This window comes from Candoia aspera, chromosome 17 (assembly GCF_035149785.1).
Source record: "Candoia aspera isolate rCanAsp1 chromosome 17, rCanAsp1.hap2, whole genome shotgun sequence".
Taxonomy (NCBI): domain Eukaryota; kingdom Metazoa; phylum Chordata; class Lepidosauria; order Squamata; family Boidae; genus Candoia; species Candoia aspera.
In genome coordinates, this window is record NC_086169.1 from 6,873,937 (window position 1) to 7,014,686 (window position 140,750).

At 46.8% G+C, this 140,750-nt stretch overlaps 6 protein-coding genes and 1 non-coding gene across 9 annotated transcripts; 3 read left to right on the plus strand and 4 right to left on the minus strand.

Moving 5' to 3' along the window:
* Positions 1-2,411: 2,411 nt before the first annotated feature.
* On the minus strand, positions 2,412-19,829 carry TSGA10IP (testis specific 10 interacting protein). Its single transcript, XM_063317102.1, has 8 exons — positions 19,654-19,829; positions 18,070-18,231; positions 16,255-16,942; positions 14,139-14,355; positions 13,153-13,320; positions 10,110-10,209; positions 8,469-8,593; positions 2,412-2,557 (listed from the first exon to the last, which is right to left on the minus strand). Exons 1-8 carry the CDS (start codon positions 19,801-19,803, stop codon positions 2,512-2,514), a joined length of 1,656 nt encoding a protein of 551 aa, XP_063173172.1. The 5' UTR covers positions 19,804-19,829; the 3' UTR covers positions 2,412-2,511.
* A 2,437-nt stretch (positions 19,830-22,266) lies between these two features.
* On the minus strand, positions 22,267-28,250 carry ZDHHC24 (zinc finger DHHC-type containing 24). Its single transcript, XM_063316891.1, has 4 exons — positions 27,974-28,250; positions 26,664-26,941; positions 24,464-24,776; positions 22,267-23,113 (listed from the first exon to the last, which is right to left on the minus strand). Exons 1-3 carry the CDS (start codon positions 28,219-28,221, stop codon positions 24,466-24,468), a joined length of 837 nt encoding a protein of 278 aa, XP_063172961.1. The 5' UTR covers positions 28,222-28,250; the 3' UTR covers positions 22,267-23,113; positions 24,464-24,465.
* Positions 28,251-31,212: 2,962 nt separating this feature from the next.
* Positions 31,213-31,403, plus strand: LOC134506911 (U2 spliceosomal RNA). Its single transcript, XR_010068843.1, has one exon. It is a non-coding gene; the product is annotated as a U2 spliceosomal RNA (small nuclear RNA).
* Positions 31,404-35,646: 4,243 nt separating this feature from the next.
* On the plus strand, positions 35,647-70,694 carry ACTN3 (actinin alpha 3). The gene is made up of 21 exons (XM_063316669.1): positions 35,647-35,966; positions 53,345-53,459; positions 54,212-54,331; positions 55,552-55,638; positions 56,323-56,410; positions 58,340-58,418; positions 58,674-58,755; positions 59,007-59,092; positions 59,526-59,618; positions 60,351-60,581; positions 62,273-62,420; positions 62,516-62,666; positions 65,621-65,729; positions 65,858-65,998; positions 66,085-66,267; positions 66,876-67,010; positions 67,397-67,576; positions 67,883-68,029; positions 68,590-68,655; positions 69,566-69,724; positions 70,520-70,694. Exons 1-21 carry the CDS (start codon positions 35,835-35,837, stop codon positions 70,676-70,678), a joined length of 2,691 nt encoding a protein of 896 aa, XP_063172739.1. The 5' UTR covers positions 35,647-35,834; the 3' UTR covers positions 70,679-70,694.
* Positions 70,695-71,706: 1,012 nt separating this feature from the next.
* On the minus strand, positions 71,707-78,908 carry RCE1 (Ras converting CAAX endopeptidase 1). Of its 3 annotated transcripts, none has more exons than XM_063316878.1 (8): positions 78,614-78,905; positions 77,921-78,023; positions 76,164-76,243; positions 75,364-75,442; positions 74,369-74,536; positions 73,439-73,510; positions 72,753-72,815; positions 71,707-72,286 (listed from the first exon to the last, which is right to left on the minus strand). In XM_063316878.1, the coding sequence occupies exons 3-8, from the start codon at positions 76,221-76,223 to the stop codon at positions 72,039-72,041; spliced, it is 690 nt and encodes a 229-aa protein (XP_063172948.1). In that variant the 5' UTR covers positions 76,224-76,243; positions 77,921-78,023; positions 78,614-78,905; the 3' UTR covers positions 71,707-72,038. The 3 variants fall into 3 exon arrangements, with proteins under 3 accessions (XP_063172948.1, XP_063172946.1, XP_063172947.1); XM_063316876.1 differs by having other exon boundaries at positions 76,164-76,247; positions 78,614-78,901; XM_063316877.1 differs by lacking the exon at positions 73,439-73,510 and having other exon boundaries at positions 76,164-76,247; positions 78,614-78,908.
* Positions 78,909-82,611: 3,703 nt separating this feature from the next.
* On the minus strand, positions 82,612-104,222 carry TOP6BL (TOP6B like initiator of meiotic double strand breaks). Its single transcript, XM_063316703.1, has 13 exons — positions 104,190-104,222; positions 100,549-100,711; positions 99,783-99,836; positions 98,738-98,838; positions 96,805-96,888; positions 95,650-95,705; positions 93,133-93,204; positions 90,545-90,737; positions 89,130-89,289; positions 84,586-84,759; positions 83,807-83,928; positions 83,465-83,575; positions 82,612-82,843 (listed from the first exon to the last, which is right to left on the minus strand). Exons 1-13 carry the CDS (start codon positions 104,220-104,222, stop codon positions 82,652-82,654), a joined length of 1,515 nt encoding a protein of 504 aa, XP_063172773.1. The 3' UTR covers positions 82,612-82,651.
* A 135-nt stretch (positions 104,223-104,357) lies between these two features.
* On the plus strand, positions 104,358-115,554 carry LOC134506477 (acylphosphatase-2-like). The gene is made up of 4 exons (XM_063316693.1): positions 104,358-104,413; positions 108,741-108,963; positions 111,621-111,727; positions 114,950-115,554. Exons 2-4 carry the CDS (start codon positions 108,889-108,891, stop codon positions 115,062-115,064), a joined length of 297 nt encoding a protein of 98 aa, XP_063172763.1. The 5' UTR covers positions 104,358-104,413; positions 108,741-108,888; the 3' UTR covers positions 115,065-115,554.
* The last annotated feature ends 25,196 nt before the right edge of the window (positions 115,555-140,750 follow it).

Here is a 140,750-nt window from a genome sequence, read left to right on the forward strand (position 1 = left end):
CTGCAACGGGAAGAAGAACCATTGCCGCTATTGGAAAGGTGGTCGCCCAGCCTCTTCTGAAAAGCCTTCAGGGCTGGAGAGCCCACGACTTTTGCAGGCAGACGCCTCCACCGTCATACGGACCGTACTGTCAGGAAGACCTCATCTGCCAGCATCTCCCCGTGGGCAGGATTGTACCCTGTTGCTCCCCCACCCCCCAACGCCCCATCCGTCTCTTTCTCCCATCTACTTCCAAGGCCCACTCACATTTGGTATGTGTAGTCTTGCTCCCTGCCTGGATTTTGGAGACTTTGCTAAATTTATGGAGGTTTTTATTCCCAGTTGGTGTAATCCTGGAAGTTCCTGCCATGTTGGAGGGCTCTGGCTTGGCACCAGCTGAGATGCCAGAGACTTGATTAGCTGCGGGTCCCGGAGTCCCAGAACCGATGGCCATGACTTGGTCCTCTTTCTCCATCGGAGTCGTGGAAGCCATTGGTGGGACCGTGAGATAATCCATGGCGCTGATTGCCAGTTCCGCCCCTCAGACATCCAGCTGCTTTAGCAAATTCCTTTTGCTCTGTTGCCAACGGGGGACTCTCACGGAACAGAAGAGATGCCCTTGTTCCATCCAGGAGACCAGGAATTCTTTTGCGATGTCATAATTGGCCCAAGAAGCCATCGCAGCCATCAACGCTCTGCAGCTAAGGAGTCCCCAAGTTTCGGAGCTGGTGAACATGTTTGGGTGCTTGGAAAGAGATATGAGTCACTGTGCAAAACTGCGGCCAGGCAAGGTGGGGATGTTCAAGAGCACCCACTGACCAGGATGCAAGATGAATTTTCCCACTGCCACCAATGTTAGCCCTCAAGGATGTCCTCCCCATCTCAGATTCTGACATTTTTGTCTGGGCAGGGAAGCCCACCCCCAGCAAAGCTTGTGCTGAAGCCAACCCACCCCCACACCCCTTTTTTATTTTCTATGAATGCCAACAACAGACAGGTCAGCTTTCCATTTGACGTGGTGGTAACGAAAAGAATCTCAACAAAACTAAGATAAAATCTGATGGGCAGGGTCCAGGAAGAGGAGAGGTTGCAGGCCCCTTGGCAATCCTCATCTTTGTAGAAGTCCTTCCTGGCCAGAGCAAAGGACCACAGCTAGAGCTGTCAGGGATTCTGGGCGTTGATGTCCAAGACAGCTGGAAGAAGTCGGTTTAACCCAGGTTGAGGATGTTGGAATTATCAGAGGTCAACTCAGCGTTGTCTCATAAGCATAAGGGGGACTCTCTAGTAAAAACATCTCTATTGTGCTTGTGGGGGACGTGGTGGTGCTGTGGGTTAAACCACTGAGCTGCCGATCGGAAGGTCGGCGGTTCGAAACTGCGTGGCGGGGTGAGCTCCCGTCGCTCGTCCCAGCTCCTGCTCACCTAGCAGTTCGAAAACATGCAAATGTGAGTAGATCAATAGGTACCGCTTCGGCGGGAAGGTAACGGCGTTCCGTGTCGTCATGCTGGCCACATGACCCGGAAAAATGTCTACGGACAACGCCGGCTCCAAGGCTTAGAAACGGAGATGAGCACCGCCCCCTAGAGTCGGACACGACTGGACTTTACGTCAAGGGAAACCTTTACCTTTACTATTGTGCTTGTGGGATGTCACATGGGTCACCTGATTTCCACTTCCTCCTCCTTCTTGGTTTTGGGGATTAACAATCTCCATTTTTTGACCTCTTGGGCACACCTGCAAGCAGGAGGTGCTGCAGAGTGCAGCTCTTGTCCTCTCATCTCGCTTGCAGGCAGACTTTCTATTTCCATAGAAAGCGTCTACAAAGAACCAGTGATGAGCAAGTGCTTTCTACTGTGAAGCTGCTTGTATCCAGATCTACTGAATAAATGTAAGCTGCTTTTTTTCTCTCTTCATCTAACTACTGTGTGAAGGCTGAATTATTTTCTGAATGTAATTAAGCTTAACGTGCAAGCTTTGGTTCGTGCTTCTACTTTGCAAGATTGTTGTTAGCTGCTTGGAGTTCTTTTATTAACCTTTAAAAACTCCAGCAGAGGATGCCTAAGCCAATATACAGGTGCTGGTCTTCTCTTATGGGGGAATGAGAATTCCCCATGGTTTTGTTTTCCATGCAGGAGTTCCTGCTTGCTTGCAAAAATCTACAGCACGTGCAAAACCCCAACTTGGATCTGATGCTCAAACAAGGCAGTCCCTGGCATTAGGGGAATGAAGCTGCTGTTTTGGGCAGCTGAATGGGAAGGCTGCCAAACGGCATTAAATCCCTGCTAGCCAGGCAGAGAAGGCTGCAGGGAGCTGGCCCATGCATGAGAGACGGCTTGCGCAGGACAGACAGGGTGGCTGCAGGTTGGCAATGCTGCTACCCGTCAGGCTGCAAGGATTCGCAAGAGGAAACAAAGGCAAGCCGGGCTCCTATACTTCTCAAAGTTAGTTTTATTTTCAGATGGCCCAGGAGTACATGTCCAGAAGGCAGGGGTAGCTGGTGGCCCAGATGCGGTTTGGCTTCCTATTTTCCGCTTAGGTTGATTTTCGGAGATCCTCTAAGGACTCTGTCCTCCGATGCCTGAAACACAAAAATGTCAGAGGTTGGATATTAGAGACTCCCAAATATTAGGGAGCAGCTGGTTCACCTGTACGGCCTGCAGAAGGTTCCCTCTTCAGTTATTGGTACCTCTGGGTAGTGCTAAGGCAGACCCCTTCCTCAAATTCTGGAGGGCCATTGCCAATCGGTGCAGAGAATATTGGGCTAGACAGGTAGATTTCTATTGGAAGCTAAAACCTGAGGGCTGGAATCTTTTTTTCAGAATCATGAGGACTGGGAACTTATTTTATTTTTCAAACAACGCTGGTAAGCTTGGTAGCAGAGAATATGCTTTGCCTGCAAAACATTCCCAGTTCAGTCTCTGACTAGGATGATGATGATTAGATTGTTAACTCACCTTTTAAAATAAATTTTGGGCAACTCAAGGTGGCAAATATACCTGATACTCCTGCCTCTTATTTTCCACACAACAACCCTGTGAGGTGGATTGGGCTGAGAGAGGACTGGCCCAAGGTCACCCAGCCGGCCTCTATGGCTAAGGCAGGCCTAGAACTCACTGTCTCCTGGTTTCCAGGCCCGGATCTTTAACCACTGCACCAAACTATCTTTCAGTTTGAGAGAGGAACCCAATTTTATAAGGAATCTCTCTTCTTTGTTCAAACATAACTGCTTTAAAAACTGAAATAATATAATGATAAAATGCTCTCTCATGGGTCAACAGCAAACAAGGGCTGTTTGTGCCACCTGCTAATCCATGGTCAACTGAGCCAAGATTGACCGAGCTAACCCAAATGCCTGGCTTCACACAAAACACCAAACCACTAAACTATTCATATAAACACCAATCTAGAAATTAGCCTACCGCAAAGGCTGGATTTATTCATTGTGCCGGGCAATGGTTTGCGTAAAGACGGTTGACTGAATAAACCACAGTTGGCTGGGTTTATACAGCCAAAACAAGACAAATCACATTCTAGCTTTGTATGGCATGCAAATGTGGCCAAACGTGAAAATTATATTCTTATTATATTCCTATAATATAGGATCTTCAGCAAAGGATCGTTACCTTGTCGTGGTGCTGGAGCTTGAGCACCTCAATGATGCCGTGAGCTAAACCGTGAAGGGCCACCCAAGACGGGAAGGTCCTGACAGAGAGGTCAGACTAAATGCGATCCCCGGCGAAGGGAATGGCAACCCACCCCAGTATTCTTGCCGTGAAAACTCAATGGATCAGTACAACCAGAGATATGTCGGTATACCATCGGAAGATGAGAGAGACCCCCAGGTCGGAAGATGGTCAAAATGCTACTGGGGAGGAACCGAGGATGAGCTCAACTAGCCCCAGACGTGATGACGCAGCTAGCTCAAAGCCGAAAGGACGGCTAGCGGCCAACGGTGCTGGTGGTGGACGGCGAATCCCACGTTCTAAGGATCAACACACCATTGGAACCTGGAATGTAAGATCTATGAGCCAGGGCAAATTGGATGTGGTTATTGGTGAGATGTCAAGATTAAAGATCGACATTCTGGGCGTCAGTGAACTGAAGTGGACTGGAATGGGCCACTTCACATCAAATGACCACCAGATCTACTACTGTGGACAAGAGGACCACAGAAGAAATGGAGTAGCCTTCATAATTAATCGTAAAGTGGCTAAAGCAGTGCTTGGATACAACCCCAAAAACGACAGAATGATCTCAATTTGAATTCAGGGCAAGCCATCTAACATCACAGTGATCCAAATATACGCCCCAACCACAAATGCTGAAGAAGCTGAAGTAGAGCAGTTCTATGAGGATCTGCAGCACCTACTGGACAACACGCCTAAAAGAGATGTTATTTTCATCACGGGAGACTGGAATGCTAAGGTGGGCAGTCAAATGACACCTGGAATTACAGGTAAGCCTGGCCTGGGAGAACAAAACGAAGCAGGACATAGGCCGATAGAATTTTGCCAAGACAACTCACTCTGCATCACAAACACTCCCTTCCAACAACCTAAGAGACGGCTTTATACATGGACTTCACCAGATGGACAACGCCAAAATCAGATTGATTACATCCTTTGCAGCCAAAGGTGGCGGACATCTGTACAGTCGGTAAAAACAAGACCTGGAGCTGACCGTAGTTCCGATCACGAACTTCTTATTGCACAATTTAGGATCAGACTAAAGAGATTAGGGAAGACCCACAGATCAGCTAGATATGAGCTCACTAATATTCCTAAGGAATATGCAGTGGAGGTGAAGGATAGATTTAAGGGACTGGACTTAGTAGATAGGGTCCCGGAAGAACTCTGGACAGAAGTTGGCAGGATTGTTCAGGAGGCGGCAACAAAATACATCCCAAAGAAAGAGAAAACCAAGAAGGCAAAATGGCTGTCTGATGAGACACTAGAAGTAGCCCAAGAAAGAAGAAAAGCAAAAGGCAACAGTGATAGGGGGAGATATGCCCAATTAAGTGCAAAATTCCAGAGGTTAGCCAGAAGAGATAAGGAATTATTTTTAAACAAGCAACGCGCGGAAGTGGAAGAAGACAATAGAATAGGAAGGACAAGAGACCTCTTCCAGAAAATTAGAAACATTGGAGGTAAATTCCAGGCAAAAATGGGTATGATCAAAAACAAAGATGGCAAGGACCTAACAGAAGAAGAAGAGATCAAGAAAAGGTGGTAAGAATATACAGAAGACCTGTATAGGAAGGATAACAATATCGGGGATAGCTTTGACGGTGTGGTCAGTGAGCTAGAGCCAGACATCCTGAAGAGTGAGGTTGAGTGGGCCTTAAGAAGCATTGCTAATAACAAGGCAGCAGGAGACGACGGCATCCCAGCTGAACTGTTCAAAATCTTGCAAGATGATGCTGTCGAGGTAATGCATGCTATATGCCAGCAAATTTGGAAAACACAACAATGGCCATCAGACTGGAAAAAATCAACTTATATCCCCATACCAAAAAAGGGAAACACTAAAGAATGTTCAAACTATCAAACAGTGGCACTCATTTCACATGCCAGTAAGGTAATGCTCAAGATCCTGCAAGGTAGACTTCAGCAGTTCATGGAGCGAGAATTGCCAGACGTACAAGCTGGGTTTAGAAAAGGCAGAGGAACTAGAGACCAAATTGCCAATATCCGCTGGATAATGGAAAAAGCCAGGGAGTTTCAGAAAAACATCTATTTCTGTTTTATTGACTATTCTAAAGCCTTTGACTGTGTGGACCAGAACAAATTGTGGCAAGTTCTTAGCGGTATGGGGATACCAAGTCATCTTGTCTGCCTCCTGAAGAATCTGTATAACGACCAAGTAGCAACAGTAAGAACAGACCACGGAACAACGGACGGGTTTCCGATTGGGAAAGGAGTACGGCAGGGCTGTCTACTCTCACCCTACCTATTCAACTTGTACGCAGAACACATCATGCGACATGCTGGGCTTGAGGAATCCAAGGCTGGAGTTAAAATCTTTGGAAGAAACATTAACAATCTCAGATATGCAGATGATACCACTTTGATGGCTGAAAGTGAAGAGGAACTGAGGAGCCTTATGATGAAGGTGAAAGAAGAAAGTGCAAAAGCTGGTTTGCAGCTAAACCTCAAAAAAACCAAGATTATGGCAACCAGCTTGATTGATAACTGGCAAATAGAGGGAGAAAATGAAGAAGTAGTGAAAGACTTTGTATTTCTGGGTGCGAAGATTACTACGGATGCTGACTGCAGTCAGGAAATCAGAAGGCGTTTAATCCTTGGGAGAAGAGCAATGACCAATCTCGATAAAATAGTTAAGAGCAGAGACATCACACTGACAACAAAGGTCCGCATAGTTAAAGCAATGGTGTTCCCCGTAGTAACATATGGCTGCGAGAGCTGGACCATAAGGAAGGCTGAGCGAAGGAAGATGGATGCTTTTGAACTGTGGTGTTGGAGGACAATTCTGAGGGTGCCTTGGACTGCAAGAAGATCAAACCAGTCCATCCTCCAGGAAATAAAGCCAGACTGCTCACTTGAGGGAATGATATTAAAGGCCAAACTGAAATACTTTGGCCACATAATGAGAAGACAGGACAGCCTGGAGAAGGTGCTGATGCTGTGGAGAGTGGAGGGCAAAAGGAAGAGGGGCCGACCAAGGGCAAGATGGATGGATGACATTCCGGAGGTGACGGACTCGTCCCTGGGGGAGCTGGGGGTGTTGACGACCGACAGGAAGCTCTGGCGTGGGCTGGTCCGTGAAGTCACGAAGAGTCGGAAGCGACTAAACGAATAAACAACAACAATAATATAGGATACAATAGAATGTTATATTCCTGTTATGCTCTGTGGTAATTAGTTGGGCCAACACAGATGAAGCCTAGCTAGGTGGCAGCAGCACCTTGGTTCATCTCCAAAACCTAAGCAGGACCAGCTAAGCACATGGATGGAAGACCACTAGGAAATCCCAATATTTGACTGAAATGACCAGTACTAAACGGGATGGATGCAGAGTGCTCTGCTTCATGGAAGAGGCAGGCTTCCAGTCCCGTACATCCAAAAGAGTGCAAGGAAAAGATCCTGGCAATCATCTAATCTTGCTGACTGTCTTTATAGATGCAGAGGCTGTGACTGCAGAACAATGAAAACGATGGCGCAGAATCTGCATGGCCAGCAAGTTTCTGTCACCTTCTGGACCCATTTAAAAAGGGCATCAGGATTTTCTATGCCACCAGGGCCAGATTAAGGCCAACTGATGCCCTAAGCACAGCCGAACAATGGTGCCCCTTGGCCCTTCTATCGCTTAACTGACCAGACATTAAGACTCAAATAAGGGTTGAAAACTAAAGTCAAGGGTGGCAGTGAAAGAGTTAAGGGCACACTTGCTAGGGGGAAATATTCTGTGGGGCCCCACTTTCCTTGATGCTCTGAGCATGGGCTTAGTTTGATTACTGGTACATGGGAATGACCTTGGGAGACAGGAGGGAGAGCCACAGACGTCTATCTTGCTGGCTGGGGAATTCTGGGAGTTGAAGTCCACACCTCTTTGAGTTGCCAAGGTTGAGAAACACTGATTTATTGGATTCGTATGAATACAACAAAACGACAATTTAAAAGTATCTCAGCCTACAGAAGGAGCGAGGGCGTGGGAAAAGCTTCAGGGGGGACCCTCCCTAGTTTTCCGGAGAGTAAAAGGAAAGGAGGGGAGAAATATTTTCAGTCTTGCAAGGTTCTGTTAATGGAACCTTACAATAAAGATAGAGCTAGTACTCCTGGGTGTGCCTCTTGTCTGGACTACCTTGCAGGGCATGATTACTGCAGCGAGATTAGATTACTATATGTGCAGAGATGGAAAGATTCAACACTACCCACGACAGAGGGATGGTTGGTGAAGTTGGCAGATTTTGCTGAAATTGATAAATTGACTTCGATTAGAGAAAAGACACTATCTACCTTTACTGGTGACTGGAAGCCTCTTATAAATGAAAGAAGTCAACTTGTGATTTACGGTGTTGATGATTAGACAGGACAGATTACAGAAAGAAGAGTGATATGATGTATTGTTAGAGAGCGCGGTTAAAATACATTCTATTTATAACTGCTGTGAAGAATATTGGAAGCCATTTCTTTATATATTCCCTTTCTTTCTTTTCTATTTTTCTTCAACTTTTGTTCTTTTCTTGCGCTTTCTGCTTTTTCTTTGATTTCCTTCTTTTCCCCTTTTCTTGCTTTATATTAGTTTGGGTTAGTTTTGTCTTCTTGCTTAAAAGCTTTAATGAAGAATACTTTTTAAAAACGAACTATTGCGCAGGGCTAACAGGCCGCACCCCACCCCACCCCACCCCACCGCATCCCACCCCACCCCACCCCACCCCACCCCACCGCATCCCACCCCACCCCACCCCACCCCACCCCACCCCACCCCACCCCACCCCACCCCACCCCACCGCATCCCAGCAGCCTTACATGACTTTGACTCCATATTTGCCCGAAGACTGACGAGCAGCATGCTTCCACAGCATGTCTTCGTCGATGCCCAGGGCAGACAAGACTTGGGAGAAGCGGCGCTCCACTGCCTGGCGGGCATTTGCCTGCAGAAGAAAGAGGCTCGCGTCAATGTTTGTACCGAAGGCAGCCGTGCTACCAAAACCAAGCAAACAAGCAAAGCTCAGCTAGACGATCTTTTAGGAGCCACTTTTGCAAGCTTGAGAGAGCTCTCTTGCAAAAAGGCTGAATGCCTTAAAAAAGAAGATGATTCTTAAAAATCACGTTTTGGCTGGGTCCCAAATGCTCTGCTTAAAATTATTTGACTTATTATAGCTTATTAAATGGCCAGGCTCATGCAGCAGCTGAAGCCATCGCTTATAAACCACAGCAGATGAGTTCAGACAACACCTTAAGCTCAAACCTGGTGATGTTAATCATGGTTCCATTGCTTATTTTTTTTTACCTTGCTGCTGGTTATGTATTTTAGTTTCCCTGTTGTCAATTTCACATTATTTGAATAAAATTAAAAAAAAAAAACTTTGAATAAAACAAAGAAATACACAGTGAACAAAACAAAGAAATGAAATGAAATGAAATGAAATGAAATGAAGAAATCCCCTGTTATTTAGAATATGTGATCTGGGTGCACAGAACAGCTGGCTGGGGAATTCTGGGAGCTGAAGTCCACACCTCTTCAAGTTGCTAAGACTGAGAAGCACTGATTTATTGGATTCGTATGAATATCATCAGAAACAGCACTGCCTGTGTGGGGGTTGGGGGGCAAAGGGAAGCCAGACTTTGTGACACCACAAGGAAGCTCTGCCCCTTCTACATCGGTCGCCATCTCGTCCACCTGCCCCAAAGGGGAGGAGCTTGCAGCGGAACCCTGCAACACTGTGGTGGGTGCCAAAGGTAAGCTGGCTTGTTGAGAACTGAGCAGGTTGTGTGAACCCAGCTAGGGATTCTCCCTTGGCTGCAACCCTGGCAGGATCTGACCCAGAGAAGCCGGGCGGGAGTTGGGTGCTCCATTGCTGGAGGTTTTTGTAACGATCCACACACTCAAGCATTCACTCAAAGACCGTTCTGAGACTTGGGTTCTAGTAACTGTTTAATGAAGCGAAGCGTCTGGTACAAAGCAAAGTTGCGAATGGCTTCTTTCCCGCGCGTTCTACAATTTAAAATTCACATTCTCTACTTTTCCCCCTTCTACCCATCAAAGCATGTATTCCCCCCTTTGCCACCAGATGGCCCGGATGGTACTTGGCCGGATGGCCTTGGGCAATAAATGCCTAGTCTAAACAAACAAATTCACACTCCAGGTTAACACCCCCTCCCTTCTGGTGCTTCTCTGTCTGTTGACACGGGTTCAATGAAGATGGATGCGAGTCCGATTAGGATGTTCTGAGGACATTGTGATCAGGGAGTATGACAGTTTTCATGAAAAGATTGAACAACCGTTTGTCCGAGATGGTATGAGGACTCCTGCTGTGGGCAGGGGGGTTGGACTAGAGGACCTCCAAGGTCCCTCCCAACCCTAGGATTCTATGGTTCTATGGTAACTCCACGGCTGGCTTTGAACCCAGGTCGCCCCAGCCACGAGGTCTGTTCCTGCCCACACACCTGCATGACCCTCTCAAAGAGGTACGGGCGGCTCTCGACACGGTCTTGCATCTCCTGCAGCTGGATCATGTATTCTTCCACGCGCTGTTTCTCTTGCCTCCTGCGCAGGACACGGAAAGAAGGTGGTGTTGGGCCAAGCGGGCATTCCTCTCCATTTTGAAAAGAAATCTGGACCCAGTTACTCATGATTCAACAACCAAGGGCAATTTTTAAAATATTTTTTTAATTGCTTTTAAATGAATAACAAAACAAGAAAAACAAAACAAAACACAAGGATGATAATACAGATGGAGATTCATACATCATCATAGAGAGGAAAAAAACATAAAAAGTGTTTTACAAAAAAGTGAAAAAAGTGCAACAACAATAAAAAAGAAAAAAACATTGTATAATCTGACATTATAGCAGTAACCAGTTACAATTCTATACAGGTAGTCCTCACTTAACGACCACAATTGGGATTGGCATTTCGGTTGAAAAGTGAAGTGGTCATTAAGTGAATCAGACCAGATTTTACTACCTGTTTGTGGCAGTCGTTAAGTGAATCACTGCATTTGTTAAATGAACCATGTTGTCGTTAAGTGAATCATGCAGTTCCCCATTGATTTTGCATGCCGGAAGCTAGCTGGGAAGCTTGAAAATGGTGATCACATGACCGTGGGATGCTGTGATGGTAGTAAATGTGAACCAGTTGCCAAGTGCCTGAATTGCAATTGTGTGACAGTGGGGACACTATGACGGCCATAAGTGTGAGGACCAATCGTAAGTCGGTTTTTCCAGCACGTTCTAAGTCCGAACCATTACTAAATGAATGGTCGTGAAGCAAGGACTACCTGTATATACTGTCTAACAGAAATGTTATTCAAGAACATATATAAATGTATTAGAAATATATATCTTCTAATCATATCTAAGGGGATGCGGTGGCGCTGCAGGTTAAACCGCTGAGCTGCTGAGCTTGCCGATCAGAAGGTCGGCGGTTCGAATCCGTGTGATGGGGCGAGCTCCCGTTGCTAGTCCCAGCTCCTGCCAACCTAGCAGTTCGAAAACATGCCAATGTGAGTCGATTAATAGGTACCGCTTCGGCGGGCAGGTGACGGCGTTCCGTTTAGTCATGCCGGCCACATGACCACGGAGGAAGTGTCTACGGACAAACGCCGGCTCTTCGGCTTTGAGACGGAGATGAGCACCGCCCCCTAGAGTCGGACACGCCTGGACTTAATGTCAAGGGAAACCTTTACCTTTACCTTTAATCATATCTAATCACTATCATTTTTTTTAACTTACTGTAATTTGTATAAACGAGTCCCGTATTTCATCATATTTATCCACACAAAGTCTACGGCTATCGGCAGTCCGCTCATAAGTGGCAAGCGCAATCAGATAAACATCCGGGGGCAACTTAATCAATTAACTGGGGTTTGAATGCTTTAACAGGGGGCACTTAATAAGGATGTGAGGTCACAAAGTGCCACTAAGCCATGGCTTATTGAACAAACCTTAGAAATTTTACTTACAAATTTCATCGTAAGCCGCCCAGAATCATGTATGTGAGGTGGGCGGCTATATAAACCAAATAAATAAATAAATAAAAAAATATTAAAAAAATAAAATGCATTATTTTATTTTTAAAAAAAATAAATAAAATTCAAACCTTTTTTTAAAAAATTGGTAGGATTTGGAAGGGGAAGAACATCAACACCCTCATCACAACATCTCCCAAACGACACAAGCTGTGACTTTGTTGCAACATCATGCAAACAGCACAAATCACATCATATCATGCAAACAACACGAATTATATACTGTATGCCAATTGGATCTGGATCTAGCTGCTCAGAATGACAAAGCAAATGTCATTTGTACAAAGACATAATGGTGTGTAAGATACCATTACAGGTAGTCCTTGCTTAACAACCATTCATTTAGTGACAGTTTGGACTTACAACGGTGCTGGGAAAAATGACTTATGACCGGTCCTCACACTTACGGCTGTCCTAGTGTCCCCCCCCAGTCACATGATCGTGATTTGGGCACTTGGCAACTGGTTTGTATTTTTGATCATCACAGCATGCTATGGTCACATGATCAATGTTTTCAACCTTCCCGGCCAGCTTCTGGCAAGCAAAATCAACGGGGAACCGCGTGATTCGCTAAACGACCACGTTCGCTTAATGCCTGCAGTGATTCGCTTAATGATCACTGCAAAAAAGGTCGTAAAATCGGGTTGGATCTGCTTAATGACCGCTTTGCTTAGCAACCAAAATTCCAGTCCCCATTGTGGTCTTTAAGTGAGGACTACCTGTATGGCTTCTGCTGGATGCCTAATATACTAATACACTCTGGCATAAGTCATGGTTAAAACCTCATCAGCTGCATTTTGCACACCGCATGAAACCAGAAGCCAAACACAAAATAGAGCAACAGCCACAAGGACTGTGCAAATTCACTGTGCAAATTCAGGCACTATTTTTCCTAGCATCCAACTTGACTTGGCAAAGACATTTTCCTGGCACCCAAAAGTTTGAAAGATTCGCTTCAGCTCATGCCTTGAATCAAGGTCGCTTCTTGAAATGGGTTCCTCACAGATCTGTTTTCTCTTGTGTTTTGGGGGTTGGTGCCACAAGTGTCAGCTAGAGCTGAGACCCTGGATGCCACTGCTTTCATCCAGAACCCACGTTCCAAATCTCTGGGGGCTGCATCAGGCACCCCATGACACATGAGCTTCATAATACCACTATTACCTTTTTCAGGGTGCCTTATGAGCCCCACCATCCCGCTCATGAGCATAGAATAATATCTCTGCCGAATCGAGTTCAGCTTGCTTGTTTGTTTACCTTCATGGACATACTCATGCAGGTTTTTGGAAACAGTCTGCCCTTGCCTCCTTCTGGGACTTGAGCTAATTTTTCAACTTCCCACCCTAGCCTCCACCCCTGGGATTTCCTAGTGGTCTCCCATCCAAGTACCAAAATAAGCGTCTTCATCCAGTGGGTGGTTAAACTCAGAAAGACATTCTGGAGAGGGGGTCAAGCTACCTCACCTGAGCTCTTCCCGCCTTCTCTGGACGGACCCAGCAGAGCGTCCTGGGGTCTGGTAAGTAGCCAGGCACTTGGCCACCTCCTTCTGCATGTGCTGCGCCCTCAATCTGCGCAGCTCCGCCCGCCGTTTCTCCTGCTGTTCTCGCCGTTCCCATTCCAGCAAAAGCATCCTAGCCAGAGAGACTGGAGTCATGGGGGAAATGCTCCAAGAACGGAGCTAAGAGAGGAGAGGCCGATATTGGAGGGGGCTGGCCAGACATCTGCTGGCAAAGCCACTTAGGAGGAAGCGTGGGGTCTTCCAAGCCAAGTCTGAGCGATGGCTAAGCTCTAGGGCCTCTCTCAACGGATAAGAGGCAGAAATGTGAGAAATTGCAGACTAACTGAAGAGAGGCCATCGCCCACCTCCACTTTAGGGCAAAGGAGTCCCAAGCTGCTTTGCACTCAACCAGAGAGCCATTTGAAGGACAAGGGAAAACGAAACAGGGGATGGATGACAACAGCAGGCCTTCCCCAAGATCGCTCTTCTCCGATTTTAATTTCAGTATACAGCATATTCCGGAGGTTTTACACACAAGCACCAGGAAGGAGCACGCAACAGGTTTCAACCTTACTGGGACTCATCTGGGACGTGCAGCCATTACACTGATGGCTATAATGGCTCACTATAACCCAGAGAGTATCTGAGTTTGCCAAACAGGCTAACCATCATGAGTTAGCCTGCTTGGCAAACTCGGATACTGTCTGGGTTATAGTTAATCACAACTAAAGTAGAGTTTATTAGTAACTTGAACTACAAAGGAAACATCTTTATTTTAGTTATCAGCTCAACGTAGAGATGATTTCTATCCAACTTCTCCAGCTGACAAGTTGGCGAGTTTGTAGTTTCCTCCTTATGTCACTACTATTTTTATTCGTCTGGTACCCAGGGCATACCTGGGTGATCTTTGTTTTGATTTTTTGGGGTGAGGAGAGCAGCCCACAAGCATACCTGTTGGCTTCCTGTCTTTTATCAGAAGCCTTGGTGGTCATCACTTGAGGGACCATAGATGGTTCAAAATCTGGGCAAGACTGGGCCCTCCAGTCTATGCCCCAGCGCTGCCGGAGGTCCTGAAACAAATCTTCTTGGTCTTTCTTTTCCTCATCTTCCGAAAGAGGCTGAGAGCTGCTGGAATGAAGGTGGAAGGGCTTGCAGACGGTCAGTTTTCCTGGAAGAGGCAGAGAAAATGGACGTTATGGAACGTCTCCCTGAGGAGGGAGGTGGTGTGACGGAGCTCAGAGCGGGGGGGAAAGAGAACGCGTTCCAGACTGATACAGGAAGTCTCAGCCTGCTTAGCGTGGGAAGTGCGGGAGGGCCTGAGAAGAAGGTCAGGCTGGCACCGCCTTAGTTTCCCAGGGGTATTTTTCCCTGTGGCTCAGAGAAGGAAACCTTAGTCTGGCAAGATTCTGTGTACGGCAGAAGCAATAGAGAACTAGAGTTAGAACTTCAACTCAGCGTTGTTTCTTTGCCGATTGCCCTGACAACGGAAGTATTCATCTGGCAAGCAAAGAGGGCATTTAAAGAATGGGAGTTGCTTAAACAGAATCTTTATTTTATTTATTTATTTATCAAATTTGTCACCGCCCATCTCCTCCAACCGGAGGGACTCTGGGCGGTTTACAACAACCTTCCTGTTTGGAAGGGAATGCTAGGGGCCCACTTGCTTAAAGAAGGCAGAGGGAACGGGAGCCCACAGACCAGCATTCGTCCCCGAGATCTGGGCATCCCTGAATCTGGACATCCTCAATGTTCAGCCAAGCTGCAAAGGCCTGGCTTTTTCAACAAGCATTTGGCGGTTGAGCAACACCAGGCATGGGATCAGTTCTTTTAACTTGCTCTGCTTAAATATGATGCTTTAATTACCCTACCTTATTATTGCATAAGGTGTTTATGTACGCAAGCTGCTTCTGAGTTGTTCAAATGGGTTGGGATATACAGGTAGTCCTTGCTTAATGACCACAGATGGGACCAGAATTTTGGTTGCTAAGCAAAGTGGTCATTAAGCAAATTTGACACGATTTTACGACCTTTCCTGCAGCAGTCGTTAAACAAATCACTGTGGTCTTTAAGTGAACCATGAGGTCATTAAGTGAATCATGCATTTCCCCATTGACGTTGCTTGCCAGAAGCCAGCCAGGAAGGTCAAAAATTGTGATCACGTGGACCACGGGATGCTGCAATGGTCGTAAATGCAAACTGGTTGCCAAGCGCCCAAATCGTGATCATGTGACCGCAGGAATGCTGCAACGGTCGTTAAGTCAGTTTTTTCAGCACCGTCGTTAAGTCCAAGCCCTCACTAAACTAAGCAAGGACTACCTGTAAACATAAAGAAACAAATAAAATGTATGGTTTGCTCTCTGTCCCCACTCCCTAGCTTATCCCTACGAAAGAGAGAATATTATGTTTGCAGGAAAGGGAGAGTCCTCAAGTGTCAGCCTTACCAGGTAGACCAGACAGGAAACATGACCAGGTAAGTTAATTCTACCTTATTGTAAAGCTACATTGACAGAATCTTGCAAGTCTGAAAGTACAATTCTCCCACCACCCCTGGTCTCCTTCACAGCCCGAGAAACGAGGGAGGGTCCCTTCTGAGCCTCTTTCTCCTCCCATTATGCAGCCGAGGGCTAAGCCGCCTCTTATCTGACCGTTCCCTTTGCTGCGTCTCTTTGCCCCGTCTCCCAAGGCCTTTCCCACACACCATTACATCATCCTCTCATCCTGGCAAATGAATGAGATAAGGGGGCTTTCAAGTTCCGATATTCACACCATATCAGCCTGGAGGAAGTCAGAGGAAGAAGAAAACAGCTGCGCTGCAGATTCAAACACTGCTTTTGCATTGTGGGGTTCAACTGCGGCTCATGCTGGCTGGGGAATTCTGGGAGTTGAAGTCCACCCCTCTTAAAGCATGCTGGCCGGGGAATTCTGGGAGTCGAAGTCCACACCTCTTAAAATTGCCACGGTTGAGAAACGCTGCTTTCTATCCTTCACCTGGCTGCTTGCCCCCCTTCCCCACCCCATGTGTGGCCCTCATAAGCCCCTGCTATCCATGGGGGTCTCCTGCACCCACCTTGCTCTTTCCTCTGCTCCAGCTGCTCTTGGAAGTGCCTCTGCAGATGCTTGAAGTTGGGCACCCGCCGATTAATGATGGGCTTGAACGTCGGCTCCTCCTTGGGAGTTGGGGGCCGAGCCTTGGGCTTCCTTTTCTCCTTCTGCGGGCCAGGTTCTTCGGGCTCCGTGGCCAAGCAGAGAAGCTCTGCTTGGAGCTTCTCTTCCAGCAACCTGAGGGAGGGGCGTTTTCCTTGCTGGAGTCCCTGCCCTTCAAGGGCCAGGAGCTGCTGGGTGAGGTGGAGCCAACGCCAACGTTCCTGGCGCAACTGATGCTTCCGGGCTTCTGACCGGGCTTCCATCTTCCAGAAGAGTGGCAAGAGAGAGCCTCTGGGAAGCAGGCCCGAGTGAGGATGGTGCTTCTGGGGGGTTCCAGAAGCCTTGAAGACTTCCAAGCAGTGGCTGTCTTTGGGAGCTGGGGAGCCCAAGGACAAGGGGGGGTTGCCAGGGGGCTCCCGGTGGCTGTCGGTAGAAGCCCGCGGCAAGGTCAACTTCTTGGCCTTATCCAAAACACGGTCTTGGTAGACAGCCTGGCCTTTGATGGAAAAGCTCTCCCACATCCAGTGGAAAGGGAAGGACCCTGGGCGAGGTGGCTTGGCGCTTTCGGGCTGCGGGGATGCATTGCTCTGGTCCTGAGGGACAGGTTCCAGCTGCCTAGGGGGAAGCAGTGCTAAGATCAGACACAGGGGGTCAACCAGACCAGAATCCCAACCAGATGAGCTGATTCTACTTTACTGTAAGGCTACGTTGACAGAATCTGGCAAGTCTGAAAGTACAATTCTCCCGTTGTCTCCTTTACAGCCCAAGAAACCAGGGAGGGTCCCTTCTGAGCTTTCTCTGCTCATTATGCAGCTGAAGGCTAAGCCCTCTCTTATCTGACTGCTCCCTTGGCAGTATCTCTTAGCCCCATCTCCCAAGGTCTTTCCCACATACCACCACACCTGCCTCCACATATCTGAGCTCTTTCCATAGATCTACACAAGTCCCTGGCAATTGGCCTTAAGTTCCTGGAGGATCCCCAATCCACAGTCATGGCCTGCCACTGAATTTCAAAAAGGGGCCTTGCCCAGGATTAACTGGAGATGTCAGGAGATGAACAGCAGGGACTACAGCATTACAGTATAGCTCTTTTCCATATTGGGCTAGTGTCAGGGTCAGGAAGAGATTGTGGGAAAGCTAGAAAAGAGAAGCAAGCAAGGAATAGGTGAGCCTGTTGGTAGCTTCTCTGATAAACAGCAGTTCAGCCCAGGTGGCCAGAAAGCTAGGAAGAAGCGTTTCAAATTGATTTGGCACTTTCAAGAGACCTTGCCTGAAATCTGTCTATTTCTAGCTTCCTTGATCTTTCCCAGCTGAGCAGGTTTGACATATCAAAGTTATTTGGCTTTCAACCAGCTCAGCTAACTTGTTCGTTTGCCCTGTTACATGCTCTTTTTCTGGCAGCACCTCTCAGGCTGCTAATCATTTCCCATCACCTGCTAACCTCTGTTCGAACTGAGGATGTTGAACTCAGGACCTGACTTCCCCAAGGAATCATAAATCCTCGTTTTGCTGTCCATGAGCAGCTAGATACTTCCGAAACAAGCTGGGCCAAGAGACTGATATGAGCATTGATTGCACTGGAGTTGGGCGGCCAATACATTTAAATAATAATAATAATTTTATTTATCAAATTTGTCCCTGCCCATCTCCTCCCACTAGAGGGACTCTGGGCGGTTGGTTAATAATTATAATAATAAATATTATTTCCGATCTTGCCCAATTTCGTGATCCACAAAACTTGCCTGTTTAAGTCTTGATCAGGCTCGACATCTGAGGCTTCACTGACATTTGGGCCAGCTTGTTCAGGCTCCCAGCAACTTTTCTGGACAGGGCGAAGGGTTCTCTTTTTGTTCCGTTTCATACAGATAAGCATTCCATCCCCAGCATCCAGGTAGTCCTCCTGAGTCAATGACAGAGAAAGATGCCATTCCTAGCACTCTTGGGAAATTTTACCTTTATTCAATTTTAAAGGAGACAGTGCCAGCTCCCGGCCGTATATCATCAAGGTGTGCGACGCTTTCATTCGGGGGAGAAAACAATCTCACAAGAGAAAAACAACATCAAACTTTATTTAAAAACCAATCAAAAGATAGGATACATGAAGCATGATTTTACAAAAATACACACAAGGCCATCAGCAGGCCACAAGATGATGCTGGCCTGCTATAATTAGTGCTCTCAGGAGAAATTACTGTCAACTATGTAACAGCAAGAACTCAGCAAGAATTCTTGAATACCGTCTGCAATGTGACAAAATGCCCAACAAGCACAAAATAATAATAATAGAAGCTTCTAACACAGAGACACATAGTGCATATAAATCCAAGGATGCAAATTCCTGGCTAAAAGCCCTCACCTATTTCTAGACCCTGTCTGTCTTCCTGGGAATGAGAGCTAGCTGGGGGGCTACATCCCAACACATTGGTTAAAACAATTCTGGCTTGTAATACAATGTGTGAATCCAGGCATGATGCAACGTTTTATTTCAGGTCAGGTCATTTTGCAAATCCGCCCATTATAAATTGCAGTGCCCAGCTTAGTGCAAAGGTGGACCACCTTTGTGGGGAGAAGCAAATTTGGAATTTTGAGAGCGCGTGGTGGGTGCCCTCACAAAATGGCTGCCACGGGAGAGTTGCCTATTCATGAAAGAACTACCACAGCAGACACAGTTACTGACAACACATTCAGTGGCTAGGTTTACACACCAAGCTTCATTTGGTGATAGAGTTAGAGGATAGAGTCCATTTTCTGAATTTACACAATACAATGAAAGGTAAAACTTACCAAAAAGATTTTCACATTACAGGTTAAGTCAGAAAAAAAAACCCTAACTCAGGTTAAAACTATCCCATCTTAACATGTGGTGCAAATGCAACTGGCCGAGATAAAGGTGTTGTGTGACTGATTCATGGGGTTGATACATAGGGATAAAATTAAGGGAGGTTCCCGTGTAAACCACCTTGAGCAGTTAGGATAGAAATCGAATGAATGAACGAACGCAGACATTGACCAGATAAATTAGCTAGGGGTACCTTTATAATTTGCCTACAAATCAGTATAACTCTGGAGATCAGTGTTTCCCTTGAGAGACTCCTGTATTTTAATGAAAAGCTTCTGTAAAAAGCATTAAAGGAACAGGGAACTTGGTGGGCACCAACGAGATGTCCAGGAAGATGTGGGTGCTCTGGCTACTCCTTGGCCCACCCCTAGCTTAATGTACTGGGTAGACCCAGCCATTGCTGGTTAGTTAAGACAAATGAGAGCTTTCTGCAAGGGATAAACCCATACCCCATGACAGTAGAGCCAGGCCAATCCAAGCTACCTGCTGTGATGGGGAATTTTCTGAAAGAAGACCCAAAAGTCGGACCTGGCCCTTTGGTTCATAGATGGTGCCGGCGGTCCGGGTGATGGGATCCACGGAGGGCTTGATACAGGCATTGGTCAGCACAGACTGGCGATGAGGGTTCAACATGGTGCCCACGACAACATGGAAGAGTCCTGGTCACTCTCTGGTTACCAAAGCAACTGGCTTTCTTCCAGAACAAGTCCAGCCAAAGCAGAGGGTTCTGGAATAAAGGTAGGGCATCTGCCAGGCTGGCAGTTGGCATGGCAACTCCACCGGCAGGATTTGAGTGTCAGCTGGGCCTTGGACCCCGAGCCTGTACCGCAGGGTTGAGCTCAGCCCCTGAACAAGCAGCAGTGTGAGAAAGTCCTTTTACATTTCGCTCTGAAGGAAGCTGCATCAGCTATTATTTCTACGACATGTTTCAACAGTTGCTGAAGCCAAAGGAGAATCCAACAGATGCTTTAGCTGAGCAGGAAATTTAGTGTGATCCGAGCGCTAAGCCTCAGGGCAAACTTTTTCTCTAATCAGTAAACAGCCTTTTCAAAAGCTCCACGCAGCCTATTGCACAGGGACGTTTAAAATGTGCAATGGGTGTCGTGTTCAGTTTCAGAAGATGGCTCCCTCAGGAAGACCTGCCTAGTCTCCAAGTGGCCCACACGGTGGGCACGAATGAAGTGCTCACTGACCAGCAGTTTGACTGCCAAGGCTATTAACATACCCCTCGTTTTTGTCTTATTCTATTTTCTGGGCTGATGGGTTTGCTTACAAATAGCGTACTTGGCTGCAGCCTTCCAGTCACCCGCTAAAGGAAAATGCAAAGTGGTTTTATCAGCACAGAAAATGGGGATGGTGAAACTGACCAGAAGGATGGATGGAACTGACCGCTTTGCCTTCCCTAATAAGATTGGGCTGCAAAACTGACTTGAAAAGCAGTAATCGGGCAGGGAGGAGGCAGAAGGAAGAGACAAGGGGATGTCTTCTCTGCCTGTTTCAAGGGGATGAGAGTCTCCCCAAAATTGGTTGGTTTTTCTTTTTCTTTAAAAATTCTGCGTCAGATGCAAAGGAGCGGAGGCACGACGGGTTGAAATTGTGCATATTCACAGACTGAAAATATAACCCGAGATACACTTTATGCGCCATCAAGTTGGTGTCAACTCTAAGCAACCACATAGATCAGTATTTCTCAACTGTATGGATGGACTTCAATCCACACATCTTAAAGTTGCCACAGTCGAGAAACACTGAGAAAACATGCAGGTTTTCTCCATGACAATCTGCCCCCAACCTGGTTCTTCAGGTCTTCCACTGGTTCACCTTGTAACTGAGTCCATCCATCTTAAACCACATACTGGAAGAGAGTTGGGTGTATTTCATCACAGTGCAATTCCATACTACTTGAATCTTCACAGACAGCGCACAGTAATGCAAAGTGCATCAAAGCACTATTTTCAAGCTTCCAGATGTGTCTGACTTCTTAATCAGATCTAAACAAAGTGGTCTTGTTCACACCTAACCCAGGCCTACTATATGTGAGTGGCGAAAATCCAAACCATCTCTAGAAGGTAGCAAAGATACAGGTAGTCCTCACTTAACAACCATTCATTTAGTGATGGTACAACAGTGCCAAAAAAACCATCTTATGACCAAACTGTTGCAGCATTCCTGCGGTCAGGTGATCACAATTCGGGTGCTTCGGAACTGGTTCGCATTTATGACCGCCACAGCATCCCATAATCACATGATCACCATTTTTGACCTTCGTGGCCGGCTTCTGGCAAGCAAAGTCGATGGGGAACCACGTGATTCGCTTAACAACCACTTGGTTCACTTAATGCCTGCCGCAGAAAAGGTCATAAAATCAGGGCAGATTCACTCAACGACCACTTCACTTAGCAACTGAAATGCTGGTGGCCATTGTGGTCATTAAGTGAGTACTACCTATACAGAAAATTCTTCCTTGCCCTCTAATGGTCTTGATTTCTACAGCCCATAATGTCATCATTATGAAAGTTGGATATTGAGAGAGATGCTTTAGAGCTTGGCCAGTTAGCTGGCAGCATTTTCAATGAACCAGAACACCAATATCTGGTTTCAGTTCTGGGTTGGTAGGTAATTTATTTTCAAGATCAGCATTGGCAAAGCATGGTTGTAAGTTGCGGAAAATGACTCAGAAAGCCAGTGTGGCTCACAGGCTGCAAATCTGAGGCCCCTAAACAACCTACAATGCCACTTATTTAAAACAACAACGAAGAGATCACGAAAGGATGGCACTATCACTTTAAATGATTTTTTCCCCCATTTATTTCTCAAGACGTCAGATGTGAAGTTTAAACAGAAGAAAGCTGTTTGCCCCAAACTCCTCTGTGGAGTTCACGAACAATATAATTTTAATAATTTATCCATAATTCAGTTACTAAGAAAGGCAGACATCTGGAAAGCACAGTGCTGCTTTTGAGCTTCTTGGGCTACCAGAGTCTGTTCACATCAACCAAGGGGCTCAGCATTACCTTGAAATATAAACCAACCATGTGAATTTGATAACAGTCTCTACACCTGTCTTGAAGAGATGGGAAGAGATTTTATTTTTGGGGGGTTGAAAAGTTTACAATGCAGTGCAACCAGTGCTCAGTTAAATGTAAAAGGCAGCTGTATAAATGCTAAATAGCCAAAAGAACGAAGAAGGTAGCACGTTTTTGGTTTTCCCACCCGCACCCACTTTGTGGGTTTCTCACAGTGCAAACTCGAGATTTTGGATGGGAGAGGAGGAGGAAGAGAAGCCGTGGAGACCATGATTGGGAGGCTCCCAAGTATGGTGAGGGACTAGGCAGGATGCTAAGGGGCCAAAAGGGTCACCGCCCCCCTAGCATCGCACAACTTAAGCTCTGTTGACTTCTGCATGATCTCGGGGCTCAGGAAAAACCAGTCTCACAAATGCTGCAGAGGGGAAAGGGAACTGACAGGCAAACCACTACAAACTTGGATTTTGGTCCCTGAATCCATTTCTAGACAGTGTCGTTGTTGCTTTTTAGTTCCTTCACATTTTTTCCAGTCTGAGAAAGAAGGGGTATGCAACATTTCAGAGCAGTGGAGATAAGGTGGAGGAATGAATGAATGAATGAATGAATGAATGAATGAATGAATAAAAATAAAAATGTACTTTGGACCAGGAGAAAGATGGTCCTGTATCAACCGTCACATTTAGACAAGTTCAGCCGAGCAGAAGCATCCACCTCTCTTGCCCCGCGATAGCCATTTCCTTCTTTGCAGATCCCTGAAACAAAAGCATTACAAGCATCTTCCCCAGGGGAAGCGACCTATCACTTGGAAGGGCAAAGCCTTCAGAGTTTTCGCCCACACCGTCTACTTTGGAAGGAAGGGGGCCGTCGGTCTCCTTGACAGAGACCCAACTTTCCTCAAAAAGGGCAGATGGGGAAACCTGGAAGGAGAGAGAGAATCTGTCCTTAGGATGAACGGTCGAAAGTCGAGGACTACCTGTAAACCCAAACAGTTCAAATCATCCAAATAAGACATTTTAACTTTTCAAGGTTACAATTCTTGATACGAATGGCATTGGTTTACAATGATCTGACTAGGCCATTGGTGATTTTATTGGGCTAGAACTTGATTAGGTTGCTTTGACGACCTTTCGTTCATTTCTGCCTTTCCTTGCCATCAGCCAGAAGTTACTCTTGACCGATTACTTCTGAACTTACCTTGTTCCTTATTTTGTTGACTGCCCAGACTGCATAATTTACTAGAGGGGGAAAATTATTAGTGGGGGAAAAACGGAGAGTAGAATATTGTTGGAAAGTTTAAAAGTGCTTTTTCTAAACTCTTCGCTCAATAGAAGAAGATGCCAATCTTTGGGAAGATGGTTGTTCTTAGCCACAAAGTTCAGAATAAGGGCAGCAGTGGGTAAATGATGGCGCCAGAGCCTCGACGTGTTTTCATAGCTGGACTGAGATTTGAAAAGAGTTTCTTCATTCATATATGTACAACTATGCTGCACCATTATGGGAAGTGAACAATACAGGTAGTTCTCAACTTACAACTACAATTGGGACCAGAATTTCCATCATAGTTCGTTGCGGTCGTAAGTTGAGTCACCGCATGACCGGACTTGATTTTATGACCATTTTCACGGTGGTCGTTAAGTGAATCCAGCTCCCCCAGTGGGCATTTTTTGTTGGAAACCAGCAAAAGAGTCGCAAGATGCGACCGCGGGATGCTGCGACTGGTTCCCAAGCTCCCAAAATGCGATCAGGTGACCGCAGGGGGTGGGGCGACATTTTGCGACGTTCGGAAATGCTTTGCGGGCCGTAAAGCGCCCATTCCGGGGCTGTTGTAACTTCAGAACGTTGTGAAATGAATCGTTGTAAGTTGAGGACTACCTGTAATTCCTAAATGAAAAAGAACTAGAGTTAATAAACTATGAAACACTTAAGCATGGAAAGATAAAATGAACGTAGCCCTAGCTTATTCAAAATGTAGTCTGCCTTTTTACGATTATACCTATGGGGATTCATCCAACTATTTCTGGATTTTAGACGAGCTTTTTCCCCCGAGTCTCAGTTCGCTTATTTGTGTTACAGGGGGATAACAACACTAACTTCCTTACCAGGGCTATTTAAGGAGGACAACTACATACAGTAACGTGAAGCCATTTAATATTTCAAAATGTCCTGCGAAGTTAATTGTTGTTCCTGTTGTGATCGCTTTAAGACATCGGCTCGCCATACTTCCTGATCCCCTGCACAACCTCGCTGTTTAGAACCCCAGAACCCACCTTTACAAGCTGTGTGGTCTGGAGAGCAGCTCCATTTTGGGAGACCTGGTTTGAAAAGTGATTTCGCCTCCTGGCAAAGGGGAAGCAGTGAAAGGTGTGAGGAAGGCCAGGAGCCACCGATCTCCCATTACTTGTCGAAGATTGTTTCGCCAACCCAAGTCGTACTGGCGATTCCCCTCGAACCATTCTTTGGTGGTCTGCCCACGCAGGGCCAGCAAGCTGTGGAACACTAGAAAACTGGCGCAGAACAGGAAGCCCACGACGCAGACGTCGGTTACAAAGGCGTAGACAAAGGCCGCAACGTCAACTTGCCCTGCAAGAGATGGAAGGTGAGGCGTAACTTTAGGTGCTTCATCTAGAACAGTGTTTCTCAACCTCAGCAACTTTAAGATGCGTGTCAGGCTCCCCAATTAAATGTTCACAGAACACCTTATCGGACTCGCATCCATCTTCCAGCAACCCGTGTCAACTTGCGAGTTGACCAGCAGGGAGGGGGAGCATGGTTGGAGTGGGAATCGTCTGCTTTGGGCTAGCTGCTCCTTGCATCAAGGTCATCGAGCAAGAATCGTTACAGCCAGATGCTGGCACGAGAAGGAGGGGCACATACCTAAGAGGGCAGTGGGGGGGGAATTTGAAGTTACTGTGATTTTAAAATGTAGAAACGCACGGGAAATCCCACTCGCAACTTTTTCTCTGTACTGAACGCTTCGCTTCATTAAATAGATTTATAAGCAAAAGCTTATGAGTCGTAATTGAGTGAATGCTCGAGTGTTCCAGTCATCACATGTGTAGACTTCAATTCCCAGAATTCCCCAGCCAGCCATGCTGGCTGGGGAATTCTGGGAGTTGAAGTCCACACATCTTAAAGTTGCTAAGGTTGAGAAACAATGATTCTAGAACTTAGAACATAAATGCACATGGAAGAACTTGGACAACTATGAGTAGCAGAAGTTGAGTGACCCACAGAAGCAGACAAAGTAGCCGCTTTTCCCAGCCTAGTGCCTTCTGCATCTGTTGGATGTCAACTTTAATAACCTCTTTGGCATCGCCACATCTGGGGAGCACCAGACTGGGGAAGGCCATATTATAGCATATTTGCACTAAGTGGTTTCTCCCAGGCTGACCTTTATTAAGATCTGGTCTTAGAAACCCTCCCTTGATACCAACAGTTAAGATTGGAGTGTACAGGAAACAGGGCCTTCTTGGTGGTGACTTCAAAGGTGCCACTCCCTTTTCTTGCCTAATGCATAGGCAGTAGATAAACAGGCTGTCTACAAACACATCGACCAATTTTAAAGACGTTTCCGTGCTGTCTTTTAACTCTAGCAGGAAGTACTGCAGACCTTTTAGAACAACTTCCCAAAGTACTGCTTACGCTTGCCAATTATTCAGCAAGTGGGAGGACTTAACCCACCTTGGCTGATCTCAGCAGCTCAAGAAAGCAACCCGGGGCTAGTATTTGGATGGGAGGCCACTTGGGAATTTCAGGGCTAATTCATTAGATTAAGGAGTTGAAAAAGCTTCCTGAAAGCAATGATCTGCTTTCTGCTCTGTTGCCCAAAAACCTGCATGGATGCAATCACTAGGAGGCAAACCCAGCTTCAGGTTGTCTTCAGCTTTTATGCTTGCCAGTATTTTTTTTTTGTAATCTGTTCAATTCTGTCTGATTCTCTGCGACTGCATGGACAAGTCCCTGCAGTTTTTTTGGCAAGGTTTTTCGGAAGGGGTTTGCCATTGCCTCCTTCCTGGGGCTGAGAGAGAGTGGCTGGCCCAAGGTCCCCCAGCTGGCTTTGTGCCTAAGGCGGGACTAGAACTCACGGTCTCCCGGTGATGCCTTCACCACGACACCAAACTGGCTCTCTTGCCAGTATTTATTATTTATTTATTACGCTGACATCGCACCCTTCCTTCAGGAGTTCAAGGCATCGTATAAAGAACTTCCTATTTTTCTGCACAACAATGAAATGTCGAGGTAGGATGAGCTGAGAGTGACACCAGCCCAAAGTCCTCCAGGGAGCTTCCACGGCTGAGGAGGGATTAGGGGCACGTAGGAAGAGGGATGCTTATCAGCACAGTGGACACTATCCATTCCCCGAATAATAGAAAATAAATTAATAGAAAATAAATTAAAATGCGAAATTCGTGGCCCGCTACACTGATGTGCCTTTCACAGAACGGAGCATCTCTCACGCATTCTTACCCATCAGGAGCATCAGCCAAGGCAGGAGGAGGAGGAGGATTGTGTGGGCCAGGCCGCCTTCCTCGAGCAGTGTCAAAACCATGCTGGCGTTGAGCAAGCTACCATACAGCAGGGCGACAGACCCGTAGAACAGCAGGCAAATGAAATAGCGGTAGTTTCGATAGCCCAAGCACTGGCCGAGCAGCGTGCAATGGTGGTCTCGTCGCAGGACACAAACGTTACAGGTAAAACAGTGGCTACAGCGGGGAGGCACGTGAGACTGGCAGGAATAGCAGTAACTGGAAGAGAGGAGGAAGAATGAGTGATGGGAGTGGGTGGATGGCTTTATGGCGGGTCACTGCATCCGCTGCTAAATGGGGTCCTATCAAATTCAGGACTGACTTACTTGTGTTCTTATGTATCAAACACACTTCCTTTCTCAGCTTCAGCTTCGTTCTTCCACAAAGGGGATGCTGGTTTATGAAAACCTGCCCCACAAGCCAATAGGAAACAGGCTGATTTCATACAAATTCCCTAATCCCAGTCTAACCTTTTTTTACCGGAATTTCAAGTAAAGATCTTTCTGAGCTCCGGTACTCAAGACCCTGTGGACGTAGCATAGCAGTATAGATCTGGCAAGAAAAAGCCTATCAGAGAAACGGTCCTGGAAGAAATGCAACCTCAGCACGGAGGGAGGGGCAGGGAGCCATGGATTGCTGAGGCATAAGCCCACAAAGCCTTCTCGACGCAGCCCAGGGAGGACATCTGTCTTTGTGATTCCAAATCCCTCTTCAAACAAATATATACAAGGCAGCCACTAGATGGCAGCAGAGGAGCAGCCCAAAGCTTCTGGCTGCCCTCTAGGGGTCTGTCTGAAATTTGCAATCCACAAATATTATGCCTGATGGTTCCCCCGGCCATTTACACTTTCAGTCAGTCCCCAGCTGGCTGCCTCCTTGAGATACGGACTGCATAAACCTGGGAACGGTCAGGCCTTAGGTTCAACAAGCCTAAACGCTGGAACATTTAAAGCACCCCCTCTTCCATGCTGGGAAAGGCGGGCCTTCTCCCAGGATCATTTTTCCCTTACAAAAAAAGTTTTGAAAAAGAAATCCGATGTAGAAACGGCGTGTTCCTGCCCATGTGCAGACATCCTTCCCCAAGAAAGAAGCTGCTTCTTTCCCGCCTTCCCCCCGGCAATCTACTTCCGTCCTCAGGGAAGTCCCACCCCCCGCGCGACCCTTTTTCCCGCCACTTCTATAAGCCCCTCCCCGCACACGCGGCCCTCCTCCCATTGGTCCCCGCCGCGGCCGTAGCCCCGCCCCACTCACTCCCATCCTTGCCCCGCCCCCGCCAGCATGACGCCGCGCGTGCTGGGCGAGGCCGTGATGAAGCGGCGGGCGCTCTCCAGCGCGCTCCCCAGCAAGAGAAGCAGCACGGCCAAGGGCCAGCCCGGGAACTGCTCTCCGCGCGGCCGCAATCGCAGCAGCACCACCAGCACCTCCGCGACGATCGCGGCCGCCAACGCCGCCCCGGCGCACACGGGCAGCACCCGCCGGTCCCAACCGCGGCCCGCCATGGTGGCGCATGCGCGGCATGCGCTCCTCGCTTCCGGCTTCGCTTCAGCCGCCCCTTCCCGCTCAAACCGTTGAACGAACTCCCGCCGCCAATCAGCGGCGGCGGCGAGTTTTGCTAGGCCCGCCTCTCGGATTGATCGGCGAGTCTCCTGTCCAATCGCGGGAGGCGGGCCCGCTCGACTGTTGAGACTTCCCTGTTTACCTCAGGAGTGTGTCGCTGTGTGGAAGTTTATTTTTATTTATTTTCTATCCCGCCGTTATTATTTCGATAAATAACTCAAGGCGGTGAACATCCGTAATGCTCCTTCGTCCTCTTTTCCCCACAACAGCAACAAAAGTTGTGTCGGAGATGCAGTTATATCCAAGCCTTTGCTTACAGGTGGGCATGACGCCCGCTGTATGGACGAATGCCCTCCACCTCGACCTGTCTTTAGTCCCGGGATCTCCTTGATCCCACCCGCGCACCTTCCCCATTGTCTTCGGGCCGACTTCCATCATCCTCCCCACCCGCGGTCGTTTTTTCCTACTCCATCCTCATCCATTCACACCCCAAGCCCAAACCACGGGAGTTTCGGCTTGTTGATCTGCTCCCTCGGCCTTTGTGTGGCCTGGGGCTAACGAGCAGTTCCTGCAATCTTGGCAGCCACCTCCAGATCCATAATGCAAAAACACTGATCTGCTTTTGCCCTTCCTCAATGTCCAGCGGGGGGGGGGTTGTCCACAGAGGACGGTCAAAAAAGTCAAGATGGCGGCCAGGGCAGTGCGATCAAAGCTCTGCCTGTTTTTAACGTGCAGTGCCGATATGAATACAAACTGGGATGGCATTCTTACACTCTAACCCAGCCTTTCTCAACCTTTTGGCCCTGGAGGAACCCTGGAAATATTTTCCAGGCCTCGGGGAACCCCTGCCTGTTCAGGCTCCAACGGAGGCCAGAAGTTGCAAAATTATTATATTGGATTCATGGGTAGGCCTGCATCGATGCCTGAACAGTGTTCTTAAACTAAAAGTAAAGAATGAAGCCCAACTCTTTAATGTGAAGATGCCCAAATGTGGAATAATTTTTTAAATAAACCATGATCTCCCAGGGAACCCCCGCGGAACCTGAGGGTGCCACGCAACCCTGGCTAGAGCACGGTCTGTTTTCAGAGAAGAGAAGGGGCTTGCTGCTGTGAGTGGGGGGGGGGGGGCAAGGTAAAGAAAAACCCTTGTACGTGCCTCAAACTCATGAGAGAAGAAAAAGGGAGTTAGCCACAGGTGGGTGACCGGACCCTGAACCCGTGGGGCTGAGGATATGCGTGTTAGATAGAGCCGCTTAGGTTAGGAATTTATAGCTGATTGTGTAGAGTAGCTGGCGTCTACAAAGAGGTGTTTGAGTGGGATTAGCCTTTGAAAGGAGGAAGAGATAAGGATGGCAGAATCATCCCGGACACATAAACACATAAACCTAGTAACTAACTCAAGAATGCTTGGGAAACAGGAAGATTGTGAGCTGAGCCCTCGAAGGAGGGGGAGGACAGTTAGGGTATAAAGGCTTTGAGCTAGCTTTGTTCTTGGTTCCTTCTTGCACGGAGGGACCCGCCTTTGCAAACGCGCAAATAAAGCCTTTTCTCTGAATCATCGAACCTTGTGGATTGGAATTCTTTTGGGAGGTTTTTCCCGCTGACACTGCTTTGCACGGTTTTTATTTTAAAATAATGACTCTCAGTGGCACCTGCAGCAAACCTCAATAAAGCCAAAGTGGCAACCCATGAAAAAGTGCCTCAAACATCAGACAAATGCTGCGATTTGGAGACCTGATGTCATTTCTTGATTTGATTTCATGAAGTTTGCCGATGTATTTGTGTCCTGAGACCTGATGCAAGTCCTGCAGGCAAACTGTGACGTTTGAATGATTAAATCATTAGGGATGCACACCTACTGTCCTTTGCTCCCCTTATTCCACCCCCCCCCCCCCGCGTGGAAGCCCATGCTCTCTCAGCTTTTCATCTCCTATTGTTATTTATGATTGTGTTTTTCCTACTCACTTGAGTGGGCTTTTAATCTGAGTATTAGATTAGATTAGATTGTGCTAAAAACGAAATATTAATCTGGTACATAAATAGTCCTTTTGACATAAATACAGATGTTAATGTACGATAGGCTTATCGAGAAACAATTGATCCATAAAATGTCATACCAAATTTAATTGGCTAAGTCTTTAAAAACTGCCACAAACTGCTGCTGCTGCTACATTTCCATTGCAAGAGATTAATGCATCTTTTATTTATTACTGAATTTGGTATTCCGCTTCTCCATCCCTATGGCACTCAAGGCTACTCTTCCCAGTGATTGCTGCTGGTTCCTTTTGATACGCATGAAGCATAGCAAGTAAATCTGTACCAGGATTGCATTTGTTTAAGGAATGGAGCAACTGGTGCAATTTTCAGAATAAGTTGCATATTCCATGCTCAAATCAAAGCTTGAAGGAAACAGCAAGCAAAGCTTCTGAAACATTTGTCTTTGTTACTAAGTTGTTTTGGGAGAAATGTGAAATCCAGGAAGTTTCGTGCAAGAAATGTCTTTATGCCATTATCTTTGATTTATAGTATTTTTCTGCTTTTTTTTCTTTCTTTTCTCAGCATGGTCATCAAACAAACTTTCAGAGTAAAACAGAGACCTCTACTGGTAAGTCCCGAATTAACAGACACAGGAGCATCATGGGGGAAATGGGATGGCTTATGTAGATATCGCACCAGTAGCCGTCAGAAGAAGCAGGCAGGCAATCAGGAAATCAGTGTCGCCAAAATAATTCATAATTTTTATAATAAAATTTCACAACAGAAGGCTGTTAACTTGGACAGTGGAAATAGGAACGTTATCAGAATGTACTTGATGAGATTGCAAGCCGTGCTAATTCTGATGTGATTGGGAATACTTTCCACAAGGGATTTACTCACAGTTATCTAAAGTTTCCTTGGAAAGAATGTCTTGGGAGGCTGCTGAAAAGGGAGGTATCGCTTCTCGGCCTTTTGGCTAAGATCAAGTGTAGTATCTGTTCTTATCAGTTTAATATCTGATATGTTCTCTATTTGAGAACTATATATTAAATGGATTTTTGGAACTGGGAGTTGGAGTAGGGGCTTGCTCCCTCCACTCCAAGCATCAGCCTGGTATTGCAGTTCTTCCAGGAATGGTGCACCTCCCTTTGGGAGGAATTTGACTGGTTAAAAAATAGATGAATAGAAAGCTGCTGTGGTATAGTATCTCAGATGTCCAGATACGAGCCACAGGTGACAGTGAATAGGCACAAAGCCAGGGGGGCGAGCTTGGGCCAATTACAAAGTTTGTGAAGGCAATCATAAGGGAATGGATTAAAAAAAAACCAAGGAAGTGGGAAAATGGTGACTGTGAGATTCTTATATACCACCCCCCTCTGCAGGGAGGCAGGACGTATTTGATCAGTCCAGAGGGAGCTGGGTGTTGTACCTGAGGACCTGCTGCACTGTCAGGTGGAGTCCCTGGTTGCAGCTTGGAATAGGGAGGCAGCTGGGGCCCTGGATAGGATCGTGCCTGTGCGGCCTCTCTTGCCTCATTCAACCAACGCTCCCCTTGGTTTACGGAGGAGTTGATGGTTTTGAAGAGGCATAAGAGATGTCTAGAGCGCCGCCGGAGGAAGACAAAGACTGAACCTGACCGAACACAAGCTAGAGCTGCAATTAAGGCCTACCTTGTGGCGGTAAGAGCGGCGAAACGTCAGTATTTCTCCACACTTATTGCATCCGCAGAATGCCACCCAGCAGCCCTGTTTAGGATCACCCGATCCCTGTTAGGGAAAGGGGTCCTGGAAAATCATCTACAGAGCCATGCTGAGGAGTTTTCGGAGCATCTGCAGGATAAAATCGCTCGGATTCGCTCTCAGTTGGACTCCAAGCGTGGGACGGAGTCTGGGGAGATGCCTGGGGAGCATACTTACCCAGTTATCTGGGAACAGTTTGATCCTGTTGGACCTGAGGAAGTGGACAGGATCCTCCGGACTGTAAATGCCACCACCTGTCAATTAGTTCCATGCCCCTCCTGGCTGGTGAATGCAGCTCGGGAGGTGACGTGTGGTTGGGCCCAGTCAATGGTAAATACATCCTTGCGGGAGGGGGTGTTTCCGGCGGCCTTTAAGGAGGCGCTGGTGCGCCCCCTCCTCAAGAAACCATTGCTGGACCCTACCGTGCTAGATAACTTTAGTCCAGTCTCCCATCTCCCCTTTATGGGGAAGGTGGTTGAGAAGGTGGTGGCACTGCAGTTCCAGAGGGTCCTGGAGGAAGCAGATTATCTGGACCCCTTTCATGGGACAGAAACTGCATTGGTAGATATGGGACAGAAACTGCATTGGTCGCACTTATGGACGACCTCTGGCGGGAGCGGGATGGAGGGAGCGCATCCATCCTTGCTCTCCTTGACCTCTCAGCGGCATTCGATACCATCGACCATGGTATCCTTTTGGGGCGGCTCAGGGGGTTGGGGGTGGGCGGCGTAGTGTTGCGCTGGTCCACCTCCTTCCTCCAGGGCCAGTCCCAGTCGGTGTTGATAGGGGAGGAGAGGTCAGGCCTACAGCCCCTCCTTTGTGGGGTGCCGCAGGGGTCGGTACTCTCCCCTCTCCGTTTTAACATCTACGTGAAACCGCTGGGTGAGATCATCCGTCTCCACGGGGTGAGGTACCATCAATATGCTGATGATACCCAGTTATACATCTCCATCCCAGGTGAGGTGATGCCGTGACCGTCCTCTCTCGGTGCCTGGGGGCTGTGGGGGCCTGGGTGGGGAGCAACAGGCTTCAGCTGAACCCTGCTAAGATGGAGTGGCTGTGGGTTAACGGCCCCTCTGCTCCTAGGAATTTGCCATCTTTTCTTCTGGATGGGGTGGCACTTGGGGGTCCTCGTGGACTCTGACTCCTGCTCGAAGAGCAGGTGGCAGTTGTGGCCAGAAGGGCCTTTGTGCAACTTCATGTTGTGCACCAGTTACGCCCCGTCCTGGAGCGAGAGGCCCTTCGAATGGTCACTCATGCCCTGGTCATCTCCCATATAGACTACTGTAATGCGCTGTACATGGGGCTACCCTTGCAGAGTATCTGGAAGCTACAGCTGGTCCAAAATGCAGCCGCATGGACAGTTTTTGGTGCCTCAAGATCAGCACACATTACTCCCTTGCTCCACGAGCTGCATTGGGTGCCAGTTTGCTTCCGGGTCCAATCCAAGGTGTTGGTTATCACCTTTAAAGCCCTACCTGAGGGACCGTCTCACCCCCGTTACATCAACCCGTCCCACCTGATTATGCAGAGCGGGCATGTTGCGGGCCCCGTCTGCACGAGAACTCCATCTGGCGGGGTCCAGGAGGCAGGCCTTCCTGCCTCGCCCTTTGGAACATCCTTCCCCGGGAGGTGAGGCTGGCCTCCCTTCTGGACTTCAGGAAACGGCTGAAGACCTGGTTTTGTCACCATGCCTGGAGTGGGGAGAGGAAGAGCCACTCTTGGGGCTGGTTGGTTCCCTAGTCCTGCCAGGACCGATTCCGGTCCCCTTTGCGGGGAATTAGATCTGCCGTCACTTGGATTTTATTATATTTTATATGTATATTTATTGATATTATTCTGATTTTACTGTATTTTATACTGTTTTATTGTGAACCACCCAGGGTCCCCCAAGTGGGGGAGATGGGCGGTAATAAAAATATGATAGATAGATAGATGATAGATGATAGATAGATAGATAGATAGAGAGTTCTAGTCTCATTTTAAGCAAAAAGGCACAAAGCCAGGCGGGTGGCCAGTTACTTACTTTCAGCCCTGGGAAGAGAATAGTGGTAAACCACTTACAAAACCTTGCCAAGAGAGGGACTTGTCCTGGAAGTTGCCAAGAATCAACACTGACTCTTTAAAAAGAAGAAAAGAAAAGATTTGGGTCATAACTTCTGCTTCTTCCACAAGTGTACAGTAGTAAAGTTACTGGAGTGACTTTGGCTTAACTGCTTTCAGCTCTGGGAAGAAGGCAAAAGAACATTTAGGAAAACATTGCCAAGATTGAGCCAAAGGGGCCAAAACGAAGCCAGAGAGAATAGAGTCCTGCTTATCTGTTTGTAGCACTTTTTTGGTATGTCGACCGATACCTATAACTTGAAGTAAGTGGAAATATGCTATAGAAACATGGTTTTAAACAGTGGATTAAAATGCTTTGTCTAAGTTTAGCTTACTTTAAAACATTAAATTAGAATTGGAGTGTTTTTTTGAGGCATTCAGTGTCTTTCACAAGCCCTTTCTCACTGATCCTAAGAATAACTCCTGTTTAACAGGAGCAGCCTGCAAATGAACCGAGACTTCACTGAGTTATGCAAATGTTGATGAAATATAAAGACACAAAAAGCTCTTGGAATCTAACGCAAATCTGAGTTCATGATATCCCAGATAGAATAAGATCAGTCTTGAAAACCTTTTCCTGTCCTCCTGAAATGTCCTCAAGACAGGTATTTCTTCTGGCCAGTTTTAAAGCTCATTGGGAGGATTTCGGACATCCAAATGTAACATGTGACTTTCCGGGAGCTGCAACAAGATGGTCACCTTTTAAAGTACAAGGGGAGGCTGGTTTCCTGCAGCACTTTGAGCAAGGAAGGGTTATCCTTTCCTATAAGAAGGATAGTAATAATAGCAATTTCTCAAATTCCAAGCATCCCGAGATATGGACGACTGGCATTTGGTTTCAATGCCTGGGCACCGCACGTAGGCCGTGTGAAATAGACACATGAATGAACATGTGCAGAAAGTTTTCCCTTTGTTACTTAAGAAAAAAATAAGGATGCAATATTCCATCCATCTGGAAAACAGTTCACAGGACAAAGTGCCAGGCTCTCAAGAAGAACTCAGGTCCCTTGGTTGTTGTGATAGGAAATGCTGGGACATTTCAGAATCTATTTGGGAAACACGGTTGCGGTCCAGGGTCATAAGAGAACATCTAGAAACGAACTTGGCCTGACTTCTTTCTAAGCATGGAGTCCACCTGATCCTTTTCGTTATTAGCCATACGTTTATTCTGGAATCAGAGCCCGTGCCAAAACTCTTCCCTTGTATCTCCGTGGAAGGCTAGTGTCAGTGCTCTGAGTAAGACTTTTCCTGTACTGAAAATGGGAACTTTTCACCCTGCACAGAGATTCTTGGTCTCAGCATGGTCCTTCTGGGCCTGGCATGGAATTTGTGGGAGAGAACATTCAGCCTGCTGGGGCAGTTTCCTTTTTAAGAGCCTGTGGATCTGCTTTCAGGGGGACTACTTGGCTTCCCAACAGTTGTCTTCGCCACCCCCATCTGGTTGGTAGGAACACTTGTGCTGTCCCCTCCCCGTGGCCTTTTTAAGATGGAACCTGATCTCCCTTCCCAAGGCTGATAATACTTATTGAGGACCGGTCACGTGGACTGGTTTTGACAGGTGCAGCTGCAAAGCAGGCAGACACACCGCCTGGAAGACTTGGGGGATCTTGACCTCTAAGGGGAGCCGAGAGGGGAGCAAACAGAAAAGGAGACGGAAAGCTTGAGCGAGGGGGGACTGTGTGAATTGCAGGGGAGAGAACAGGCGCAGAGAAAAGGGTGTCACAAAGCAAGGCAACATGACGATGCAGATAGAAACACACATCCAGTACAACCACTCCTACATGGTGACCGATGACTACATGGCGCAGGAGGAGGACTGGGACCGCGACTTGCTGCTTGATCCAGCCTGGGAAAAGCAACAGCGGAAGGTAGGAGGCACGTTGGGGAGAGGAAGCAGCAGAGCCAAGGAGCGTGGGCCGGCTCCCAGGCCCAAGGGCCTTTCTGGACAGAGCGGGTCAAGGATGGCTGCCGTGCCACGGCCCAGCCGGTTGCTCCTCTGGCTCCTTGCTGTGCTGGTTTCATTGCCAAACATGCATTTGCTTCCAGTGGTACCAGCAATAAATGCTAGTAGTAATTCTGGGACGCACCTCTGCCTTCTTGGGAGGGGGAGCAAATACCTTGCGTTGGTCTCCGTGGAAGATTCTCGAGAGGGAAAACAGACAAACGCTCCTGAAAGAATGGATGCTATGTGATGTCTGAGGTCGTATCTGCTCTATGGACTCTGCAGCATGGGGGAAAGACTTGCACTGATTAACCCGAAAAAAAAAACCCTTATGTGGCAGTGGAGCCTGTATTGGGATTAACTAACCATTTCAGGAATTGCCTGCTTTTCCGAAATCCCATGATCTGAAATCATGTTTTTCTGTAAGCTACTACCCTAGAGTAAGAAAGGCATCTTCCAGCTATATTATAGGAGTGAAGAAACACATCTTCTAAGAGCCAGCTGCCATCCCGGTATATTAGATACTGTTGCCTACAGCTGTCACTTCCCATCAGCCAGGTCCACCTCCTATAGAGGACCGACCATGCGTGACATTTTGGGCACAGTACGTCAGGAGAGATTCACAGTAACTGTCATGAGTACTGATGACAGTAACGCTGGTGGACAGAAGGGGTGTGCAAAGAAGAAGGAAGGAGCGCATATGTCAACGGAATGGCATCCACCAAGGGCCAGAGCCGTGTCTGAGCTATGCCTGGAATGACAGAGACCCAACAGAGGAGGAGAGGAATCAGCTAAATATATCTTTTTGTGGCAGTTGGGAGCTTGCCGTAGCACAGCATGTTTAAAATATTATCACATATGGGGGATATCCTAATCCCTGGCTCTCAGGGATGGCCCTGACCTCTTTTCCCAACCTAATACAGGCTTGTATGTTGGTGCAACTCCCTTAGCATACTGAACAGTGATTTACAAACATGCCAGACTATCTGATAATTAAAAAAAGGACTAAGAACTCTTGTGCCATGAGGAGGAAGCCACTTGCCTCAGGAAAAAAGTACCTTCTTTGAGTTTCCAAGTCCCTGCACTGAGAGAGCATTCAAGGGTGCGTGGAATTTAGGGACTGCGAGGAGAAGGGATTCACAAGCCCTGACATAGCATCCTTATTTCACTTAAATCATGACCTCTTCCTTTCTAAGGATAGCAATGGTGAGAGGGGAGGAACGCGTTATAAAAGATTGGCCTCCTGTCATTGATGCATCAATTCAGCTTTCTGTGCAGTTGTAGGAAGTGCTCTGCCAATCCTCTTGGCTGTAAGCAAGTCTGTCATCTGTGGAGACCCTGCCATAGTCTTCCATCTGAGACAGTCCTCTAAATTCTATTCCCTCTTGAAAATGATTGCAGTCATCTTGCAAGAGATCCACTCAAGCAAAGATAGTTCTCACAAAACTATTAAGGGCCTTCGCTCTTTTTTCTTCTGTTCAGACTCAGAGGCAGCGCATTGCCTTCTTTTTTATAGGCCGAAGCACATGTGCCAGATCTGGGCTCTGCTCTAGATTTGTGCTTAGATTCTTCCTTGACTTCTTTTTTATTTTTTACTGTCAAGTGTCCTTGTATCTACTATCTCTTAGCCTCAGTTCCTTAATATTGAAAAAAAAAGAGTTTCTTCATCCTTCACAGGTTCATTCTGCAGGTAACATGATTATACAGAGAAAAATACGCAATGTTCTGAGAACATAACCTTTTTATTCAAAATTCATGAGGCAGGGAACCGGAAATAAGTAGCCTCTTCTATGGAATATGGATGAGGAAACACTCTCTGAGCTACAGTAAAAAATCAGAAGGCGCTCGGTAGCACCTTTTCGGACTAACACATTTTATTAAAAGCCATAAGCTTTTGTGAGCTGCGGCTCACTTCATCAGCTCACAAAAGATTCTGCCTTTAATTTTAATTTTTAAATAACTTTTATTATTTTTATTTTGTTTTGTTTTATTATTTATCAATAAAATCTGTTGGTTGGAAAAGGTGCCACCAGTCGTCTCCTGATTTTTGCCACCATAGAGCAGCACAGCTCTGAGTTAGGGCGTTTAATGCTGTCTGGCTTTCTAACCGGATTTGAGCTATGATGTCCAAGGAAGGTTCTTGCCTTTTTGTCTCACGTTTTGTTCTGCCGTTGCTGTAGCATCAGCGAGCAAAAGTATCACTGTCTGGTTTTATTCTAATTTTGGGGATGATCTATGCTTTACTGTACGTGTAGTTGAACTTCTCCTTTACACGAAGAAGGTCCCTGGTTCAGTCCTGAGCGCTTCAGGAAGGAGTAGGAGGATCTGAAAAGCTTGGGGGGTGGCGGGGTGGAAGGGTCGGCTAGGGGATTCCTTCTAGCCAGTTACCCTATAAGCCCTTTTACCACCAGCCATTTGGGATTTGTAGTCAAGTATACCTGAAGGGCAGCATGTGAGGGAACGTTAGTGTTATTAAGGTCGGATTATAGTCTGACTCAGTATGGGGCAGCTTCTGATGTTTCTAGGATGCCCAAGAAGATAAGCAGACAGTAAGTCTGAAAAACCAGTCGCCTGGTATTCTCGAGCCGATAATCAAGCACAGATCCTGTCCTGCTGTACAGGAGCTTCACTCTGCAGTGCAAACTGAATTCACCCCACTGAATTCACATTATGGCCCTTCTCCTATGTGATCTCATTGACTAGATACCTCAGATGCACCCTAGCCTTCCTCACCAATCTTGTCAGACAACTGCTGCGGCGATTCTTAGCCAAAGCATACAACAGACCTCATTCATCTTCGTGGCTGGATACTTTGAGAGATCATCAGCATACTGTATGAGGAAATGTCAGCTGAAAATCTCCTTCCCCTAAAACTTAGACGTGGCTTAAATGCCTCAGGCTGGCCTCTCCCGGGGATCCCTGCTGGGCTCTGTAGCTCTGCACTTTCAGGCCCCAATACGGAATCCACTGACCTCACTGCCGAAAGGATCTCTCCACCTGTTACTTTGGGGTCAGAGGCATGGTGGACTTGTGCTGATGGGGAAGGGCCAAAAGGGCATATAGGATTGCATCACAATGTGCCGGATCATTCAGTACAAGTTTTTACTGAGGCCTAGAAGGGCGTTTCTGGGAAAGGGCTGTTTTCATCTGCTTTGATTCAAGATGACTTGAGAACTTGCCCGCACTCTGGTCGCTTGCTTCACGTTGAATAAACTTGTATCTTCTGTTGTTTGCTTGTTTTTAAATGCAGTTAACCTAGGTGATGGGACCCTTTGACAAAGCAAGAGGCACAGGTTTCTAGCTAGATCAAGTTTTCACAGCCACAAAGAAGTTGCTGGTCTATTGTTGGGTATGCAAGAAAATCCTCTGTCCTTGTTTTTGTAATATCCGGCTGTCGAGATGGCATATGCCGAAGGAAGTCGGCTCACCCACCTAACCAAGCTTTCTTCCACACCTTACATCCATTTGCTCTCCTTCATGTAAATCTGCATTCCTAATAATCTCCCAAAGCTTCCCCTCTGTTGGACTGCAGTTCTCCCCTTCTCCAACTAGCATGGCCCGCCTCTAGAGGGGTCAGGTTGAGGGAGGATGACCTACACAATTTTGATCCCATTGCTGGAGGACGGATATTTCTTTGTGGAGAAGACAGAGGGCAAAGCATATTTCCTCCCAAAATCCGAAAGGAGGTTACTTTTTTAAAAAAATCACCGAAGGAAGCATGATTAAATGAATAGGACAATGCAGTTCCATGTCCACTTCTTTCCACTTGAATCCCCCATGTCAAACAAAAAATATTCCAGCTAACCACCACACCTGGTATGTCTTAATGCACTAATATACAACTGTGCCACATCTTATAGCCACTGTTGCCCACAACGACTAATGAAATGTGATGAACAGACTGGCCACATTTTGCAAAGGTGAATCCTTGGAAATAGCGACTTCTCACCCACCCCATCTTGCTAATCCAGAGTTGTTTCTTCTCTACTGAATAACGCCTGGTTGTAGAGCTCCGAGTCCAGACGCTATTTCCTGCTGATGCTGGAGATCTGTGGGGGTGGTTTTGCAGCAATTGGGTATCGGGTGGCTGCTGCTGTTCCAGATGCCTTGCCCATGTAAGGCAGTTTCTAAAAACTGCTCTTCGGCTCTACTGCCGTGCAAGGAGGTAATGGATGAGCTAATGGTAGTATTTTGGAAGAGGACAGGGCTTAATTAGGGTACAAGAAGGGTCTCCCTGCCCTTCCCTTCCCTGAGAGATAGATGGGCCTTCAAAATGAAGAAGCTATTTAAAGAGAGTTGCATAGAAGGGTTATCACTTGAGTGAAAAAAGTGTGCACTCTGTGTGAGCAAACTTACTGTGTTCCTTTTAAAAGAAAATGTTTGGTTGTAAGCTTTTAGGTATAGTGTGTCTTCTAAAGGACTGCAAAGCTAGGCTTGCTCAATAGATAATATGTTGGTCCTTCAGTGTGAAAATATGAGTTTAAATCTCTAGTCAGCTATGGATACTCCCTTGGACTTAGCATCTTCCTTGTAGGGGAGACTTGTATGGAGCATTCAGATGCAGAGCAGGAGAGAGCAAGTCATGCATAATGGAGAATGGGACTGTGATCCCTCTTCTGAATGGAAGGTTTTCATATACACAATAATTCTTTTACTTATGCCAACATAAAAGGAAACCCACGGCCAATTTTCAGCTAATTTCTCAAGAAGCAGATCCAAAATTCCTTCCGCAGTTCTGGCGAATCAGTACTAGGATCTGAGGCCTGGGCTGGGTGCAAGGCACTGGAATTTCTGATTAAATGCTAAATTTTAATCTTAACACCTCTTGAACTATCTGTTTGCAGATTCTTGCAGTTCTGCACACACACATGCCTGCTCAGGCCGACCACCCGCAATTTCTGGCTACAAGCTTGAGACTGAACCTTCTGGCCCACAGAGATTACAATTTAAATTTTGGTAGCAGGGACAGCTGAAGTGGGAGAATGTGAAACAAAACAGGGCATTTGGAAAAGCAAGGGTAGCAAAGGTGTGAACAAAAAACTAAGGAGTTTCTTTTGCTGTTCAAGGATGCAGCAACACCTATTTTCTTGAGACCATCTAACTGACCAAGGCCCCTGCAATATGTTGGGCTGCAGTGTTCATAATGTTGAATTGTCTTGGCTGAGGATGAGGAGGGTTGTGGCCCAACCCCCCTGGAAACCAACAAGTAAGGGAAGTCTGGTGTAAGACTTTCCTTGTAGGGTCTTTAAGCTAACTACAAGCCCTGGCACTGGGGAAACCCTTATTATGTAAGTGGAGCTAAGGGGACTCATTTAATCCACAGGCCCCAGTGGGGGGAAAAAACCACCTATCCGTTCCTGCAATAAATCCCTGCAAAAAATAAATGTAATAGATTGATCTAAAATTTTATCTCCCAAGATCCACACCACTTCAAATGAGACATGCTGGGGTCTGCATTACATCTGTGAGCGTGGCCAAAGACAGAAGTGAAGGATCCCCGGCCAAAAGAGGGCAGGGCATGCATGTGACACTTTGTTTAATAAGTTGGTGTAGCAGAAACAAATGGTTTTATGGGTTTTTTTAAATAGTTCTATTCCATTTCCACTTTTTTTCTGTTTCTGTTTTTATTTTTTTTTAATGAAGCCTGCTAGGAGACTTTGGGCCAGTCTCTCATCCCTAGGAAGAAGGCCATGGCAAGCCACTTCCAGAAATCCTGCCAAGAAAACCTCCTCTCCAGGAGTCAAGACTGACTCAAAGGCACACACATTCACGTACACAAAAAACCCCATGTAAAATGCATGTTTAATCTGCGTTTAAAAGCATTTTTTTTTCAAAACGTGTACTTAATTGCATCTGTAGAAGATGTTAACTGCATGCTTTTTAAATCAGAAGATGTATTTCAGTGTATTTCGTGAAGTAACCAAATGAACCATCGGGTCCTGTTCCGCACTTTAGACAGAGAGATGCCAATTGGCACATTTCTTACTGGAATCCCTAAGCTGTTAACTTCATATACATTCCTCTCCTCCAAAATAAGATTGAGGAAACCAAAACATCCACTCCTCCTCCCTCGTCCAAACCTCCTCTTTATGTTACATCATCTTTTGGCTGTCCCCAGCAGCACACAATGGAAGGGATTGCCTCTTTTGTAATGGTGTTGGCAGCTGCCAGATCTGTTAAGCCTCCTCAACAGTGGCACATGGGACAAAACCATCCCTGGCATGGCACCTGCAGGGAGATGTTTGCCCTGGCTTGCCTCATTGTGTGAAACCGGAAATAGCTTCCCATTGTGTCAGTAACACACACACACACACACACACACACACAGAGTTAAGAGACCCAGAGGCTCAAATATGGTCCCTGTACAGTTTGGCAAACTTACAGACTGGGGAAGAGCCAAAATAATGGGAGTCTGACAAAGATACCGAGGCATGCGGACCACTTTGCTCACATTATCTGATAGTGCAGAGGACTTCAAGTATTATGAGGGGCGAGTATCCTCCAGCTTTATAATTTCAAACCAATTGCAAGGAGGAGCCATTGCATTTTGAGTTGAGAAATTAGGCTGCAACAACTGCTCGGGATCATAGAACGCAACCTGCCTGAATTACTTTTCTAGTAAAAAATGTATCAGTGATTCCTCTCCCCCCCCCCCCAGTTCATGGTGGCATTCAAGCAGATTGAGGGTAGCAATTGATCTTTCTGTCTCAGAGACGTATTAAGAAACAGGCCTTTAGATCCTGGCCAATTTCTCTGTTTGTCCCCTTTCATTGGTCTTGTGAAAGTACCCTAGCAAACATATTTATTACAAACTATATTTTATCCTATATTTCCTTCAAGGGAATCGGGGGGGGGGGCATATATGGTGCTTTCCATCCCTTATTTTACTCTCCCAGCAAACCAGTGAAGAAACCTGGAGCCCGTAGGGTTGTATGCAACCCTCAAATTAATTTAAAAACCTCTGAAGGAGAGATCTGATAGGAGTGCCTTGCCTTATTGCTTAATCTCTTGTTTGAGAAAGGGAAGGTAATGAGATGCAAGAGAGGGCCAGCAGAGGCCAGCTTTTGGTTCGGACTCTGCCTGCCGCTTGCTCCAGCCACCGTGCGGATCTCCAAAGAATTTCCCCTGATTAGACGCTCTTCCATGTGACAACTGACTCAAGGTTACCCAATGAGCTTTACAGGCGAATGGGAATCTGAACTGGGGATTGCCGCTTAGGTGTGCTCCTAGTTAAGAAGGTGTATACTCATATTGTTTATTTAGATTTCTTTATGATTAACCTTGAGTTGCCCAGCTGAGTGGGAATCTGGTCTCCCCAGCTGTAGTTTCCTGATTCCAACCAGCCCACCGCTTTGACTGAATTCCAGTAATGAGTAAGCATTTATCTGATAGTCTGTTTAAGCCTTCTAGGTGCCGTACATCTCATCAGGGACGTGGCTCTTTTGGCCGTTGGAAACTTAATACCGATATAATAAAGCGTGGAATAACCGTGGCCTGATCTTTTAGGATCAAGTCAGGGTTGTTTTTTTTAAAGTATCAGAGGCTGCCTTGAAAGTCACCAGAATTTAAAGCGCAAGAGTGCTCATTTCTCTCCCTTTGCCCTTCTTTCTCCCGCTGACAGCCTTTTTGTGCTCTCATGTTCCTTCTGTCTGACACCTCTATCAGAGGGAAAGGTATTGGAAGGCATAGTCCATTCGTGTCTGCTGATTGTCCACTTGCGTTGGACAGGTATGCCTTCCGCTGCAAGCATCATCGGGGTGACCAGTGATAATGATTAATGGTTATGGATGGAAATCCATGTCTTTATCAGCTCAGTTTTGTTTATTCGTGTAAGCTGCTTTGCTCTGGCATTTTTATGTCCATATTTGTGACTACTACACAAACCATGCACACCTTCTCTTGTAGCTTAACCAGTCTGTGAACACGTAAAGCAACTTCTCTGTAATCTAGTGAAGAGAGAATGAAAATATTGTATGAGTTGCATGTTACATTTTTGGCACTGAGGACAATGCAAATGAGGATGTGTGCCTGTATATATCCCCTCTGAACTAGGGAGGCCTGTCAAGCATTATGGTTTCATAGAGAAGCTCTGGAATTAATACTCGATCAGGAGGAAACCTAAGTGGCTGCTGGATTTGCTAAGCAATGGCACAAGATTTGTGAGACCCCACACTGGGATTAAATCTGCTTAAATCCAAATGTGCAGTTGTTCATTCTGTCTGGTATTATGACTTCATTTACATCCTGCTTTTCCTCCAGTGAGGAAGGCTGGCTTCTAAAATAATTGTGTAACTGTGAATAGGTTGCTAGAAAAGAATAGATATACGATGACCACTTTTCAAACTGCAGGAATTTAGGGCAATAACTTTCTACTTCCTCTCTTTTTCTGACAAAGGCCAAACTTTTAGCAGAGACTATAAAGTAAAAAAAATTAATTTGTGTTCCACAAGTGGCTCAGCAGATACCTATTCTAATCTTGCAGGAAAATAATTTCCTGTCAATTTATTTTAGTTGACAATCCAGATAATTCACATCGGTCTAGTAGTGTCTCTGTAGCTTTGTCTGATATTCCAGCCCTAAACTTCTTGCCTCCAAAAATAGTTCCTTGAAACAGACTAATGAGCAGACACTGCCCAAATGTTTTCAGAATAAACGATCGCTCCATGGCCCTGTAAAACGTATTTTTAGCAGCTCCTTCCATTTAATTCTACCCTTAAAAAGAGAGGAACTGAGAAAGGGATGCAGTGCCTTCGTTTACTTTTGTCTTCTGGTGAGAGAGGGAAGAGGGTGTGCTCTCCTTATAGCAAGGAAGGGCAGGCTTCAGGTTGCATGAGCTCTGCGTAACTTTTTACTATAATACGCTAAGGAGTGGCTCAAGTAGGGGAACGTTAACGATTGACGAATATTCTCTCAGCTTAGGAGCCCACGTGCTGTATGTAAATCCCTTTGGTCAGAGACCTGCTTCTGCTCCCCAGTGCAGCCGCCACCCAAGCTTCCTTGCTTTCAGCCGTCTTGTTTAGGATGAAAAGGCGTTTTTTCTGAGGGATTGAGCCTCTTTCTGGTCTCTTTTGTTCCTGCAAATAATTCAGATTTTATCAGGTCATCTCTCCCCGTGCTCTCTCGACTTCTGTTCTGTATTGTCATGTTCACCGTTTCAATGTGTTTGATACATCGTAACGTTTCGCATGTCATTAGCTGGATGCGTGTTTCATCTTTGCAGGGAGGACAGTTCCTGCTGGCAGTAGGTTTATCTCTTGGCTGTGAGCTCGGAATGTATTTGGGTTATCTCCTGTGTTCAAGGTTGCTTTCCCAGGCTAGAAGAACTGACGGTTGCCAGCACCTGGGACGGGCGGCTCTGCTGGTAGGGAGGCGGGGTTACGTTTGCAACGAGGGTTTTAAGTTTGTATTTGGCGCGCTTTCTGTCATTCTCAGCTTTCTCTGTACTTGTCATAAGTTTCCTAATAAATCAGATTTCATTTAGCAACCTCTTGTGAGTCTGAGTATTTGGACTGGGCAACCATTACATAAAGCTGAGAATCATAAAACTCGAAATTCCGCTGGCCCCTTTCCAGGAGAAGGCAAGTTTGTCCGACCCTGTGAGGGAGAGTGCTAGCCATGACCGAACCTGACATCCTACTACTGGAAAGTGAGGAGTCGAGTGAAGGAGAGCCGGACTCGACCGTGATACGCCCTGACCGACCTCCCCAACTGGGTGAGCTCTCAGCAATTCGAGAAGAGGCGAGTTCGGGGTCGGAGGGCGAAGCAGCGGGCATGAAAACCGCGCCGGAAACCACCGTAACCACCCCAGGCGAACTGGTCACCTGGGATGAAACCCGGGGGGACATCTCGGTTGTGGGGGGCCCATCCTGGAGGCAGAGGTACCCGCTGTCCCCTACAGTAATCCAGGTGCCACCAAAAGGGGACTCTCCCACTCCGGACTGTATCCGAGTGTTGGAGTCAAAAATGGACTCATTAGAACTGATCCTGAAGCAGATGAGTCTGGACCTGAGTTCGTTGAAGGAAACGCGGGAGGGGTCAAGCCAACGGCATTCGACCCCTTCGTCCCATGGGCAGTCCCCTGAGCGGAGAAGGGTGGCACGTCCGAGAGAAGGGGACCAGGCTGTCCGAGTGGAATTAGCGTCGCCGCCCGTAAGGTCGCCGCCAGTCCCCGAGCGGCGGCCGGCAAGAGAAGTCGGACCCACCGAACCCTCAGTGGGGGGGCGCAGCCCGTTGGCGGGCAGGTTGAGGGACTTCCCCATCAAATTCGATGGGGACCCGACAAAACTCTCATTCTTCCTAACAAATGCCAAGGCATACATGGAGGAGTGGGGGTCGCTTTTTCGCTCGGAAAAAGCGAAGATCATCACCATTGCTACCAAACTTAAAGGGAGGGCGGCAGACTGGTATGTACAGATGTGCCAGTCGGAAGCACCCGAACTGGAAAAATTCAACGAGTTCCTCTGGGCCCTAAGGCAGCACTTCGAGGATCCCTTAGCGAAAGAGAGGGCGAAGCGTGCCCTGAAAGAACTCAAGCAAGGGTCGAGATCGGTGGCTGATTATGCGCTGGAGTTTAAGGCGCTGGCAGGAAAGGTGGATGACTGGTCTCAAGCAACCATCATCGAGCTGTTCAAGGATGGCCTGAATACAGAAGTGCTGCGCTGGTCCTTAGGACGGGATGACCCATACAGTTTGTACGAGTGGATCCAGCTCGCTGGGAGGGCTGAACACGCACACGAGGTGTTCGCCCAGAGGAGAACAGCGAAGTCGGGGCGAGATGGGAAACCTAGTCGCCCGCTGGGCACCGGGGGAAGAACCGGGCAAAGATCCTGGGAAGAGGAGAAAGAGAGGCGATATGCGAAGGGGCAGTGTCTGCGATGCGGCAAAGAGGGACATCGAGCGGCGGCGTGCCCGAAGGCGAAGGGTGAGGAACGACCCGGGAAGTCGACGGCGAAGTCCCCTTCCCTGCCGAGGAAAATGAAAGCAGCGGTGGCCGAGAGTGAGGGAGACAGCGTACCGTTCTACGAAGACGAGGGGGAACCTGAATTATTGCAGCCGGCGGGAAATGGCAGCCACCTGCTTTAAAGGGCACCGCAGGGCAGGTGGTGGAAGAAGGGCGCGAGCCTACATCGGTGAGTGGCAGTTATCGCATTCTCACGGTGAAGTTGGGCTCCCGATCTAAGACAATAGAAGTGTGGGCCATGATTGACTCAGGGTGTTCCCGGTGTTTGATGCACCCCGATGTGGTAGCGGCCCTGGAGCTACCTACATTCCCGTTGCAACGACCCATTGCATTTACGCAATTGGATGGGTCCATGGCAGGTGGCAAACCGGTCACCCATTTCACTGGGCTAGTGGCTTTACAAATGGGTAGCCATCGGGAAGGGTTGTCGTTTGTGGTGGCTCCGGTGGGGGGTCCCCTAGTGGTTTTGGGAGTGCCCTGGTTGGTCCAGCAAAATCCCCAAATAAACTGAGTTTATCGAACTGTCACCTTTAAGGACGGATTTTATCAAGCACCGGAGGGAAGGGAATCCCCAGAGGAGGTGGTGGGGGTAGCGGCAGCTGCGACTCCGCATTGCCCACCCCTCCTCTGGAGGGCTTGCCGGTGGAATATCAGGCATTTGCTGATGTGTTTGGAGAGAAAGAAGCGGATCAGCTGCCCCCTCATCGGAAAACGGACTGTGCCATTGAACTGGTGCCTAACACCCAATTACCTAAGCCGAAAATCTACTCCATGACGCAAAAGGAATTAACTTTGCTTCGGGAATTTGTGGACAAAAACTTGGCTCGGGGGTTTATCGAGCCGGCCAACTCTCCAGTAGGGGCACCGGTCCTCTTCCACCCAAAGAAGGATGGGACATTAAGGCTCTGTACCGATTTCCGGGGGCTAAATGCAGTCTCAATATCCAATAAATATCCCTTGCCTTTGATCAAAGACATGTTGTCTCATCTGGCCAAAGGGAAAATCTTCTCCAAACTAGATTTGAGAGAAGCCTATTACCGTGTAAGGATCAAGGAGGGTGATGAGTGGAAAACGGCATTCAATTGCCCATTGGGTGCATTTCAGTATAAGGTTTTGCCTTTTGGTCTGGCTGGGGCCCCTGGGGTGTTTATGCAATTGATCCATGAGGTACTCCATGAACATCTGTTTAAAGGGGTATTGGTGTATTTGGATGATGTATTGATTTATACTGAAACTATGGAGGAACATGTATCTTTGGTTAAACAGGTGCTTCGCAAGCTCAGAAACGCTGAATTGTATGCCAAACTGTCTAAATGTGCCTTCCACCAAACACAAATTGATTATTTGGGGTATAGGATTTCGGATAAGGGCATTGAAATGGATCCTGCCAAGGTCCAGGCTATCGTGGATTGGGAAAGACCCCGTACCCGCAGGCAACTTCAAAGTTTCCTGGGGTTCAGCAATTACTACAGATTGTTCATCAGGGGGTTCGCTGAGATTGCCTTGCCACTAACGGAATTACTTCGCACAAAGGGACTGGGGGATACTCGAAGAGTAAAGAATCCAGGTGCGCTGCTGCGATGGACGCCGGCTTGTCAGGCGGCGTTCGATCAGCTAAAGGCGTCTTTTACCAAAGAGCCAATATTACAACACCCTGACCCCTCCAAACCTTTTGTGGTCCAGGCTGATGCCTCTGATTATTCCATTGGTGCATTATTGATGCAGGCTGATGGGGCAGGGTGCCTAAAACCATGTGCCTACCTGTCCCGTAAATTCTGAGACTGAAAGGCGTTGGCATGTGTGGGAGAAGGAGGCATTCACAGTGAAAGCTGCTTTAGAATCGTGGCGGCACTTATTGGAGGGGGCGAATCACCCTTTCGAGGTGTGGACAGACCATAAGAACCTAGAAGCCCTCAGCACCCCCCGCAAACTGAGCCTGAAACAAGTACGTTGGGCTCAGTTCTTCAATCGATTTAATTTTCAATTGAAGTTTATTCCGGGGAAAAATAATTTCTTGGCAGACGCGTTGTCACGGCAACCTCAGGACTCCTGCGCAGCACCCGAAGTGGTCAGCACTCTGTGGACAACGCCACAACTGGGAATGCAGGCTGTGACGCGCAGCCAAACTCGGGCGCAGCAGCCAGCCGCTGGGGATCCGGGACCGCCGAGCCCTTTGTCAATTCCCTCCCAGTTGCAACAAAAGTTTCTAAAAGAGCTGAAAACTGATACTTGGTTGCTGGCCAACAGAGACAATGTTACATTTGACCGGGGTTTCGCTTGGAAATCTAACCGTCTCTATGTCCCTGAGAATTTGCGAAAAGACGTTTTGCTCCATTCACATGATGACAAGGTTGCGGGACACTTCGGTTTTGTAAAGACTTTGCACCTAGTCCGGAGGCAGTTCTGGTGGCCCACCTTGCGCAAAGATGTAAAGGAGTATGTCACCTCCTGTCCTGTGTGCGCTATGTCAAAGCGTAAAGGGGGTAAACCTCAGGGACTCTTGCAACCCGTGGCTAGCCCGGCTTGCCCTTGGGATGAGATTTCCATGGACTTTATTGTGGAGTTACCGCCCAGCCAGCGCAAAACAGTGATTTGGGTTGTAAAAGACTATTTTTCTAAACAAGCCCATATCATTCCGTGCGTGTCAGTTCCTTCCGCACGCCAGTTGGCCCGCCTTTTCCTGGTACACGTGTACCGGCTAAACGGATGTCCTTCTCGCTTGATTTCGGACAGGGGCACACAGTTCACCTCGCAATTCTGGTGGGCGTTCCTCAAACTTTTAGGGACTAAGCAAGCCCTGTCCACGGCGTGGCATCCACAGACGGACGGAGCCACGGAGGCGCTAAACTCCACGTTGGAGCAATACCTATGGGCTTTTGTGAATTACCAGCAAGACAACTGGGTTGACCTCCTCCCTTTTGCTGAGGTTGCCTACAACAACGCAGTTCATCAAAGCACCGGCCAGACCCCTTTTCGTATTGCACATGGCAGGGACTTTGTACCCATCCTGGATCTGCCGCAACCCTCTGTCGGACCGACCTCGCCGGGCGATTGGTCGACGCAACTGGCGGAGTCCTGGCCGGTCATTCAGAAGGCATTAGCTGAAGCACAGTCGGATTACAAACACTATGCTGACCAGAAACGTGCACCTCATCCTGCCTTTCAAGTGGGGGACATGGTCTATTTGTCTACTAAGTTTATCAAGTCGTCTCAACCCTCAAAGAAATTGGCACCTAAATTTGTGGGACCTTTCCCCATTATCCCTCAGATAAACCCAGTGACTTTTAAACTTGATTTGCCACATAACCTTAAACGCTTACATCCTGTTTTTCATTGCAGTTTGCTCAAACTCGTTACCCATTCTGACCGATGGCATGATCAACCTCCAACTCCAACCCCCATCATGATTGACGGTCAACAACACTTTGAAGTTAAAGAAATTTTAGACTCTAGATGCCTTCGCAATACTGTACAATATTTAGTTCGCTGGAAGCATTTCCCTCATCCTGAATGGGTCGCTGCCTATGACGTGGCTTCTCCTACCCTTGTTACCCGGTTTCATTCCGCCTACCCGTCTAAACCGGGTCCTTAAATTTTTTTGGGGGGGGCGGTATGTCATGTTCACCGTTTCAATGTGTTTGATACATCGTAACGTTTCGCATGTCATTAGCTGGATGCGTGTTTCATCTTTGCAGGGAGGACAGTTCCTGCTGGCAGTAGGTTTATCTCTTGGCTGTGAGTTCGGAATGTATTTGGGTTATCTCCTGTGTTCAAGGTTGCTTTCCCAGGCTAGAAGAACTGACAGTTGCCAGCACCTGGGACGGGCGGCTCTGCTGGTAGGGAGGCGGGGTTACGTTTGCAACGAGGGTTTTAAGTTTGTATTTGGCGCGCTTTCTGTCATTCTCAGCTTTCTCTGTACTTGTCATAAGTTTCCTAATAAATCAGATTTCATTTAGCAACCTCTTGTGAGTCTGAGTATTTGGACTGGGCAACCATTACATAAAGCTGAGAATCATAAAACTCGAAATTCCGCTGGCCCCTTTCCAGGAGAAGACAAGTTTGTCCGACCCTATGAGGGAGAGTGCACTTGTAGTAACTTTATGAAAAAGAGAAATACGTATAATTAAGCTGATTTTCGTGGAGGGAAACTCTCATGCAAAAGTCCAGAATAGGGCTCTCCCACATCCTTTTCTCTATGTGATGAACACTATCCAAGCTCCACCATTCGGATGCTGGATCTGTTCAGGCTTCTCTGAGACCTGGCAAGCTCAGTGCTTGAAGTGTGTGTGTGTGTGTGTCCCCTTCAGAGAATGTGCCATCTCATTCCAGTCACAGAGATAAGTTGTGACCGATGACTACGTTCTGCTCCATATACCCTCTACAGCATGCACAAGCTTACCACTTTGAGCTGGATGGCAAACAGCACTCTCCTATATCCCACCTCCTTCCCATCCCTCTGGCACCGGGAGGCCAACCATAAAGATCTTTTGCAGACTCAGGGAATTACATGGAGCTTGCTTCATTGCAGGCACTTTAAGCCAGATCTAAATTTGGCCAGGCATGGGGGGCAGGGGAGGACAAAGCAACTCAATTGGCTAAAGGCAATGATCACCCCACAGCTTACTGCCATATCTGTTAATTTCACGTTCCTTCTCCTAGCAGAAAATCTATCCAATCATAATGTTCTGGGTTTTCTCTTTTAAAATATAATTTGAAAGCCCCCAAATTATTAGCCAGTGCTGCTTTCCCCTCCAGTTCACTAGTGTTTGCTTTGATTATCCGTGGCTCTCCAGAGTCTTAAAAAAGGATTTTTCTCATCACCTTTTACGTAACGCTTTATTCATTTGTTTGTGAGCCAGATTTATATCCCACCTTTCCTCCAGGAGCTCAAAACAGCAAATACGGTCCTCCTTCCCAGGGCCGCAACTGGGGGGAGGCAAACGGGGCATGTGCCCAGGTGCCACGCTGGGGGGGGGGCGCAAAATGGGTGCAGAATCCACGTTTGCCCCAGGTGACACCGACCCTAGCTGCCGGCCTGCTCCTTCCTCCCATTTTCCCCTTGAGAGAGTGACTGGCCCAAAGTCAATCACATCCAGTTATTAAACCATCTAACCTGGTATTGTCTGCATTGACTGACAGCAGACCTTTCAAACGTTAACAGATAGGTCCTCAACCGTGGGAGTAGACTTGCCCTCCACGGCTGCACAATGGGCTCGCTCACACAGTGCACGGCACGTGGGACACCCCTCACTCATTCCCTGATGCTGTTTCATATCCCCCAATGTTTTTACGACAGTTCTGCCATATTCTGATCTACAGGTGTTTATAACTTTTACCACTTATCTTCACTTTCTCCTTTGAATGTATAGGGATAAGTCCCCGGAACATCGTTTTTTTTTTCAGGCTGTTTTTCACTCGGTGTGTGCATACGCAGCTGTGAAGATTATTTTTAAACCTGCATTCTTGCAGAGCTGCAGAGGTCTGCACGCAGCTTATTATATGTTAAAATAAAAGGGAAGTGGCAGCACAGATGGAAACTAGACCAGGTTAAGTGGACTGCACTGCATTATCCTGCAACATACATGTGTTGTGTACATCTGTTTCCTGTGCATGGAATTACTGGACTAAAAAAAAACAACCTCAATAGGAGCTGCCTGATGTCTTGCTTATCCCACACTTGTAGCGCTACGGGTGCCGTGTGGCCTGTGCCTATACTATAAACAGAAATGATAAAACGTACGTGACCTGCCTACTTCTCTCAGAGTGCTATGCTGAGCTCTGCAGTACCAGATCGTGTTATAGCCACAGGGGTTGCACGGCATTCATTAACCTGTGCCCTTAGGGTAGCCATCGCAGGAGCCAGACAGCCATCTGTTGGCGGTCGTTTGATTTGGATGCCTGCCCCAAGCAGGTGCTGGACTCAGTGACTGAGAGGGCCCTTCCAGCGCTGGGATTCTGTGCTTTGGCAACAGCATTAGCCCTGCAGCCATGGCTTCCTTTCAGAGCAGCATTTGAACGGGGCTTTTGCTGGAAAATGCCCTGGCTGAGAGTGGTCCAGATTTGGTGTTCTCTCCAATAGATAGAACCGTATCCTACTCACGGGCACATCTTTCATCTACCCTGAACATACGTATTGCTCTTGCTAATTCTCTGTGCATTTGATGAACGGGACCGTAGACCACGAAACCTCACGCTGCAATAAATGGGATAGTTTTTAAGGACTCTTCCCTTTTTTTGTGCAACAACCTAACAAAGCTGCTGTCTCTCTGGAAACTATAGTTATTCGGTAGTACTTTTGACTAGCGAATCCTCAGTACTGACTTTTGCTGTACTATTCCCCCCAGACGTTCACAGCTTGGTGCAACTCCCACCTGCGGAAGGCAGGGACACAGATTGAGAATATTGAAGACGACTTTCGGAATGGCCTTAAACTCATGCTCCTGTTAGAAGTGATTTCAGGTAGGAGAATGCTGGTGGTGGGAGGTGATGGGGGCCAGCCCCCAAGCAGCAGAGGGTGGTGGAAACAGAAGGTTTCAGTATAAGGAAGAAAATTCAAAAGAGATGAAAGTTAAGAAGAAGAATTAAGGCGAAAGAGGAAACTGTTACTCAACGATACAGTATCTGATTTGCATGCAAAAGAACACAGATCTCCACCGGATCAGCAAAAGTTGGTGGCCCCTTGAGAACCCCTGTTACAGTAATTGGAATAAATAATTCTGGAACAGTAATATATGACGATAAAGTCTCTTACCTGATCCTAACCAGTTTCCTGTGCTTGGTTAAGTGGATGCAGGATGAAACGAAGTGGGGAAAAGTTCATTTTCCTCAACAGCACCACCTTCTAAAAGTCTTATCCGGCTTGCTAAGCCTCTGCTTCCTTTATGGAAATTGCTCCAAGGTTTGGCCAATGTTGTCCCCCCACCCCAACCCTGTGTACACAGAACTGAAACTTTTGGGATCAGAGCAGGAAAGAGGGGAGGAACAGGAGACAACACCGGGGAAATGTCAAGAGCTGGGACAGGTGACATCGTGATTTGAGTCACGCTACTCTACGGCCTCAACCAATTGCCATGCAGGAAGCAGAGGCACGCCAGCGTGTGCCATTTGATACAGTTTTGTGCTTGGATCAGGTGTGTGTGTAAGTGCTGCCATGGGGGTGGTATCACAGTCCTTCTCTTTTTCCCTCCACTGTTCCTCTCTTCCTCCAATAGGTGAGCGGTTGCCAAAGCCAGACAAAGGCAAGATGCGTTTCCACAAAATTGCCAATGTCAACAAGGCACTGGACTTCATTGCCAGTAAGGGGGTCAAGTTGGTGTCCATTGGGGCTGAGGGTGAGTAGCCTTGTTAAGTGGCATTTTCGTCCTCTACTCTCTGGGACAGGAGTGAGGAAATCCGTTTCTGGCATGCAGCAATCAGTCCACAGGAAAAGGATCAGAGGCCTGAATCAGTGGTGGATTGATTCAGTGGTGGAGAGGGGGAAAAACTGGGTGGGGGCAAAGGCAAAAGTAAAGGGATTGAGTTTTTCTTTGTGTCCAAAAATGTCCTTTTTTACATCATTATGACATAGAGGTAGTCCTCACTTAATGATCACAATTGGGACCGGAATTTCAGTGGCTAAATGAAGCAAATCCAACCTGATTTCATGACCTTTATTGTGGTGGTCGTTAAGCGAATCACTGCGGGTATTAAGCACACCAAATGGTCATTAAGCGAATCACACAGTTCCACATTGATTTTGCTTGCCAGAAGCTGGCCAGGAAGGTTGCAAATGGCAATCACGTCACCACAGGCCGCTGCAACAGTCATAAATGCGAACTGGTTGTGAAGTGCCCAAATTGTGGACATGTGACTGGGGGGATGCTGTGACAGTCATAAGTGTGAGGACTGGTCACAAGTTGTTTTTTCCAGCACCGTTGTAAGTCCAAACCATCACTAAACGAATGGTTGTTAGGCAAGGACTTCCTGTATACACACCCATACATGGAAGTGTAAAAAGAGGTGAAAAAGGAAGCATTTCCCACAGGTGTGTTTTGAAGAGCAGCAATTAGAGTAACCTGTTAATACTTCAGTGCATTTTTTGTATAACAAACATTTTAAGCAGTGGAGAACTACGCTTTCTTATATCTACCGTGGCTTACGGCAACTAGCAAACCACCTGATGTGTTCGAAGTTTTTCACAAGAAGCAGGAAGGAGAGATGTTCATTGCTTACTCGTTCCTGACTCGTAAAAAAGGAGATTTCCCATCCTGCAGGACTGCCCGCAAAATAATTTTCTGGGCTGGAATGAGGGTATACCAATCTGCAGTGGTTGCAAATCTGCAGAGCAGCTTTGTTCCGGCTTTGTGGATGAGAAACAGCGCGAATAAAAGGCTACATTTAGCAATGGGCTGTCTGTGTCCATTCTTCAGGGAACAGTACGTTGAATGACCTGCGGGTCAGAACTGAGCGGTCCCTAAATGAAAAGATAAAAGTTGTTAAATGCACCTGCTGCTCTTAGCCTGCATTTTTCACGCCCATCATTTTTTATGCTCCTTCCTTCCTTCTGTTCCAGAAATTGTGGATGGAAATCTGAAGATGACTTTGGGAATGATCTGGACAATCATCCTCCGATTTGCTATCCAGGACATCTCAGTGGAAGGTAAGCATGAAAGCCAAGAGACACTTGGACTTTTGGCATTCCTGAAATCTGCTTTCAGTGCATCTATCTGGAGATGGCATCACCCGGCCATTCATTCCCCAGCTTTTCCAGATCTAATTCCCAGCATCTCAGCTTAAAGAGGAAAGGATTGGAGGTGTTTATTAGCACATCCGGAAAGCCACTGTTAACCAGAGCAAGCAGTAGTGGATTCCACGGACCAGTCTTGTTTCTTTATCTACAGCATTGATATGGCCAGCCCACTCAAATAATATGACTTGGGTGGCATATAAAAATCCTCAGCAATAAACACAAAGCCAAGATGTGCTTGTGTGTGATCCCTTTGGAACCGAGACTAGCTCAGAAGCAGAGCACCCGGTTTGCGTGCAGAAGGTTCTCGGTTCATTCCCCAGTGAGATAATAGGGATGGGAAAATGGTGCTGCCAGTCAAAGCAGGCAGCACTAGGTTAGATGAAACTAATGTGCTTGGCAGAGGGCAGGTTCCTGTGCCCAGGGGAAGGACCAGACAAAGAGGTTGCAGGTCCAGTGACTCTGCCAGCCGGAGGAGATAGCACTGATTTAAAACATCTTTCGTGATATAATAAATGCAGAGGGGTCTGTTGAAAATGTAGGATTTATGTCATGGCTGGCATCAGCCTGAGGGGCCTTCTTTCCCTTCTCCTCCAGAAACGTCTGCCAAGGAGGGGCTGCTGCTGTGGTGCCAAAGGAAGACAGCTCCCTACCGGAACGTCAACGTGCAGAACTTCCACATTAGGTACCAGCGGGACGCGGGCTTAGTGTTGCTGAAAGAGAGAGTTCTGTCTTTTAAGACTGACGGGGTTGGCGCTATCGCCTGCTACAAAAACACCGGGGCTTAGTGAGCGCTGCAGGACCGGTCCAAAATATGTTGGTACGAGACAGAAAAACAAAATAGCCCTTTCCCCCAGTTCACGTCAGCCTCAGCATCTGCCATATATGTCGGGTAGGGTAGAAATTTCTTAAAGAACACGGCCAGCTATTTTGCACAAGGGCTTGATCCGTGGCACAGTGGTTGGTGGGTGGATGGCAGAGCAGCTTCAGCCTTTTTCGTTACTCAGATGTTTGTTAAGACCTAGCAGGTGTAGATCTGTGTTGTAGTCTAAAACCTTATTACTGTCATCAAACGTTGAATAATATATATGAATAAATAATGTACTCATGTACATTAATGTTCGATGATTTTAGTATAGTATTAAAACAAGATTGACAATATTGAATAAAGTTTCTGAAACAGAATAATAGAATTGGAAATTACTGTAGGGGTCATCTAGTCTAAGCCCCGCTTAGTACAGGATCCACTAGAGCTTCTCCGACAGGTTCAGCCTCTATCTGAAGTTTTCTAGTGAGGGAGAATTCACCAGCAGATTGTGTGGCGATCTCTTCCACTGGCTGATAGCTCTTGTGGGCAGAAGGTTCCTGCTTTTTTTTTTTTAATTAAGAACTTTATTCAATTTCAACATATATAGGCAGAAAGTTCCTCCTGAGGTCTAGTTTGAATCTCCCTCCTTGTAATTTTAACCCACCGATTTAGGTCCTGCCCTAATCCACCCCTCCTTCTATGGGACAGCTCTTCGGTTATGTGAAAACTGCTATCATACCTCCCCTTGGTCACCACCTCTGTAGGCTAGACACGTCCAAAGTCTTCAATTGATCCTCATAGGACTTGGGTTCAAGACTTTTCACCATCTGATCTTTTCATAGAGCCTAATGGTTAAGGTCTAGTGGTTAAGGCAAAGGGCTAGAAACCAGGAGACTGAGAGTTCTAGTCCCACCTTAGGCCTGAAAGCCGGCTGGGTGACAGCCCAACCCACCTTGCAGGGTTGTTGTGGTGGGGAAAATAAGGGGAGGAAGGAGTGTTAGGTATGTTCACCGCCTTGAGTTATTTATGAAATTAATAAAGGCGGGATAGAAAATAAATAAAATAACATAACAAATAAATAAATAAATAAAATCTTGATAGCTGCCTTCTGAACTTGCTCCAACTGGTCATTGTCATTTTTGAATGGCAGTACCCAAAACTGGACACAGTATTCCAAGTGGGGTCTTACCAGGGCAGAATGGAGTGAAAAAATTACATCTTGTGATTGGGACCCTGTGTGCCTGAGGGCATTTGCCTTTTTAGGAGCTGCATCAGATGCCCTGCTGGCTCACATTTAACTTCCAGTTGACAAGAACCCCAAGATCTCTAATAGCAAATCCAGTCTTTAAGCCGAATTATTTCTGTAGCCCAAACCATGCCGTATATCAACAAGCTTTGTGGAATCCCATAATTGACAGGAAGGCAAAAGACCTGAGGAAAAACCACAGTAACAGTCTGAGGATGGTGGGACAATAATTAATCAAGCTGTTGTGACCTGGAACAGAAGCCGTTCAAACGATGGCTCCTCCCGCCATGCTGGAAGGAAGGGGGCCGGTTGCCCATCTCCCTCTTCGGCAGCCTGACATCCACACAGCCTTTGCAGGAAAGGAGGCCAGAGGAGCCTCCGTTGCTCTGCAGAGCTTGTGGAGCAGTTGTTGCCCCCCTCTCCTCCTTGCAGATTATGCTTTTCTGTATCAGAGCAGAGGATCTGCCATTCCCCTGTTTGGGGAGGGAGGCCTCTAGCTTTGGTCAAGTGCACCCTGTGCTCACCCAGTCTTCCTTCTCTCCCAACGTCCCACGGACCAGCTGGAAGGATGGCCTGGCACTCTGCGCCCTGATCCATCGGCACCGTCCTGACCTCATCGACTACGCCAAGCTCAGAAAGGTGATGGGCTTTTCTTGCAGACCAAGCGCAGCCGTTTCCTTCCGACTCCCTGCTCTTCTGGCTGCCTCTTTGTTTTCCTATACAAGCGGTCCAGCCTGGTTTGGGGCAGATCCTTCCCTCCCAAGCGATCTTTCACGAACACGCAACCTGGCTGCCTGGGTTGGGAGAGGTCCACCTTACAGCTACTCCCCCTCCCGCTAACCCAGCCTTTTCCTCAACTGTGAGAATGAGATCAGTCTCTCATTCTCCCCATAGGATGACCCCATCGGGAACCTCAACACAGCTTTTGAGGTGGCCGAGAAATATCTGGATATCCCCAAGATGCTGGATGCAGAAGGTGAGAAGGTTTAAAAGGGCAGGCCCAGAGGATGGGACTGGAGCAGAACAAGCTGGAGGTGTTCCTGTGGCTGGTGAACTGTTTGCTGGAGGGCAAGTGAAGAGAAAGCATCTGCATCCCAGCTCGCTTACTCCACACAGACTCACCAAGCCTCTTATCGGAGCGGATGCCCTTGCACTGCGTCTGCAGAGCAAGTTCGTCTGTGCACTCTGCCTCCATCACCTGCTGCTTTTCTTGATTTCCCTCTGCAGATATCGTCAACACCCCCAAACCGGATGAGAAAGCCATCATGACATACGTTTCTTGTTTCTATCACGCTTTTGCTGGGGCGGAGCAGGTGAAAACAAGTTTCTTCCTTATGTGTTAACTTTATAGGATACCTGTCCACTCGGAGTATGCCACCCACTCCAGTAGGACAAACTTAGGACGGCGCATCAAAGATTGCATGCTTTTTTCTTCATGTTATTTTCCGGGGGGGTTGCAGAATTCAGCCCTGGTTTGGGAGACTGCAAAATGAGAATCTGCTTAAAGACACTAAACGGTTTGCTTTGCTATCTTTAAATTGAAAAGGCAGAGCTAAGAATACTTTTCCTAGAGACATTTATGTTTGTCTGAGACTGTGCAGGGGAACAAGGAGAACTCAGGCGGTTCCCTTCTCCCCATCTCCTGGAGAGGGTGTGTGTGTGTGTGTGTGTGTGTGTGTGCATGCATTTGTGTTTGTTTCTGGGTACGTTTTAAATCATGTCTGCTTTCTTTCCCCTTGCTTCCAGGCTGAGACAGCAGCCAACAGAATCTGCAAGGTGCTTGCTGTCAATCAAGAGAATGAGAAGCTGATGCAGGAGTATGAAAAGCTGGCCAGTGAGGTAACTTGCATCTTGAATTGCCTGCGGGGACAGTCCTAGAACCAATGCCATTTTAATTTCTGGATCTATCTCTTCCTCTTTCCAAGACTGCAGTGTTGAGCTGCTGGGATTGGGTAGCAGGAACAGAAGCAAGAACAGGGGTGGGGAAAGGGTGTGTGGTGCACTAATATCCTGATTTGGGAGAGGGAATTAGAAAGGAGGTGAGGAAGATGAGGACTCCTCCTGGGTAGAGCGAAACAGCAAACCGTGGTCTGCAATTTCAGAGTTGCCCTTTCTGTTAAAGCAGACCCCATCTTTTCGGCTCTGGATCGCATACTATCGGGCCTGAGGGTTGTAAGCTGTTAGAGCAGAGCTCAAAAGCATTAGTCGACCTTACAGCAAATCCGTATGAGGGGAGTAAAGATACACACATCAAAGGATGTGGGTCCCCACTGGCTCCTAATAAATCCTTTCTTTGGGACCCAAGGCAGGGTCAGTTTGATAGGCTCCCCTTAAGGCAAAAGGAGAGTGGAAGAACCATGACCATGAGTTCCCAACAGGATTGTGGAACGTAAGCAAGGCTTACACATTGATTTCTCTCTTAACACTGATTTCTGGGTTTGGATCACAACAGTAACGTTCTTACCACGCAAATCTGCGATTACACAAATAAAGGGAGCCCCAAATGCACCTTTGAGCTGATAGTGGTTCCCAAGGCCCCAGGAGATGACCAATTCTCTTTCTCCTTGGCAGCTGCTTGAATGGATCCGCCGCACCATCCCATGGCTGGAGAACCGGGTGCCAGAGAAGAGCATGAGTGCCATGCAGCGCAAGCTGGAGGACTTCCGGGACTACCGGCGTGTGCACAAACCACCCCGCGTCCAGGAGAAATGCCAGCTTGAGATCAACTTCAACACTCTGCAGACCAAGCTGCGGCTCAGCAACCGGCCAGCCTTCATGCCCTCCGAGGGGAAGATGGTCTCTGTAAGTCGGGGGGCAGGGTAGAGCAGAAATGGGGGAGCCCTATAAGCCATGGGGATGGCTGTGGTTCACGTTGTTGGCCACGGGTTTTCCTGAAGACCATCTGTTGATTAGCAGCTTGTGAAGGCATCTTCCCTCAGGCAAGGCATCCCTCCTGCACTCCTGGGGTTTTGTCTTGCCTGTGAAAATAATAGGGCAGCTATTCTGAAAGCCTTCCTTCCTTCCTTCCTTCCTTCCTTCCTTCCTTCCTTCCTTCCTTCCTTCCTTCCTTCCTTCCTTCCTTCCTTCCTTTTTTAACTCATTTTATTTATTTATCTCATGTTGGAGATACCCCTTGAAGGCATTCATATCAAGTAGAATTCATCCTATATTAATCAAAGAGTTAAAACAATTAAAACGTTAAAGGTTTCCAAGGCCTGTTCAAAAGCCAGTCAGGTTAAGGCCATGCAATCTTCTGAGAGAGGAAAGTATTTCACAGATATGGGTCTACCTCCAAAGAGGCCTGTTTGGCGGATCTTTATCCCTCTGCATGCCACCTGCCTCTGGAATCTCACTTTTTTGTAGAGAACCAATGAGCAAGATCCTTGGGCTACCTTGACAAAAAGGCTTTAGCCACTTAAATGGAACAGAAATGGTGAAAAGCAACCAACATGAGACCTTCATGGTAATTTGACATTGGGTATGAAAGCAGAAATCGCTAATGGGGAAATGATCCACAGTAGACAATTCTAAAGTGTCGTATCAGGAGGTTGCCTATAAAAACAGCTTTAAAACTGCAGTTGTTCCAGAATTGGCCTGCAGGTTTATCAACTGACGCCAGAGAGCTTGGTGTTATTAAAGCACTTCATTAAAGCAGCTCGTTAAAAGCACTTCTTCAAGAGGTTGGCTTGTCATTCTCCTTACGCTCTTTTGACACTAAGCAAAGATTGGTTCACCCTGGCCTTTTAAGTAACAGAGGCTTTGTGGTGTAAAATCTCTGTTTTTGGCACTGGGCTTGCTATGGATTAGTTTCTTGTTGTATTGTACTTTTTAAAAAAAATCAATGTATCGCTTCTGTTTTTGAATCTACCTTGCTTCCATGTTTTTGAGCTGAATCCATAACTTTATCTTACTGAGTGGCAGATGAATCTCATCAGAAAATAGAAATCAAGACAGATTGCAATTTACTAAACAACTAAAAATACCATATCAAATCATATCCTTAGACAACATCAAAAAAACCCCTAAAAAGGATAGAAATGCATGAAAAATAAATTTCTTCACTCATCCACTTACTGTATTAGGCAAATAGCCGAGAAAGCTGTTCCAGACTTTCACTGATTGCTTACTTGATCTTGACCACCCACCGAAAAGAAAATAACTGCCTTCAAGGGAACGGGAATTAAGAGTAGCATCCCTTCCTTTAGCGCTGAACTGTTTTAAAGTTTAGCAGAGATCGGAGGGGGGGATGAGGATCTCCGTTATGAGCTGCAGTTCCTCTTTGGATCTGCCTTCAGCTCACTAAAACGCGTCCCTTTGTAAAAACAAGCGTCCCTTTGTAAAAGACCTCACTGGGAGCAGGACGTGACCACGGGGCTGATGCGGGAGGATTTCTGAAGGTGGGCAGTCAAGAGCAGGCATGGGTTTCTGAAGGTGGGCCGAAGAGCACCTTCTGAGCAAAGCCTAGGCTGAGGCTGTGCCCCGTCTGCCCACAGGACATTGCCAATGCCTGGAAAGGCCTGGAACAGGTTGAGAAAGGCTATGAGGAATGGCTGCTGACGGAAATCAGGCGCCTGGAGCGTCTGGACCACCTGGCTGAGAAGTTCAAGCAGAAGGCCACGCTGCATGAGAGCTGGACCAGAGGTATCTGCAGAGGTCACTTTCTCTGCTCCTGAGCGGTATCCAGCCCTCTCCCCTCAGCACAGCCCTTAGCTCCCCTCTGCTTCCTCTCGCCCCAGGGAAGGAAGACATGCTGTCCCAGAAGGACTACGAGTCAGCCACACTCTATGAGATCCGGGCACTGTTGCGCAAACACGAGGCCTTCGAGAGTGACCTGGCCGCCCACCAGGACCGCGTGGAGCAGATTGCAGCCATTGCTCAGGAGCTCAAGTAGGTGTCAGCAAGCTGGCAGCAGCCCTGTGGTGAAACGCAAGCACCCTGCATCAGAGCTGCTCCCCAGTTCCACCCATTAGGCCAGCTGCCCCCAACCTGAGGCCCAACACTGCACGAGGCCCCTGCAGGACTTGGGTACAGCCTCCAGGGTCCTGGCCATCAAAGAGAGGGAAAATTTATACATACGTATATTTATGGTCAAAGCCCCACCGTCAGGCTCAGGCGACAAGCCGCTCGGTCAATTCCTGTCGCAACCAACAGATCAACTTTTGGTTGATCCACAAAAGCAGAGCCTGCACGTGCAGGAAAAATGCCGGGAATCCAAAATATATGGTCAAAGACCAAACTGAAAGAGGAAAGAAAATATGTATTTGTCAGCCTGATTGAGATGAATTAAAAGGAGGAACAAATAAGATAAAATCACAACTTAAGTTAAAATCAAATAAGATAGTGTGTGCTTAGGCACGTGAACACAGAATTAATAAGGCAGTAAACAGGATGGAGTAGCCCAGTCAGGCACTGCAGGCCCAGATAGGATTAAACCCATTGACTTCTGATGGCAAGTTTAGCAATTAACATTTAGAAACTTGCTTAGAAAACTCAGTCAAGATACACGCTATGAAAAGCGTACCATTTCAGACTGAGGGCAGCCCATACAGCCAGCGAGAGAGGGTATATCAGAACTGATTAGTAATCCTGAGACAGGTAGAGCAGCAGAAAGTGAGCTATTGAATGGCTTCTGAGCACATGCATAATTATTCAGCTGCCCTTCCACCGTAAGGCATTAAATCTTGCGAGCGTGAATGCCTTCCTTTGTGACAGGGAAAGCTTGGGAATAGTGAAGGGTTAAGATAAAACGTCCATAAAATATAGTGTGGGACTTTGGTCTGTCATTCTTCAACTGAGATCTAAAATGCATTGCGTTACTTTGGAAATAGTTTGCTTCGGACCCTTCACTGTGAGTGCATGGACTGAGTCTGAGGTCACAACGAAAGGTGCTTGGCTATGGCTTTGTTCCAGAAGAGCTGAATTTATCTACACGAACAAGTTGGACTAAGGAATTGCTCCCAGAATTTAATTTCAGCTACTACCTCAGGAGCAAATGCACACGTGGGGGAAAATTTTGAAAAGCAACCCTGGAAAACACTCATACTCATTACATTTAATTTTAATTAAATGGAAATGGAAATAAATCCATTTTATTTTTGCCTTTCCTCCACCTGCTCCTTTTTGGCATGCCACTCACCTGAAAAACTTTGGGCATCCTTTCGCTAGGCCCTTCTCAGTCTTTAGCACTGGAGATTCATGATGGACTTCTCAGTGGGATGCCAGACAGGATCCAGGTGATACATTCTGCACAATGCGTGGCATTCATGGCCTGGAAAACTTCACTCCATGTCAGAATTGGGGGTTGTGGGGTAAAGCAAAGGAAACCTCGAAACTTAGCTCTTGTTAAGGTAGCGACGGGCTCAAAAATTGGTTAATGATTCTGGGGCAGGGATGACTTTGATCTGGGCCCTTTCCAGTCTCCTTGTGCTTGTGAATAGATTCCAGTTATTATGTGGCAGGGGGCTGCCAATAAAAAGGGGGGGAATAGGGGGAAAGTGTGAAGCCTCGTGTGGCGCAGAGCGGTAGGGGGCAGCATTGCAACCAAAACTCTCCCCATGACCCGAGTTCGATCCCAGCGGAAGCCGGATTCTCAGGTAGCCGGCTCAGGTCGACTCGGCCTTCCATCCTTCCGAGGTCGGTAAAATGAGCACCCGGCTTGCTGGGGAAGGTGACGACTGGGGAAGGCGATGTCAAACCACCCAATTCTATAGTCTGCCAAGAAAACGTCGCGAAAGCAGCGTCCCCCCAAAGGGTCAGACGTGACTCGATGCTGGCACAGGGGACCTTTCACCCTTTACCAGGGGGAAAGTGGGTAGGAGGAAAAGGGAACTGCAGTGACAGGGCAGAAATCTGTGCAGCTCCCGGAAAGCCTTTGCTCAGCTGCTCACTCGCTCTAGGTCAGGGTTTCTCAACCAGGGTTGCGTGGCACCCTCGGGTTCCACGAGTGGTCACTGGGGGTTCCCTAGGAGATCACGGTTTATTTAAAAAGTTATTCCAAATTCGGGCAACTTCACATTAAAGAGGTATGTTTCATTCTTTATGTTTAGCTTAAGAACACTGTCAATGCATCGATACAGGCCTACCGTGAATCAAATATAATAATTTGGTACCTTCTGGCCTACACTGGAGCCTGAATGTGCAGGGGTTCCCCGAGGCCTGGAAAATATTTCAAGGGTCCCTCCAGGGTCAAAAGGTTGAAGAAGGCCGCTCTAGGGTGTCAGATTTTACTCCCCTGTCCTTCCTCTCTTTTAGGGCTTAGAAACGTACCCTAGGAATAGAGGCCCACCTTTTTCAACCCCACCCTTTGTGCATCTGCAAGGGCACCCGTATTTCTTCCTGCTCTTAATCCTCCTGCATTCCTTGTCGATTCCTAGCCAGGACCAGCCTCAGATCTCTTACAGAACATTTCAGAGATGTTGATGGCTGGCTAATGGGTCTCAGAACACATCTTTCATTTCTCCCCCAAATCCTTTCAACTTCCTTCTGTGAACTACACATAATTCTTCTAAAGTGTGTAGCTTTATCCCTCTGCACGCCGCCTGTCCCTTGGAATCTCACTTTTCTAGAGAGGTTCACGCTGATTCCAATCAATCCCAGAGAGGTGTATCTTTTCTCGATCATCCTTATTTAATTGACTTGTCCCCTGCTGCAGTACAGTCTCGGCACTTTTCAGACTAAGCTCCTTCGCTTTCCTGGGCATTCAGGTGTCCAGCTCTGCCTTACGGCTTACGCATGAGGTTCAGCTGGTCTCTGCTTCAGAACCAGCAGGCAATGGAATCAACGCTGGTCTGTTGCTCCGCATAGAAAGGACTGTCCCAAATCCTTGTGGTTTATCACTGCAGTGAGCTGGACTACCACGATGCGGCCTCTGTGAACTCCCGCTGCCAGGCCATCTGTGACCAGTGGGATACCTTGGGGACGCTCACTCAGAAGAGGAGGGATGCCCTGGAGGTGAGAGGTGGAAGCAGGGACACTGCCTGTCTCTTCTTGGAGGTGGCCACGTGCCTGGGGGGAGGGAGCGGCCACACCGACGTCTTCCTCCCGGGAATGTCATCCCGCGCTCTTTCCCCTTTGCCCAGCGGGTGGAGAAGCTGCTGGAGACCATCGATCAGCTGTACTTGGAGTTTGCCAAGAGAGCCGCCCCTTTCAACAACTGGATGGACGGAGCCACCGAAGACCTCCAGGACATGTTCATCGTGCACAGCATCGAGGAGATCCAGGTCTGGCCATCGGGGGGGCCCCCGCTTTCCTCCAGGCACCGTCCCGCTTTCGGCGGCAGCTGACAGAACCCCTTTCTCTTCCCCAGAGCCTGATCACCGCCCACGAGCAGTTTAAAGCCACGCTGCCGGAGGCGGACAAGGAGCGCATGGCTATCCTGGGCATTCAGAACGAGATCCAAAAGATCGCTCAGACCTATGGCATCAAGCTGTCGGGCGTGAACCCCTACACCAACCTCTCCCATCACGATGTTGCCAACAAGTGGGACAGGGTGAGAACGAATTGGGAAGCAGGCTAACAGTGTTTAACTACGGGAGCATTTACGGGGAGCCTTTTCTCAGGCCGAGTCAGGTCTCCGATAAGTCGCCACACTCCATCCACATTCAGTGTTTATCCATCTGTTTGGGCTTCCCTCTCAGTGGATAAGGCAGACCATTTGATGTGAAACTTGGAGAGGGAGAAGCGGAGGGGCAGTTTCCATAACCCTCTCACCAATTCCAGTGTGCTGGAATCTTTGACAGGAAGGGCTCTTGTTTTTCCAGTGGGAAGTATGAGGCGGATTCTTCTGACCTGGTCTCATCAACACAAACTGTGATTACGGTCATGTTAGTCGAGGGCTCATCTTGTCGGGAGTTGCAAATGAAGGTCCCGAAGCAGTCGGTGATTGAGTTGTATTTGGAGGTCAAAACATTTCCTGTTCCTCCATTTTACGTTACTGTTATTTTCTGGTTTAATCCAATCCAGGAAGGGGCTGAGATTTGCGGGGGGCGTGCGGCGTGCGCGTTTCTTCCCTTTTCAGATTCCACTGCTCATCCCCATCCCCACTCCCCTCTGTCAGTGAGATTTTAAACACCAGTCTGCCTGCACCCTTCCGTTTAGGTGAAGCAACTGGTTCCACATCGTGACCAGACCTTGCAGGAGGAACTGGCAAGGCAACAAGCCAACGAACGCCTGCGACGTCAATTTGCTGCCCAGGCGAATATCATTGGTCCCTGGATCCAGACAAAGATGGAGGTCAGGCTTCTCCTCCTGCCCGCCCATTGCTCTGGAGGGCTGGGGCAGTGGCTGGTTACTGAGTAGGGCCTACTGGGAGACCTGCAGAGTGGGGCTGAGCCTCAAGGCCGCCTAGTCGAACTCGCTATCCATTCATGAGTGGGGCAGCCAGGGAGAAGAAATGGAAGCTGGGATGAAGCAGCGGGAGTGCTGGCAGACAGGGCTACGCTAAAGGTGGATCAGGGCAGACAAGAAATATAAAACACTTACCTTTCCAATTAGCAGAATCTCACCGGCTTCTGCTTACCGATCGTGCCCCCTAATCTTTAAGGGAAGGGGGCCCCAGGGGATTTGAGCCGGACGCCAAAACCTTAAGACAAAATTCTCTTTTCACCACCCCTTTACAGGAAATCGGTCATGTCTCTGTGGACATAAGTGGGCCTCTAGAGGACCAAATGAACCACCTGAAACAGCATGAGCAAAATATTATCAATTACAAAGTGAATATTGACAAGCTGGAGGGCGACCACCAGCTCATCCAGGAGGCGCTTGTCTTCGACAACAAGCACACCAACTACACCATGGAAGTAAGTGCCTGTGCCAAAGGGGCCAAGGGGAGCGGCAGGAAGCATGTGCCTGAGAGAGCGTTGTCAAAAATGCGCTCCTGGATCTGGGGCCAACCATGTAAGCGGGCAAAGTGGAGCAATGACCCTGCCGGCCGATCGATCGCTCTCCAATCAATGGGGGGGGGAGCACCGTCACATCTCCAGTGACAAAGCTCAGCTCTCCCACCAACCCCGTTGCTTTCCGTACATGCAGAGAGAGGGTGCCTCTGATTCCCGACCCTCCGATGGGCGGCATCCCCCTCTAATGCCTCTTCTTGTTGACCGCAGCACATCCGAGTGGGCTGGGAGCAGCTCCTGACCACCATTGCCCGCACCATCAACGAGGTCGAGAACCAGATCCTGACCCGGGACGCCAAAGGGATCAGCCAGGAGCAGATGAACGAGTTCCGGGCCTCCTTCAACCACTTCGACCGGGTGAGTAGCAGCCTGTTCGTTTGCTGGCGTGTCTGCCACAGAAACCGCTGTTCTTTCGCGCTGCCACTGCTGCTTCCAGGCCAGACCTGAAAAGTCAGTCCTAGCAAAATGTCTCCCGGCCACCCTCCACTCCGATCCATAGTTCTTTTAGGTCCGTTTCTACCCAAGGCAAGAGCGGAGCATAGGCCGGGGGCGAGGCCGTCCCCTGGGCACACCGTCATCGCTTTTACTGCCACCCTCCTGTTTCAAGTCAGGCCTCCTTTAAAGTCAGCGGCAAAGCGGCCGGGTGGGCCGAGACGCTTCTAACCAAACTGACGGTCTGGATAAGCGGCAAGGGGTATCTGTTTAGGGGGCAGGTGGACCCACGGCTTTCTAACTGCTGTGTCCACACACAGACGACTTCGGCAGCAGGCCTTTGCCTCTTGAGGCCAGGAGCACCGGAAGGCCTGTTAAGGGGCTACCACCACCGCCACCAGTTTAGGGAGCCCCTCGCTTTAGCCGTACGTCGGGGGCCATGCCGAGTCTCTACTTCTGACCTTCCCCTGCTCAATTTGTTTCAGAAACGAAATGGCATGATGGACCCCGATGACTTCCGGGCCTGCTTGATCTCCATGGGATACGACCTGGTAGGAGGCCGGCCTGGACTGGGAAGACTGGTTTCTGCACATCTGCTGCGTCTGTTTGAGGGGAGGGGAGGGGCAGACAGCAGCTGGCCTTACAGCGCCTGGTCTCTTTTTTAAAAAACACCTCAACATTGCAGCCACTGGAGGGAACCGCTATGGACTGCATCAAGCTGGGAGGGAAAGTTAACGCTTTCCTCCAGGGATACAGACCTGGAGAAAGGTGCCGTTCAGTCCCGTTGGGGAGTTTGGCTCTGGCGTTTGGTTTACGGCCTGCAGCCTACAAGTGTGTTTGCCGAAGGTCTTGTCTACTGGACTAAGACTGTTTTTGTAGCCCGTTATTTCCCGGGTAGCCTCGGCTTGCCACCGTGACAAAGAAGAGAGAGGACCACCTGGACGGCAGCAATACTCAGGATGTGGATCTTTTAGTCTGCATATCCCAACTAAAAAAGGATTTTTTTTTTGAAGGATTCAATTATCTTTTTTATTTTGCATTTCCCTCAATGCTGGGATGTACTTTCTGGCTCAAAAAAAAAAAAGTGGGGGGAGAGGAATGCATCAGTTTAAAGGATGTTCTTATTTTAAAAATGGCAGAATGAACGGTGCAAAACATACAAAACCTGACATGGGTCAGAAAGTGACTGATTCATCTTCCCTACCATTTTTCAACATTTTTCCTCTCTCGTAGAAAACGAGTTGTCCAAACTATCAACCAAATTCTTTTGCTCGAATAAATTCTAAACGTGCCATATCCTAATTTAAGATAAGAGAATTACCAGCTGTCTGTATGACAGGAAAAAAGTATGAAGCGGGGGAACCCCCGCCCGGCAGTTTTAAACTGTCCTGCTCTGGGACTGCAAATCTGCCCGAAATAGGAGAGAATCCACCCATCCGCGGTTGTCCCTCTTGCTCCTAGGGTGAAGTGGAATTTGCCCGCATCATGACACTGGTGGACCCCAACAACACGGGCGTGGTGACCTTCCAAGCATTCATTGACTTCATGACCCGCGAGACGGCCGAGACCGACACGGCCGAACAGGTCATCGCGTCCTTCAAGATCCTCGCTTCAGACAAGGTAAGCGTTACCCCAGCGAGGAGATGGTCTGGGAGGGACAGAATGCTGTCTTGCCCACAGCAGCTTTGAACGGGCCTCTTATTTTGCAGGCACAATTAAGCCTAGATTAGCTTGTCTCCTGTCGAAGAAGAGAATTGGCATCTGGGGGCCAGCCTGTTAGTTTTTTTACCATATCCGGGTCCCTCTTTCCCCAGAAAAGCCTTTCTGTCCCAAGCGAGAAAGCCCGAGACCCCCTTCCCTACCCTCTCTAGAATTCCCAGCCAGCCTGGCTTCACTCCCACTGCCACCTCATTAACCTTTGCCCTGTGCGATTCCCGGCGGTCCAGCTCCGCATCACGGGCAGGAGGCGAAGGCATTAACAGCGACCGGCCTCTCCCCGTATTGCAGGCCTCCCCTGGCAGCAGAAAGGAGGCCCGCAGAGGCTCACCCCACGGCAGCCCACCAGGTGGGCCCGGGAAGCCATCGGAGCCTGGCATCACCTGCCTGCCACACAACAGACCCCAAATGAGGCCCTTCTGGGAAGCGCCGTTACACCCCTCCGACAAGGGGCTTCAGACCTAAGACCAGCCATGCTCCTCTCCTCCAGCCTGGAGCCCTCCGAGGTGTGCTGGGCTTCAGCCCCAGCAGCGCAGCTGGAGGGCACCGTCTCGGGGAAGGCCGGTCTAGCCTGAATGGCGGGATTCGGCCAGGCATCTTTCCCATGCCTGGGGATGCCAGTGGGTCCAAGCAGGTGCTGAGCTGCAGCCCTCCCTCACCCCCTAACCGGTGGGTCTCCCTTCTTGGCTCCTCCTGCAGAACTACATCACAATCGAAGAGCTGCGCCGGGAGCTGCCACCAGAGCAGGCCGAGTACTGCATCACCAGGATGACCAAGTACACCGGGGCCGATGCCACGGCGGGCTCCTTGGACTATGTCTCCTTCTCCAACGCCCTGTACGGGGAGAGTGACCTGTGATTTCCCCCCCAACCAGAAAAGGCATGTGGGAGCAGAATGATCCCCCCTCCCTTTCAGGGAGCTCACGCAATTCAAGTCTTGTGCCCAAGGAAGAGGGGTGCCCGCAACAGCCGCCCCCTCCCCACATGCCCCCCGACTGCTGGGCAAAAGGTCGTGAGATCCTCCATCTCCACCCACGAGCCACAGCCAGTGGATCCCAGGTGGTCTCGGTCAGAAGACCGTCTCTGTCCTGTCCTGTCCTGTCCTGCCTCGAAGCTGCCGGGCCTGTCCCTTGCCCCCAAGCTAGTCACGCCTCCCCCAGGCTGGGCTCTTCCCTGCCTCCCCACCAGAACCTCCCCTTCTTCCGGTCCGCTCAGCCCCCAAAGCCAACTTGCTGACGTGCCGAGAAACAGCCCTCGGGTACCTGGGAGGGCTGGAGAATGTGGGCGCCATCCGAATTACCACCAGGGCTGGTGTGAGGGATTCCCAAGGAAGCAGGGCGGGGCTGGCGTGGAAGAAGCGCTGTACCAATAAACACCACCCCTTGGAGGCCCACCTGTGGTCGAGGTCTTTTGTTCTCGGCGGGCCAACAGGGAGGGCAGAACGGGGAAAAAGCGTAGTACGAGCTCCTGCAAGCTAAAGGGAACGGCCACTCAGCCAAAAAGAACCTCTATGCTTGGCGTGAGGCTGCTGGGAATGGAAACGTGGCCGGCCCGCCCGCCTGCCCGCCAGAATGTCCTGCGATGCCCCACGGCTCCCGTTGGCTTGCTAGTGCAGCCCCGGTTCATGGGGTCGACGCCCTCCAGGTGTCGGCTGCTTGCAGGGAAAGACAGTGCTCTGCTCTGCCTTCTTGAAAGCAGCACCTTTCGCCTCCTGGTGCCTCGGGCATCTCGCAAGCTGGACACCAAGGAAACAGCCTCTCCATCCGGTGGGCCTCAGAGCACCGGTTCAAATGCGGAATTGGACTGAGAAGCCAACTGAAATAACAGGCACCACCTGGATCTTGGCTGCCGGGGAGCCTCCCCAGTCCATGAAACCAACAAAGGGGCCTCCTTAAAGTACTTTATTAGTAAAAAATAGAACTCTTCAGGGCCTGGAGGAAAAGGACCCCAGGGATCTAGAAAAAGGGCTGGCTGGCTCAGGGCGGAGGTGTGCAAGAATGTCGGCAGCGTGGCTACGCATCCCTCGCCAACGGGCATAAGTGACCAGCCTCGCTGAAGCCGCAGAGCTCGGATCTCCCCCCCCCCCCGCAGCCCTCCGCAGAGGGGTGGAAGAGCTGGGCGGCGAACAGCATCTGGAAACCAGTCTGGGCACCGACCACGGCCCTCTGCGTGCCCCGGGGACCCGCGGGTGTGTCCGCAGCAGAGGTCCCAGCCGGGTGTCAGGAGCACCAGGAGGAGCTCCGGAGGCTGCTGGCAGGAGAGGTCAGTCTGGAGAGGGAGCAGACGGGCAGATGCCCGAAGAAGGCCGGGTCTGTCATAGGGAGGAGGAGGAGGAGGAAGAGAGCCACGCCCAGCAGGTAGAAGAAGGCCACCAGGAAGCGCTGCGGGTGCTCCAGCACCGCGCCCACCGCCGGGAATCCAACGTAGTTGCAGAAGGAATGGCAGAGAACTGGCCCAACGAGGTGTCCTGTGGGCAGAGAGAAACAGGAGGGCTTGGTGGAAAAGCCGCCTCCCGGGGGTGTCACGTGGACTAGGAACGCCCGCAGTCGAGCTGCTCTGGAGAATTTTAGCCGGGAGGCAGACGAGAGAAGCAATTCTAACTGATTAACCACTTTGCATATGAGGAGGAGGATTGCAAAGGAAAAGACAAAGGGCTGGCTCGCACAGCATGCTAAGCCGTAACACACGTCTATCTTGCCGCCCACCCGCCCACCTTGCATTAATACCAGATTAGCCTCCGCCCCGCCTCAGAATCAGGGTTTGAACCCTCAGTGTTGCTGGCCGAGAAGCTGAGCTCCCTCTCAGTCCAACACCTGAAATCTCCCAGCCCTTAAGGGACTTCCAGGGACTCTCGGCTGCCTTTTGCACGCAAACGCCACCCCGAAGTAACAGGACGATGGGAACAACGCCAAGGCTCCCGGCCCCTCACCAACCTGTCCGGATGAAGAGGAAAGCGGTGTAGGCGCCAAAGATCGCTGTGTAGGAGAACTGGAACACTGCAGGGGAAGGGAGCAGCTGGTTAGAAGGGTGTGTGTGCGCTGTGTGGACGGGGCAGGGATCAGGAAACCAGGAGGGCTTTGGGGGAGCATCCACGAAGAGAGCACCATTTCTCTGTTCACTTCCATCTTTAAGAACTGTCCCAGGCACTGTCCTCTGAGTAACACGCAGAGCAACTCAGCTAATGCCAGACTTCACGTAATACCCGAGTCAAATGTCTACTAAATTGACCTGTTTTCTGGGTTCATGTAAGGTATAAAACAACCAACCAGGCAGGGTTCACACAATACGCTAAGCTACAAAAAACTAACCGCATTAACAGTAAATTGGTTTGGCGCTTTGTGCAGATGCACCTGACAGATCTTTATTTGACGTGACGAAGCACGTTGTGTGAAAACAGCCAATGGCAGCAAGTCACCTTCTTTCTTTGAATGGTTTAACACGTCAACAGCAGCAAGTTCAGAACAAAAGTCCACCGGCAGTGGTCTGGTTTAAGCCTCTCTCCCACCACTGAGCTTGGGATTTTTTGCCAAAATGGTGCTGTGTTTATCAGGAATCTCCAACCCACATTCCCCTGCCTTGCCCACTTTCAGCAATGGCGAGTCCAGGGACTGATCCCTACCTGCCGAGAGGAAAATACTGGCTCTGCTTCCTTGGCGAAACCGCAGCTGCTCAATAACATGATGAAAATGAGCTGCAGAAAGAAAAACGATTGAGACGTGTGAGCATCTTGGCAAAACGCGGGCTGTGGGGTCTCCCCGGCTTTCTTTCATTCCCTGACCGAGCAGCAGAGTTCTTTACAGGAAGAGTCAGCCAGCGGCAAAACACCTGGTTAGCACCCTACTTTCAGACTAACATTAGTCTCCTTTGAGTCAAGCCTGATTCTTGCTGACTTCATCCACGGCGTTTGCTTGGCAACGGCACGGATGTCAATTACTGTTGCTTTCTTAATGGTTTCTCAGCTTTCCAGTTAAGCCTACAGATTTGCAGTTTTCTGGCGGTCTCTCATCCAAGGAGTAACCAGGTCTGATTCCCTTCAGCTTTTTCAAACTCAGCCACAGGTTGCAACCTAACTGGGGGCTTTGGTTTCCAAATCAGTGGGCTCAAGGTTGGAACGGGAGCGTCACAGCTGAGCCTGCAGATAGGCAACGTCTGTTGGCCCAGTGCCTTGGTTCCCTATCCCACCTGAGTCTATTTCAATTAGATTTTAATGAAGACAATAAAGAAATGAATAAAGCAAGTAGGTGGAAAGCAGAGGAGTAATGCCAGCGTCCCCTTTTATTTCTAGGCAGGCTCACGGCCCAGAGGAAGGCCCGCAGGCAGGGGGCTCCCCTCCCAAGAGAAAAGCCGTTAGTACGTCATCCCATTGCAAGCGTTTGCCTGCTTGCCTTCAGAGAAGACATTTTGTGACCCAGCCCGCTCTGTGCTTTTAAAATTCGCCCCCCCCCAGTCCCAAAGAGCTTAGCTTCAACAGAAGGGTGCAGAAGGGAAGAGCAAAGGACAGGCAACTGGCTCACGGCTTGTGCCCTCCTGCTGAAGACGCAGCACTCACCGACTCCAAAGAAGAGGGGGCAGGTTAGGATGGCCAGACCCGCTCCGGTGCAGGGGACCAGCATGGGCACCATGCAGGCCCGAAACACCAGCTCTTCAGTGAAAGGCGCGATGACCTGGTTGCGGAGCCAACGGATGTCGGTGAGGCAGAGCACCCAAAAACTGGGATCTGAGGGTGGAGTAGAAGCAGCGTCATTGACTCTTCCTCACTCCTCAGTCTCTTGAGCAGGGAGGGAGGGAGGCAGGAGAAAAAGGCACCATCCCACAAATTCGAGTTTAGGAGACCGTGGCAAGATAATCAGAATTGCCACCGAGGATCCACTAGTTAGGCCCTTTCCCTTATTAAAAACAAAGCGGAAACACTACAGCTGAAACTGGCAAGCGTGCATCGGAATCCTCGACAGGCTGCTTCCCAAAACTGCAGATAAACCAGGTTAATAGTTTAAACCAACCTATACACTTTTGCAGAGGCTCGGAAAGCCAGGCTCCAAGTTGGAACCTGGGTCTATCTAATAAAAGGACAAGAGACACTTTGGTGTCGTGCTGAGGGGGCTGGCCTAGAAAAGAGGAAAGAGTGAGTTCTGGTCCCGCCTTAGGCATTGAAAAACCAGCTGGGTGATTTGGGGCCAGTCCCTCCCTCTCTCAGCCCAACCTACCTCGCAGGGTTGTGGTGGTGGGGAAAATAGGAGGAGGAAGGAGTATTAGGTATGTTTGCCACCTTGACTTATTTATATAGAATTATAAAGGTGGGATAAAAATAAATTGTAAAAATTAAATAAAATAAACAGACAGACAGAGGGAACTTACAAAGCTGGCCCCCATCCATAAAGTGCTCCAGCTCCACCCACAATCAAATGCACCCTCCCTCCACAGAAACACAGAGTACACATACCCACCCTAAGAAAATGTGGCCCATGGCCAAAAAATATTATTTGATAAGATAATATTCTCTGGCATTCTATTATCTTAGTGCAAAGCCAATCAACAGATTCTTACCAAATGCAATTCGTAATCCGTCTACCAGGTCCCAGGGACAGTCCATCGACAGCTGGATAAGGGGGCCAAGAAACAAGATCTGGGAAGACAGTATAACCATTTTTGCCGGTACATTCTGGAAATCTGCCTATCCCAGTTTTAAAAAAACTACGCTTCATGACAATTCTTAACCCAATCAGATTCTGACATCCTCTCCTGAAATCTAACAGCGCGGACGAAACTTCAGATTTACATTTTCGTTCCTTATCTGCTGCAGTGGATGGAAATAGCCCCATCTTAATAAGAGCACTGCATGTTCTTGGAACAGTGAAAAACAAAAAACACAAAGGCACCTATTTTTAATCACCACTGAAACACACTGGAAAATGGTCCAAGTTGGAAAGTTTCTTAAGAGTTATTACTGGATGTGGAAGTTTCCAGAACAGCCTGGAATTTTTAAAACCATCTGTCTCCAGAAGTGATCCAAAATTCCATGCAGGTGAATGTGTGAGCTGGTAGCGGGTGGGAATCTCCCCCATTCCTTCCTGCTCGCATGCGCTGTTCTCCTCCTGTCTATGAACAAAATAAAAGATGTCCCCCACTTCCACGGTTTTCAAGCTACCGTCTGATTGGGCGGGACACTTAATTTTTTCCCCCAGGAACGTTCTATGAAACAGTATCCAGCACCAGCTATGCAACAGGAAGGCTTCCTTTCAGGTACAGCCTTCATGAAAGCACAGGTTACTAGCTAGTTAAAAAAAAAAAGGTCATTATTGTCTGCAGTGTCACTGCAAGGTTAAAGCGACAGGAGCCACACGTACCATTGTCAGCAGCAGGGGCAGCAGAGTCGCCGGCAAGATGCCCTCAAGCCGGAAGCCCATCAAGGTGAGGAGGGATGCATCTGGCTGAGCAGAAGAGGAGACACCTTCATCAGCACCACGCAACCCCAACCTCCGCTCTCCTCTCCTGACTCACCCGGGCAGTCGCCGCAAGCAGAAAACGGGCGCACCGCGGAAAAATGACATCTCTCCAATACTAGAATGGCCTTAGACAAAGTGAAGTTGCAGATTTATCCAGCTGAGAATTGGCCTCAGCCGCTGGAGATTTTGCAACTTGGAATGGGGAGCCTGATGCTAGGATTACCGCACTCCAACTCCCACCATCCCCGGTGGACAGTGGCGTTAATGGGAGTCAGAGGGTAAGACTTGTGGAGGGCCCACAGGTTTCCCATCCATCTTTTAAGCTTGCATTTAACCAGTGAGCTGGAAGGCCTCATCTATTACTTCAACTGTGGCTATGTTGACACGATCCATTTAAAACCGGTTACTGAATAAGCCCATTTTCTGCCTTCATACCACATACTGAGCCATGGATCAACCCAACATACTAACTCTCGATAAAAAAAACTCCAATCAAGCTTGAGGCTAACTGAGCACTTGTGAGTGCCGTGTGGCATGAATACAGCCTTCGCTAGTTTGTAATTATCTTGATTAATTCTGTGTGAAGGCAGCCATCAAGCAGTTCAGAATGACTCAAGCAAGGCATCCAAACTGCAAGAACGCTACCCACTCAGATGATTGCCCCAACCTTCTCCTAGGGAACGTCCTTTTCAAAATGGGCGACCCTGAGAAGTTTTGCTTGTCTAAGGAACTAGCCTGGACTCTCCTGGCAGGCCACGGTGACCGCCAGGCAAGGGGAATTGGTCAGATCTTACAGACAGTCCTGTGAAACGGCACATCCAAGAGGTCAGAATAACAGCTCTGCTTGAACCTGTGCTGACTGCGGCAATCCACTCGGGTGCCCCCTACAGAGATGGTATCCTGGCAGCTGCACAGAAATTTCCCCACCCTTTCCAGGAGCAACTCAAAGTGCAGATGCTTGTCTTTAAGGCCCTACATTGTGCAGGCCCCTCGTATTCTGAGGGAGCTCCTTCTTCCACACCAGACTAACCTCATGCTAACATATTAACCAGCCAGCCTCTTTCATCAAGTATTGCTTCTGTGAGAGGACAGGCCTGCTTCAACAAGACTGTTTTCAGATATGGGACACTTTTTCCACAATAAGCTGAGGGGATAACTCCTGGTGCTGCATCCCATACTTTGGCTTTAGGCCCAGGAGCCCTCCAAAAGTTACCACCGAATTCTAGTTTTTTAATGTGACGGGTCAGAGTCACAGTGAAGCCATCATAAGAGCTGCATTACAGTCATTAAACGAAGGAGGTGTCGTTTCTCTGTTGCTTCCCTGCGCAGGACCTCCTCGCCTTTTGCAGCACGGTGCCCAACCGTACCTCTCAAAGGCAGATGTGATTTTCTACCTAACGTGGCTGGGCATACCTGCTTCAGGGTCCGGGGGAAAAAAAGAAAAACCAACCAACCTTAAATCCAGCATTTCAAAACTTCTGAAGCATTTTAAACCCTTGGCCTTTCAATTCCACTTTTCACCTGCCAATTACTTTGTTATTTTGGTTCACCGCGGATAAAACAGCAGCTTACAGACCAAATAAGCCCTTGAAAAGCCAGAAATCTCCGGATAATCTTGGCCAAGCGCTTTCAGAGCCGGGTGGGAGGGGTGCCCTCACCTTGACGCCCGTCACCTCTTTCCAGACCCAGATGAAGAGCGGCGAGATGGTGGAGACCACGAGGACGCTCGTGAACCGGCGCTTGATGACGGCGGGATGGTCCCTGCAGAGGAAACTCCGAGTCTAGAAAGTCCGAAAACTCTGGGCCTGCCGCTCCACGGGGAGGCGCGGGCCATGAGTCCAGACCGGGGAGCTGTTCTGTTCACAAGGCCAGCTCGCCACGGGAACGCGACCCGTGGCTATCTTCAGCCTCGGTGTGTCTCCCCACCCCAGGGAGGCTAAAGGCTGGAAGCCAAGGGCAGAGGGAGGATTCAAGTTTACTCGACGTCTCCCGGCTACGCTGCGGCTCGCTTGCCCGCGACAGGCGCTGCTGACCGCCCCCTCTGCGGAACGGGGTTCGCCTTCCGCGCCCGACGCGCGAGCCCCGCCGGCCGCCGCCTGGCGCGCTTCCAGGCGGGAAGGGACGTCCAGCTCCGTCCCGCGGAGCAGGGCTGCCCCGGAACTCAAGGCGAGGGTCGGGGGCAGCGCTGGGGCGGGAGCGGCGCGGTCCGGGTCTGCCTCCGAGGTCGCGCGCCCCCCCGCCCCCCGCAGCCCTCCCGCGGCCGGGCCGGCGGGCCGGAGCCCCGGAAGGCGCGGCTCGCCACCGGCCCGAGGAGCGGAGCTTCCCGGCTGCCGGAGACGCCGCGCGCTCACCTGGGCAGGTGGCTCTTCCAGACGTAGAGGCTGCCCACGTAGGCACAGGCCAGGCCGAGGCAGGAGAAGAGCGAGGCCCAGCAGAGCCCCGGCCCGGCGCCCCGCGCCAACGCCTCCGCCGCCATTGGGGCGCTGCAGGCGCGCAGGACGGGCCGGCCGCCCAGGCGAGGCAGGCAGGGCCGCGTGGAGGAGCCTCCGCCTCGGAGCCACGGAAGAGGAAGCCAGCCTGGCCGGCGGCGCGGCGCGGCGGCGAGGGGAGGGAAGCGGGTCGGGCCCTCCGGGGGACTGCAGCAGCGAGACCCCGGCCCGGGCGAGGCAGGCATCCCGCCCCCCGCCCGCAGTTGAGTCCCACCAGGGCTGGCGCGCCGCCCGATCCCCTTCCGCTTGCGGGCTGGCGCGCCCCCGGGCCGCGGGTAGTTGGCTTGCTTTGCGCGACACGTGAACCGTCACGCCGTTTCTTGGCTTTAGGTTTAAGGCGCCGTGAGAACGACAACATCCGTATTCTCCCTGCAAGAGCGGCGCCGCGGTGCCTTCGACCAGCTAGGGGGCAGCACCTAACCGGGTCAGGCGGACCTCGGGAAAGCTAAGTGGGGTCGGATCCGGTTAGCACTTGGATGGAGGGGCCACGGGAGACCGCGACCCCCCTGCTGAGGAGTCGCCAGGAACTGAGTGGGCGTCGGGCAGGGGGTGGGAAGGAATTCGCAGAGAAACCCCCTGCCTGCAGAAACCTGGACTACCCGCCTTTGCCTTTCTAAGCCCCCTCCCCAGCATTTGTGGGAAGGAGCGGCCCCCCCACCCTCATCACCAAGGCCGGATATCCCCCCCTCCCGCCCGCCCCCTTCTTCCTGGCCATCTTTGACCAAAAGAGGCCCTGCCTCCCCCAGGCACGTCAGGACCCGGCCTCCCCGAATGCCGGCATTTCGCCCCACCGGCCCTCCGTCCCGGGGGTCCTCGAGGGGCAGCGCCGTCCTCCGTTCGCCCTGCAGCAGCAGAAGGGGCCGAGAGGCGGTTAGGGGTTTCTCTGTTTATTGCTCTGCCCCAGACGCTCCAGAGCGCCCTGGGGCTTCAGGAGATGGACCGGGTGCCCGCTTCAGGGGTCCCACGTGGCCAGGCTCGAGACCTCCTGCGCCCAAAAGTCGTCGTCCTGCAGGATGGGGAAAGTCAGAAGAGAAAGCAGCTCTGAGTTATGTTAAAACGCTTCGGCGGCAGAGACCAAGGGCGCTTTCACCCTAAGCCGGCGTTTCTCGACCTCGGCCGCTTTAAGATGGGTGGACTTCAACTCCCAGAATTCATGCTAACATATTAAAGTTGAAGTCCACCCATCTTAAAGCGGCCGAGGTCGAGAAACGCTGCCCTAAGCCATCGTTCTGATGGTGGTTTGGCAAACCCACGGTGGCTCTTAAACTATGGTTTATGGCTGGACGTGTGGAATAGACTCGGCCACTTGACTTTCATTTGGTACACGGTGGGTGAGCAAACCGTAGCCTGGCACGAGCAAGTGTGGTCTTTGAGCAGCAGGGCACGTTTCCTGAGTAACGCAACGGGCTTTTGGCCCCGGGCAAAGGTATTTTCCCGGCACTCTGGAAGGTTTTGTAACTGGCTTCGATCGCTTTATTATTCTGCTGGATTGTATCATTGAGCCTCGTTTCCGTATTTGAAATGAAGTTTTGGGATTTAATAGAAGGATGGCACGCCGATGTTTGAAGTAAAATTGATTTCTTTTCCTGTGGATCCCTCGAGGGAATTCTGGCCCTGAATGCAGGCTCCGAGGCTGAGCTGGTGAGCCTCCTTCAGTTCCGTTCCTCGCTTGGGTAGTTTTGGAAACCAGGCAGAGTCTTGATGCTTAACCAGGATAGCGAAAGACTTAATGCCTCCATCTGCTAAACTTGGTAGTAACCCTGATTTGTTTTTTTCTGGTCCAGCATTTTATATGTGCTAAAGTTGGCTGGGTTCATACAATATACAAAACTCAAGGATTAGATTCAAACAGCATGCTAAACCAAAACTAAGCAAACCACATCATGACTTAATGGACGTGAATTAAGAAGCCATGTTAACGGATGCATTGTTTTGTGGATTATGGTTTCTTTGACAAACCTGACCCAGAGTTTTGCTCCTTCCAGCTCCGATGACAGCATCATTTCCTCGGCTTTTGCCTGAGAAAATGTCACTCTCACTCTTAGGAGAACACGGAGAGGCTGAAGTGGCATCTGGTCTCGTTGTGCAACTTCCTTTTCGTTCCTTGTTCTTTGCTTCACCGGAGACGTTGAGGTCTTCCGAATCCTCCTCCACGGGAACCCTCCTGCTTGCTGGTTTTCTCTGCCGCCTCTTGCTTATTTTACCAAAGTCTGAGCTATCAAACAGAAGTCCTGCGGGACACAAACCAAAGGATGGCATCTTTGCTGCGCACTGGAGCGCAGCCACAAATGCATCACACGCATGTACAGACATGAAGCACAAACTCAGAACGGCAGTTCAGCTAAGCAGGAGGCCGGGTGGCTGTAGCTGGGCTGTTTTTAAAACACAAGACTTCTCTGCTGGGGCTTCTTTTTTTTTTTTTGCTTTTGCAAGGCTCGCCTTACTTGCTCAGTGAGATGCACCTGTTTCATCTCACATTCAGAGTCTAGGAAATAAATTGTTCTCTACTGCTGTTTCTGGTGGTTTTAGAATGCTTGGTGTCACTTTACCTTTTCCATGTTTTTGTTCTGATTCTTTTTACTGCTCGGAGAGGTCACCGGAGGACAGAATACATTTAAAAGTAACTTCTTACCCTCCTTTGTTGCAAGCCAGAGTCCCAATGGCTGTAACCTTTTCCTGGAGGGAGGGAACCTGCTCTAGCCCCCTAATAATCTTGGTTGCCTTTTCTAGTATTATATTTCTTCAGGTATAGAGGCCACAGTAACACAGAATACTTCAAGTGTGGTTTCGTTATAGATTTGTATACAGGTATTATTATATTAGCCGTTCCATTTTCAATTCCCTTCCTAATGATTCCAACCCATGGAATTTGCCTCTTTTTCCCCCTGACAGCAGCTGCACATGGTCAGCATTTTTACTGAGCTGTTCACCACCTCAAATCCCTTTCCTGGTTAGTCACTGGCAGCTCAGTTCCCATCGAAATATGGGTGAAGTTTGGATTGTTTGGGCCAAACACATCCGTTTTCACTGGTTTATATTGAGCTGCACTGCCAGTTTTGGGACCCGTTTACCCAGGTTGGCAAGGTCCTTTGGGAACACCTCCCATCCATTGAGATGCTGGCTCAGTCTTATGGGGAAGTTTGTGGCAATGGGAGCAGCATCTGTATTGTCACCTCAGTAGCAAAACTCTGGAATAATGGTCTTTCTGCATTTGCTTGCTTGCACCTCCTACCTTCTCCCTTGTTGGTCTTTTCCCCTTGCTCCAGTCCTGCGTAGCTAACACGGGAGCACAATGGTTTCCGACGAATGGAGGGTAAGGGAGTGTCCGTACTTAATTGCCTTGCTGTATACTTTCTAGGCAGCAGCTGCAGAAAAAAATAAAGGACACAAATTATATAAAAGGAAGATTTTTTTAATCTGTTCCATCATGCCTGATTCTCGGAGACTGCCTGGACAAGCCCCTGCAGTTTTCTTGGCAAGGTTTTTCAGAAATGATTTGCCCTTGCCTCCTTCCTAGGGCTGAGAGAAAGTGACTGGCCCAAGGTCACCTCAGGCAGGACTTGAACTCACGGTTTTTTAACCACTACACCAAACTGGCTCAGGAAGGAAGGAAGAATAGAGTGCTGTAATTCTCCAGGCCAAGCAAAATCATTATGCAGACCTGACCTGGAAAGACTTTGGAGTGGCAACAAGTCATCCTCACAATGAAGCTGATCTCTGTATTATATTTTTTATAAGAAAATTAAGGCTAAGTGTGTTACGAACCCAGGGCTCAGTTCTGAGCCTGGTCTCTGAGGACCAAGTCCACCATCAGAGCAGAATGCAGATATTTCACTGATAGGATTTTCCGTAAGCTTGGCTGGATTTTGGAATAACCATTTGCAGCAGGAGATTGAAACTTCACTCTCTTAACAGCTGTGACTGGAATGGTGCTGAACAAAAGTCAGACGAGGAAAATACGAGGATAGGAAGTGTGTTTAAGGGAAGGCTTGCCTTTTTGATCTGACACGCATTACTGGGCTTCCGTTGCTTAAGAATGACTTTGTTGAAAGTCTCTGTGATGGTTTCCTGGAACTCCCGAGTATCTGCAACCTATAGAGAGACACATTCTCTAACAAAATGCACATGCGGCTTTAATTCTCTACTGCGCTATTTCTGATTTTATTTATTTATTTATTTCGTATGGCACAGCAGAATGCAGCACCGTTGCATAAAAATCACAAAAACAATATATAAAAATGTATAAAATATAGGACATTGGGACAATAAATTATTTTAAAAACACGCAATGCAAATGAATAAAATTATAAATAAGTTATGTATGAGCAGTTACTAAAGTAACTAAGCCTATGGCCGGATATCTAGATTGTTTAGCCGTTGGATAGCAGCGCCCTGAGATGACGTAGTTCTTGCAGGGAGCCAGGAAACCTGAGGGTTTTTTTCTGAAGGTTATTTTAGCTACTGGACCTTACAAGGATTTCCCAGCAAGAAGCAGCATCATGAACACCGAAAATAAAAACTATTTCTGATAAACATGAGTATGTGAGATGACAGTTAAGGCTACACTTAAATTAGTAGTTTGGAAGGCTGCTTAATTTAACTTAATTTCCTCACTAGCTGCCTGTGCACGGTCACTTCCCAATCCTACACAGCCCTTCTCGACCACGTTGTTAACCTAAGCAAAGCACGGGTTTTAACACGCCAGGGCCGTACCTGCAGACTGTGGAGACACTTCCTTCGGAACTTGCCCTCGGTGCTGCTTGAAACTATTCTGGAAATGGCGGTTGCCATGATGGGTAAAGAACGTGCCAGCTTCTGTTGCTCCTGTGGAGAACCAAGAGCGCTGCCTAGTGCCTCACGGCCCATGGCAGCCTCAAAGCAGATGACCATAGTGCCTCCCTTCTGCACTTGAGGTGGACAGTATAACAGTGCTTCAGGTTGCATAATTTCTCCCGAAACAAACAGGACGTTGGGATCCTGCTCCAGAATTCCTCCCCCTCCCTATGCCCATGCCATCCCCTCAACCCTCCTGGCCTTCTGGCATTAGTTTCGCACTTGAAATGCTCTGTAGTGTTGCTCCAGGACCTCATCAGCCACTCCTTGGATAGCCCTTTTCACAGCCCGCGCACTGCAGGAGAGGATGGGCGAGAGGTGGGGCAGAAGCACTCGCCGGTCCCCTGCATCCCAGACAGAGAGAAGGTGACAAAAGAGCACATGCAAATGCTAAACGCAAGACTTCAGACAAGAGGGATGAGTGGGCGGGCGTGTTTCTGGACTCTGCACACAGGAGAAGCATTCCCTCCGGTGCCAGGGAATTATGGGTTACTGGCTGGATTCACCCATGCAGTTTGCGTTTGTGAACTCGCTCGCGGCTTATTTAATAAACTCTAGTTAAAACAACCAATGTCTTAATGCTTCATGTGCACACTTACACTTCGCTGTTTAACTAAGCTATTAACTGGGGAGAAAAGCAAAATAATTTTGGCAATCTACTTTTTAAGGGCTTCAAGGATAGCTGCAAAAATACACGTCTTTAAAACCACATCTGTGCAGCATTTGTATTTTTAGCGAAGAGTGAAATGATCCTAAGCGCAGATGAGAGCTTAAATGAAGTTATTCTCCTCCTCTCTGACTTCCCAAATTTGCAAGTTTTCTTATTCCAACCCCTCATGCTTTCATATATTCTTGATTAGCTACGGGGCAAGTTTATTCTGTAACTGGCCTCTGCCAGCCTCATGAAGATACTGCGTTCTAAAACTCAGCTGAGGTATTAGCACCCCCACCCCGATATAAGCGGATATACGGTGTGTGTGTGTATCTATATCTATATATACAGAAACTGTAAATTGGCTTGTCCTGAAACTGATCGGAGTAACCAAGAAAAAGGAAGAGCAGCAGAGTCTGTTCCTGGACATCTGGATCCTGTTTATGGCTGGTGCAAAGGTTGTACTGGATTTCAGGTTTCGCCGCATCTGAGAGACAAAATACATTGCATCGCATCACGTTTCACATAGGTAACCAAGAAAAAATCAGTTACAGTATCTGAGGAACTGGTGATACATTTTTTTCCGAAATGAGCAGTCTGAGAAGAACCCATTCCCCATTTCACTTCTAGCCGACACATATATAACACGTCTTGCCGTAAAGAGATTCCTATACGCTTCGAAATAATTTGTTTTATTGTGCAATTAAGAAGGATCGTTACCTTGTCGTGGTGCTGGAGCTTGAGCACCTCAATGATGCCATGAGCTAAACCGTGAAGGGCCACCCAAGACGGGAAGGTCATGACAGAGAGGTCAGACTAAATGCGATCCCTGGGGAAGGTAATGGCAACCCACCTCAGTATTCTTGCCGTGAAAACTAAATGGATCAGTACAACCAGAGATATGTCGGTATACCATCGGAAGATGAGACCCCCAGGTCGGAAGATGGTCAAAATGCTACTGGGGAGGAACAGAGGATGAGCTCAACTAGCCCCAGACGTGATGACGCAGCTAGCTCAAAGCCGAAAGGACGGCTAGCGGCCGACGGTGCTGGTGGTGAACGGCGAATCCGATGTTCTAAGGATCAACACACCATCGGAACCTGGAATGTAAGATCTATGAGCCAGGGCAAATTGGATGTGGTTATTGGTGAGATGTCAAGATTAAAGATAGACATTCTGGGCGTCAGTGAACTGAAATGGACTGGAATGGGCCACTTCACATCAAATGACCACCAGATCTACTACTGCGGACAAGAGGACCACAGAAGAAATGGAGTAGCCTTCATAATTAATAGTAAAGTGGCTAAAGCAGTGCTTGGATACAACCCAAAAAACGATAGGATGATCTCAATTCGAATTCAGGGCAAGCCATCTAACATCACAGTGATCCAAATATACGCCCCAACCACAAATGCTGAAGAAGCTGAAGTAGAGCAGTTCTATGAGGATCTGCAGCACCTACTGGACAACACGCCTAAAAGAGATGTTATTTTCATCACAGGAGACTGGAATGCTAAGGTGGGCAGTCAAATGACACCTCGAATTACAGGTAAGTATGGCCTGGGAGAACAAAACGAAGCAGGACACAGGCTGATAGAATTTTGCCAAGACAATTCACTCTGCATAACAAACACTCTCTTCCAACAACCTAAGAGACGGCTTTATACATGGACTTCACCAGATGGACAACACCGAAATCAGATTGATTACATCCTTTGCAGCCAAAGGTGGCGGACATCTGTACAGTCGGTAAAAACAAGGCCTGGAGCTGACTGTAGTTCAGATCACGAACTTCTTCTTGCACAATTTAGGATCAGACTCAAGACATTAGGGAAGACCCACAGATCAGCTAGATATGAGCTCACTAATATTCCTAAGGAATATGCAGTGGAGGTGAGGAATCGATTTAAGGGACTGGACTTAGTAGATAGGGTCCCGGAAGAACTCTGGACAGAAGTTGGCAGCATTGTTCAGGAGGCGGCAACAAAATACATCCCAAAGAAAGAGAAAACCAAGAAGGCAAAATGGCTGTCTGCTGAGACACTAGAAGTAGCCCAAGAAAGAAGGAAAGCAAAAGGCAACAGTGATAGGGGGAGATATGCCCAATTAAATGCAAAATTCCAGAGGTTAGCCAGAAGAGATAAGGAATTATTTTTAAACAAGCAATGCGCAGAAGTGGAAGAAGACAATAGAATAGGAAGGACAAGAGACCTCTTCCAGAAAATTAGAAACATCGGAGGTAAATTCCAGGCAAAAATGGGTATGATCAAAAACAAAGATGGCAAGGACCTAACAGAAGAAGAAGAGATCAAGAAAAGGTGGCAAGAATATACAGAAAACCTGTATAGGAAGGATAACAATATCGGGGATAGCTTTGACGGTGTGGTCAGTGAGCTAGAGCCAGACATCCTGAAGAGTGAGGTTGAGTGGGCCTTAAGAAGCATTGCTAATAACAAGGCAACAGGAGACGACGGCATCCCAGCTGAACTGTTCAAAATCTTGCAAGATGATGCTGTCAAGGTAATGCATGCTATATGCCAGCAAATTTGGAAAACACAAGAATGGCCATCAGACTGGAAAAAATCAACTTATATCCCCATACCAAAAAAGGGAAACACTAAAGAATGTTCAAACTATCGAACAGTGGCACTCATTTCACATGCCAGTAAGGTAATGCTCAAGATCCTGCAAGGTAGACTTCAGCAGTTCATGGAGCGAGAATTGCCAGACGTACAAGCTGGGTTTAGAAAAGGCAGAGGAACTAGAGACCAAATTGCCAATATCCGCTGGATAATGGAAAAAGCCAGGGAGTTTCAGAAAAACATCTATTTCTGTTTTATTGACTATTCTAAAGCCTTTGACTGTGTGGACCATAACAAATTGTGGCAAGTTCTTAGTGGTATGGGGATACCAAGTCATCTTGTATGCCTCCTGAAGAATCTGTATAACGACCAAGTAGCAACAGTAAGAACAGACCACGGAACAACAGACTGGTTTAAGATTGGGAAAGGAGTACGGCAGGGCTGTATACTCTCACCCTACCTATTCAACTTGTATGCAGAACACATCATGCGACAAGCTGGCCTTGAGGAATCCAAGGCTGGAGTTAAAATCTCTGGAAGAAACATTAACAATCTCAGATATGCAGATGATACCACTTTGATGGCTGAAAGTGAAGAGGAACTGAGGAGCCTTATGATGAAGGTGAAAGAAGAAAGTGCAAAAGCTGGCTTGCCGCTAAACCTCAAAAAAACCAAGATTATGGCAACCAGCTTGATTGATAACTGGCAAATAGAGGGAGAAAATGTAGAAGCAGTGAAAGACTTTATATTCCTAGGTGCGAAGATTACTGCAGATGCTGACTGCAGTCAGGAAATCAGAAGACGCTTAATCCTTGGAAGAAGAGCAATGACAAATCTCGATAAAATAGTTAAGAGCAGAGACATCACACTGACAACAAAGGCCCGCATAGTTAAAACAATGGTGTTCCCTGTAGTAACATATGGCTGCGAGAGCTGGACCATAAGGAAGGCTGAGCGAAGGAAGATCGATGCTTTTGAACTCTGGTGTTGGAGGAAAATTCTGAGAGTGCCTTGGACTGCAAGAAGATCCAACCAGTCCATCCTCCAGGAAATAAAGCCAGACTGCTCACTTGAAGGAATGATATTAAAGGCAAAACTGAAATACTTTGGCCACATCATGAGAAGACAGGACACCCTGGAGAAGATGCTGATGCTAGGGAGAGTGGAAGGCAAAAGGAAGAGGGGCCGACCAAGGGCAAGATGGATGGATGATATTCTAGAGGTGACGGACTCGTCCCTGGGGGAGCTGGGGGTGTTGACGACCGACAGGAAGCTCTGGCGTGGGCTGGTCCATGAAGTCACGAAGAGTCGGAAGCGACGAATAAACAACAATTGTGCAATTAAGAAGCCTCGTATACTGAAAGTTACTGAGATCTGGATATCGTTATTTTCCCTTTGTTACCCTCCTATGTTTTCCACAGCTTCATCCGCCTTTTTTCTTAAGTAAGAAAACACATTCGGGGAGAGAGGTGGAAAACCTGTGCGATTAGCTCCTGGTATGTTTGCTAGCATTAGGAGAATTAAGTTGAAAACATTCGCACGGTCCTGTTATATTTCATATTAGATCCGAAGTCACGTTTGTGAATCGTAATGAAATAACTAAGATTAAGAGACATTCTACTTCACAGTTATTTAGGGCTGCTGTTCCAAATTATGCAAGCACAGAATTTATTTGCTTACTGACTTAAGCCAAAAGGGCCAGACGAACACCAGCATGATGTTGCACAGACACCTACCTTTTCTGTCCCGGTGCACACTGAGACTCATGTAAGTATAATAAATGCTTTCACATGATGTTCTAGGGTGGTGGTTCATACAGTGGCATCTTTGTCAGCACAAAACAAAAAGGGACAAATTCCCTACTTGTACATGGTTAGTGTGTTAAAATACAGGGCTATGTGTTTAATCAGGATGACGGTTACGGCACAGTTTCCTTATGTATTCAAAAGCATTTTAAAATGTGGTCTGAAGGTCTAGCCTCTGGAGTGGTTTCTGAACCATAAGCCAGAGTTGCACGGCAGGCGGGACGTGGACTTAGATCTCAGCTCAGCTGTGACGTTCTTTGGGTGGGCTCACTCCCTCTCACTTTACACCTAATGTACAGGGTTCGCATGAGGATAAATGGGGCAAGAATCAAAAAGTGTTTTATTACACAGAAAATATATATGCCAGATCCTTGTTTGTTTTCAGTTCTAGCTCCTCCTGAGACTGTTCCGTGAAAAATTGCACATACAGTTCATTCTTAAATACCTTTTCCATGTTCACACTGGATGACTGAAAACAAGTAGTGCAAATTATGATTATATTTTACCTGTTTTGCAACATGCAGCTGAATTTAGTGTTGCTTGGTAGGCATATTTGCCCCATGATGCTAAACAGGAAGGATCTTCAAAGAAAGAGTATGATGCCGCCTCTGCAGAAAACAATATGGGCAGCCCAGCTGGATCATAAAGGAATATATATATTGTTGGCTAGGGAAAAAAATCATCTAAAGGCCAGTGAATTGTGATAGCAATGGAGTGTTGACTTTAGTATAAAAAATTGTGAGCAGTTTGGGGTGAGTCTTATGCTGCTTTTCTTTCTTTAAGAAGAAGTTAATCCCGTCTTCTGACAGTAGCAAACCTAGCTATAACTTGGGCCCACAAAACAAAAATGTATTAAAACTCTCTCAGAAAGGGACTGAAATTGATTTGTGATCTGCTGATCATGGATAACAACAGCGAATTTCAATCTATTGAGGAAGCTGATAGGTAGGCTAATTCATGGAACATTGTTGATCAGTATTTGTTTATACAGAATTTAGCCTTGAAAGCTGGAACGAGTTGGACCATCCCATGGCTATATATTAACAGTTCAATCTTATGTCTACTCAGAAGGAAGCAGCACCAAGATGGATATGGCCTATTTCCTAATCAAGTTAATGTGGAGTACCATCTTAGACTCCCTGGAAATAAGTTCTTAACAATGAGACTTATTTATTTTGTTTGTTTGTTTGTTTTCTATCCCGCCTTTATTATTATTACTATTATTATTTTATAAATAACTCAAGGCAGCGAACATACCTAGTGCTCCTTCCTCCTCCTAGTTTCCCCACAACAACAACCCTGTGAGGTGGTTTGGGCTGAGAGAGAGGAACCGGCCCAAGGTCACCCGGCCGGCTTTCACGCATTCTCGGTTCAATGAGAGTTACTTCTGAGTAGTAAAGATTGTGCTGTCTTTTCCCAATTTTTCAGGGGGACATGTTCAGCTGGAAGAACTATGAAGGTGTCCCTTTCATTAGCAAGCTCTTCACCCTGGCTGACAATTTATGATGATGGCTTGCCAGAAAGAATGTTGAAATGACATTTGGAAAGAGTTAACTTTTGGGTGACCTTTTGGTGGATGCACAAAAAGCTAACAGGGGAAGTAAATACAAATAGCTTCTAAGACTCTGCTGAGCTATGCATCATATACATAGGCTATATCCAATTAAATGACTCTTTATCTTAAAAGCTCACATGGTTACTCTCCTTCTCTCTTTAGCGGAATGTGTGAAACTGCTGGGTTCGGCCATAATTCTAAGCCACAGGGTGCTTTGTTTGGGTTTGGCTTGGTGAGTTATATGCACCCAGTAACTGTGGTTTGTAAACCATGGTTTATGCCTTCATACATTGTGCAAACCCAGCCAACTGCAGGTTAAACCATCCCTTCTTGGTTCTCTTTATCACTGGTCTCAGCAAAGGATACAGAGGCAGCAGTTATCTTTGCAGGCTGGTTAGGGAATGATTTCTGGCAGGGACACAGAGACACAGCAGGCAGGAGACTCAGCTCTCCTATGAAACCGCTTTCTACTGCTTCATCTGGGATGAACAGACCAACTAGTTCACCAGTCACAAGGTGAATTTTATCACAGGACGGTATTTCAGCCCTGCATTCTGACCTGGGAGTATGCACAAAAGAAAGAGGTGGGATATGGTTGACTGGAGATAGAAAACAGAAGCAAATAAATAGTAAATGAAAAGCAGATTAGTCAAAGACTGGATCAGCCGCCTCCAATCTAACGCCTTCCACATGTGTCAGAAAGCTTGGAATTTTGGCCATCACATTTAAAGGGTGACAAACTGAGAGATGGGGTTAACCCACCCAATTTTCACTTCACATAAAAAATCAACCTGTTAACAGCTGCAAACCCTGCACAGATAAATGTGGATTAATTTCTGTGTAGAACAGATTCAGATTCCTGCTACCAGAAAAATATATTCTGAAACCTTTATTTTACAGTATTTGAATAATTAGCTGAATTCATAGGAGGTGAAAGATTTTAAAGGAAAATTGAAAGATGAAATAAAGCATTACATAGCAAGAAAAGGCAGTCACTTGTTTTACATCAATGCATTAATGGCTCAGAGCCATTTTGGAGCACAGTGGCATAGAAATATCAGTATTTTTAAAGGAGACTCATTCGAGCATCACATCTTTCTGTTAAAATGTGCAGAAGGGTTTACAACATAATTAAAACATAATTTTCAAGAATAAAATCATGCAAGAATCAGACTTTTAAAAAAAAGAAGAGCAGCAAATGTAAAGCCAACACAAATTTCAAGATGCTTCACTTATCTAAGCCAAAGACAGGCTTTCCCTATAGTTGACTTACTTATCTTGATTTATATCCAGGCTTTCTACCCATGTGGCATTCAAGTTCTTAATTAACAGGCTCAAGATATATAAGAATATACAGCTATCCAGCTCCATAGCCAAACAAAACTGAAACAATTGTGCAGGGAAAATGTATACAAGTTCCAGAATTATGCTAGATTGGTCTTGGGACGTGCTATTTACTATAGATACTCTTAAATGGAGATGTATGGCGTATTAAAAATAGAAACGAATGGTGTATTGAAATATAGATAGATTTGTAGAAATAATGGTACTAGGCTTTAGGTGTGGAGGTGGATTATGGCTTTTAAAAAGGGAGCCTGTCTGTACTGCATTTAAGGGGATATGCGAGGATGAGTCTCTTCATTGCTTGTTATAAAATCCAGGCAAGCAAGCTTTCATTTCCCATACCCACCAGAGGGCAATGCAGTTTAAGAAACTCCCCTTTACAGTATTCCCTTTCAAGCCATTTCAGTCCCTATTTCTGGGACCTCAAAGCAGGGCTTCTGGGTCAAAAGATGAAGAAGAAGAAAGAAGTGCTCTGGGTACAAGGTGTCCTCAGCACTGCTTGATGTGTGTCATTCCTTCCGAACTCACTATCGCAGAGCACCATACACTAGGACAGCTTATGTGGGGTTTCACAGTTGGTTATTCAGCCTGTTGTGGAAACCCATATTATCCGAAGATTCTTGGCTTAGCATGTTAGGTGAATACAGTAATTAAGGGGAGATAACAGATGGAATCAAAACTGGGTATCAAAGCCTAATTTGACAGCACCACTTGTTAGCTGAAGGTAAAGCTGATTCAGAAAAGCTCATTAATAAAGTAAAAGATCTGGATTAATATTAAACACTAGGGGAAAAAAAGCTAATGTCACCCTTAATTTATTTGGGGGTCCACCAAGAAGCAAAGGTGGTAGACAGTTTGGTTTTCTTGGACTCAGGAATAGATGGAGATTGGAAGTCGAGAGGAAGGCAATGATAATCTTAGACAAGGTTATGCAGGATGAGGATAATTCTATGCCAACAAAGATCAAAATAATTAAATTATTGGTTTTCCCAGGGGTAATATATGGCTGTGAAAGCTGGACATTGAGAAAGAAGATGGATATCTTCGAATTACAAATCTGGAGTTACCAATGGTATCATGGACTGGAAGAAATAAAAATGGACTGCTCTCTTGGAGACAGTGATTAACAAGCAGAAACTCTGGGGCAAGTGACACAAGCAGGTAACGTACTAGAAAAAATTATGCTAAGCAAGGTTGAAGAAAGAAGAAACAGGAAAAGATAGTAGTTTAGGTTGGATGTAGCCAGCCACTGAGTCCTGGAAGAGGTGTAGATTGTCCCAGGGACAAGTCAAGATAGCGTGTATTTGTCTACAGAGCAACCAGGAATCAGCCTCAGATCAATGGCAAACAAATTAATCTGTCTGGCTTAGGGTTTCACATGATGCATAAACCCAGCTTTTCTGTGTTTATCTATGTCTAATGTCAAACTAATCAGACATTCTCAAACTAGTTCTTCTGTATCTTGGCAAAAAAGGAAAAAGCACCAAAGCTATTCAGAACTAGGAACAAACGCTGTGCGCCATTTCCGCAATCTGTTCTTAAGGATGACCTTGTACTTGTAACTACCCAGTCAGCATCTGGAGTACAAATTCTTTTTCCCAACTGCTTACCTCATAAAATGTCTCCCATCAGTAAGTAATGTGGTCCCATCTGGCAAACATGTGGTGACTTTCCCTTCTGTGCTGAAGTACAGAAGGGTGGTATGTTGAAAAGTCACTGCATTGATCATAATTATAAATCAGAACATCAATTAAAAAACAAGGAAGACCCTTTATATAATGCCCCTGACTTCACTGCGCTTTCGGTTACTGTTGCAATCAAACCGCATTACGTATCGCATTAAGCCATAATGTGGGTTGTTTGGTTGTGACTTAATGCTTGGGTAAATCTGCCCAGTTGTGTCTTACCTGTAGGCAGAGTCTAGAAGTACCTGTAAAATCCAGGGACAAACTTCCTGCATTCATATTCATGCATATACACCACCTTTTCTATCTGTAGATGGAAAATGCCCACTGCATTGGCCTTAGATGCTGCCAGCATGGCTATTTCAAATGATTCATGTTGGAGATAAATGCCCATCCACAAATCTTGCGAGAACAGATGGTTTCCTGCCAGATACTCTCTTTAGGTGATGCACTTCCTGTTCCTTTTCTTCTTAATTATTCATTAAGTGGCTGTGCTAATGCCAGCAGATGTTTAATGACTAAAATCTTTGTGTCAGTTTCCCAGAAGGAATGCAAGGTTACCACGAGTTCACCCACATCCCTAAGACGTGGCTGGCCTTTAACACGGCAAAACTGAGTTCTAAATAATGCTGGACTAGACTGCCAGTGTTTAACAACTCACTTGTGGCAATTTGGGACCCGCGATGAGCTAGAAATGGGAGGAGAGAGAATCTTTTGTTCTTGAGATTGAAAGAGAGCAAAGCTCTTAGTTGTCATTGGGACAAACCTACCAATAAGGGGAATAAGTTTATATTTCTTTTCGAAGGTAATATTTACTGAGGAAATGAAGGAAAGTCTGAGGATTTTTCTTTCTTACACAGTATTCTCTTTTGAGAGTAGGAGAAAACCAAGGATCCTCTTCCTAAAATGTTCACATAAACAGCGGTAGATGCTGTCTACACTGGAATGCGCAACCTTATTTCTGCCATATTTCAACATGAGCTGGAATGAAAGAACATTTAATAGCCAAGAGCTCGTAGCTGGATCGAGGGGCCCTGCGCACGGTCACTCATGCCCTGGTCACTTCCCGGTTAGACTATTGTAATGCGCTCTACGTGGGGCTGCCCTTGAAGAGTATCTGGAAACTTCAGCTGGTGCAAAACGAAGCGGCATGAGCAGCTCCGTGTGTTTCTGGTAGAATGCATGTTACACCTTTCCTTCGCGAGCTGCACTGGTTACCAGTTTGTTTCCGGGTCCAGTTCAAGGTGCGGGTGTTGACCTTCGAAGCCCTACATGGCGTGGGGCCAGGTTACCTGAGGGGCCAGTTACATCTGCCCGTCCCACCAGATCCAGAGGAGAGGATATGTTAAGGGTTCCGTTGACGAGGGAGCTGCATCTGGCGGCCCGAGGCGGTGGGCCCTTTCTGCTTTGTGGAATATTCTCCCCGCTGAGGTGAGGCTGGCCCCGTCGCTTCTGGACTTTTGAAGGTACCTGGCCAAGGCCTGGTTATGCCAGCAGGCCTGGGGACCCCAGGGGATGGGTGAGCTAGAGAGGTGGGCCCGTTTTTATTAACATCCCTTCGCCTGCTATTTCTTCGGCTTAGCTTTGTTTTTTATAGTTTTTAATGCTTTTTAATAATAACGGTAATCGTTTTAGATGTTTATTCATCGCTTTATCTTTGTTGTACTCCGCCCAGAGCCACTTGCTGTGAGATGGGCAGCTATATGAATTGGATAAATAAATCAATATATCAGTAAAATAACGCGTATGACGTTACTGTTAAAGGCCGTAGACTTCATTCGTTCAGGGGTATCTTGCCCCAGTAAAAGTCCTTCTAATGATGAACTTGGTGAGTACACACAGAAATGGGGCTGCTGACAAAATGGAGGTGTGCAAGCCTGAAGAAATCCTAAAGCTGTCACCAAGACAAAAATCTTGAAAGAAACATAAAGGGGTATATTAATCCCCACTCCCCCTGGAAAACCTAATGATCAGGAGCCACAGAATGTTGAAATGTAGCTGGGAAGGAGAATTGGCAGGTGGGTGTGAATCAAATGTTTCATAGCTCCAGCCAGGATCAGGCTCACTAGAGTCCAGAACAGAACATTTTTTTGCTAAGGTACTTTTAAAAAAAGATATACTGGCATGTTTTATTTTACTGTAAGTCCCACTTCTTGTATCAAATGATGATGATATTCTATTTAGCAATAGTCGATGTTACTATGAATAGCAAATGTTTTAAGGGCTTGCCAAAGCTATAGAGGACAGACGCATTCCATTTCTTTCCCCAGACCTGGAATTAGATTCCTTCTGTTTCTGTTGTTTTAAGCAGTCCATAATGACTATCCTTTCATGTCAACTCTTTGAACAATATATATTTATTTATCTGGTTTAATTATTCGACAGGAGTATGTATGCATATATTCTACAGCTGCCACTATAACTTTATGGATGCTTACTTACCTATATGTCTCAGCAGAGATGTTGCCATTAATTTTTACACAGTAATGAAACGTGATCTATGAAAGCAGAGCAGCAGAGAATCAACAAGTCACAAAATAAGGGCTATGGGAAGGGGTCTTCATAGGGAATCATACCCCTGGTATTGGTACAGTTAGTATTGCTTACTGACTACTTTCAGGCAGAAAACTTTCCCAGGCACACCTGGAGACAGCAGGGACTGAACTTGAGATCAGTTGCACATAAACTACTTAGCTGCTTCCTCAAAAGTCATGTGTCTGTACAAAACATCCCCGTAACATACCCCACCCCACCCGATCATGCAGAGAGGGCATGTTACCGACCCCGTCTATAAGAAAATTCCATCTGGCGGGGTCCAGGAGGCGGGCCTTCTCTGCAGTGGCCCCCGCCCTTTGGAACACCTTGCCCCCAGAGGTGAGGCAGGGTCCTTCGCTCCTGGCCTTCAGGAGGGCCCTGAAGACTTGGTTCTGCCATCTCGCGTGGGGCGGGAAGGTGGGTAGCCATCCGTGGGGGTGGCTTGCGTCTTAGAGCCCCTCCCATGGGATTGGCATCTTTAGAGCCACTTGGATTTTATATTTATTTATATTGTATTTTATATTGGCAATTTGTTTTTATTTTTATCGGATTTTAATGTTTATTGTTATGGTATGGATTTTATTGTAAACCGCCCAGAGTCCCTCTTTTGGGGTAGATGGGTGGTAACGAAATTTGAATACTAAAATAAAAATAAATTAAAAAGATTCCTACCCAGGAAAAGCAATTTTATATCCTAAAATACACTCCTAGATCCAAGGTGTAATCTGAAAATATTAGCAAAACTGTGGCTTGACGTGATGTCAACCTAACCAGCATATGTTGCATCAAATCCCACAGCTGCAGGCTTCATACTCCATAATGGTCACTAGAGTTTGACAAGTTAAGATTTGCCCTCTTTACTAAATAAAATTATTTAAAAATAACACAGACAAGTTGTGGCTGGACCTGGTAACCATGTCACTTCAGAGATCAAGAAATAGAATTTTCTTTCTATGCAGCTCTTAAAACTCCCTGCAGACTTTAAATTAGAAGGTAGTCATTTAATCCTGAGGAGACTTGAACATAATATTTAGCAAATCACAGTGCAGGAGCATTTCTTACCGTTGTATGCACAAGGCTGATCCTGTGAATGAACTGTTTCATTGCTACACAGTCTTCCCTGAGAACTTCAGATTTCTCATACAGCTGAAAAATACAAAGATACACATAGTTAAGGTGTCCTTTCCAAAACCTTTAACTGAAATTTTATTACATCCCTTCAGCTGTCAAAGCTTTCAATTAACTTCTCACCCACCACTTTGCATGGCCACCAAACCCAGAGCTTTAACGTGAAAACTGAAAATGCTGTTTCAGGTAAAGGAAAACAGGACACTCTTGTTTCAGATGAAGAAAACTGAGATCTGCTCTGTCAGATCTGTGGGGCTGATGCTAAGTTTTCAGATTCAATTAGCTGCACATCAACAGTTTGCCCATTTAGGTAAAAACAAGTCTCTGTTTATCTACATCACACCAAAGGTGGCTAATCCTAGCTGTGGAAATTCCTGCATTGACCAGTTCTAACCGGGATTTCTATCCCTCACCCCAAATCACAGGATGGACATGAATCTAGGCCGCTGCCTCCATCTACATATTTCTGGTTACGGTTGTGCCAGAAACACTAATGCATTCTGCCTTTTTTTCTGACTATGTCCAAAGAACTATTTTTCTCCAGCAGTTTCCTGTGAACTTTAGGCATGCTTTGCCTTCTACTGTACACATATGTTAAAGGACACTCCCTAGCAAAATAGAGGCATAAGCTCTATAGCTGATCGGGCTTGGCCTTGAGAGGGTCAAGGGTCAACTCCTGATCCCGTTCTCTCTCTGGAAGCATAACTTCTAAGAGATCACTTACCAAGACATTCCAAGATTCAGACTTCTATAGCCCTCTCTGATCTTTTCCCCCCCACTATAGCTGCAGTCACTACCATTCCTACTGTAATAGTAATGACCCTAGAAAGGACCACGCTAGATGTGTTGGTTTAGCTCTACTGTGTTATTCACAAAGCCAAGTGGATGGTAGATCTGTGGTTGTTTTGCAGTCTATTCCCCCTTTTCACAACCCAGGTTCCACTGGTGGTGAAACGATGACAGCAGCTGTCTTGGAGCAGACTCTGGTTCCGTAGTCTGGACAGCTGTTCCAGCCAACCATTCTTCTGAAATGAAAGGCGGGGCCGAGAAATGCCAGGAAGGACAGCTGCAGTTGTTATTTTTCCCCTGTGCCTGTGAAAATCGGCACTGGAGAAGCCATAAAGATCTTGATTCTAGAACAGCTTCCTCAGATGTTTGGGGGATGCTGGAGAACAGATTGTCCAGGCAAAGACAACAGAAGTTGAGTATTTTTTTCTGGACCAAGCTCAACATGACATTACATGCATCTTTCCACTTAACTTGATTTTTAAAAAATGCAAATGCACACAGCAGGGCTGAGAATGATCAGGATCAGAGCAAACCAGGACCCTCCTGTCTTTACCTGCTACCTGTGCAGCTAATATTCGCATCTACCAGGATTCATATATTTGGACAGTTTCAAAGATGAATTAGCATCTACCTTAACCTTCAGTCTTCCACAGAATAGGTAATTATTGCTTAGCAAAAAGTTCCAGCAACACAGGAATCAGAGACACTTTTTTGAGGAGGAAGTGTGTGATGGAAAGAGAAAATAAATTATCAAAGAAAGCATGGTATGTTCTCTGGGAAGACTATCTTACTGGACAAGAACACATATCCATTGGTTCCTTTAGCTGTGAACATTTCATGCTGTAAAAACAGAAAAAATATGGAAGATGCAACACAGTGGTATTTGTCTTTACAAACTTGAGAAGCCAAGTATTAAAGGACACTATTGTCGGGCAGAAGGGGTTGAATTAACTCCATGCTTAGCAAACTGTAGATGGCCCAGAATGCCCCCAGAACTGGCATTCAATTGGCATTTACTTCACTACAACCTGTCCACTTTGAGCATAGTTATAGTATCCATTGTGGCACAGGTGCTAACCTGGAAGGAGAGCTGAAAAGGCATGGTATGCAGAGATTCATGAGGACAACCTCTTCCACTCAGGACACCACTCTGACAGAAAGGCAACAAGCCTTCTATTTCTGTGGGAGAGAAATTCAGCACTATGAGACAAGCACTGCGACAAGCAAGGAATTCCTGCTCTCCAAAGAAGAGCAGGCATGAAAATTTAAGATTTCCTTCTATCAGTGGATACGAGAAAGCAAGCTGCAGCAAGGAGGTCATATGAGCCTTTTCAAAATGTTTGTTTGTTTGTTTGAATTTATTAGCTGCTCAACTCCAAAGATGTTAATCACCTGAGACTTAATGTTGTATTTCCCAATTTATGTTCTGAAAAATGCATGTGGAGGAACAGTTACAAAGTTGTACGACTAAATCAGGAGGAGACTGGGAGCACCTTTTCTGACTAACAAATTTTATTAAAAGGCATAGGCTTTCAGGAAGTGAGCTGTGACTCATAAAAGCTTATGCCTTTTACTAAAAATGTGTTAGTCAAAAAAGGTCTACCAGACTGCCCCTGATTTTGGGCTAACATAGACCTACTGTAACCTGGCTCCCCTCCTACAATGTCTACAGTGCAGCTTGGATCGTATCTCAGAACCCATCCATTCCTATATTGCAATGCCCAGGGTCACTCTCCAGCCAATTCTGTACATCTCTTTTCAGAAGGTAAGTAAAAATCAAAGTAAAACAAAAATCAGTGAGGTATCCATCTCCTTATTTAAAAGATTATCAGTGTCTTTAATACAGCAGAGATCTTGTAACAATTTTTGTTGCACTAAACTATGAGGAAACAACTCAGATGGAGGTTGCAATAGAGTCTCCTCAGGATGACTCAGGAAATATTCTGATGTTGGGTGAATTCACATATCCACTAAAGCCAGAATAAGATGTGTTTTGTTTTGGGAAACCTAGTCAAAATGTATCAGTGGCGGAGTGCTTTGGGAAACGAACGCCACACTAGATGAGCCTGTGGTCTGATCCACCAAAAGCACTTCTTAAACTCAAACAATGTTAAGGCATTTACCTCTGAATATTAGGTCATCGAGGAGTTTGTGGCATAAATCACCTTTCGCAGAAACTGCATGGAACAAATTATAGAACCGTTTTTATTAATTGTGTTTAACTCTGTGGCTAGGCTAAATTTGAGCTGTATAATTTGTGGCTCAACACGTTGTAGGAACCAGGCCATACACTTAACACCTTAAGTTTACTTATTTGGGGATTGCATGTCGTATGAACACAGGAGTTACGTCTGCTTATTTTAGGTTTAGGGTTGAGCATGTCCCATAAATCCAAATTACAAATTCTTACCCTGTACTTGGATGGATGGATGGATGATGTGTATTACAACCACTGACCAGGATTACACACTGCATAATCTACTAGCATAGTCACCAAAGCCCATGGTTTATCCAAAATAATAAAGAAACATTGCAGACTTTTGGCAGAGAGGTCCACTTTGGAGAAGTCATTCCTCTTTTGTATGATCTCTCTTTTCTGCGATTTTGGTTTTAATCTCTATTAAAGGAAATCCTCTGTGTTGAAGCCATCCAATTTGAAGATCAAAATGTTCCAATATTACATCATCTAACCATTTAGGATGGCTTTATTTCCACCAACACCATCCCACCAGATCTGGTCGCCTTCCTCTTTGGTAATGCATAAGAGGACAGTGTTTAGTTGTAAAATACCCCTTGAGGGGAGGATGGTCATTCTTGGTGGGTTTGCCTAGTTTTTCTTTTCCTGAAAATACCCTTTCTGAAAGAAATATAAATCTGAACTATACTCACTAACTGTAGCACAATGGGACTGGTCCACATGCTGGAGGGAGTCTTCGATGTCCACAGAAATTACAAGTGTTCCTTCGAGCATGGAAGATCTTTCTGACTGTCCCCCCTTTTCATACTGAAGTTGTATGATTAGAAATTCTAAAATCTGAAATGAAAGAAAGGACTTGGTAAATTAGCAGAGAAATGTGGAATCATCATATTCTGGCTTGAGAAATAACAGTGTTCTTTATCTCTTCATTTGAACATCAGGACCGAAACTATAACTGTCTTTGAAAGGGGAGACCTGATGGTATAAAGAGGGCTGGTGATGCTAGGAATTGAACAAATAAATGAATGTATCACTTCTGGGGAAGCTGTTTTTTTGTTCCCCTTGCCTGTGGCATTTTTCAATGTTTTAATCTTAAATCAATCCTACAGTTTTGGATTTCTTTAACCATTTTTTCCTTTTACCATAATCGTTACATAATCTTTACATTTTGTAAATATACTAGCCAACTAGCAAATTTCTAACTAATTTCCCAAACATGGCTTCCCATCTAAAAGATGTGAAAATAATTGTTTGTTATTGTTCAGTTATTTTTAAATTCAGGCTGTCTCTATCCTGCTCATTATCCTTACAGAATTATTACTGTGGGGGGTTTGTTGGTTTGTTTTGCTTCCTAAAACCACTGAATTACTTAGGTGCCCTTAATCTTGTTTCTTCCTCAGGAGGGAGGAATGGGTCCTGTGGCATTCTGTGAGGGTATCCCCAAGCTGCTTCTTTTTCATAACTTTAACATGAACAAAGAGGTCAAGATCTGGGGTAGATTGTTCCACTTTTAAATAAGGTGTATGGCACTGAGATCTCTTATCTTTACATAACAATGGTTATGCAGCTGTTTTGAAAGACGTAGAATTGGTTTGGATGCACACACAAAAATAAACACTTTTGTTCCAGTTAGCCTTACATGACCAAAGAAGGATAGCCAGCTACAGCTTGCAAACTGCATGTCTGGTTTCCCCATATCCAAGCAGGAGAAATGAAGCTATTATTTTCTTCTGTTTGTTTTAGATAATTTCATATAATTAATCAAGAGAAATAATGTTGTTCTTAACGTGCTTATGTTGGCCATCTGGTTATACAAGGTGATGGCTTTTTTAAAGAGGAGAAGAATCTCCCTCTCTCAGTATACCTGGGTTAAATTGGTTACTGAATATGATGACCACCGGGGCTCATTCATATTGTTGTTATTATTACTGGTCCATCCTACAAACATTCCAGGGCTGAATTAAAACAATATACTTAAATCTTGGTTAAGAAAAAACAAGGGCTGTGTCCGGCCGGTGTGGTATAGTGGTTAAAGTGTGGAACCAAGAACAGGGAGAGTTTTAGTCCCCAGGCACAGAAGCCAGCTGGGTGACTCTAGGACTTCTTCTCAGCCCAAATTAGTATTAGTATACTAATTTCATACACACACACTAATTATATACACACACACACACATACACTAATTAGTATTAGCGTACTAATATTATATATGCATGTATGTATATAGTATTCAGCTCCAACAAGCCAGGTGAACAACAAAACCCCTTGTCACGTCATATATCCATAAATTTTGCTATAAAAACTAAGCAAGTGCAATGCACAATAAGCAGACACTGTAACCATTTGTCCTAAGCAGGACAAATAATAAGAAAAAAACAATGGCTGTGTTATTAACAATTCTGTGCCCCAAGAAAGAAATTATTTATATTTATTTATTTATTTTCTATCCTGCCTTTATAAATAACTCAAGGTGGCAAACATACCTGCTACTCCTTCCTCCTGCTATTTTCCCCACAACAACAACCCTGTGAGGTGGGCTGGGCTGAGAGAGAGGGACTGGCCCAAGGTCACCCAGCCAGCTTTCATGCCTAAGGCGGGACTAGAACTCCCATACCATGCCTGATTGGCTCTTGGGCTGAGAGAGGGACTGGCCCGAGGTCACCCAGCTGGCTTTCGTGCCCAAGGCGGGACTAGAACTCTCCTTCCACGCCTGATTGGCTCTTGGGCTGAGAGAGAGGGACTGGCCCAAGGGCACCCAGCTGGCTTTTGTGCCTAACACGGGACTAGAACTCCCATACCACACCTGATTGGCTCTTGGGCTGAGAGAGGGACTAGCCCGAGGTCACCCAGCTGGCTTTCGTGCCCAAGGCGGGACTAGAACTCTCCTGCCACGCCTGATTGGCTCTTGGGCTGAGAGAGGGACTGGCCCGAGGTCACCCGGCCGGCTTTCATGCCTAAGGAGGGACTCGAACTCACAGCCTTCTGTTTTCTAACTCATTGCCTCAACCACTAGACCAAACTGGCTCTAATTATATTTTGACTTAACATGATGGTTTGCTAAGATGCTGCCGAAGTTTCTGCAACATTCTGAACCACAAATTACCCATCTTAATTTAGCCTCATTTAAACCCAGTCCATGTATACCTGTAAAATTGCAATGACCAGTAATTCTTCTACAGGAACCTAGGCTGAACCCAGCACCAGCCTGGACCACATATTTGCCATCATAATTTTAAATCAACAGGAATGATATTGGATTGCAATCCAGTTGGATTATTTATAGAATACCTGGCCTGGCATTAATTTTGGGGGGGTAAGCTTCTGTTAGGGAAAGCATTGGCCTACTTCAAACGCTGCAAAGAAAATCCTGGCTTGATATCTAGGTTAGCCGGCTGAAATTCAAAGAAAAAAAAATCTCAGTTTCAACCACAGCAGGGAACTCTTGCTTAAAACAAGTCCAGGTTCCAAAGCTAAAGGCAAAGGGCAAAGTGCGGTGTTCGTTCTGAGGTTTATTAACTAATCTGCAAAAAACAGCGGCCTCTCCATCACGGAAGGCTTCGCTTTGCCAGCCTGCGAGCGAGCCATTTGCTGCAGCCTGGAAATCGGCCTCGACAGAAGGCCACAAATACCTGAAACGCCCAGCCAACGCTGCCGTGGCAGAGCAACGCCAGAGGAAGAGCACCAATCCCAATCCCAGTCCCGCTCTTCCCCCTGAAAACCGCCCTCCTCTCGCACGGGCGTCTTCCTAATATTCCTAATAACACCGTTCGCCAAAGGCAGCCTTTGAACGCGGCCCCTGGACCCTTGCTTGGCCTGGCGGAGTCACACTGCGTGTGCATGGATGAATATTACCAAATAAGTCTGGCTTGGTTTTTTACACACACACACACACACACAAATGTGTCTCTTATTTGTGCGGATTTGTAAACAGATGTGTAAGATAAAGATGTGGGGGGGGTGCGTGAATACCCTCAGGTACATTACATGAGAGGTTCCTCCGATTGTTCCCCCTGTGTGGATATGTGTCTATGTATGTGTGCTTGCCTGTGTGTGTGTGCATGTGCGCACACGCGCGCGAGTGTGTGTGTGTCTATATGTGTGTGCGTGTGCATGGATTTGTATATGTTCCCCTGTGTGTGTGTGTGTGTGTCTATAATTATGTGTGACTATATATGTCCATACGTGTCTACTGATAGACGACTGCGTATGTGCGCGTGTCTAAATACAGGTATATGAGTCACTATATAGCCCCCTGCCTGCGTGCCTGTGGGTGTGTGGATGCGCGCGCGCGCTCTCCCGTCGCGCGCGTTCCCGCCCCCCCAGGCGCGCGCACCGTCCGGACGCCGGAGGCCGCCTCCCCCTTCATGGCTCGGCGTGCGCGGCGGCCGTTTCTTTTCCCGCCCGGCGCCGCCTTGGGGCGCGCGCCCTCGCCTCCCCGGCTCCTTCCCCGCGCGCGCGCCCGCCTTCCCGCCAAATCTCCTCGCTTCCCGCTGGCGGAGTCAGTCTGTCAGCAAACTTTCTTTGAACGTAATTTTCTCTTCCGCCCCCTCCCCAAAGGTAAACAACGGCGATGACAACAGCAGCAGCCACCATTGGATTACCAGCAATGGCTACATCCAGACCTCTTCTTTGCAGCCCACCTTATTCCTTACTTTTATTGTGCGCCTTCCTAAAGCTGCCCCCATTTCTGGACCACTCTGGTTGGGAGGGATGTTAGCTTGAACCGGCGTTTGCAACCTTGGCCGCTTGAAGATGGGTGGACTACAACTCCCAGAATTCCCCAGCCAGCATGGCTGGCTGGGGAATTCTGGGAGTTGTAGTCCACCCATCTTCAAGCGGCCAAGGTTGAGAAACTGGCTTAAACCCTCCATAGAACCAACCAGGCAGCTGAGAAAGAAGCTGGTCGCCCTGCTGGAGGGGGCACAAACGCCCTCCCTTGGGGAGCCCACCTCCTGCCAGGGCCTGGGGCCTTCAAGGCTTGTCTAAAGGGGAGCAGCCATCTCAGTCTTGGGGGGGGGGGGAAGGGTTCCAGAGGGGAGATGCCGCGACAAAAAGAAGGCACATCCCGGGTCCAATCCGGTGGCGCTCTTTGATTGACGGGACCTGAAGCGTGGCAACTTGGATGGCACAGGATGGGCAAATGCCCCAGGAGACCGATGGTCCCTCAAATAAGCAGGGGCTGGGCCACGGAGGGCTTGAGAGGTGACAACCCGCTCCTTCCATTGCACCCCGAAGCCTACTGGGAGACAGTGCAGTTCACAAAGCAGAAGGGTTACGATGGCATACAGTGGCCTGCCCATCCCTGCCGGTGCCACTGCTTTCTGGACCCGCTGCAGCTTCCGAGTGGTCTTCAAGGGCAGCCCCATGGAGAGTGCATGGCAGTAGTCCACACGCAACTGTGAGAAGTGCCTCCTGGTCCAGGAATGGGCACCATTGGCACGCAAGATGAATCCGTGCCAAGGTGTTCCTGGCTACACCGCCCCGTTTTTCGGGCAGGATCGGAGAGTCCAGGAAAAGTGCCCAAACTGTGCCCCGGTTTCATCTGGGGAAGGGCCCAGGATCATTACTCGAACAAGACTATACAGCTACTTCTTTTTCTCCCTCGATGCATTTTTCCCAAGAGAAAACATGGATTTTTCTCTGAAAACAAAATAAGGAAAGAAATGGTGGGAAAAGATGGAAAGCTTGCACGTGCAAGATGGTGTCATCAGAACCCTTGTAAAATGCCTTGTACACAAAACAAAACAAAGCGGAAAAAAACCTTGGACACTAAAAAACAGTTTAAAAACACAACTGCTGTTGTTTCTTTATTCCTGGTTTGAGCTCTTATTTTTCTGCTCCCAAACTAACATATAAACTCTATAAAGTGTCCCAAATGTAGTGCGTAGTAGTGATAATACACCAGCAACGATAATAATACAGTAGGCAGGATCAGATAAAAACTATGGTGGTTTTTATGATCGTGGGCAGAGCTCTGTTCAAACTTGACTACGTATTTGGGATTCCTAACTGGAAAAAAAAATCAAGGAGAATGCAAAACATTTTGATGATACCTGACTGCCAGGTTTGCAAGAAATTATACGTTTAGTGCAGCCTGAGGTGTGTGGGCAATGTCCAAGCATTTAAAACCTGCAGGATTGCAAATCACTGTTTCTTCTGTGGGAATGCAAGTGATCTGGAAAGGATAGCTCTTGAATTGTATGGCAATATAACTGCTTCGGTCTGATGACGACTTATCTTGATTTTGTTAAATCCTGCATGACTCCGGCGGGTTGGCAACTCAGAGGGACAGAAAACCAGAATTTAGCAGGCACTAGGAAAAAAGCCTCTATCGGTGGAAAAATTGCTCCATAAATCCTAACCTGGAACATAAGTAGCTGTCTTCTAAATATCAGATTATTGGTGCTTTATTGCAATATTATTTACCCTGGCAAAATATCTTCCAAAAATCTGCAGCAGGGAGAGAGATTGGGTTTATCTCTCAGACTAAGTCTTATTTTGCTTATCCATGGTTTGCTGAAGAAGCCACAGTTCCTTGGGTTACAAACCACAAAGGATACGTTCACACACTCAACCAAAACAAAAGCAAAGCAAAATGTAATTTGTCTTCACTATGAATTGCTAAACTGTGATTTGATGCTGGGTTTGTAATGCATGGAATGGAAACCAGGATCAAACTCTGGCAAATTGCAGTGTGCATCAAATTAGGAAAATCAGCATACATCGGAAGAGGATTCAATAAATGAGGCAGAGTTTCATTTAGCTCATTCTGATGCTGTTAATTCAGCATTACGTCTAAAGAAAGAAGCCAATACAGTAAAGCATACAAAAAGTTAAAGGGGAAACCAGAACACGTTCCTTCCCATTCCCAAGCTAGCAGCTGGACTACTAAATTTTTCCTTTAAGAAAAAATTATTTTCAGATGCCAATCGCCTTATAATTTATATTCATTTTAATTCATTAGGAATTAAACTGCAGCTAACGATGCTTTTTGAAAGTTGCCTCTACTGTATTAAAAGTGCAGTAGGATTTCAATAAAATAGGTATAGGATAGGTGCATCTGTTATAGTGGTATTTCTCTTTCAAAAATGGATTGCATGAGACATTGGTTATTCCCACCAAAATGTACACTATTTTGCTCCTTCTGTTTTTCTCCACCCTCAATATTTTTTTTCTGGTTAGACACAAATGCTTACAATATTTATACTGTAATATTGTATTATGTAGTGCACATTCCATGGTTGTATTTCTGTCTTGAAATTGCGAATACTAGAGGTATATTGCTGTTTTTTTCTGAGAATCCAAATATGGCCCATAGTCAGGTTGTGATGTTTGCAGGACCAGACTTGTGGACCTTATGTGCCTCACTGTTACTTTTTAACTTTTTAAAAATCTCCATACCAGCAAAGAAACCTATGATGAATTAAAAATCATGCCTTATTTATTTATTTATTTATTTATTTATTTATTTATTTAATCACATTTGTATAGCCACCCATCTCACATAGTGACTCTATTATCCTTTCCTTTAAAGACATTAGTGACATAATTGTCCTCTCCTTTAAAGTGCTATGACGAGATCTTTTTTTTTATGTTAGTTTGACAGACTAAATATTATTTGAGTGGTATAAAGCTCGAAATGTACTTGAAATACAGGTAGTTCTCGCTTAACAACCAAAAGTGACACTTCAGACTTACGACGGTGCTGAAAAAACCGACGTGACAAGTCCTCACACTTATGACCATCGCAGTGTCCCTCTGCTCACAGGATCAAGATTTGGGTGCTTGGCAACTGGTTTGCATTTATGACTGTCGCAGCATCCCATGGTCACGTGATCACCATTTTTGACCTTCCCGGCCAGCTTCTGGCAAGCAAAGTCAGTGGTGAACCACATGACTCACTTAATAACCGCATGATTCACTTAATGCCTGAGGTGATTCACTTAACAACCGCCGCAAAAAAGGTCATAAAATCAGGTCGGATTTGCTTAATGACCGTTTCACTTAGCAACCAAAATCCCCGTCCCAATTGTGGTTGTTAAGCAAAGACTACCTGTATTCTAGAATATCGGAGCAATAGGATTATTGAAACATGGCCTAAAAAGCTTGACTCGGGAAAAAGAGACCATCTTCATCTGTTATTGATCTAGCATCAACAGGTTGGAATAGAGGAAATATATCTTATTTCAACCTCTTAGGAACAGAGCCTGAGTCTCCCTTTACTCTGACATTTTGAGTTGGCAATTCTCATTGCAGGGCCCACGCATGTTCATGGGGGCTGAGATTGGCACCGTTCTTCAACAAATGTGTGCACATTTTGTTTTTGTTGAATGTACCACAGGCCGTATACCATGTAACTAAAAGGATGTCTCCAACTATTTATCCTTCTCCCTCTTATAAATTCTCATGCTTACAGAAAATAAGAAGATGGAGAGGGAAAGTCGGAGAATAGCTTTGCCGGCAGGAGTAAATATAATAAAATAATAATTTTTAAAAATCTCATGCCGTAGGTGCTTGAATTAGGTGTCTTTTTCCAGCCCATCGGTATAGCGACCAATTGCTAAAATGTAAGATGAGAGCAAGCTTCCTTCCAGATTTCATTGCAGTTATGAATCCGAATCAGCTTTCTGCTACCTTCCTGCAAGTTACTTCCCCTGCAGTTATGAGGGTGGGTTTAGGAACAGGAAATTGCCTTGTATTGCTCCATTTAGACTAGTATTGTTGATACGGACTGATAATCATCCCGCAGGGTTTCTGTCAGGAGGTTCCCCAGCCCTGCTTGGAGACACTGGAAATGTCTTCCTGCATACAAAGTAGGTGATTTAGCATGCAGTTAACCATGGCTGAATAACAAGATAACATTTCTTTGTGTTCCTTGTTCCAGGTGGGCCACACATTGCCTCCTTTCCTGCCGCTGAATTTAGTAACACAGGCTGGCCAAACTGCAGTGTAAAGCAGATCAGATAGCACACATATACCCCTCTCAGGCTCTTTGGAAGCTGCTGCCAGCTCCCCGTGACTTGGACTGGACAATGGCTTCTTCCGAGCTCTGGGCAATCGACTATGAGATTTATGGAGAAGTCCAAGGTGAGTCCAGATTTTATTTCCTCCCCTTGTATTATTCTTGCACGACTTGATTTTTGTATACTGATATGGTTGCTTGGCTCTGCAAATAGCACAGTCCTTGAAATAAGATGCCTGCAGCCGGCTTGTCCAACCGCAGAATCTTGCTTCAGTTCTAATTGCAATAAGATAATCTGGAATTGCTTGAAAAGTGATCTGCAAAGACTCTAAAAGGAACTTAATTTAAGCCGATACACAGGGGGGATGTATGAAGGAAGTTAATTGGGAGCATTAACTTAATTTAGTGATGAATCTACATATCATAGAGCAGAGCACGGGAGGCTGTTTCTCTGTAATACTGAGATCTGGGCCATTTCAGGGAGGGAGGCTGAGCATCTTTGATTCAACCTCATTTAAGTTGAACATACACAGCCTCACATAATCTATTTTAAAAATAACATGATGTGTGACATTCAAGGAGTCACATAGCTTCAGCCGCCATTCTCCGGAAATGAAGAATCAAAAGAGGGCAGGAAGCTCTTCTGAGACTTTTGCTTTATTGTGGGGTGGGATTTCAGGGATGGGTGGGCAGGTACTTAGGATTTAGGATCTGTTACGCTTGCCTTTTGAGGAATTTCTTCCTGCCTCCTGAAGTTCAGATAAGGGATCATTTTCAGAGTTCTATATCTAGAGTCACTTCATGATTGAGGCAGCACATAGGTTGATAAAAATATAAACAAATAAATGATGTAAAGGGCCAGTAAAAGCTCTTATCTGCAACTCCTGGCTATTAGTTGGCTTATGGTAATGCTACAGAATGTTCAGTAGTATTCTAACAATCCAAATATGTCCATAACAGAAAATTGATCAAGAATATAGTTTCTCTGATGGAAATGAAGGTAAAAAGGTGAAAGGATTTCCCAGGAGACACACCAGCAGAAAGTGCTGTGGGCTGTTTGTAGAAAAGGAGTTAGAAAGCAAGATCTCTTGGGGGGTGGGAGACCACAGTTGGATTGAGTTGAATTCTGGATTATTGATCCACAGTATTAAAAGGCAGCAACACACAGCCTGTTTTACCTGTTTTATGAGCAGGCAAACAAATCAGGTAGGGATGGCTTAGTAAGATGTTTAACCTGGATTAGGATTTATTATACCTAAACAAACCAGGATTGTAAACCAGTTAACTCCACAGTGCTGGATCCTGCAAGATTAGGAAGCAAGGATATCTTTCTTCTGTCATATATGAGCCTCTGATGCAGTAAAAAGGTATGGTTCAATTCACATAAGAGCACTCCTGACTTCATGGAATATTCATCAGCGTTTGATGGCAGACAAATGATTGGTGGTCCCTTGAGAATGTCCCCAGGAAGCTGTAATTCGGTTGGAGCAGTTGTGTCTCTGTCATCTTAAGATCGTGATGTCTCTTTGCATCTTGTACCCTCAAGATGGTCTGTGACCTCCATTGATCCCATGCTGGCTGGGGACCATGGCAGGGCATCTGGACAGCAGTGGGTTGGAAAAGACTACTATAAGACACTCTCCCAGCAAAATAGGGAATGATTGGGTTCCTTGATTCTGATATTTTAATTCCCAACCATTGGGCTGTCCTGTTGAGTGGTTTTATTGGCGCTTTGATTTTCTGTTGTGGGACACTTGGTTTCATAATCCCTACCGGAAGAACCCAGAGGCTCCCTTATGACATTCATTTTGGGAGAACAGTAGGTATTTGTTTACTAATGGATTGCTATAATCCCCTGACTGACATCTATCTCTTTCCTCTCCTAGGCGTCTTCTTTAGAAAGGTAAGTTGTATCCTTTTTAGTATGTTATAAGGCATCATGGCCAAATGAGGGAGGAACCAGTGTTTCTATTTTAACTGTACAGTATTCAGTTATCTAAAGAGAGCTGCAAATACCACACCGTGTACCATCTAAAGAAAAGCATCATTGTTCAAGTATAGCCCTCAAGTATAGCCCTTCAGAAACCTGTACTCCTGGGTATCAGTCCAACTCCAGGGTTGGGACCATGGAAGCAACAGCAGGGAAGCTGCTCATAACCGCTATCAACAGACGTTGGGGATTTGGAAACAAGATCAGGATGAAAGGAACAAGGCAGGCTGAACATATAACAGCAAGCCATGAGCAGGTAACACTGAATAATCTCAGCCAAGTCTGAGGCATTTGCATATGTCTTGGCATCAACTGGGTGCCCTTCCAGGCCATAAAAATATCTGCAGGAAAAGAAAAAATGTTATTGCAGGTAGAGAGTCCTCAGTTTTGTCATGGTCTTGAAAGCCTCAGGAATGGTTTCCTTCTAAATTCGAGCAAGCCGACATCTCCGTATGTAACTCAGAAGAAGACGTAGGGGGTCCTTGGGAAAATACAGCAGAGCGCCAGGCTGAAAATCAGGCTATTGTTAAGCTGCATGTCTTCAGTTCCTTCATCCCATTTATACCTGAAAGCACTTTCCTTTGTCTGTCTGAAACAGTCATCACAGATCATACATAACTGATCGAGCTTTCCTGTAGCCTCGAATAATCACAGAACCAGTATTTCTCAATGAAGGCAGTTCACGCACTTCACTGGAGTCATCGGACGGGGAGATACTGAGCAATGTGTACAGTATGCGTGTGTGAGTAAGCTTCAGAATATCTTGGGAGCTTTCCTGATGATGATCTCTGTTTTTTCCCGTCCATTAGTACACAGAAGAGCAAGGGAGAAAGCTAGGACTGGTTGGCTGGGTGAAGAATACAGCCCATGGGACTGTGACTGGACAGGTGCAGGGGCCAAAGGAGAAGGTAGAGATTATGTAAGTATGAGAGCCTGGGCTGCTTCAGTTGGGGTGGTTTTGCTGAAACGAGTGGGGTGATAGTGCCTAACTGTAAAAAATAAAGGGGTACGCCGATGCTACTTAGGCTGCTTAAGTGTCTCAGAGAAGATAGTCTGGAGATGGGGAAAGGGCTTCACCCACCTCCTGGAACTGCCAGGACAGTTTGAAACAGAAGACCCATTTTGGAATTTGGGTGTTCTTCGGAATCCAGTACAAGTCAGCAGGACTGAAGTTGGAATTGTTCCTTTCTGCACTTGCTGGCCAAAAAGAGACTTCCTTTGATCACGAAGACGTTCCACCCCAGGCCTGCAACTGTCGACTATCGGAGCTAGTATCAGAGCTAGTTACTGCTAATCAAACAGCCAAGCAACGACTTCTACAGTAATCCACAAAGTGCTGGATACAACGCAGAGTTATCTATGTTCCCCTCTTATCAGTTTGTTCTGTTTTTATTGACAAATTAAGATCTCCAGGTCAAGGCGTGAGGCCGGTGTGCCGTTCCCAACCATTCTTGATCTTGCTCCTGAAGAGAAACTTCAGAAGCCCTGTCCTGATTATGTTCCACCTTAAACAGCATCAACCGACTTCGTATCTTAGCATCATGTGTCACGGTTACTTCTGCATACTTCCTTATAACAAGAGGGGTATTTCTTACGGATGGTCACAGGAGGCTTGAAACTGGCTGCGGGACGATGCCCCTTGCTCTTCCCCAGTGGCCCCTCTGGTTCTCTCTGGAAGGAGAAAAAACTAGTGGGAAGGATTGCCTATTAGGACAATTTCACGATTACGATCTGAAGATAGCCCTGCACCAGCAATTTACAGGACTCTTTCCCCGACCCCGAGGATGTCTATATAGGGTACCTCTCCAGACACTCCCTCCACAGTGAATTGACACCCTTAAATCTAGGACTTGGGTCAGCTTGCAATTAGAGAACTGGTCCAGGAGGATACGAAGAAAATTGCTTTAGGAATGTCTGAGCTGCAGCAAAGGTGATTCTGTGGTGGGGGGTGGGGGTGGGAGGAAGGCAAGAGCAAGCGAGGGGAAGCCGGGCCTGGGCTTAGGGTGACCCATGGGCTTTCTGTCGTGTCGGTGAAGCGACGTCTGCGACAGTGCTCTGTCACCTTTGGAAAGATGACAGCCACAGGCAATTACTATAGCAACCAAATCTTCTATCACCTTGAAGAAAGAGAGCGAGCCTGAAAAGGAGGGGAAAGAAAAAAATCTGGGACAGTTGCCATAGCAACCTGCCTCTACATATTGTCTACCTTCATGTCTCAGGGGGGAGGGGGAAATTGGGGCCATTTCCATAGCAACTACACTACTCCATCCCTGGCTTTGAGGAACAAGGGATAAATAGGAAGGAGATAATCCCATGGCAACAGTATTGCTCAATATACATTCTTCTCCCCCTACCCTTTGCTCCTCCCAGGTCCGGACAGGATAAAAGCAAAGGTGTCAAGCCCACAGCGTACCTCTTGCTGTCCTTCTGCAGTTAGGTATTGGGTGGGAATAAATAGACAGCCCTTCGGTTTTTGAAATGGAATACCAGCTGGGCAAATTCATTGTGTGTGGGCAGTGTGCAGAAAGTTGTTTTCTTATGTTACATGGGAAAACTCATTCATAGGTTCTTTATATAACATGATCATTACAACTTTTCTTTAGATTTCACAGGTGTGGACTGCTGACATCAGTAGGGTGCTTTTATATTATTTTGTTTTTTAAAAAATCAAACGGCTATATCCATTTCGGTCTTGATGGTTGCAGCTCACACAGACAGGGGTATTGGGCATAGCCTTCCAACTGCATTTGCCTCTCCCTCAGTTGCTTCCAAATTGCAAGTGTCAATTATTGTAAAATACATGAGTAGTGGTCATAGTGACTGTAATCAATTTGATTTTAATTAAATGTAAACTAAATCACATTTAGGTCATGTCTTGCCCCACCTTCTCTTTAAAGTGCAGAACCCAGCATGCCACTGAAAGGTGGGATTTGTACGTTATGCACAAAATCTTAAACTTGGTTAAATGCGCAACTGCTGAATGCATATCACATGCACACCCAAAGAAACAAACCATATCCTAGCTTAGTTTGAAGACGTCATTCATGCAAGCCGATAACTGGGTTCCTACAACATTGCTACAATTCCATTTTAGCCTGATCTAGCATGTTGTATGAACCAAACCAAAATGGAAACCTTCAGCCCAGAAAAGATTGAAGTCGTTCACGAAAATTGATAAGACAGTATTTGTTTAGTCTTTAGGATGTTACAAGACATTGGTTTTGCTGCAACAAACCAATTCAGAACTCTTCTGGAAGTTACATTAAATTTAATAATCCTGTTTCTTTCCCATTTCACTTATTACATTTAGTGCTGAAGGCATCATATCTGTTTTCTTTTGTCCCCAAAATAAGATTACAGAGACAAAGTAATATGGTGACAAAGGCGCAAGTGATCCAAGGTCATCCAGTTGACTTCATGGCTCAATATTTAATCAATTAATTAATTTAAAAGACTTGTATGACCACCCATCTTAAAATACACAACTCTGGGTGGCTCACAACAATATGAGATTTGAACTTGAGTCTACCTAGTTTTACTCCACAATTATGCTGTTTTTTGGTCTGAGGTTATAAAATGACAAGTATATTTTAGACAATCCATTCTACCACTGGATGTTCCAAAATCATACAAAGACATCAGAAAAAAAAAACATAATATAGATAAGCTTAATCCCCCTGAATTCTCCTTTAAGATGGGGCAATGCAGACATTTGACCTCAAAGGAGAGGAATCTGGGGGCCAATGTTAAAAGAGGCGCTGTAAAAGCCTGCCTGATCCCTGCTTTTGCAATCGTGAGGGAATTTATCCCACTGCAATTATTTAAGGCTCCTTAAGAAGTCGTCTCCCCACTTTTTCCTTCTGCAACATTATTTACTTCTTCCACTTAATTGGAGCCATTTGTTCTGCTGGCAACTTTTGGCAGTTGTACTTGTTTCCTTTCAGTGATTCATGGCGAGCCTGTATCAAAATGTCTAATAAATGTCGGCCCTGCCTTCCAAGAAATCTGCGCATTGCACCTGATGGCTTTTGGGCTCTGCAAATAGTCACATTCCTGCGGTGGCAACGTGGAGGGTAAAACGGGAAGGGGAGGCAACACCTAGGCATTGTTAATTTTTGCTGCTTCTTTTCCCCCCCCTCAGGAAGAACTGGCTACGCAGCGTAGGAAGCCCCATGTCTCGCGTTGATCAGGCCGTGTTCTCTAACGAGAGGCAGATTACCACCCTGGAGTTCCATTCCTTCACCACCAAGTATTAAAGGCAGTTGGCTGGTCCAGATGGGATACGGCTACTCCTAAGTACAATGAGGACTTTTCTACTCCAAAGGAAGTATCACCTTCCAGTTCAAGAACAGGATGTTGTTGTTACTGCTGCTACTGACATTAGATTGTGCTTTAGACCCATGGCACTTCCAGGACCCTTGACTCTTCCAGGCTGCTAGCGAACAGGAAAGCACCTGCTGCCCTTGAACATCTGATAAAACATCACCTGTTCTATCTGTTCTTTTTGCCCCCTTTTTTTACAATTTGTACTGAGGCGGTAAGGGAAAGAACTAGAGGTATATGGAAATGTGTCCTCCTAAATCCCTTCTCCCCATTGTGTTCACGAGCATGCTGGGCAGCTGTCTTTTGAGCAAACATGTAAAAAAAAAGTTTCACGCTTGCTCCCTGGAAGCATTTTGCTTCTGCTCCTCAACAACAATCACTACCCAAACCCAGCAAAGAATATTAGCTCATTAAAGATTATCTTTGAAGGAAAGCAAAACTGTCTTCTTTTTTTTCCCAGTGGAAACTAGGCAGGCTCAGATCCCTGCAGAACGTTTCCGGAGAAGGAAGGTATTATTTGTTTCTGGGGAAGCTCAATGGAGACCAGAGAATGGAGGTAGGAAGATCGAGGAGCAATGATACAGTGCTGGTAGCTTGGGTGGCCTGCTCTGCAGCTCTTGTGGCTCGGCTGCATGATATATTTAAATAATTAATGTGGGTTTCTCTTTTTCTCCGCTGCAGTTGAAATGCAGAGACTGTCCATTTGTGAAAGTGTCTGTTCTGATTATCTGTCCACTTCCCCCACGCCGCACCATTCCTGTGCGCTGAAAGTATACATTATAGAATAGGGAATAGGGAAGGAACAGGGGAAGAAACAGTGCAATACACTCAAATCCATGAGCACAAAAGTTGACCCCGCAAAGCAGTTTCTACTCCTAACAGCTGTTCATTGAGTTATTCCTGCTTCTTGTTCTTGCCCAGTCTTTTGTGGTCTTCAGCATTATGGATGGAACAACAGATTTTTCTGGTTTGGAAGAAAAACCTTTGAAGCTGCCAGGACTGTGAAAATGACAGGCAAATGGAACGCCAAGTGTTCTTTGAAGTCTGACGATTGGGTGTGGGTGTAGTTCTTGCAGGTTTTTAAAGCAGATAGGGCCTGATGTTTTGGGATTTGGGGGGGTGGGTTGAAACTAATATAACCTGCTTTCTGCAAAGACCCATGCTTCGTCACAAAAAGACCTTCCAGCCCAAATGTTCATATGCAATATTTATTGCCTTCATTTTGGATTGTTTATATTGAATGCCTTCACCAGCTTTTTTTTTTTTCTATAGTTGGTTTCCCTTGAAGGAAATAGCCCTGGAATTTCACAGGTTATGATACAAAGAGCTGGCTTGTGCATACGGGAACTGCATTAGTGTTTTGGTGATACCAAATTTATCTGGGCATTTTGGCTATGAAGAAATACGGTAGAGGGGACCATCTTTAGACAGGCAAAGGCTGAAAAATCAAAATCAAAATCCTTTATAGCAAAATGTCAGCTGGAGGATGAGGAGGTGGAACACCGCCCCCCCATCTGATTTTTTTTAAAATCATAGGTTATTGCAAACACGGGATTCAGCCAGGCACTTTCACTTTAAAGGTTCTGTCTAAACTGGATGCAACTTTAAAATGTAGTATCTGTACAGAATCTCCATCTTTGAAGGATGGGATCCCAGCAAAACAGGAATTGTTCTGCTTGGTCAAATACACCATTCACCTGTTTCAGCACTCTGCCTTTCAATAGTGCTGGATGCACCAGGGATGCTCATACCCAAGACCAAGGTAAGGTGGAGTGCCTCCCTTCTCCCTTGTCGCCAGTATTTGGAATCCATGTCTGATCTGTAGCAGGTACAGCCTTCTCTTTACCCAGGACATAACATGGTCTTTTTTTTACAAGATGTCACTTTTTTCAGGGGCCACAGTTTTCTGCAATTGTTAAAACAGCCGCCTACTTTAATCATTGTGCCTCCGACATAATTTGGTTTGGGGTCAGCCACCCTCCCCTTGGTTACAAGGACAGGACCTTATTCTGGTGTTTTGGAGGCTGACACCATTGCATCTTGGCAAAGTTGGTGGTATACTGTAGGAACTGGATTATTTAATTTTTAATAGACATTTGGATCTGCATATGAAGTAGAAGAGACTTGCAATTTTCTGCAGAATAAGAAGGTGCTGAAATTAGAAATACCTTGGACCATCAAAAAGCCCTACTTCTGACTCACTTCACTCATCCCTGTTTCCTTCTTAGGAGCTCATCACAGGAATAAGGATGTTAATTCATCCTGGGTTTATACAGTAGTACCACATTAATCTATGGCTTCTTAAAAAATAGCTGTAAGATTAACTGGGTTCTGTGCAACACTCTAAACCAAATATAAATTCCCCAGTTTTATGTGGAACTGTTACAAATTAAAGCTCAGCATCTTTTGCATACAAAGCTTATTTGCTATCGCTGAGCCCCCTCCCTTCTGGCATACTTTGGCTGGCTTTGCACAACACCCGTCCCCTGGGATAACTAAGCCAGATTTACTGAATCATCTCAGTTACCTGGATGCACATAAAACATTGAACGGTTATCTCATCATGCTGGCTGGGTCTGTCCTGCACATCAGCCAAACCCCAAGCCACTGCGCTAAGCCATGATTTCTTAAACCTGGTTTACTGAACGGGGCTCATGCCTTAGCTAAAATCAACCCCTCCCCACACAAAGGGGAAGAACTGATGATTAAGCAAGAGATCTGTGAACTAAATGAAACACCGACGTTTAGCATCAGTCTGCTTTCAGCCTAACATGGGTGGGCGCCTGGATCGGGCAGGTCCGAAATCAAACACCCGAAAAAAAATCACGCCCAACGTGACCGGGACCTCCCGGCTCCCCTCTCCCCAGCAGAGCCAGGGCCACGTGTGAGCCCGGCCCGGCTCCCCCAGCGGCTACGTGTGAATGGCGGGGAACGCGCCCAATAGCTGATCCGGCCCCGTGGCTCGGAGGCGGGGGCTTCTTGTCAAACCGAGCCGGGCTAGGCAGCCCGTTCCGCAGCCGGGGCTGGCGGCGCGCCTCCGTCGAGAGGTGGAAGCGGCGGCGGCGGCATCCTGCTCGCACGCCGGGGCTCTTCCCGGCGCCACCTGTGATGCTGGCGGGGCAGCCGCGGAGGGGAGACGGCGATGCGCGCACCGGGCGCGCCCTGAGCCGGAGGAGACGCCGGACGCCCGTGGGAGGAGGCGGCGGCGGCGGCCGCGGCTGAGCAGGGGAGCGAGCCGCGCTTTGGGGGAGAAGGTGGGGCCGCCGCCGCCGCCCTCATTGTCTCCGGGGCGCGGGAAGGGCGGGATCGGGGTCTTGGCGGGAGGCGGCCGAGCGGGCGAGCGGGCTCTCCACTGCGGCAGCGGGCGAGGGAGAAGCAGAGGCGGGGGGGGGGGCGGCGGGCGCGGCGTGAGTTTGCAGGTCTCGCCGGCCGGGGCGCTTTGGAGGGACCGCGGCGTGGCCGGGCGGGAGGGCTCGGGGCGACGCGCGGGGGCTCTTCCCTCCGGCGCAGGCGGGCGGGAGGCGGGCGGGCGAGGGATGCCACGGGAGGCGGCGCAGCGCGGGCTGGCCGGTCCAGCCCGGGCGCCCCGGAGGCCCTGGGGGCCGCTGCTGCCGCCGTCCTCGGGGAGGAGGAGAGGGCGCGCTCCCGACCGGGGACAGCCTGCCCGGCGCCCGTCGAGCGGCTCGGGTCCTCTGGGCCGGCTCCCAGGTCGGTTTCTCCCGACCCGCCGGCCTGCCTGCCTGCCCCCGGCCTCCCTTTCCTTCAGGCTCGAGGCGACGACCGGAGCGGGAGGGGGCCGCGGAGATGGAGCGGAAGCTCTCCCCCCTGCTAAAGTGGGTAGTGGGCTTTCCTCCGTGGGGTCGCCAACCAGCTGGAAGCTGCACTCCCTTGTAGCTTGCTGTTGGGGCGCCCTGCACATGCACAGAAATCCTCTCTCCTGTCGCTCCCTCCTCCAGTCAAAATGGGCTTTGCCTGTGGGGAAAGCGGCCGATTAAGCCCTTGGGGCTGGGAGCCAGCGGGATATTGGGCTTCTTTCTTTGAAACCTCCTCTGTGGAGCAACCGTTTGCCTGCGTTTTCCTGCCTTTGCAGTTGAATGCAAGTGTGTCTGGTCTTTTTTCCATATTTAGTCATTGGGGTCCTCTCCCACCCCCCTTTTCTGAACAGCAGGGGCGCGATGGGCTCTTTTGAGCTGCAGTGGCTGCGTTTTAGGAGGCTCAGAGAAAATTTGCCCTGGCTTAGAGATGTCAGCTGAGACGGAAAACAACTATTTCCCCTTTTGCCCAGTCCCCCAAGTCCCCTCAGGCTTGGATTATTTTAGGGTGATGTGCAAGGAAAAGCTTTGACATAAAGGCCAAGCAGTATTTGATTTAGGACTGAAATAAATTATTTGGTCAGTGCAGGATATTTCAGAGCAGGAACGGGCAGAAGCTAGATCAGGATCTACATGTAGATTTCTAACTTATTGATTGGTTGATTGATTGATTGATTTGATTTGATTTGATTTGATTTCTGTAGCCGCCCATCTCTGCAAGTGACTCTTGCAAATTACCTATAGCAGATGTGGAACATTTATTGACTTCTGGTTGTTTATCATTAGGAGCAATGCTAAATCCTCCATTCTTAATCTGTCTGTTGAAATGAAGCAAGCTTGAGGTGATCAGGTATCAATTTTTGTGTGGAAAGACTGTGAGCTTTATTCAGTTCTGGTATTCAGAATAAATTGCATATGCAGCATTAAGTCACTCTTTGCTTAACCAAGGTTGGCTGGTTTTTCGTAACATGAAGTCATAATGCTTTACAAACCCAAATTATTGGATTTGTATATCAGGCTAAGCTACAAACAAGTAACCCACAGGATGGTTTTGCTCAAAAGCTAAACCCAGCCTTTTGCTCAATGAGTGGGTTCACACATTACCCATGTTTTAACCATGGTTTGTGCAATAAGCCATGATTGGCTGGATTTCACATCGTACTAAGACGTAAGCTATGGCATATGGACCACAACAGATGAGTTCATGTCACACGTTAAGCCTAAGCCCAAGAAATCTTTTTATGGCTTAGCACGCTGTGTGAAGTTGGCTCCAGTAATGTACATGTGTATAAACACAGAAGTTTATAAAAGAGAGCCAGTTTGGTCTAGTGGTTAAGGTGCTGGGCTAGAAACCAGGAGTCTGGGAGTTCTAGTCCCGCCTTAGGCATGAAAGCCGGCAGGTGACCTTGGGCCTGTCGCTCTCTCTCAGCCCAACTCGGTGCAACATAGACCAGCCTCCTCATGGCGCACCCCGGGCAACGTGACTTGTCACGGCTAAATAGTCTACACATCTGGCTGCTGGAGCTCACAAGGATTTCCCAGCAAGAAACAGCAGCATGAACACCGAACTGCTGTGCCATGCGATTAAAAAAAAAGTAAAAAACAAGATCATGTAAATGTGAGACCTACTGAGCAAATGGACACATGGAAACTTGGGAATGATTCCCTGAAACATCTTGGGGGGCGGGGGGCGCTGTGTTCCGTGGGGAACATCTGGTTCCCTTCTTTCATTGATTTCTTTCCATGTTCTCCCAACCTCTCCTGGTGCATGGGGTCATCTCCTAAGAACACCACTCTGACAATATTGCTGGTACTCTTACTAATCTTGTTAACAACGTTCTTGGCAACCAAGTGGAAGTTGGTGCTGGAAAATTTCTACTGTATCAGCTTTGAAAAACGTTTGTTTCCAAATTGTGGCAGAACCTCCTCAGATCTTCCAATTGTTACTTACAGTATTGCTTTAGATTTATACAGTGTATATTTCCTTGGAAGTAAGTCCTGTGCTGCTTACTGTCTGGTGTGTTTCTGCAACATACGAAGCTAAAATTAAACCCCATTATGGTTTAACATACTGTGCAAACCCAGCTGTTGTGGTATATAAAGCTGTGCTTTATAATTTTACCTGTTTACAAAGCCACTCCAGTTGTGACTGATAAACAATCCATGATTAAAACTCGAATGTTAATGCCTGAACCAGATTAGCATGTTACGATTATATCTATGGTCTGAGGCTTTTGGATATTGCGCTGCCTGAAGTTTTAAAATGTTTCATATGTCACATTCTCAGCCTGTTTGCAGATATTATGCCATTACAGCTCTTTGGATATTTGGAACCATGATCCTCACAGTCTGCTAAGGCATAATATGCTTTATTTGAGTTTGCTCTAGCATGTTGCATGAATCCAGCCACCCTGCTTTTAAAATCATGGCTGATGGCTTAGCATTCTGGGTAAGCCTAGCTGATTGTTACTTATTCACCAAGCCATGGCTAAACAGACCATGTTTTAGCATGCTTCTTATCCATCCAGCAAGATGGCCTCAATGCTGTCGTCACTTAAGCCAGAGAAGGCACATGTCCAACTTTTCCAGTAATTGCTGTCTTAATGTGTGACACCAGGAACGCTCTACCATATCTCTACTGCAGAGTTTAATAGTTTAAGAGCCAGTCCTTTCTAGATAATGGCAGAAAACAGTCCCTTGAGGGCTGAATTCTCTCAGAGGTAGATCTTCAGGAGCTGGCAATGCCAGAAGCAAACTGGAGTCATGCTCTTTTCCTTTCTTTTTCCACCACCTCCTTTTCTTCCACTTCTTCCCTGTTCAAGTAGCAGCCTGGAACGAAGAGGATTAACAGGAGATCTGTTAACTTGCAGTAGATTTTCATATCCAGCTTTTGCAGATGCTTGTCACAGGAAAGCCTGGGAACTCTAGCTATCTGAAGAATGCGTTGCTGCAGTGGTTGGGATTTGCTACAAGAAAATGGCAGTTAAAATAGTAAAGTGTGTGTGTGTGTGGTTGCCCCGTTTTTCTGAGCAATGAGGTGTAGCTTAAACAAAGCTGCATCTGATGGAGAGAAGGGGAAAAAAGCTAACTTACCAGCTCTGTTGAAGGACTAGCTTCTTTTTTTCACTCTTTCCCTCCCTGACTGCTGGTCTTTATTGGCACTGTGTACTGTAATATGAAAAACATGCTTTTTGTTCCTCCTCCCTCCTCCTCTGTTTTTTCTTTTGTGTCTTGACTGTGTTTTGGATTGTAAAGTTGGTGGCAAGGGCATCCTTGTCTGTAAAGTGTTCTGGGAGTCTTTTTGCCTGAACTGGTGGATTGATTATGTGCCATCAAATTGATGTTGGCATTTAGTGACCTCATAGATCTTCTCCAGGACAATCTGTCCATCACCTGGTCCTTCAAGTCTTCCAATGATGCCCAATCACCACTGTAATTGCGTTCATCCATCTTGCTGCTGGTTGTCCTCTTCATCTCTTTCCTTCCACCTTTCCCAGCCTTAGAGCCTTTTCCAGTCTTCGCGTGTTGTGTCCGGAGTAGAATAATTTGAGCCTGGTCATTTTTTCCTTGAGCGAGAACTCTGGGTTGATTTGTTTGACGATCCATTTGTTTGTTTTCTTGGTTCTCCGTGGTATTTTCCAACACCGTTTGTTTTCAGAGAAGGGTAAAAATGTTTTAAATAAAACCTGGTGGCCTTCTGCCAGCTCAGTTTGGTTACAGAGGCAGCAATCCAGATATGTTGGTTTGCATGCTTCCCTAAACAAATCGCGAGGTTTGTTTAGCTGCTCTCACTCGAAGAAAAAACCCTTCTGAATTGATTAAGCTCATGATTATATGCTATAAGGTCTCTGGTTTACAGAATAAAAGGGAATTGTAGTCTGTGCTTCAGCATGTTGTGGGAACTCATCTTTTGCTTTGATAGGTGGTGTGGATCAGCCCATCACCAGAATATGTTTTACTTGTGTGGGCATTTCATGTTGTGTGAATGCAGCGGTTTCGTTTTATCACTCTGGGTTCCAGTTTGCAGGTAGAAGTGTTCAGCCTGGGAGCCTTTGAAAGGGATGCAAGTGAGCCCATGATGATTTGGGAGAAGGCTACCCAGCTTTGGTGGATTTTGTTTGATCCATGCTGTATCTTGATTTAAAAATAATTTATATATGGATATATTTAAGGAGCATTACCCTTTGACCAGGTTGCGTTGGAAAAGACCTGTTCGGAGCATTCTTTTTCCCTCTTTTGTGAGACTTTGTCTGGGTTTTTTTTCCCCCTCCTTGCATGTTGGGCTTCTGGGTGAAGAATACTTTACAGGAGTCCAACGTGTTTTGTTGAGGTTTTTGAAATTAGGTCAACTATGCTGGTTTATGACCCTAAAAAATATTTGATTTGGTTAGGTCAAGAGCCACAGTCTAAGCTAGGGAGTCCCAAAGGTGGAAGGAATCATCCAGCTTTCTTTTCTGCCTGCCATTTGGTAATATGGGTTTCTTATGTCTTCTCAACCCTTAGATGAGTAAAACCAGAGTCCTGTCTGCTCAAAGCCCTCAAAAGGAAGTGGAATATTTTATCACTCATGGAAGTTTTACTCCTCATTGGGGAGATACTTTATTATTGAGGTCAGAGGGAAAGAGAAAGGAATAAAAATATGACCATTTCCCTGAATTTCTAGGGATACTATTAGAAAATGTGAGTTCTTCAGCATTTGGTAGTGACAAGTCTAAGGCAGCAGTTAAAAACAAGCTTGCTGATAAGATGAGAAATGCACTTTGCCCGTATCAGGTAGTCTTTGAATTACGACCACAATTGGGACCTGAACTTTGGTCGCTAAGTGATATGGTCATTAAGTGAGTCACGCCCAATTTTGCCATCTTTTTGCCACGGTTGTTAAGCAAATCACTGTGGTCATTAAGTAAATCAGGTGGTCATTAAGCGAATCTGGCTTCCCCCATTGACTTTGCTTGTTGGGAGTCCCCTGGAAAGGTCGCAAATGATGATCATGTGAGCCCAGGATGCTGCAACCATCATAAATTAATGCTGGTTGCCAAGCACCCGAATTTTGATCATGTGAGCATGGGACACTGCAATGGTCGTAAGTGTGAGGACTGGTTGCAAGTCACCTTTCCCAGCACCATTGTAACTCTGAACAGTCGTTAAACAGATGGTCGTAAGTCGAGGACTACCTGTATTTCAGAAGCACTCTTTTGCTGTGGGTTGATATACCAGGAGCTCAGGTGTAACAAGGGTTACACCTAAAAGTGAAACCTACACCCAGACAAACAAGTGGGCACTGACAAGGTCATCATGTAGATGTGTTTTGCTAGCTCCTGAAAAATTGGTGTTAAAACTAAACAGCCATTCAAATGTGGTATTTCGCATTTGCAAAAAATGGCAAATTTTGTGTCTCATGAGCTGGTAACATTGGTTGATGGGACAGCCATGTTGTTCAATAAGTGATCACATTTTGTAGGTGAAGGTTGGAAAGTGAAAGCTTTTCTTCAGAAGTTTTTGCTGGTGTGTATTTAAATTTATTTACGGTCCCAGACCAATAAAACACAAGTACAGGTAGTCCTCGCTTAACGACCACAATTGGAACTGGAGTTTCGGTTGCTGAGGGAAGTACTCATTAACTGAAGCTGACCCGACTTTACGACCTTTTTGTGCTGTTGTTAAGTGAATCACCGCAGCCATTAAGCGAACCATGTGGCTGTTAAGCGAATCACACAGTCCACCATTGATTTTGCTTGCTGGAAGCTGGCTGGGAAGGTTGAAAATGGTAATCGCATGAGCGTAGGATGCTGCGATGGTTCTAAGCGCGAACCAGTTGCCAAGCGCCCAGATTGTGATCACATGACTGTGGGGATGCTGCGATGGTCATAAGTGTGAGAACCGGTTATAAGTCATTGTTTTCAACACTGTTGTATGTCTGAACTGTCACTAAATAAATGGTTGTTAAGTGAGGACTACCTGTACTGTACAGGATTTAAAATACAGAATCACCAATAAAACACACCACGGAAGTGTCTATGGACAAACGCCAGCTCTTCGGCTTTGAAACGGAGATGAGCACCGCCCCCTAGAGTTGGACACGACTGGACTTAATGTCAAAGGAAACCTTTGCCTTTACCTTACAAAATTTTAAATTTAGAAAAAAACTTAAAGCAATAACAAATTGAGAATATCACTTGGTTTCTGCAAGGTATAATGTGTTGCTGAGTGGGGAGGGGCTGTGCCAGGCACCGGGGGTCCGCAGTAATGTAGGCTGTCCCCCCGACCCGTCTTGAAACACAGACCAAGGTGTTTAACACACACATGCTGCTGTGTAACTTCTATTAAGACAAGTAATCTGCAATCTTGTGCCTCCATGTGTGCTGGGCCAACCCTTCCTGGAATTCCAGGTGAGCATGGCTGGGACCTTCAGAGTGCATTAAGCCAGGGAAGGTTGTCAAAGAGGGACTACAGCTGTCATCTTAAAACAGTTACAATTGGCTGAGCCCACACGGCAATCTGGGCTGAACTAAACCAGGATTGAGTTCTTAGTGGTTGTAGAAAACTCAGCTGTGGTTTTAGCGTGTTCTGCCAATTAGGCCCTCCTGTTAAGCCATCACGTGGCTTATTCATTTGGGTATTGAATGTTATGTGAATCCAACCATTGCAGTTTGTTAGAATTAGAATTTAGCATAGGAGGATCCCACCAATTGATTGATCAGATCAGCAGACAACCTCGTGGTTGCATTGGCACAACGTGCCAAGGCCGATGAGTTTTTTCATCTTGGCTAGGCTTTTTGTGTGTGTGTGTGTTGCTTAGGATGACGTCCAGATCCAGCCCGTTTGCAGACCCTGTGATTTAGTGCAACAGGCCAGCCCCGAAAGTGGGTGACTGTCACAAAGTGTGTCGCAGGAAGCAGCCATTGTGTCTGTGGCAGGGAGGGTGTTGATTTCATTTTGCTTATGGGTTGACTGAGCGTGCCTTAAAAAAAAAAAACCCTTGGGCCACTTTTATGTTGATAGGCCATTGTACAGGCAAGTTGCATTAAGAACAAATGAGCCATCACCGCCCCCCACCAATCTGGCTTTAGCCTTGTGCTAAATTTGGGGAAAGGGACAGGGGACAGTGAAGAGCAGGGGCCTGCTCCGCCTGTTGAGGGGGGAGTGGGCTCCTGCATTGTGTACGCTAGGAGAAATCATTTTTTTCCCCTCCCTTGTATCCTGTCTCCCACCCCCATTCCAGCTGGCTTTCTGTGATGGACACCCCTGAATGTTCCTTGGGGACCCTGTTGTCCTGCTGCCGCTTCCCTTCATCTGACCACCTCTTCTGCTCTGTTTAGTCAACCAGCCCTCTCGCCGGCTGCTTAATGCCAGCTGGCCTGGAGTTGGGGGGCTGTGAGAGGAAGAGGGAGGCTGGGCTGTCATATGTTTGGTTGCTTTTCAGACAGGAGAGAAACAGAAAGGATGATTCCCTCTATATGATAACAGCAGCAAGACTCTTACATGCTCAAAGATGGAAGGATGCACAGATTCCCGCAATGGAGGATTGGGTGATTAAGTTAATGGAATTGGCGCAAATGGCCAAACTGACAGCATTGGATAAGAGAAAGCACCTTAACTGGATTTGTTTCTATTCGGAAGCCGCTTTTGGACTATTTGCTTGCAATGCAAAAAAAAAGAAAAGAAGAAGTTTTGATGTTGGGTTTTGATGATTAAATGGTTTGATTTTAGAGAAACACCGTTAGTAAATGTTTAACTAACAGCAAGATACTAACTTTTATGTACTTTTGTATCTGGGTTGTGGAAGGTCAGAAGCCCCCCCCTGGCTTATATGTTTTTCTGTCTATTCTTGCCCTGTTCTGGTTTCTCTTCTTTCTTTTTTAGACTTCTATCTGTTCCATATTCCTTATTTTGTGTTTTAATTATATCTTGAAAATTAATAAAGCTCTATGGAAAAAAAAAGAAAGGACCATTCCCTGTTGGGTGGGAGCAGAGGTTATTGCAGAAGGGATTAACTGCAGGGACTAGCGCTGTGCGAACAGATCTTCTATCCCTGTTTGACACCCCCCCCCTTTCCTCTCCCTTTCCATCACTTGTGTCTTCACAGGGGAGTGATACTTGCTCACTAGTACCCTGGGCCATCTGTGCACATGATTCCCAGCCCTTACATCCACGGCTGGGGATTTGGGCCACAGCACCCCTATGCTGTAGCTGGATTTGTAAATCAGGACCGGTTGTTTGAGCATGTGTGAATCAGGGCCAGTCTAGGGAAGCCCTTGGTCTTGCTAGACTCAGGGCAGGGCTCTCCTTGCCACTGCCTATTTGCCTGCCTTTTCCTGTGCCCATTGTCCAGGAGGAATGACCAAGACAAATAATAGCTTGCATTCTTTCAGCTCCTCCACCATCACCCCCAGCTGCTCATTTCCTTAGACACAGAGTTAAGGACCTTGTGGCCCTCCAGATGTTCAGCTAGAGCCCCTGCTATCTTGGCCCAGGGTGGGGGACGCTGGGAGGTACAATTTTGCAATGTCCAGAGGCCTGTGATTGCCTATTCTGGGAACAGGCAGCAAGGAGGAGGAGGAGCAGGATTGGCATAGCCAGTGATAGCTTCCCAAACTCTCCCTACCAGCTGGAGGACTGCAGGTAAATCTCTGCGTGGGTAGCAGTGCCACTGGGGGGAAAAAAAAAGAGAGTGACTTTTTCCAGCCTTTGGCAGGTTTTTTCCTGAATTTTTGAAGGTGAGAACATATATGGGAAACTTTCCATCCATGTTTTTGCAGTTGGGGGATTGTCTTTTTATTTTCAGTGCCCTGGCATGATTCAGCTTTTCCAACAAATTAGGTTTACGAGGAACCTTATCTTTCCCGGTTTCTGATAACCCTCTTCCCGAGTGGTACTTTGAGGGTCATGTCCCATGGAGAAGCCTAGTGAGGAGATTTCCAGGTTATTTTTGTGCATCTATCTATATTCTTGTGAGTTATCTCTACAATTTTTAGACACTGTTGGGAGGCTTGACCCTTGGCTCTGAAAACTTTTCTGTTTTATTCTGTTCTGTGTTCGTTTTTTCCCAGCGGAATCAGAATGGGCCTTTTCTTCCAAGGGGAAAGGTGGTGACTGCAAAATTCATCAGGGTGTTGTGAGCCCGTCTCTCTTTTTCTTCAGCCCTACCTGTAATTGCATCTCAATCCAATCAGTACAGGGATGAGTAATCAGGGTATTAGTGTTAAAAGGGGAAGGGTATTTAAGATGGGTGGGGGGAACCAGCCCCAAGGAATATTAGCAGATATCTCGTTCTTTGTCCATAGCGAATAAATAGAGCAGAGTGGAGGAGGTAGCTGTGCTTCTTGCTGCTTTAATGCAATTTATGTTTAATATCTGAAATGAGAAATGCTGGGCCTTAAAACCTTTAGGTCCCCGTTTTCTCTAAATGCAGAGATACTGTCAGATATTGGCAGCAGGTGTTGAACTTGGACAGAAATCCTGCAGTCAGGAAAAAGAGGGCAGATTCTTCCTAGAGGGGTTTAAAAGCCAATTGTGTTTCAAACCAGAAAGGAGTCTCAGATGATTTACGGGCACAAAGCGCTGTGTAAGGAAGTGGGCTTTCTGAAAGAAAAATCCCAGGCATTTTCAGAATTGCTTTAAAAGGAAGATTCTAGCCGTCGTGGGAGAGAACAGTGATTCGTTTTTGTGGGGAAAGCATAGACTGTGCGCCTTCTTACCGAGAGTCCTTAAGAATATAAGCCTCCTTTGGGACTCCAAAGCTAAGAATACATTGGCCAATTGGCCGGCATAATCTGTGGATTAGCTACCCTCATGTGTCCCTGCCCTAACATTTGGCTCTGGCTCTTACCATTTAGATTTCCTCTTGTGCTGGCATGTAGAACAGGTAATACATGGGAAAAATAGCCTGTTGTTTTATCCAGGAGAGGTGTCTGTGTGTGAGTGAGATGGGAGAATCTCAGTTTTTGTATATGAGTAATGTGACTCCTGCCAACCCAGCAGTTCAAAAACATGCAAATGTGAGTAGATTAATAGGTACCGCTTTGGAGGGCAGGTAATGGCGTTCCGCTTAGTCATGCCGGCCACATGACCACAGAGGAAGTGTCTTCGGACAAACGCCGGCTCTTCGGCTTTGAAACGGAGATGAGCACCGCCCCCTAGAGTCAGACATGCCTGGACTTAATGTCAAGGGAAACCTTTACCTTTACCTTAATGTGATGCTAGGGAAATGAAAGGAGGCTATATGGAGGTTTGCGGGCATATTCTTTGTGCCCCCTCCCCATGCCAATGGTAAGAATAGTTAAAAGCTGCCATGAGTCTAGAGCTGCCAAAGTTGAAAGTACAGTAGTCCTCACTGAACAACGATTTGTTTAGTGACGGTTCGGACTTACAATGGTGCTAAAAAACCTGAATTATGACTGGTCCTCACACTTGTGACCCTCGCAGTGTCCCTGAGGTCACACGATCACGATTTGGGTGCTCGGCAACCAGTTTGCATTTATGACCATCACAGCATCCTGTGGTCACATGATCGCCATTTTTTACCTTCCTGGCCGGCTTCTGGAAAGCAAAATCAATGGGGAACCGTGTGATTCACTTAATAACCACGTGGTTCGCTTAATGCCTGTGGTGATTCACTTAATGACCACTGCAAAAAAGTTGTAAAATTGGGTCAGATTTGCTTAATGGCTGCTTTGCTTAGCAACCAAAATTCCAGTCCCAATTGTGGTTGTTAAGCGAGGACTACCTGTATATACTTAGGTATTTAGGATAGTTGATAAATTATCCTAAATTATCCTTTCCTGCTGTGGCGTATGGTGTGGAATCTTCTTCCCCCTGAGGTGAGGTTGGCCTCATCACTATTGAGCTTCCGGCGGTCCCTCAAGGCCTGGTTGCGTCAGCAGGCCTGGGGACCCCAGGGGATGAGTGATCTAGTGAGGTGGCTCCATTATTTTTAACATCCCTTCATCTATTATTCTCTGTTTTAATTGGGTGTTACATATTTTTTATACTTTTTAATGTATTGATTGATTGTTTTTTAACTCTGCTGTACGCTGCCTAGAGTCGCTTGGTAAAGTGAGATGGGTGGCTAATAAATCGAGTAAATAATAATAATAATAATAATAATAAAAAATGATAATTGTCAATCATCTAATAAACAAAAACACTGGCATACCTTTTAATTGTAAACAAAATATGGTTGTGAGGTTCCTATGACATGTTTTGTTCAAACAAATGTTACTGGCTGGAAAATGGCTTTCCTTTTGACTTTTCCTATCCATGTGCTCAGTGTCAAACTGAGATTTGATCCTTTGACTATCAGCTAGCTTTCTCTGCTTTTCTAGTCCACCGAGAAGCAGATAAAATCAGGAGCAGCAGTAGAGTTTAAATAGCAGAGAAGGCCTTTTGCTCTCTCCTGTGGGCTAGGCTGACACATCATGCTAACCCATGGCTTGCTTTAAGTTTTTTAAACCATGATTTTTTGAATAAGCCATGATTGGGTAGGTTTATAGATATATAAATCATAGTAATTACATTCATACAACACAGTAAACGGAAATCAGACAGACTTGCGTTGCACCTTAAAGCAGTATGCAGTCCCTGGATGTGGAAAACATGCACCTCTATTACAGATAGTCCTTGCTTAATGATCACAATTGAGACTGGAATTTTGGTTGCTAAGTGAAGCAGTCCTTAAGTGAATCTGACCCAATTTTATGACCTTTTCTGCAGTGGTCATTAAGCAAGTCATGGCACTTGTTAAGCAGGCCACGTGGTTGTTAAGTGAGTCATGTGGCTCCCCAGTGATTTTGTTTGCCAGAATCCAGCTGGGAAGGTCAAAAATGGCCACGTGACCATGGGATGGTGTGACGGTCATAAATGCGAACCGGTTGCCAAGCACCCAAATTGTGATCACGCGACTGTGGGGACACTGTGACGGTCATAGGTGTGAGGACCAGTTGTTATTCAGTTTTTTCAGCACCATTGTAAGTCCAAACTGTCACTAAACAAATGGTCATTAAGTGAGGACTACCTGTACATGTATTCAGAAATACTTTTTTTCTTTGGTACTGAATGGTGGACTCTGAATCCTGGTGAAGCTTGAAACAAATTAATATTGGGGGAAACAGGCAGTGAGATAATGGAGGAAGGAGAGGAGAAGAACAGGAATTGAGTAAGAATTTAAAAGGAAGCAGATTTCCCTGGCAGTGAGATTGGAAACACTGCTTAATTTCTGAAGGGAAAAGACCTGGTGTGTTCATTAATCATTAGGAGAGATGGGCTGTCGGGCCTTTTTTGAAAGATGCAGGGATGATGCTGTACAGTAGCTTGATACTTGAAAGGGAAAAGCACTCTGCATAATGCACAGAGTTACCCTTCCGTTTTGTGTTGTTTATTCGTTTAGTCGCTTCCGACTCTTCGTGACTTCATGGACCAGCCCACGCCAGAGCTTCCTGCCAGTCGTCAACACCCCCAGCTCCCCCAGGGACGAGTCCGTCACCTCTAGAATATCATCTGTCCACCTTGTCCTTGGTCGGCCCCTCTTCCTTTTGCCCTCCACTCTCCCCAGCATCAGCATCTTCTCCAGGGTGTCCTGTCTTCTCATGATGTGGCCAAAGTATTTCAGTTTTTCCTTTAATACCATTCCCTCAAGTGAGCAGTCTGGCTTTATTTCCTGGAGTATGGACTGGTTTGATCTTCTTGCAGTCCAAGGCACTCTCAGAGTTTTCCTCCAACACCACAGTTCAAAAGCATCCATCTTCCTTCGCTCAGCCTTCCTTATGGTCCAGCTCTCGCAGCCATATCTTACTACCGGGAACACCATTGCTTTAATTATGCGGACCTTTGTTGTCAGTGTGATGTCTCTGCTCTTGACTATATTATCGAGATTTGTCATTGCTCTTCTCCCAAGGATTAAGCGTCTTCTGATTTCCTGACTGCAGTCAGCATCTGCAGTAATCTTCGCACCTAGAAACACAAAGTCTTTCACTGCTTCTACATTTTCTCCCTCTATTTGCCAGTTATCAATCAAGCTGGTTGCCATAATCTTGTCTTTTTTTGAGGTTTAGCTGCAAGCCAGCTTTTGCACTTTCTTCTTTCACCTTCATCATAAGGCTCCTCAGTTCCTCTTTGCTTTCAGCCATCAAAGTGGTATCATCTGCATATCTGAGATTGTTGCTGTTTCTTCCAGCGATTTTAACTCCAGCCTTGGATTCCTCCAGCCCAGCATGTCGCATGATGTGTTCTGCGTACAAGTTGAATAGGTAGGGTGAGAGTAGACAGCCCTGCCGTACTCCTTTCCCAATCGGAAACCCGTCCGTTGTTCCGTGGTCCGTTCTTACTGTTGCTACTTGGTTGTTATACAGATTCTTCAGGAGGCAGACAAGATGACTTGGTATCCCCATACCGCTAAGAACTTGCCACAATTTGTTATGGTCCACACAGTCAAAGGCTTTAGAATAGTCAATAAAACAGAAATAGATGTTTTTCTGAAACTCCCTGGCCTTTTCCATTATCCAGCGGATATTGGCAATTTGGTCTCTAGTTCCTCTGCCTTTTCTAAACCCAGCTTGTGCATCTGGCAATTCTCGCTCCATGAATTGCTGAAGTCCACCTTGCAGGATCTTGAGCATTACCTTACGGGCATGTGAAATGAGTGCCACTGTTCGATAGTTTGAACATTCTTTAGTGTTTCCCTTTTTTGGTATGGGGATACAGGTTGATTTTTTCCAGTCTGATGGCCATTCTTGTGTTTTCCAAATTTGCTGGCATATAGCATGCATTACCTTGACAGCATCATCTTGCAAGATTTTGAACAGTTCAGCTGGGATGCCGTCGTCTCCTGCTGCCTTGTTATTAGCAATGCTTCTTAAGGCCCATTCAACCTCACTCTTCAGGATGTCTGGCTCTAGCTCCCTGACCACACCGTCAAAGCTATCCCCGATATTGTTATCCTTCCTATACAGGTCTTCCGTATATTCTTGCCACCTTTTCTTGATCTCTTCTTCTTCTGTTAACCCTTCCGTTTTAACCGATATAATTGGTGCTGCCAGTCGTCGTGATAAAACTTACCGCAGCATCTTAGTGCTCACCCGCTGTAAAGTGGGAGCAAAACACTTCAGGGTTCAAAATGCAGCAGTATGTGTGCATTGATATCTAGCTGCTGCTTGTCACGTGGGAACATTTGCTTGCTTTCCGTTTGAAGCATAGATTAAATCCAGATAATTAGACTTACTGTCTAGTGACCCATGCAGTCTGGCTGCTGATCTAGGCCTATCCAATATCCATGTTAGCATTGTTAAAGAGCTGGAATGTCTGGGAGAATGTCAGGCAGCACCTACTTTGCTTCCATGTGCCTTTAAAGTACTTTTACGTTCAGACATTCATCATTTGCTTCCTCCTGCTCCTGATTCCCTCCCTGTCCAGCCAAGAAGGATGGTGGTCAGTAAAACCATGGACACAGACCCATAATTCTTTCCTGCCCTTCTTGTTTCTCTTCCTAGTTGGTCAGGATCTTTGCTGAGAGGAATATGCTGAGGCAGTTGGCCATCATCAACCAGCATTCCCTTGAAGTGAGGATCTGGGTCATGAGGTCCTAGTGACTCAACCTTCTGGCAGCAGTTTGCGATGCGTGATCCGGGTCAACAGGCCAAGATGCTGAGTTTGTGCTGTTTTCTCCATGGGCCTATGGGTGTGATCAGCGGGTGGTGTTCTGGTGCTAAAAACAGCATGAATGAATAGTTCAGGAACAGAAACATAGCAACATGGCTGAGAGTTATGGGAATTGAGATCCAACACAGTTCAGAGGGACCAAGTTGAGTAATGTTGCAAGGCAGATGGTTGGTTTGTAGAGTTTATATACATTGTGCTAAGCTGTTATGCAGTTTGTTGTTAAATATGGACCTGGGTCTCTACTTGACCATGGAACCCATTGGGTGGTCTGGGTCATTCTTTCTTGGCCCATTCTACCTCACAGGGTTGTTGCGGAGATGGAATGAAGGGTGGCTACCTTGGGTTCCTGGAAGGGAAGTTATAAATGTAGGAAATCAGTTCAGTCTTCTGATCCTGGGACTGCTTGCACACCACCTCACACTTGGTGTGGGGCATGTTTCAGCTGGTTTCAGCTAAGATGCTTGAATGAGTCAGTGAGTGATCCAGTAGCTACGTTCACGCAACATTTCATTAGTGTTAACCCTAGTTTTGTCCTTGGGTATGCATGTGTATGCCCATGGCTTTGCATTATTGTGTGAATCCAGCCCACTTCATTAGTTAATGGTTTAGGGTACTATGAGAACCCAGGAAATGGGTGTCATCAGTCATCAAGGAAGCATCTTGTGTAAATGCAGCCACTCTGGGCATGAAGCAAGCCCTAGGCTAAATTCCTGGCATTGCCAGTTAAACAGAAGTTGCTATGTATCCTGGGGCCCTCCAGCTCAGTATTCTCTACATTGATCCTGGTAGCAGTTTTGAAGTTTCCAACAGATGCTTCCCCCCAGCTGTAGCTGAAGATGCCGGAGAATTAACTCCGGGACCTTCCCTGTTGTTAACCGTATGTTCTACTGCTGAGCTGCATCTTCTCCCCGAAGAACAGGTACATTCTCCTCCAGATGGAGGACACTTTCCTTCTTTCATTATATTAATGGAAGGCTTGAAGCATTTGCTGCCCTTCTGAAACCCAAAATAAAGATGATCTACAGGCTGGCGGAGGCCTACTAGCAAGATGTAAATAAGGGGTAATTGAAAGATCTTGTAAATGATGGCTTTGGTGAGCATGGTAGGGTTGCCCAACCTATTCCCTGATGGTGCTCTTTCCCCTAGAGATTGAACTTCCAGAAAGAGCATCTTTGAAGTCTACCACAGCCTCTGGTCTGAGCTGTTCATTCCCTGCCTGCTGCTGCTCCAAAAGCACCATCTGTTATCTACTCTATGCCAGCGTTGGGCTTCTCTGAAACAGTGTCCCGAGGACCCATAGATTCACCCACTGGGCAGGCTGAGCATCTTGGCCTGTTGACCTGGATCACACATCGCAAACTGCTGCTAGAAGGATGAGTCACTAGGACCTCATGACCCAGATCCTCACTTCAAGGGAATGCTGGTTGATGATGGCCAACTGCCTCAGCATATTCCTCTCAGCAAAGATGCTGACCAGATAGGAATAGGGACAGAGGAAACAAGCTCTGGGGGAGCTAATGTTGTTCACTAAAACCGTATTTTACTTAGGGACTGCAAAGTAGCATCCATGATTTTGAGTTCCCTAGAACTTTTCTTCAGGTTGGAGGTTAAGAAATAAAATCCCCAAGAGGTGGGAAGATTCAAAACATTGAGAGAGAGAGAGAGAGATGCATGCGGCATGGAGGGTTTGTTTATTTCAGAGAGAAATTCTGAAATATTTGTTGTTGTTTATTTGTTCAGTCGCTTCCGACTCTTCGTGACTTCACGGAGCAGCCCACGCCAGAGCTTCCTGTCGGTCGTCAACACCCCCAGCTCCCCCAGGGACGAGTCCGTCACCTCTAGAATATCATCCATCCATCTTGCCCTTGGTCGGCCCCTCTTCCTTTTGCCTTCCACTCTCCCTAGCATCAGCATCTTCTCCAGGCTGTCCTGTCTTCTCATTAGGTGGCCAAAGTATTTCAGTTTTGCCTTTATAGTAATACAATTCCCTCAAGTGAGCAGTCTGGCCTTATTTCCTGGAGTATGGACTGGTTTGATCTTCTTGCAGTCCAAGGCACTCTCAGGATTCTCCTTCACAACCCCCGAAAGCCCAAAGACTGCAACGAATCCGTAGTTTTTAGTGCGACAGATGGGGAAATTATTAACTGCATGGGGAGCAAGCGAACCACGTTTACTGAATTAGCTTAATTTTAATTACGTTGAAGCGTACCGCAAACGAAATCAAATTTTGCTTTTGTCGTGTTCCCGCACACTTTTGGAAGTGCGGCTTCTGGTATGCTCCTCAAAAGGCTGGCCCGGGGATGTGCCCGTGTCGTTACCAAGGATCAAGTATTATCCCTCAGGGTTGAGAAAGAACGGGTCTGGGACGAATTTATGCTCTCTTTTTGTTTTTTTTTGAATCGGGTGCATTTCCCATTACCCGCTGCCATCGGGGCAGATGGAAGTTATTTGTCAGCAAATATTTGTAAGGTTTGGTTTAGACACCTTCCTTGTTTGCTCCCTTTCTTCTCGCTGAAAACACTCAAAATCATGTTTCAGCCAAATTGAGGTTTCTTACAGGAAATGACACCCTTTACATTCCATGGCTGATGACTTGTTCTCTGACATCACAGTTGCTGGCGTGCCATATTAGGCGGGCAACAGGCGAGTGGGCTTTGCCCAGCACACTCAGACAGCTCAGTTAAAGACCTAGCAGATGCATTTGCATGCGGCTGTCTAAGCCGGGTTTGTGTTAACCTGGGTGCCTTAATGTGTTCTGTGAAACCCGGCCTATTTGGTCATCTTACCCTTCAGTGTATTTTGGGAACACAGCACATGATTTATTCTGATAACCAGGTTAAGTGTATTGCGTGAGCACAGCCATGCAAACAGCCTGGAGTTTAACATCCTGTAAGTAATATTTTAAAAAGGAACGTTGTAAACCTTCAGAATAAAAAGGCTGACCTATTTCTCCTTTTTTCCACTGGTGTGTCTTTCAGGCTTTCGTATGAAGACCAAGTTCTCAAATAGATACCCAACAAGGGGGAAATAGATACCCTGATGGTGTGCATGCTGGAGTAATAAAACCACACTGATTTTACACGTAAGTGGAACAGTCGTATTCCAATTTGAATGAACACAAAAATACGTATAATTCTTGCCCTGATTATTTTTTTCCCATGATCACAACAGTCCAGCAAGGAGAAACAGGGTAAGAATGAGAACATGAGAACCAGCATCACATGGTTTCTATCCTAGACATTTTCAAAAAGGGCCGACAGAGATTCTTTCTGGGTTCAGTTAGCTTCGACTTCAAAATACTTCTGTCCCCAGAAAGTGAATGGGAATAGTTGTAACTTGCTTTTGTACTGAAAATTCAAGGTACAGATAGTCCTCAGCTTATGACCATTTGTTTAGCGACCTTTTGAAGTTACAACAGCACTGAAGAAAAGTGACTTGTGACCAGTCCTCACACTTACAACCATTGCAGCTTCCTATGGTCACGTGATCGCCATTTGCGACCCTCCCAGCTGGCTCCCGATAAGCAAAATCAATGGGGGAAGCTGGATTTGTTTAATGACCACATGATTCGCTTAACAACTGCAGCAAAAAATTGTAAAATCAGGCACGACTCACTTGACCACATCGCTTAGCGATGGAAATTCCGGTCCCAATTATGGTCATAAGTCGAGGACTATCTGTTCCATCTCCTTGTTTAGCTTGCTTGCTTAGAGGTGACAGATGAAGAAGCTGCAGGCTAAATGAATTGGCAGGATGAGTTCTAGTCCTGCGTTAGGCCTGAAAGCTGGCTGGGTGATCTTGGGCCAGTCCCTCCCTCTCAGCCCAAGAGCCAATCAGGCGTGGTATGAGAGTTCTAGTCCCGCCTTAGGCCTGAAAGCCGGCTGGGTGATCTTGGGCCAGTCCCTCTCTCTCAGCCCAGCCCACCTCACAGGGTTGTTGTTGTGGGGAAAAATAGGAGGAGGAAGGAGTATCCGGTACGTTCTCTGCCTTGGGTTATTTATAAAATAATAAAGGTGGGGCAAAAATTAATTAATTAAACAAACAAACAAACAAACACATTGCCTTATATTCTTTAAACTCCGCACCTCTCTCATTTTGGAGATCTCGTCAAATCTATCCAGCCGCCACTTCCTCAGCGTTTCCCTTCTCTGCCCACTCTTCCTTCACATGTTCGCTTCATAATTTGGTCCTCGTTCGTTCTCTCTGTATGGTCAAACCGCCTCAGCCTTTTTCACTGGTCCCTCCCTTTTGTGTATTTCTTCGGGACCCGTTCATTCTTGACTTCAGCTCTTCTGACTTTCCCACGTGCGCTTCTTAAATGCCTCCTTTCCAAGTTCTGTTTTTTAAAATTTCTGTATCATCACGTGTATATCCCGCCTTTAGTTCGTACAACTCAACGAGCCCGCCTCCTATTTTCCCCACAACGACAACCCTGTGAGGTGGGCTGGACTGCGAGAAAGCGAGTGGCCCAAAGTCACTCAGCTGGGTTTGATGCCTAAGGGGGGACTAGAACGCACAGTCTCCCAGTTTCTAGTCCAGCACCTTCATCATCACATTAAACTGGCATTTGCAATGCATTTAACTTACTCTTACGTTTTCCCCAAAGACGCCCAATTCTCGCTTTCATACAACTAAGTGGGCAGAAGCACGTTGTTACACACCACCGTTTTTGCTTCTTTCGACTGACATTCATTCCTTGCAAGAAACCATTTACTACCCGTTACCTTTCTATCAGCATTTGTGTATCTGAGAATTTCTTCGTTTACCTAGTTGTTCTGCCAGACTTGTTTGCTTGCTCTGTTTCTTTGCCATTACGTATAGCTAGCATTCGTTCACGCTGTTTGCCTGGTCAAACGCAGCTGCGTTAATTTCCAGATCGGTAGTCCCTGATGCATCACGCAATAGTAATATTCAGTGCAGTTTATGCAGGTTCCCAGCTAACAACAGGCCTTCATCTGCATGCAGAAGCACTCAGCCATTCATGTCTTCAGCCAACACGCCTCAGCATCACAAGTGTTCCTTATACTTTTATCAATAAGTATATTAAACAGTGAAGGAGACATTACACATCCTTGTCTTCTTCCTGGCTCATGACTGAAGTATTCAGCAAGCCTCCCATTTATTCTCAAGCTTGCTTTATTTCCATGAGCGAAGGCTCTTATTACATTCTGCAAACAACCTCCAGCTCCTTATTCATGCAAAGGTTCTCTAATTCAAGCTGGCGCATTTCGCCATACGCTTTTTCTAAGTCAACAAATGTACAATAAACTTCCTCTCGTTTGCATCTTTCTCAACGACCTGCTGAAAAGCAAAAATCTGTTCTGCCCATCAGCAAAGCGCTGAAAAGGAACAGCATGGCAAGGCACACACACAAAAAAAGTGGAAAGCCACACAGGAGCCACTTTAAAAAAAGCAGGGGAAGGATACAGGTAGTCTTCACTTGACAACCATTGATTTAGCAACAGTTCGGACTTACGACGGTGCTGGGGAAATCGACTTGTGACTGGTCCTCACACTTACAACCGTTGCAGCATCCCCGTGGCCACATGAACACGATTTGGGCACTTGCCAACTGGTTCATATTTACAACTGTGGTCACATGATCATCATTTTCGACCTTCCCCGCTGGCTTCTGGCAAGCAAAGTTAACGGGGACCCCTGTGGTTCGCCTAACCACACGTTTCGCTTAACACCCATGGTGATTCACTTAATGGCCGCTGCAAAAAAAAGGTGGTAAAATTGGGTTGGATTCACTTAATGACTGCTTCGCTTAGCAACCAAAATTCCAGTCCCAATTGTGGTTAAGCAAGGACTACCTGTATGTTAACTTGAGAGTGTAAACCCTAAAACAGTTTCAAAGAAGAAAAAAACCTCCAACCATTGCTGACAAAAATTCAGACCACACCCCAAATCCTAGTCCTGCCCAGATGCATGATATAAACTGGCCTGTTTTATATCATTGCCCATTTACTGACACCACCCACATTCCTGCAAATGGTCAATTCAGCCACCACCGCACTCCCCTCACAAAGGTTGCTCACTTCTTCTGTAAAAGCCAGAGTGCCTACCTACATTCCAAGGTTACGTTAGATTACAGGTAGTCCTATCTTAACAACCATTTGTTTAGTGACGGTTTGGACTTACAGTGCTGGGAAAACTGACTTACGACCGGCCCTCACACTTACGACTGTCACAGCATCCCCCCCCAGTCATGTGATCACAATTTGGCCTTAACAACCATATGGTTCGCGTAATGCCTGCAGTGATTCCCTTAACAACTGCCACAAAAAAGGTCGTAAAATCAGGTCAGATTCGCTTAATGACCACTTCTCTTAGCAATGGAAATTTCAGTCCCAGTTGTGGTTGTTAAGCATGGACTACCTGTATAAGGTATTGGTACTCTCTCTCTCTCTATTTGTAATCAGAAAGAGAGACATAACATTTTAAGTCCTGTTTTCGGGGGAGATGGGCGGTGATAGAAATTTGAAAAATAGAAATAAATAAAATAAACATACTCAGTATTTCTGACCCACAGCTGTCTAGAAGGAGTTGCTTGGTCAATATAGCTAAAAGGTTGAGACCAGACTTCTCAGAACATGCTTAACTGGGTTTTGCTCTTAGATTTGTTTTCCAACCTGGATGACTGCTGGATCTTTTTTGAGATCCACATTCTGGTCTGGGATCCAGTTAGCACTGAAAGAGGAGTACATTCCCCCCCACCCCAACTTCCATGCTGAAGGCTGCCTGCCAAGACCTTGCAGTAACCTGGGTTATATCTGCCTGTTTGTTTTTAGTGCCAACTGTAGTGGGTTACTGGTCTCCGGAAAGGATGGCATGGATGGATGTCCCTCGTTAGCACAGGGCTGCAGACACCGGGGCACCATCCTGTAGCTGAATCTTGGCAAGAGTCTGAAGACTCAACATGGAGTCATATTGTTAACTTCAGAGTCTGCCTTTTTCCCACCCCTCCAAAATTGCTTGATGTGGCTGCCAGATTTTTGGCACTGCTGGTTTGCAGTAAAATGACATCGTAAATATTAGAGGCCAGTATACATGCACACAGAGCCAGTTTGGTGTCGTGGTTAAGGCACCAGGCTAGAAACCGGGAGACGTGAGTTCTAGTCCTGCCTTAGGCACAAAGCCAGCTGGGGGACT

What these genes read in the sequence shown, in the direction of transcription:
- LOC134506477 (XM_063316693.1), top strand. Translation starts at nt 108,889, where the DNA reads ATGGCTTCTTCCGAGCTCTGGGCAATCGACTATGAGATTTATGGAGAA. An exon ending in GTGAGTCCAGATTTTATTTC is followed by an intron (nt 108,964 to 111,620) that starts CTCCCCTTGTAT and finishes GTCCATTAGTAC; the next exon opens with ACAGAAGAGCAAGGGAGAAA. An exon ending in AAGGAGAAGGTAGAGATTAT is followed by an intron (nt 111,728 to 114,949) that starts GTAAGTATGAGA and finishes CCCCCCCCTCAG; the next exon opens with GAAGAACTGGCTACGCAGCG.
- ACTN3 (XM_063316669.1), top strand. Translation starts at nt 35,835, where the DNA reads ATGACGATGCAGATAGAAACACACATCCAGTACAACCACTCCTACATG. An exon ending in GGTGTCCATTGGGGCTGAGG is followed by an intron (nt 54,332 to 55,551) that starts GTGAGTAGCCTT and finishes CTTCTGTTCCAG; the next exon opens with AAATTGTGGATGGAAATCTG. An exon ending in CTTTTGCTGGGGCGGAGCAG is followed by an intron (nt 59,093 to 59,525) that starts GTGAAAACAAGT and finishes CCTTGCTTCCAG; the next exon opens with GCTGAGACAGCAGCCAACAG.
- TSGA10IP (XM_063317102.1), bottom strand. Translation starts at nt 19,803, where the DNA reads ATGTTGAACCCTCATCGCCAGTCTGTGCTGACCAATGCCTGTATCAAG. An exon ending in AAAATTCCCCATCACAGCAG is followed by an intron (nt 18,232 to 19,653) that starts GTAGCTTGGATT and finishes TCATTGACTCAG; the next exon opens with GAGGACTACCTGGATGCTGG. An exon ending in ATCAAGACTTAAACAGGCAA is followed by an intron (nt 16,943 to 18,069) that starts GTTTTGTGGATC and finishes CCCCCTAGGCAG; the next exon opens with CTGGAACCTGTCCCTCAGGA.
- ZDHHC24 (XM_063316891.1), bottom strand. Translation starts at nt 28,221, where the DNA reads ATGGCGGGCCGCGGTTGGGACCGGCGGGTGCTGCCCGTGTGCGCCGGG. An exon ending in GGGGCGGGGCAAGGATGGGA is followed by an intron (nt 26,942 to 27,973) that starts GTGAGTGGGGCG and finishes CCTCTCTTCCAG; the next exon opens with TTACTGCTATTCCTGCCAGT. An exon ending in TTGGCTGATGCTCCTGATGG is followed by an intron (nt 24,777 to 26,663) that starts GTAAGAATGCGT and finishes CATCTCTTGCAG; the next exon opens with GGCAAGTTGACGTTGCGGCC.
- TOP6BL (XM_063316703.1), bottom strand. Translation starts at nt 104,222, where the DNA reads ATGAAGGGGGAGGCGGCCTCCGGCGTCCGGACG. An exon ending in CTTTTCAGCTCTCCTTCCAG is followed by an intron (nt 96,889 to 98,737) that starts GTTAGCACCTGT and finishes TGTATTTTTCAG; the next exon opens with CTGTATGAGAAATCTGAAGT. An exon ending in AGCTGCATGTTGCAAAACAG is followed by an intron (nt 84,760 to 89,129) that starts GTAAAATATAAT and finishes GGTTACCTATGT; the next exon opens with GAAACGTGATGCGATGCAAT.
- RCE1 (XM_063316876.1), bottom strand. Translation starts at nt 78,738, where the DNA reads ATGGCGGCGGAGGCGTTGGCGCGGGGCGCCGGGCCGGGGCTCTGCTGG. An exon ending in AAGAGGTGACGGGCGTCAAG is followed by an intron (nt 76,248 to 77,920) that starts GTGAGGGCACCC and finishes TCTTCTGCTCAG; the next exon opens with CCAGATGCATCCCTCCTCAC. An exon ending in CAGTATTTTCCTCTCGGCAG is followed by an intron (nt 72,816 to 73,438) that starts GTAGGGATCAGT and finishes CTTCCCCTGCAG; the next exon opens with TGTTCCAGTTCTCCTACACA.